Source organism: Chrysoperla carnea, chromosome 5, assembly GCF_905475395.1.
Source record: "Chrysoperla carnea chromosome 5, inChrCarn1.1, whole genome shotgun sequence".
Classification (NCBI taxonomy): Eukaryota; Metazoa; Arthropoda; class Insecta; order Neuroptera; family Chrysopidae; genus Chrysoperla; species Chrysoperla carnea.
Window position 1 is genome coordinate 41,783,160 of NC_058341.1, and position 143,783 is coordinate 41,926,942.

Genomic DNA, 143,783 nt, shown 5'->3' on the forward strand with positions numbered 1-143,783 from the left:
ATACCGTGCTCGTACATCCTTTATTTGTCGGACACAACGGGGTTTTTTTTTGTCAATAATGTATTAAGGTTTTAAATTTAATTTAAATAGTTTTTTTTTTTTAATTTTCACCGACTAGTTTTGGAGAAATTTATGAAAACATATCATCCACCTACCGTTTTCCCATAAGACCAATGTTAAATATCCTATACTTTTGAAGTCGTTTATTTATTTTAATAATCGGGCAACCAAACCCTAAAATTTTCAAAATTGATTTAGACTTAGTCCAACCGACTAGGCTATGCATTAAATTCTGGTGGTGAGCGATCCTGGTAAAGTCTCTCTCTCCTGATACTCTTTTCTTCAGGTAAACTCATAGTTGCAAGTTATTATAGATCCAATTTATTTATAACTTAATGAATTTACTTTATTTAGTTAAAAATACCATTTACTATTTATTTAAAAATTTAAGTTTATGTTTTAGAGTATTTTACAAAAACGCATACTTCTCTGTCCCACCCTGTACTTAAATATAAATTATTAGCCGAGGTACCGCACTCTCCCATATACTATCTACTAGGTCAATCTATCTATTTGATATTTTATTATGTAAAATTTTCTTAAACTTATTTGCATATGTAAAACAATAATCATAATAATTTTGTTATTATATTTATACAAAATAATTATAATATTTATGCGAATTTATTAATTATTATAATTTTAATTATATTTTAAATATCACCGTTTATATAATCAATTAACCCTCATTATATTATAATTAATATTAATAATATCTCGTAAATATATTAACGGCATTAGAAACAGATTGAAAAAATTCATATCCATAATTTAAATCGACTTTTTTTTAAGAACATGTCGAATGCAATAAATGCATTACCTATCATCGAAAATATTTCATTAAAGTGGTCTAACGGGGGTTATATAAAATCTAAAAAGAAAGAAACAAATCCAGTTGTTCACATAACGACTATGACAGTCAGAGCCCATTATTGGAAAGACTTGAGTAAGTATAAATTTTAATGGGCCCCAACTATTTCAGTCGCTATGTAAACAACTGGGTTTGTTTTTTTCTTTTCAGATTTTATGGGTTTTTTATTTTTTTTAATTATTTATTTTATTTTAGGCTTTTAAGGGTCCCAGCACTAAAAAAATCCTCTTGTTATACTATATTTAAACTTTATAAATCAATTTATTATTCTTAATTAAATTTAAACATATAACTTATTTGTAATCCCCTTTCCTTTATTCTGATACCCTAATCGATAGGTTTGGTTAATTTTGTTTATTAACGTAGGTATTTGGATTTTTAAGACGAATATTGCGATATCTTAACTGCCGAAATACATCGAGCCATTTGAAAGATGAGGTAATAAAGCTTACAAACAAATATACATATGTACATATACTTACATTCATACAAGATACTTGCGAAAATATATAACCACTCCTTGACAGTCGGGTAAAAAACATGACCGAATTATAAATTATAGAAAGTAAAACCTGAGTTCTATAGACTTTCTTAAGTTTTAAATTAAGTTAATTTAGTATCTATAGACTTGCCTAAGTATTTTAAGCCTAAATATTTGGATTTTATTAATATCTATACCTCTAATTCTCAAGTAAGGGAAAGTGGTCTATAATGATCCCTCAGGGTAAAATGATCCCTCGTTGTTTTAAGTAAACCATTAAAACTTTCTTGTATATTTATCGATAGATGATTTTCGCACGATCAAATTAATCGTTCTATAAAGACTTATGGTGATAAATAAGCTAATTTGTGTTTCGTACCAAAAATATTAATTTTACTGCTTATGATTTATGATAAGACAAATTTCAACGTAAAATTTCTTTTTTTGTATTAGTTTTTGCCGGCTACATTTTTTCTTAGGGGAATCATTTTAGACTACCTTCCCCTACCTATCTATGTATATAACTAATTTTTTCAAAGAGAAGTACTTCTCTAATTGGAAAATTTAATGGAAAACATTTTTCATTAATAATAGCTTTATCTCACTTTAAATTTTCTGTTCTATTAATAATAATTTTGGCCATTTGTACTGTAGTTCTAAAAATTAACATCTTTTACTTGGAAAATTTAATCACGAAGAGCAAATTATTCTATAATTTATTAACTGTATCTAAGTGTAATTATCATTTAACTACCAATTTATTAGTTTTCTTTACATACAAATTCACTGATGTATGAATGATACATGAACATAATACAATATGGTCACTTCAAATAAAATTAGCATTTAGAAAATGAAAGATACTTAATTTCTGATCATTTTTAAGTGATGTACGGAAATTTTATTTCGCATTCATAATCATTAGGTAATCAAAGCATATACTTTTATAATCCTCTTATTGTTTATAGTGAAAGTTTATCAACTGAATCATAAATTGTACATTAGAGTGAATACATGAATAAATAAATAATTGTAATTTTTATATCACCCATATGTCAGTGATTAAAAGATTTTCATTCTGGTAATACAATCGGATACTCAGATATTATAAACGAATATTTAGACCGAAAAATGAGTCGAAACTCTACTTTTGCTGTCTCTCACATATTCAATTGCCAAAATAAAACTTCGTCATAAAACATTTCTAATTTACTTTGAAAATTTTCTTTCGTAAGCACTTGGAAACGTAACAATTTGAATTTTTTAATCTGATTGAGCCATTTATATATCATACGAAACTTAAAGGAGTAAGGACTAGTGGCTTTACCTTGAATTTGCAATAAATCTAAATAGGAGGCTGATGAAACATAGGCTTTTGTCGCCTCTCCCCTATAACATGTAAGGTAGTGTTCCCAACGATGGCCCCGGGGCCTATCATAGCTAACTTTAAAAAAAAGTAAGTATTCAATCACTAATTCATTTAATGCGTAAAAACTATAAAACTCAGATAGCCCACCACCTCTTTTTTATTAATTTAGTTTTTTTTCAGTTCTAGAACCCCTTAACTATGACAAATTTATAAAATTTAAATTACCAGTGAATAAGTTATTCTCATGGCAATTTTTTGAAAACATTTAACTTAGAGAATTTATGGCGTTTTGAAGTTAAGTGCGGCTTATATGGTTCCAGTATCTTAGTTCCATTCTAAAATTCTTAAATCTTAGTTTCATTCGTTTAAGAATGAACTAATAACTCTACATCTAACAGGACGTCCCGGCGATATTTAAGTATAAGGGAGAGACGTACAGTTACAGAAACAACAAAAGCCTATGTTTCATCAGATTCCCGTTTAGATTTATATCAAATTCATGATAAAATCATTATAGAACTTACATGGTTCCAGTAAGTCACTCCTAGCAGTACCTATACCTAAAATTTTAGTCGAAATACTCCTCCAATCATCAAAAGTTTTCCACTATTTCTTTATTTTGCTATTTCTGTAAGGATGTCTGGACAAATCGAGAAAATCATAAAATTTTTGTTGATTTATTCCATTCTAGATACGAAATATCGAGCCTTACAGTGTATTTGAAGGATAGAGGTCTGGGGTTGCAATCTATTTTTTTTTTAATTATACCTACTTAAAATACATGACTTCTTTTCTTTGAAGGGGGGGGGGGGGGGGTAACTACATCAAAGGTTCTTCTTTGGATCCACGCTTGTTCATTAGGCTGAATTGATTTCAAAACACACTCTATACATAACTGTGCTCCCAAAATGTAATATTTACGGACGCATAGTATTTTCTATAGAATTCGAACAATCGTGTTAACGGTACTATTTAATTTTTTTTGCAAGAATCTATGAATCTGGTATGACTCTTTATGATTCAGAATCTTATAAATTTTATTCATTATTATTTTTTAATAAATATTAAACTTCCAAAAAAGAATACGCACTATTTTGGAAAAATATAAACAATCTATTAACATTATGTGTAATACAGAGACATCTATCAATTTTTTTTATTACTGTGTCAGCCTTGAAAATTTTAATAAAAAATATTATTAAAAATATTTGAAATAAAAACAGAAAACAAATCAAATAAATAATTTTTTGGTCTTTAAATTTAATTAATTATTTAAATACGTAAGCCAAGTATCGTGAACTGTCGCATACAAGCGTCTTTTATAGCTAGTAGCCACCTAAAAGTAAATATTATTCCCTAACACTTAACGCCGTGTTAACTAAAATACACAAATATTAAGTTGGCAAAATTTTTTGTTTCCTGAAATCTTTTTAGAATTTGCCGGCATTATCTTGCTATATCTCAGCTTGCTTTGAAAAAAAACGTGTAGTTTTATTAACTCATTCAAGATTCCGACCTTAAGGTAAAATTCATTTTAATATTAATTATAATTTTAATAAAAAACATTAAATTATTAATAATAATATCTGCACGAAATGACGCTAATACGAAAATCTCCGGCAAATTACGCCATCGACAAATTTTATATGTTTATTATATAAAAAATCGTACAATAAACGTTTGTTTACACAAAATATTGTGATAAATATCTCATTAAATGAATTTATAAACAAAGTGAAGTAGTGATAATAAATTTTTATAACAATTTTATAATGTCTAACCTCAAATTTAATATTTATAAATAGCTGTATATGTATGTGTTTATTCCTGTAGGACAATGGCTGAAAATGAAGAATTAGGGTTAAGTAATGAGGATCAGGAGTTAGATGAATCAAATGGTATGACGGATCTCGATACCCAGTTATTAAATGATACGGATGGAGATGGTGTAACCACAGATGACCCTGAATTGGAAGCAATAAAAGCTCGTGTACGAGAAATGGAAGAAGAAGCAGAAAAATTGAAACAACTTCAATCAGAAGTTGATAAACAAATGAATTTGGGTGATCCACCTGGTTTAAGTAAGTAATGATGTTTTTGTTTTCATTTTAAGTTGATTAAAAAGCAAAAATTATGATTTTGGGAAAATTCCCTACCAAAATAACTAAACATACATTTTTTTATGTAACGTCAAATATGATTGCACTTTTAATTAATAAAACATTTTTATTTACAGCTAGTCCATTAAATATGTCTTTGGAAGAGAAAATGGAGGTAGATAATCGATCAATATATGTGGGTAATGTGGATTACGGAGCAACTGCAGAAGAATTAGAACAACATTTTCATGGTTGTGGATCAATAAATCGTGTTACTATTTTATGTAATAAATATGATGGTCATCCCAAAGGTTTTGCGTACATTGAATTTGGTGAACGAGATTCGGTCCAAACTGCGATGGCTATGGATGAATCTTTGTTTAGGGGAAGACAAATTAAGGTTTGTATTTTTCTATTAATACGTATCGCCTTTCCGTAATATTCTTTAATAAACACAAATTACTGACGAAAGGTTTCTTAGTTAATTAAATGCATGTCAGGGAAAATATTCACGTTGGTCACAAATCCAAAATTTAAAAAAAATTAATAAGTAGGTTTTTATGATTTATGGATTTCATAAGTTAGACAATGATTTTTATATAAATTACAAACTTTTATCTATACTTGTTTTTTTGGTTTTTAGCGATTCGTTTAAAAACATGTCATGAAATTCAAAATTTTTATTGTCTTTGTTTTTGTATTGATAGGTACAGGAAAACCAAAGTTAGCAAAATTCCTCGTTGAGCAATTTTTCGAAAAGTTATTTCAAGCAACTGTATTTTCGTTTCTTTTAATGTATTGCAGTGTTTTAAGTTTATCGATTAGCATGATGTTTTGACAATTTAACGTCCGATTTTAAGTTAATTCTTGTGTCTACCTCTTAGCAATCATTTTAGGGAATTTATTTAACTTTAGAAGTTTCAACTTTACTGTAATTCTCATTGTTTAACTTTTATCGACTACAATTTAATTATTTTCGTTTATAAAGACGAATATAGTTGGATATATACAGTTCACAGTTTTGGATAACACTAAAAATATCAGCTGTTTACCGTCGTATGAAATGCATATTTTCGGAAAATTTTAAGTTTCGCTCGTGCAGGATACAACTTACCTTTTTATTAAATGCCATTTCTATTAGGTTATTAATTTATAACATACTTCGTATAAGAATATTTTTATCTTAATACAGAATTGACAAAGTTACTGCAAGTTAAAATTTGAATTTAATCTGGCTAATTGATCTGTCAAAATTTTGCGTTAAAATGAATATCAGCGAAAAAGTGAACCTTACCTTCATTTTCGATGAGTCACAAACAACTCGAGTTTACGCAGAACGATATCTTAATAGCCATCACCAACTTCATAAGTATGTGGTTAGACTTGTAAACAGATTTACTGAGCACAGTCAGTTTCCTGGGCATGAACAGCGACAGCATGTGCAAAATAATTTGATGAAAAATCTGAATTGTGTCTACATGCGTGGTTATCCACGTTCTTCGATAGTGTGGGTATCCCGAGAAGTTGGGAAATTTGTTGGTGTAGTGCATAAGATTTTGACTAAGTACAAAATGCACCCGTACATGGCTGATTATGCCCAGCGTATACGAATTGGAGATGCTGAACGTAGATTGTAATTTTTGACATGGTTTCTTATTCAACTTGAAATAGACCATATGTTTTTTTTAATCGAATTTTGTGGGTTGATGAATGTAAATTTACAACCAGACAGTTTGAGATAAAAATGTATGGTGCGGAATTAGTCGGTGGTAAACTTTTAGATCCTTATTTTTACGAAAGAACACTAAATATGTAGTAGAAAAAATCTAAATTATCTGGATAATGAATGGTATTATTGTTAATACGATGTTCCATTAGACACACAAGAAAATGTGCATTTTCAACAAGATAGTGTACACGCACACAATGCTATAATTGTCAAAGAACAGTTACTCGAATGCTTCCAAACCTGTGGATTGGTACGTACCAATGGATTTCTTCCGTGGCCCGCTAGATCGGTTGATTTGACTCCATTAGACTTTTTTATCAATTATATCTCGGACTTATTAAACAAAGTTCAGGTGGTATCTTACAATTTAACAGAACCCTGAATAACAACAACGTCCAAGGACGTTTGTCTTATAAATTTTTGTTAAAATCGACTTAATAAACTTTTTAAATTTAAATTATTTTACTTTATCGAATCATAGGTAATGCCCAAGAGAACAAATCGTCCAGGAATGGCAATGACAAATCGTCCACCACGAGGACGTGGATTTCGAGGCGCTGCAAGAGTGGTCCGCGGAGCTGCTTATTACGGCTATCGACCGATGAGGAGACCTAGGTATTATTTCTAATTAAAAAACCACTTTTCAAATTATGTGATTTTGTATTTTTAATTTTAGGAGTTACCGAAGAGGCTTTTATTCTCCTTACTGACACCGGTATTAATTGCTTTAAGCTATTTATGGCGTGGCTGAAGAGTCAATGTTGTGTTGAATCCACGCTGACAGGTTTTTATACCGTCACATTTTTTTTAGAAATTAAAAAAAAAAAATCAAAAAAAAAGAAAAGAAAAATACGATATTCATCAGAATCAACTAAATTCCAAAACATTCCCCATATTTAATAATAATTTAGATTTATTATTGTAAATAGAGAAATTAACATTTTTAAAACTTTCAAACAAAATAGTATTACGTTCGTGATGTTTTGGAGTTTTTGGACAAAAAAAAAAAGATAATTTCCTATTTATGTTTGAGGGGCTACAACTTTCATAGATCAAAACAATCCTTTTTTGAAAAAAGAAAAAAATGTGTAAATATCTCTTACCCAAAAAAAAAATCGAAAAAACTTGTTAGTGATCCTCAAACAGTTTTCATCATTTAGTTTTCACTACAAACATTTTGATTGCCGTGTGTAAATGAGTGTGTGAATGTGTGTTTTTTTTTATTTGTTACATTATAGTATCCAGGTCCGTTCTTCCAGTATAGACGTTTGAACGGGTGAGTAACTCTACCAAACTTATATGCATCAAAAGAATCCGATTTCAAATAAAAATTTGCAATATGTATGTTTTTCCAAAAAAAAAAAGGAAGCAAAAAAAAAAAAAAGATTGTCAAAAGAATGTGTAATTAATTAATCTTAATTTAGTTTTTTGTAATTAATTTTTTTTCTATTATTTTGTAATTCAGTTTCAATTTTTGTTCCGTTAAATTGTAGCTAGTTCGTATCTTAAATGATTGTCTTGTGTCAATTATGTTTCTTTTGGTTTAGATTTATTATTTATTAGTTTATGTTTATATTTCCAATAAATATTAATAGATGTTAGCAATCATGTCTGTTTCAAATTTAAAACTGAAAAAATTCTGAAACAATGTTGGATCGATGAGTACTTGTAACAACTAGTGACAAAACGGAAGAAGCACTACATTGAGTTCATTTATCTCTCAGTTGTAATTTGTCAAATATTTGAAAGAGAAATCTTATACTGAGCTGAAAAAAAGGAATTTTTTCTGCCTAAAATTGAACTATTGTCATATTCTGATTTTGTCCGTAGAATTCAATACTTCAGAGTTTGGATCTTCCCGTTTATTCAGTTAGATTTGCAGTGTAGACCCGAGTTTATTGCGGTAGATTTTAAGGGACGGCAAAATTGAAGAGTCATTTACTTATGGAGAATGCAAAAACTAGGCAAGTTTTTTTGTTGAAGGGGACAATAATTGAAACAAAAAAAACCACGGAGGATTGCGAAAAAAACAAAAGAAGGTGGGCGAATGCGAACAAATGTTTGCTGAGGGCCTCAAGTAGAGAGACAAATTCATCACGGTGAATCACGCAGACTAAAATACGATAACGATACTTTACATAAACATATACACAGTATGGGAGGTGGCAATTATTTTTGTACCTGCTATCGGTAAATTCCTAAATCCGGCGTTGCGTTTATTTGTATTATAAACATGTAGCTTGGTCACAGTATTGCGACTAACACATCTATCTGATTTTTACGTAATCTTTGGTTTCCAATAAAAATTAATTTTGATTTTACAGAACAGTGTTTAAAACTCGAAATCTTAACGAAGCAATAAATTCTTCTAACATTATCCAACATTTCGTAAAAACAAGAATTTTGAAAATAATTAAGGAGTTTTACACTTTTCCTGTATGAAAACCATCTTTCAACCCTACAGAAATCTATTTTTTAATCGTATCATGATATAGAAAGCCAAGACTTACTTAATCCTTGCCTATATTATGCGAATTTTTATCGTTGGTACCTAACTACAACTGTACCAATATGATCCGTCATGGAGTATATAAAAATTTTGATAAATGTAGAATGGTAATGCAAAAAATATTGAAATATCAGAATTATGAAGTTCTGATTTAGTTAAAAACTAGCTCGTTTTTCTTTTTCTAGCGCTAGAATTAGAAAGACTGAAAATAGTATGCGATGCGCACGGCTTGATACTTGGAATTTTGTGTTTCAATCGGTATCTAGTAGTATTCTTTTATACATTAAAAATAATGAAATTTCAAATAATAATCGCGTATTGTTGAGATGTTATGCGAAACATGTTATCTATTAGAATATTACCTTGCGTTTTCATCAAAATCACTGTGAATGTACATTAAATTATATTTTCGATTGCTTTAAAAAGGAAAAATTCAATAGAATGAAAGATTAATGAAACTCATAAGTTTAATTAGCGAATAATAATTACCAATTGCTAAATCTATTAATATTTATGTACGAAATTTAAACAAAACGTTATGAATTTAACTCTCAAATAATGTATTTTTTATTTAATTTATATTTACAAAAAAAAAAAAAAAAGGAAATCATTTCAGATATGGACATTAAGTAGAGTTGTAAAATTCATCAAAGACATATAAATTAATATTTTTTTTTATTTTTGTGGTGCACCGCATCGCCTGACAACAGACGTTTGGGCAGTAGGGCACATCTGCCTCTGTGAGTCAACTCTCTGATCATGCATCGATTCTACTACATTTTCTAATCTTTCATTACAGATTAAATAAAAATATTTAAAAAAAAAGCAAAAAAAGAAAAAAAAATTAAAAATCCAGGGACAAAAAAATTTTTTAAAAAATTAAAAAAATAGGGAAAAAAATAAAAAAAAGCTGTCAAAAAAAATTAAATAAAATATTAAAAAAATGTATATGTAGTGTAAGAGATAAAAATGAGATAAATAAAGGTCCCTTATTTGAAGATTTTATTATTATTACCTTAAACTTACATTAAACAGATCGAAAAATTATGTTCTTGCGTGAATTTCGTAAACAAATAGTTTATTGTTTCTACAACCTAATATACCGTATGCCAACAATAAAGTTAAAATTATTTGATTCTATCTATCGGAGGTTTGATAAAGTATGGTTAGTAGGAAAATTGAAGCTGAAAAGCTAATCGTTCTGAATGTCAAAGAATTTTACCTCGACAATTATTTTGTCTGCCGTATATGTTAAAAGAAATTCATTGACAAAAAAGTTTGAAAAATGAAGTGCACTTTTTTTATTTTTTATTGCCAAACTTGTTTATACTAATCCTTTAAAATGTCTGCATTTTAAATGTTAAATCCTCCCCACGGTTACAATCCCAAATATTGTTTATTGTAACAAACTTACCTATAACAATCCTCCAAAAGGCAAAAAATATATAATTTCTTCTTCATTCTGGGCTCACGGTCTATAACTTTGTGGAAAAATTTTAGATCGCTATAGTTTGTCTTTTTTGAGTTGGCTTGTTTGCGGACAAACGGAAATGGACCAATATATAAAGATTCTATGGACACCTTTTTCAAAAACAAGTCATTTTATAACGAATAACTTTCTAATCAAAATTTTCAGCTATCTCTTATCAGTTATGAGCATAAGTTGATTTTTATTTTACTCAGGTCAAATCATCTTAGGATGGCCCTCTCCAGCCTGAACAATATACTTCATCTGATATATTTTACGACAAATTTGGGTACGCTGATGAAAATTACTCACCATGTTTTTAAGAACGATTTTCTTAAGAAAACTTTGGCGTTATCTAGTATAAGCAATAACTAGATAAAGTAAATTTAAAAAAATGTTAATGTAGCTTTAACTATCAGTCTTTGACCGTATTAAAACTAAATTTATTTTTGCGTGTAAAAATATGCTGTATATTTATGCCATATATATCTCGAAAGGCAAGAAAGGTATCTAGCTAACGTTCTACCATGCTTTCTTGGCAAATGCCATCTTGTTAGCCAGGAAGAAAAAAATTAAATTATATAAGTGCATAATTATATGAATCTTTATTTTCATTAAGACATAAGGTACAAAGTTTAACGATTATTAATAATCATGAAATAATCCTTCATTAATAGTAACATTTTATAATGGCGTACAATCCAAATAATTCACAACAGTTCTCATATTTTCTTCAATGATTTCTTTCGCAAAATTGCCTTTAAATCCCTATTTTTTTTCTAATGATGATTTTATAGGAAGAAGAAATAATTTTTTTGGCTTGTTTTGTTTATTTTTATTTACATCATGATATCATCGTAATTATATAATGAACCAAACTGTATCTAAGAAGTAATACCATGATGATGTTGCGAATAAACAAACACAAGCATAATTTAAATAAATATAAATATATTTTTTGCGATTGCAACAAACAGTTCAATATTATTCTAAACTATTCATAATTTCTTCGGGCAATGTTAGAATAGGTTCATTATTCGGAACCTCACTATCCGAATGTCAGGCATGCTCATCTTGATTGATTGCAATCACATAACGTTGAGCAACAGGTTCTGCTGGTGAATATCCTGAAGGATAACTCATATCTTCAAATAGAACATGATAATCATCCGTGGATGTTGCAGGTAATTGATCAACTTTAGCTTTGTAAAAGCATGTTGTATGTGGAAATAATGCCAACACTAGAAATAAAATTAAAAGATACTTAATTAGCCGATAAAAACACTTGAAAGCTGATGAATAATCATCAATCAAAACAAAATTAACATAATTATAGGTTCAGTTAGTGCAAGCGCGTTGTGTTCCCAAACCTAGCCACGATAAAAAGTTAGCTGTTACCATTTTAATTACAAATACTTGTAGGCTCTTTTATCGACTAAACACAGCCTTTGTATTAAACTTTTATTAATCGTAATTATTCGGAACGATGCTTACAATTCTATTGAAATAGTTTAGTCTATGATTGCTTCGAGAAATTGAACCGCCTGACACTGAGTAAGTCAACGCATTATACTATATTTAGAGCCGGGAAATGAGTAGCCGCTATTTTCAATTAAAGTATTACAAATGGTACGAAAAATGACACTTGCTCTAACTCTTTTACTTTTAATATATTTTTATTGTTGTTTAGCAAAAAGTGGGACGAGTAGTGTTTGAAAACTGATTTAAGTTTGGTAAAAATCAATAAATATAATAGAAATAATACCTTCAGCTTCAGGTCGAAACAAAGCATTTTCATCAGTTTCTGGATTAGCACGCATTAGAGGCAAAGGCACAACACGATCCTTGCTTATAACATGACGATCTTTCTGTTCATCATCGATATCATCAATTTCATACATTTTCGTAACAGGATTCCAACTTACAACTTCTGCCAATATCCAATTAACTTCTAAACCTTTTACTAAAGCAACAACCATATCTCCTTCCTAAAAAATTATTTTCGAATTCGTAAAATAGAGTGTTAGAAAAATGTGTTATCATAAATTTGCTTACTTTGGCAACGTATGAACGGTCTGCTGGTATAGCACCACATAATGGTGGTGGTTTTTCACCAGGTTTACCAACAAATAAAGGTAATGTTTGAGCAGACGTAATTAAATTTTTCATTAATGTACCTCGGCGAACTGCTTCCTTATTACCAGCTTTACGAGCCTAAAATATTAAAAATAAATGTTAATATTTATATTCAATATCAAAGTTAGCGACTTCGTGCTATATGCGACTGCAAGACATATAAATAATATAGCTCATTTACGTAATATAAATACGAATTTGACATTGGTTGACTTGCCGATTAGTCGGTTGTAAAGAGGCCGACGCTCTTTACCGAATAGTCCCCAACGTCGATTGATCGGAACATCATTAGTAAATAACTTTTACACCTCTGGACAAAACAGCATTTATTTCATTTTTAATCCCCGAACCAAAAAAGGGATGTTATAAGTTCGACCGCTATGTGTGTGTGTCTGTCTGTGGTATCGTAGCGCCTAAACGGATGAACCTATTTGGATTTTTTTTTGTTTCGTTTGAAAGGTAATTTAATGGGGAGAATTCTTAGATACGTTTGAAGTGCAAGTTTAGGGTTCCGTACCCAAAATTTATCGGGGGTTTTTCAAATATTGTAAATTTTACTTGTAATATATATATTGCATATAGATACCATTTGTAAAAATCATCACTTAAAAATAAATTTAAACATACTTGCAAACGTCGATCATTTCGAATAGCTCGTATTTCATTGATTTTTGCTAAAGCTGCTCTTAGTAACGCTTCTTCAACATCAGATTCTTCAATTGCCTTTTTGTATAAAGCTTTCAAACGTTGCTGAAAAAAAAAAGTTTAAATATCAGTAAGAATTATTCCCTAATTTTAAATTTACATAATACTTAATATTAAATTAGAGAATCATATAAAGAAATTTTTGGGCGCTTGAGTCTAAAAATTTTCGATCCCCTCTTCAAGTACATCCTGATGAAACTAAAATGCTTTTTACTAATGGTTTATTCAAAGCAGTTAAAACCGTATTAAAATTGATGCAAGTGATTGGATAATTATCTAGTGCTAGTGAATTGGACTTTCAGATTCCGCTCTTATTGCAAGCGAACGCTATTTCTATAAATTTAGTATCCGTTATATATTTGTTCTGTGAAAAAATGTACGTTACGTTATCAATGTATCAGGGTGCTGAATTTACGGAGAAAGCATTCTTTGTGGATAAACATTTCGTTACCTTGACCATGTGATTGGTAACAATTGTATGCATTTAAACTTATTATCCATGCTTATTAGAAATAAGACAATTAGGACAGCCAACAAAATATTTCAAAAGAATCTTATTTAATATAAAATATTAATTCTCGCTTATATAAAACAAAAAGTATTCAATTGACTAGAAACTTAACATTTCAATATAATCGAAATTCGATGGACAATTGGAATTGAATGTAAATACTGTCGTGTTTTGAGAAAAAATTGAATGGATGATTTATTCTGTAAATTAATTAAATTTTGACAAGTTATTAAGACAGTAATCTTACAAATAACTCTTTAATAATAAAAATACTGATAATTAATTAAGAACAAATATTATGTATATTATTATTTTTACGAGTGAGAATAAAAAAACAGTGAACACTAATGGCATCAAAAAATTAGAATCTATATATCACTCGTTAAAAATAAATCGGCTTAACATATTTTTTAATACACAATGTTTTATTTAATGTAGCTTTTTTACTTATTACTTTTAATGCTGGTAATAAAATATAATATAGGTCGAGAAATCACGATACTTTTACTCTGGATATTCAGAATTTTTTGGAGTCAAAAATTTACTTTTTTTATTCATAAACAATAGATGAATATATGTTAGTTTTACTAAAAACTCCAATCCCTAGAATTGACAAGAAAATTTATTTCGCCAAAGCTTAAAAGAATCAATCAAGGAAAAAGACGGTCCCACAAAATCTTATTTTTTAATTTTAATAAGATTTTGTGACAAATTAACAAAAATAGTAGCCGTAGTTATCCGATAAGACTTAAAGCGTTATGGAAATGAGCGATGATCCACACTTAAAATTTAAAAAAAAAAAATTACTATCGATATTTGAGTAATACTAAATATGAAAGCGTCGTCCTCCTAAATCGCGTTTTGTATCGGCCATAGTCATTTTTTGGTGCATTAGTTTCTCTAAAACCGATTTCTATTAAGATTTTTCAATACCAAAAAAAAGACAATGATTCAAAACATTTGAAATTTCATTTATCAATTAATTATCCTTTAATACGTTTTTTGTGAAAAATTCATATCGATTCTCTAAACGAGAAATTAACTATCAAAAAAGGGCAAATTTCTCATAGACCGTACTGAGAATCGATATGAATTTTTTACAAAAGATCTATACATGGGTGATTAATTGATAAATCAAATTTTAAAATTTTGCTACGATTTTCATTCAAAAAGATACTAAAAGGATTGACGTCGCTGAATTTATAACAAATAAATTACTGATAATGATTTTCATTGGAAAATATTGTTTGTTTTATTTATTATTTATTTTAAACTTTTAAAGAATTTTAATAATTCAAATAATTATAATTGAAAAATTTTATGATTTAATTTCAAAATAATTGTTTTTATTAAAAAATTGTTTAATTTTGTTAGAAAGAATTAGCATCAGTTAATTTTTTCATAAAATTTAAAGTTATACGAAAAAGTTAAAATGTTATTGAAATCAACCTTGAATTATATTCTGCTCGAATGATATTTTTCACAGGCGTATAGTGATATTTTTCACATGTCCAAGGCAATTTTAAGAAATGTTGCCAAATTGGCTAAAATTACCATGCAAGTTCACCTTACTTTTTAGTTTGGGTAGTTGCTATCGATCCTGGACTTTTTGTTTACTTTATTACAATAGGTATTCCATTCCCGCTATTAAGCCGATGATCTTATGCGACTACATCCTGCAAGGTATTTAAATTGGTTTTTAAAGAAACCCGAAGAACTAGGTCCAATCTGATGTCAGAACATGATGCCCCCTCCTCTCATCAAACTCTGCAACTTTTGATGAAGTTTTTTTTTTTGATTGGTTAGCTACAAAACGAACTATTAACCATTATGGATTCAAATGACACAATCAGTAAATAATTTGGTATAAATTCAGTTAATGTCAATGGAGTGCCATTTGTCAAATTTCCAGCTTTCTCCCCTTTTATAACAAAAAATCATAGTTTTCCCGATTTTTAAGTCTTTGAGCTCCTTCACAGTATCTCCAAATGATGTTAATGAGGTTAAAAACTTGTTTGTGAATTGAATGCTGCGTTATTTTATATAGAAATTTAATGAACTCGAAAACATAAAAAAATAAATTCTTTTTCAACGAAAAAACATCGAACAATAAGCAACATTAAATGAGAGGGCAAATCAGAAAGTAGTAATGGAGTTCTGCAGCGCACGAACTTTTTTTAAAATTAATATTATGTTTGTGAAATTCAACAATTATGTAATAGCGTATCGATTGTTATAATAATAATACAAGATAAGACATTTGAGAAAATTTTATTTTCAATACAAAAATTTTTTTTGGTGGTGGAATAAAATTTCTACGCTTAGAATTTTATTATTCAGCATACCAGTTCATATTATAGTTTAGCCAATAAAAGTGTACAAAAAAATTTTTTTTGCTCTCATAAAATGATTTTGAAAAAATCTATTGTTCTGTTTGTGAATTTTCAAATTTTTATGGTACATTTTATTTTTTTTTATTTTTTTCTAATTAGAATATGCGTTCGGTAAATTGTTTATTAAGATATTTTTTGCGTTTTTGATTTTTAACCTGTTAACCGAAGAGTTTATATTACGAGCGGTTCAATATACATCAACGTGCCGAAAACATTGATGTTACAAACCAATGTATCGAGCGGATCCACCCGGGCGGATCGCTAGTAATAAATAAATAAGGAAGTTACTACAGTCTGACTCTCGTGACCTCTAAAAATCACATCTGTCACATCTGTATGAACTTTGGCGGGTTTAAATTCACTTTCTGAGGGTAATTGGTTGTTTGTGTAACCAAAGTAATATGTACGAGATGGTAACCATGGATCTCATTGATCTTGCATACGATCAATAAAAAATAAGAATCACCAGCCCGTTGCATACTACCCCCTCCCGCAATAGAAAAAAAAAAGGAAAAACTAACCCAGGAGGCTCGGGTTGTTTTTGATTATTAATTATTAATTTTGCTTCTAGATATTATTACACACATCAAATTCCTTACAATTTGGATTACGTCAATCTCGCACCGTATTTCCAAATCGTCGCGCTCAATATCAAACAAATCCATTAACAATACATAAAATCGATCCATTGGCACAACAGTTTAGGGCACAAAATATGGATATTCGTGATTTACCTGTTTCGCCAACAATCATACGAGGTCGATATGATCTGGATCCACCGGCGCAGAAGATGATAAACAATAATAATCGACCAAGAGATTATGTACCATCGTTTATGTTCCCCGGCTATGGTAATTCATTATTTGGTAAAATTTTTAGTGGAATAGGTGATTTTCTTGCAAAATATGTTCAATTCCTTAAGGAGTATTAATAATTATGATTGATAAAAATAAATTTGTTATCATTTGATTAAGTAAGAAAATTCTGGATAACAATTCGCTTTCATCAATTACTTGAATGTTATCCTCAGTTTACGATTCACCTAAATCGGTGCTCTTTATATTACTTTTTACGGTAATATACGATCGAAATTTAGTTTTTTAAATAAAAATCTTTTTTGTTTATGAAATTAGTTTAAGATTTTCTTGACACGAATACTTTCGTAAAACAAATTTCAAGATGCAGATGAATTAAAAATATGAAGTGGGACCCCTCCGAAGAAATTAACAAAAGACAGCTTCAAACTTTTGTTTATCATGTTAGGTCATAAAGTTAATAAAAACAAGAAACTCTGTTTTCAAGTAAGAGAACATTTTATTATGTCAAAATGTTATATTCAGTCACTATTTTTCAATAAGTAAACCGTTCAGCCAATCTTCACAAGCAGGGGAGTTGTCACAGGTAAAATTGCCAGAATGAAAAGGATTTGGTAGACATTTGAAAACGCATCTTCATTGCAAAAATCGAGTGGTTTCGTTGAATTTTTGACGTCCTGTCCATGAATGCGTTTTCGATAAAGTTTAACCTCGTCAATCTAGATATCAAGGAAATCATTGTGCAAAATTGAAGAGTATGGTTCAAAAAGTTAAGCGCAAGAGTCTTCATCAAAATGTTTCATTTTGATGAGAAACAGACAAGCAAAATTTGATTCCAAAATCGATCCTGTAAATGTGTATCAGAAAAGAAAACGATATACGGCTTGAGTAATGGCCACCGAAAGTGCCTATAAATGCAATTTTTCGAAATAATTATTTTGAAAATTGCACTAGCAAGTGTGTGTGCGTGGTTATGTGTTTTAAGAACAAATTAATCTTTTTAGCTGACTGTCAAGGAATTTCTTTATTATTTCTCGATGGATTTAGACAGATAAGGTATCATTGTAATTGTTTCAAAAACCTAAGTGTTCTTACATAGGTGTTTGAAAAACAAAATGGCGAATTTTTTGGGCAAAATAGTAGTACATTAATTTTAAAAAAAAATCAACCAACCTATCGATTGGAGTATCAAAATAAAGATAATTAAAAGAGGATTACAAAAATATGTATAAGTTATATGTTTAAATTTAATTAGAAATAATAAATTCAACTTTATACATATAATAATTACATACACAACAGTTGTTTTTACCAATATTACGTCACCAAAAAGACTAACAGCGTTTTTGAGAGAATAAAAATGATTTAAATATTTTATGGCTAGAAAAAGGCTTTTAAAGGCTTTATTAGGAAAATTAACATTTTGAAGTACTTTTTCAAAGATAAACGAATACCCTATTTATTGTTAAAATACAGGTTGAAATAAAGCATGTTTAAAGTATCTTGTATTCTGAAATACGAGATCGATTTCATGTGTATTTATTATAGCCAGCGTTCCATGTTCCGAGTAAATTTAAGAATTATTTAATTACGTTTTATTACAGATGCTCCAGTCATTACAAGGAGGACTGATTTTATCAGATTTGCACGCCATGCAGGTCTAACAGGAAGAAAGGCAAAAACAGCTGGATATGAATTTATACCAGGTGCTTTTGTGATGAAAACGAAATGAAATATTACGTTTTATTTTATTTCGTTTCTCGCTATAAACAATGAACTAAATAAAAAGAAACTTAAATAATCAATCTATATTAAACAAAAAAACATGTTTTTTTGTGTTAATAAAAAGTATTTTATACATAAACATCATAAATTTGATTATTTTATTAATAAAAATAACTTTTGTTATTATTTCCTTTGCATTTTTTACTCCAAGCAAATTAGACATTTGGATACGTAAATTCTGAAAGGTAAATTTATCAGGTAATTAACCCACCATATCTTAATCTGACGCGCTCGAGTTAATTTACCTATTGCAATTTTGTTTTTACTAATTTGACCGTCCCCCTACGTGGGTCCCCCATATTTAGGACTAATATTTGGTGGAGGTACTGAGGAAGGTCCAAGGAACCCCACATGCCTTAATCTGACGCGCTCGAGTAACTACACAAACGGTCTAATCATGAGCCAGCCAGTTCATTAAATGTTGTATTAGACGCTATGACAGAATATCATTCACAAGATAAATATGTCGTACTCGTGCTCTTGCACATACAATATATGCGAATAGTCAAATTGAAATAAAAAATTGGCAATTTGATCTATCATCACTCGACAAAAGATCTGAAATGTACAAATATCCTATTCCATAATAAAATTAATAAGAAAATTACCTCCGCAAAATTTTCGTCGTTTTGTGCAATTTGTTGTTCTTTTAAAATTTCATTCAAAGTAATTTGATTTCGTAAACGTTCTTTTTCAATATCATCCAATTGTGCTTTTAACGATTTAAAACGTTCTAAAACAGCTGGTGGATCGTTTGATGGCATTTTTTTTTATTCTTAATCACAATAAATACGTCCCGTTTTTTGAATAAAAAATTTGGATAAAATTATAACATGTAACCAAATTATCACAACACTTCCAAACAATATCTAAAAAAGAAATTTTTTTTAAAAATTTTTTTAAATAAAAAGATTGATATATTTTAAAACAACTTACAGCGTTTAGAAATGTTTTAAATTTAATATCAAAAAACATAAAAAAATTGTATTTAATCGTGAACTGCGACACAAATCGCGGATATAAACAAATCTCCAAACTGTCAAATTTATTGAAAATGTCGAATTTGTGATGATCAATAGAAATATCGCTATCCTTTTAATACGAGACGACTCGACTTTAGCAAAAGTAGTTTAATTTACTATGACTATGAGCTATTAATAGATAACTTTAGTGATATTTTGTAATTTTATACGAAAATAATAAAAAATTTCAATAAAACAAGTAAATTTTATGGAATTATAATTGAAATCAAGTGATTGTTTCATTCAATGATTAGACGAAGAACAAAGTTATAAAAAAAAACGGTTGTCTTGTTGTCTACAACTCAAGTCTAGAGAATTTTGTGATTTTTATGTGATCTATCATACGAAGACTGTGCTTTTATGTCCTAAACGTTTCAATTACAAGAAACATTTATTTATAATTAAATATTTTTAATGTTTTATTAATTCAAATAATATGGAACAGAGCAGGGAAGAAATCCTGGCTAATTTTCAGGTTGAATTTATATCATTTTTAATTATATATGTTAAAAAAATTTGTGTTCATTGTGATTAGGTTATGGAATGACAGTCAAATATTGGAATCTAAAATGTTGTAAAATTTTTTTTTAGGCATGTACAGGAATTGAAGATATTGCAGAATGTTTGCATATTTTAGATGAATCTGATTGGGATTTAATGGTAGGTCTTTTATTTTTACTCAAATTGCGTATTACCTATATTTTTTCTTACACAAAAAACAAAGTCATTGTTGTCTGTAAAATTTAGAAAGAGATTCTTGTCAAGATCTTGATTCATTTCTGTAGCAACGAAGGTGAAATGTTAATAATTAAAAATTAAATTATTTTTGTAAAGATTATTAATTCATTTCTAATTGAGGATTATTTTAATTTTTTTTATAAGTTCACTTGAAAATACTTAAATACCTTGCATTTTATTTCTTATTAAATTTTAATTCGAAGCTGTTTGATTTCGTTAATAATAGATAGTTATGTTTTTTTTTGTTTAATGTTTCCTTCATATCAAAAATTTATTATATCAAATACATTTTTTTATTTTTTTAATCAGTTATTGTCAAATGTCATTGTCCCCTTTCAAGAAATTTAAAAAAGATCATGATCATGTAAATATAATTCTATGATTTGAAATTATAATTCAGTGTTTTTAAGTTTAGAATAGCCGAAAGCTCTAAATCAATAATGGTGAGGTCATTTTTTACATACCTTTGTTTTAATTTACAAAAAACGTACAAATGTTGTAGAGCTTTGCATACTTAAATTAAGAATGTGTATGTAAATAATAAGCAAATCATTACTTCCATGTCTCGAAAACTGAGCTAAATTTCTTTAAACATTATAGTCAGATTTCATCTTCAAAAAAAATGTAATCGAGCCAAAATATCTGCTCACATTCATCATATTTGAATGCTGCTATTGCCACCAGCCACAGATATCCCTGCCCTTAATTTCAGACAGAGTGAATTCAAAAGCCAAAAAACCCGCAGACCCTTGCTAATTCGATCCCATTAAAGTAATGGGCAATCCGTGGCTCTGAGGGTGAGACCATACGAGAGAAAATTCTCAAACCGTGACTCTAACCGTATATTCACGGATGTCCGTGTGTGAAATTATAGGCACAGATATCCGTGACATACTGGTTTTTAGTTATAAATGCTAGCTCATGTAAGGAATTATAGATTTTACTCCAATTAAGAACAAAACTATTTCGATTCTTCGTTGTCTCACTCATCGTGTGAATTATCATTTACTTATTCACTCAAGTAAAATTTTGAGATTGGCTCGCGAGAGATAGCGAAGTGAGTCGAGAGGAATTTGTCTTAACCCAAAGAAAAAATTCTACACAGAAAAATATTGTAAAAATCTTTCATGCGTTGTTATCCAATTGTTTTTTGTTTTCAAGCTAAAGTAATTTTTCATCTTAGAACTTTATTGGTAAATCTATAAATATTAATCGAAAATTTAGAAAGTTCTAAAGTAAAAAATTGATGCAAAGGTACAACTGAGGTAATTCAAATTCATAGTTTAAATCATTAGCCGAGTGATCCTTTTAGGATTGAAAAATGGTTCCACTTAAAAGATTCAATGATATTTCCTGATTGAATTTCTAGTAAGCATTTATTTTCGAAATAATTGTATTGTAATTTTCCTCTTGGAACATGAAAATGTTGTTTCGAAGTCCTTCATGGCATGTTAGAATAAAGTTGCAAGTTTAGAGCTGTATTTATCGAAAATTATTTGCTATTTGTGATAACAAATTAAAGTATGTAAAAAAATACCTTAGCAATTTTAATTTAGAGTTTTAATCCTAATATCATTGTACAAAATCAAGGATAAAATTTGTTGTTTATTAAACAGAGAGCAGTAAATCATGCAATTCCATTTGAAGCTCCACCAAATGAATCAACAACAGCAACAGTGGCAACGAGTATTGATGACGATGATTTGGAAGTAATAGCCGGGGCATCATCATTTAATGTTTTACCAACACGCCGTTCAACACGATTACAAATGCCTGAAGCATCTACGTCCAAACCAAAGAGTTCAAGTCGAAATTTGAAATTCACTGTCCATTGTAAAGATCATCTTATTCTTACATATAATTTACCAGATACTTCAACAGTTTGTAAGTATAATGGGGGTTTTAATTTAATATATTGCAAATCACACAAAAGTTCAGTTCATATTGAATGAGTATAAGTATTTTCAAAAATAATAAATGAGAACTCTAGGATTTTTCGAAATAAATTTCGATTTTTGCCCATCATTGATTCTAAAAATCCATGTGATAAAAATATTTTATGCGTCGAAATCAGGTCATAAAAATTCTCTAATATCATTAGCCTAAAAGAATCTTGTGATCCTCACTCATTAATCAAAGACCAATCACCGGATCGAAGCTGATCGGCTAACGTCACAATTTTTTCAGATACTTGGAAAGAATAAATTTAAAAACCAAAATATCAGTGTGCAGATTCATATTGATAATGACTACTTTGTAATCGAAATACGTATTTATATAATACAAAAATTGATCTAGGAAATTTTGGCAAAAATCGAAATTTATTGAATTAATAGTTTCTCACATAATTGCTTTGAGATATCTCTTTTTTACATAATTTTTATTCCAATCGTCAAATGAACTCAATTTTCTTGAATTTTTTTATCGGAAATGTCTTGTAAAATTAGTTTTATCAAATTCCAAAACAAAAACTATTTTCTACTTTTTTTCCCTTTAAAAATTTTGATAAAACCTAGTAGGTTAAATTATATTTACCAAAACATTTGAAAATTCGTCTTTATTCGACCATTGGTCGAGTAATTTCTGAGATGTAGCATGAAATTGCATATGCATAAATTGCATCTTGAAGCAATTATGTGATATCATGAACAATATTCTTTCTATTGTAAATTGGACGAATGAATCTATATTTTTAGAGTCTTGACGCCCTAATTATCTTAAATAAAGAAAAAACATAGGTACAAAAATTTGATTACCGAAATGCCAGCTTATTTATTAGCAGAATTTTTAACACTAAATACTTTAAAATAAGTCTTTTATATAAATTTCATGTATTTATTTGTATTTTGTTATGAAAAAGAGTACATTATTGTTAGTAGTCTATGGACTACGGTCTTGAATGTATTAAAAATTCTAGAAAACACATAATTATAGAATTAAAAAATAGTTTTGGAATAGATTCAATGGCTGCGTTTTGCCGAACTTTACAATTCATTTTTTTCTTTAAGCTATATGGGGTGCCGGGCGTAACTATATAACTCAGTAAACAAACCCAACGCCCAGTTCTGAAAAACGCAACCAATGAATTTATAAATTAAAGATAATTATTACTCACAAGTTGTTTTATAATATTACAGTAGACTTAAAGCATTTAATAGCATCAGGCGTTTCAATACCGCCATGTCGGCAAATTCTCAGTGGTTGGGTTCGTACACCTTCAAGTGACAGTACGGTATTAGCAAATTTAAACTTGCCAATGGAGAACGTAATATTTTTGAGTGCATTACCTGCTCCACCAGTTCCAATGGATGAAGAGTAAGTATTATAAATAGTTCTATAATTTAAGTTAATTCAGTAGATTCTTAAACTCGATTATCCTAAGATATCAGGTATTTCAACATTTAATTCAGTCAATTGTTTGTTTTCACTGGTTCATTTAAAAAAATTGTGTTGGAACGTTTAAATTTATCAACATTAATATTATTCTGATAATTTTGTTACAGTGAAGAAATTGATATGAGCGAACGTTTAACGAGACATTATATATTGAATATCCGTGATGAATCATCAAATAAATCATATAATTTAAAATTTCCTGGTACCAAAACAATACTAGAAGTAAAAAACGATGTTTACACATTAACTGATATACCGGCACGACATCAAGTATGGTCTGGGTGGCCACCATCAATAGACGATAATACTTGTCTTGCTCTAACCGGTATATCATATCCATCACATGACCTCACGGTTAAACGATCAGTTATACAAAGTACAAGTAGAAATTCAGTGAAAAATACGGACAGAGAGAAACATCGAAAGATTTTGGTGGATTTAGTTGATAGCGATACAAGTTCAGTTGAAGAATTCGAAGATGCCTCTGAAAGTTTTAATATTGAAGATGATATATTTATTGATAACGTAGAAACTAAAAAAGTTGAACCACTCAGTAAGTTTTATTTAAGTTTCAATTGTTATAATGTATAATATATAATTAATATTTCAATTGTTATAATATATATAATATGTTATAAAAGTATTATTAATAAATAGTCCATAATTCAGTAACCTCATGGACTGAAAGAGGGAAGGATGTGCGTCAGATCCCGTAGCTACAATTTTTTGCGAAGTTGTTCCTAATTTTACCAATTGGATAAACAAAATTTTCGACTTTATAAAGAACAACATTATACAAAAAATTAGAGCTCAAAGAATAATTTTTTCGAGCACATTGTCTCTCGAAATGACTATGATCGCTATTCAAGTTATTCAATAAATTAAAAATAATACATCTTTTCAAATTAGTTCCAGATAATGTAGAAGATGAAGCTATTGGTTGTATACATTTCTCAGAAAGATTTACTTCACGGTATGGTGGAGTACATCCAGCATTTTTTACTGGAACTCTTGAAGATGCTATTAAAGAAGCATGCATTAAACCTGCCAAAGATGTATGTTTTCAGAATTTTTTGTTATTTAATATGTATACAGGTTGGTTCACTAAAAATGAAACGTGGAAAACTTTCGAAAAAATCAAATTATTTTAAAAATTAATTATTTGGCTATGTTGCTTTAACATATTCTATTTAAAGTCAAAATTTTCTTGAAAAATTCATAATATTATGAAACAAACTATCATCGAATAAGTTATTTAAAGAACTGACAGTTTGATTCATGGGGACTACACAAGGAGACCGAACTCCATGTAAACAAATGGCTATCCCAAATAAGATGTCAGTAGTGTTCTTTTTGCATCGGGCTAGTGAAGCGAGTGTAGTGTTCGTATGTTCGGATTCATTTCATGCAATGCACTTCGATGCAAAAGGAACACTTGCGACGCTAGTGGTACAAATAATTTCTGCCATTACATTGACAATTTTGTCAATTCCCTCGCTTAAGTACGATCTCCTTGCGTAGTCTCCATGGTTTGATTAATGAAAAAAAAAGTTGATATTCAATTGTTTTTTTTATAGCAAAAAATTCATTTTTAAAATAGCACAGCACCTACCTGGAAACAGAATTTCTATTTTTAATATTAACGAAATTATGGTGTAGATTTCTTTGATATCTGATTTTTTAGATAAACAGGAATATAATTTTTTGTGGACCACTCCTGAACAAGCAGCAAAAATATCTCAAACATGTTCTGACATGTTTGATTTTTTTTAAACCAATTCTACTTTACAATTAACTAACTATTTAATATTATTTTTAGAGACGCTTATTAGCTTTGTACTTACATCATGATGCAAGCGTATTGTCAAATGTATTTTGCACGCAATTATTAGGTTTTGAATCTGTATTGCAAACATTTGAAGCGAGTTTTGTTGTTTGGGGTTGGGATGTAACAAATGATGGAAATAAAACCAAATTATTATCATCGGTTAGTAATAATTTAGGTAGTGTAGCTGCAATGACAATAAGAAATATTCCAGTTGAAAAATATCCAGTGTTAATACTTATTATGCGTATGAGATCTGCTACAGAAATTTTCACAGTTATTCATGGTAATTTGTTTAATTTTATAACTTTTTATATTAACTGCGTTTAGCCGATAAAATATTTTGAAAGTAAAATAGCAACCGCTAAGTACCAAGAGTAATGAGATAAAACTATGGAGTTGTGCTCCGGATTTAAATTTCCCAGCTACTTACGCTTTTATCGGTTAAACGCAATATTCCTATCTAATGTGTAACTAATTCGATTAACATAAAATACATACATTTGAAATATGAAAAATTGGCGATAAATTTATATATCGGTTTGTAAATATAATGGACCTAGACCTACAGTATTTAGGAAACTCGGTTAAAAAGGACAGAAATTCGAGAGACTGTCGTCTGTGGAGCCTGGGAAATCTTTAATTGCGTGACAAATTTATATTGTGTTCATCTTAAAAATTGAAATTTTCAAATTGTTGGTCAATGGATATCCTACTTTGTTGAATATTCAATAATTTTAAACCTGCCACGCCATTTTCTGAACCCGCTTAAAGAGAAGTTTCCCAGTAAAAACATGTTCGTGAAGGAAAAGTTTGTTAGATGCAATTTTGACAACAGCCTCTCAAATTTCTGTCCTTTCTATAATGAGTTACAAAACCCAGTTCCTAAACCTACAAGAAATAAATAAAAAAAGGATTAGAAAAGGAACTTTGTAATGCTATATTACCGAGGATTACGGTACACCTCTAATTTTTTTTTTTTTAATGCGACAGGTAATGTTGGAGTTAATGAACTTGTCGGGGGATTAATGGAAGCTGTTGAAGTTTGGAGTGAACAGCAACGTATTGAAATGAGAGAAGAACAAGAAAGAGCTGATAGGGAGTTAGTTAAACGAGAACAAGATGAAGCATATCGTGAAAGTCTTGAAGCCGATAGGTGTGCAAATTTATGTTTGATTATATTTATAGGAATAATAATAATAGGGTTTAATCTCCGTTTCTCAGATATTCGTCTATAATAGAGGTCATCCACATCATTATTTTTTTATCTTTATTTATTTAAACTACAGCCGAATACATAGAATTAAATTTTTATGATGTGGATGGAATCGGTTACTTCGTTCTTATCCAAGCGACGACAGTGTGATCAATTTACCACCTCATTAATTATAATTGATCATGCTAATGCTGCCTGGATTCGAACCCCCTACAATCTCCCAGTCTAGGTAGTTAAACGGTTAAAGGCGATTGCTCCTTTACTCGCTCGGGCACTTAACCTTAATCGAAATAATGTGTTAATGTTGATGCTAAATTTTAGAGCAAAAGAAGCTGCTAGAAAAGAACAAGAAGCACAAATTGAAGAAGAACGTCGTCGGATAGAATCTGAAAGACAAGAAGCAGCTGCAATTCGCGAAGCACATAGAAAAAATCTTGAAAGTAATTTACCAGCGGAACCATCTGGTGCAAGTGGGGATGGAATTGCTCAAATTAGATTTCGATTACCGAAAGGACAAGTACTTGATAGAAAGTTTTTAAGTTCATCTACGTTACAAGTAAGGCTATATTTACTCGTGTTATCTAAATAAATGCAATTTTCTAATTTATTTATTATTTTAGGTTCTATTAAATTATTTAACAGTTAAAGGATATCCTCCTGATGAATATAAAGTAATATCTAGCTGGCCAAGAAGAGACGTAAGTTTTATTTTTATTCGACATTCATAATATTTAAATGTGGTGAACCTATCAGAGACATGAATATTGGTTAATACCCTCTGTTTCGTTAGAAATTAACAATATTTATTATATTCTTTTTTATCCTTCGAATCCCGCCAGCTAAAAAGAAATTTGCTGACATTTTGTATGATTATTTAAACTTTTTAGTCTACAAAGCCGTATAACGTAATATCATGGTGGAACTACTAATTTATGGTGATAAAAACAGATTATAAAAAATAAATATTTTTAATTGGATTTTAAAATTTATTTTTTTATTTTATGAACTAAAACATTTTCCAACTACTTTTTGCCTAAGCCATCTCAATGATATATTTTTAGATTTTTTTTTTTTTCAAACCCTATTACATTTTATTTTATTTTTGTTCTAGTTAACAACAGTTGATCCTGAGAAAACTCTACTGGAATTAAAATTATACCCACAAGAAACTGTGATGATTGAAGAACGATAATTTATTTCACTTTTACTAAAATATGTATTATTTATAATATCTTATAACAAAAAAAAATGATACTTGAAAAATCATTATTTACTGTCAAACACATAATGATGCTCGATAAAAACAAATGAAAAGTATGTAAATATTAATTGTTTCTCAATAATAACAGACCACCACAACATTTTTATTAATTAATAATTAATAGTATTATTATATTATATAAACAAAAACAAATTGTTTAAAATATTACTATATAAATATAAATTAATTTTTTACTGTACAAATATGTCAAAAACTTAAAAAAAAACAAAAACAAAGATCGAGGACGAGGCGTGGTATTTAGCAGAAATTTCAGAAACGCTAGAAATTCGAGAGATTATGAAAATTTTTATAGCGGGGGACATTTTTTTCAAGGTACATGGCAAATTTTTAATTGTGCGTCAATAATGGAATTGATAAATATTTATTGAGAACGATGTTCAAAGAAGATGGTAATTGAATAAAAACTGCATGTTTTTGTTCGACATTCGACAAAGAACAGTTTCCCTCATTTCATCTCGTTCTTTTAAGTGTCTGTTCTGTTAAGTGCAGATGATTTTTTTTCTCAATTTTTATCTTATTAATTCAATATCGTCTATAATGAAACTTACCCCGCAATTAAAAATTTTCCAGGTTGTCTTAAAGTATTTCAGCTGTTCCAAAATGACTGTCACATACCATGCCTGGCCCTGGACCTAATTGGAAAATGACAGTCGAAAAACACATAAATTTCATTTCATTTGTTCGCAATTCTCTACTAGATTTGTTAGTTGTGGACACTTTTTGTGATTGATAATTTAAATACAAGGACTTAAACGAGATTTCCTCTAAATTTTTGTTTTTATAATGTCTAAATACGTTAAAAAGTCGAGGAAACTGGGTTTGAAGGTCTGCATTTAAGATACTACTACAATAAATGACCACTTCTGAAATCTAGTAGCGAAAATGAAAACAAATATACGTGCCTATTTCGAGAATGTTACTTTCCAATTAAAAAAAAAACCATAATCGACGAAACTGTTCTGAAAATGTTTGGTGATGTAATTTTCATCACTAAATTTATTTTAATTTACAAATTATGTGAGATTAATTCCGTGTATAATTATATTTCTATATAATTTCTATATAGAGAATATCGTATCATCACTGATAATATTATAATACATAGAATGAAATGTCAAGCCGTGCTGCCCACCACATACTAGTATAAAAATGGAACGCAAACAGCCTTTTTATAAAAATAAAATTTATTTCATTAAAAAGTAAATCATTCTCTAAAAAATTATTTTTTTTAGGTTAGGTTAGGGCCTTTTACGTGTAAATTTAAAGCTTGAATATCCTTTACAGTACTACTTGTAAGCATTTCCAATATTTTGAAATATTACAGTTATCGTAGCCGAGAAGCTATATAGTAAATCGAATTTTTAGGGGGAAGCCCGACTTTTTGGTTACGGTTAGGATGGTCCAAAATAAGTTTAAATTTGAAAAGGCGGCATGCTACTCCTTGGATAAAGGCCAACATGCTACGCTATTGATTTTAGCGAAAAAGTGCCGAAAGCATTTTTGTAGAGAATACCATTCTTTACAACAAAGATCCTATGCTATAAATTTCCCGTGGATTATGTGACTTACGCAAGAAATGCAGAGGACCCTTTTTTGTTCCTCCAAGGGGTAGCATCTCGCATTTTCAAATTTAAACTTATCTTTGACCACCCGAACCGGAACCAAAAAATTGCGATTTAAAAATCTAGGATGATTGTACTAAAGTAATAAAATCAATTTTTGAAGCTAAATGGATGGCAAAGTTATAGCGTTTTCAATATAAGAATATAAAACTAGTGAGCTGATTTACATACATGTGTTTTGGTATTTTTTTAAATAGCTACCTACTAGTTCGATTTACACGCTGTACTTTGTAGAAAATGCGTATTGCAGCGAAAAATGAATACACATATTGAAACCTGATATCACTGTTTTAAGATGTTTGGACACGCTAAAACTGAAAGTCATTAATTTTAGGAAGGTTTTGGGTGAGTCTGGCGCCAGTCAATGCATTCGTTCTACTGTTCGATCCCATAAATTTTATACTAGTGTAGAATTTAAAATGAATAGATATATGCTGAGTTGATGGTTTTCTACGTACTTCTGGAATAAGGAATCATTTTACATTGAATATAAATCAAATGTTTTCAGAATAGATATAAATGGCTCCTATTGATGATATTATTATTTTTAACATGAATAATAATATTAAAGAAAATATAACATTCACAAAATTGTCGATTCAACTCTCAGGAATATCTTGGGGCGTTGTGTTATCTTTTTATGATTATGTATTATTTATTATTTTTAAGATTCGAATACATTTCATTTATGTACTAAAAATCAATTCTTATGTTTATAGCAATTTTTGTATCGTTTTTAGTTGCTACATTTTGTCTTTTGCTGAAAAAATTAACAGATATAGGGTCCATTACGAAATAAATCATGAAATTTTTATATAGATACAGCACATGGTAAAAAATAATCTTCTTCTCTCTTAAAGTTTACTCTGAAAAAAAAAATGTTTCGAAAAAGTTCCTAATTTTTATTAAGAATTTAAAATAGGTTCAAAAATTCGATTTCACATTTTGGTACAACATATTTTTCTCCATGAATGATGAATGCCTACAGGAGTTATTTCTTTCTTTTGAAGTGGACCATAGCTGTCTTTTCTCAGTTAAGGATTCGTACTAAAGAGTTTTTTTTTTTATTATAAAAAAAAAGTTTATGTTCTAATCAGGTAAGAAAATTACATGGTTAAAACAGTCTTTTTTTTAAGCAATTTTTAGAAATCAAGATCAATAATCAAGATAGTGACATTCAAGTGGCTGTTGGTCGCCATTTTGAAATTTTAAGAACAAAATAATAACCGAAACCGTAGTTCCAGAGACTACCTTGAAATATAAACCAAAGACAAACAAATTTTATCTCAGTATCTCATAGATATAAGTATAGGTTTCAATTTTTCGAAAACTTTTCAAAATTTGTATTTGAGTTTTATACGCAGAGAAAAAATAATCCGATGATTAGTGGTAGTAAATTTTATATTCTACAATTTTGGTTATTATAAAAATTTTTACTAATATAAAATCCGTATTTAACGAACCTTTATCTCGTCAAAAGTACGCCAGTTCGAATAAAGGACATCAAAAGATTTCTTTTGATATTTCATAATTTCATCTATTAATATTTTTTTGCTAGTCATGGCTTTTGAGACAATGTGTAGAATACATTCTGGGTGCCTCGGGATAAAATAAAAAATTTAATATTTTGTAACATCTTTTATTTAAAGAGTATAACTATATACAGGTAAAAAAAAGTAAGATATTTTTATCCAAGATAAGCTGGTGCTGGATATGCGGCGGCATAAGGTAAGAACGGCGATGGAGCTGCTGCTAAACGAGCAGGTGCAACGAATGGTCCTGGAGCATAGTATGGTGAATATGGAGCTGGTGCTACAACTGGCGCTGGTGCTGCGGCTACAACTGGTGCTGGGGCAGCTACTAAAGGTGCGGCCACTGGAGCAGCAATTGCATGATTAATTGCATGTGCATTATAAGATGTTGCATACGGCGCCACTGCATAAGGTAAGGCAGGTACTGCAGCTGCTAAACTTGCTTTTGCAGACACTTTAGCCATACATAAAGCTACTGCTACAATGAAGAACTGTAAAACAATAAAAAAAATATTAAGTTAATTTTCAATTTAATATTTACTTACGTTAGTACTATAATTTAAAGAAAAATAATTCGAAATTTAATTATTTCTTCACCAGTTTCTTAATAATATAAATAAATTTACAAAATATTTAAAAAAAGTAATACTAGTTTAAAAATTAGGTTTTTAAATTTGTTTTCAACAATGTCTTTAATAATTGTACTTACAATTACTTTAGTGTTCATGATGATTACTGTTTGTTGATTGTTTGATCGATGGCTATTGACAAAAATTGATTCAATTTATATATTGTTTAAAATATGAATAATTGATATTCATATCGTGTAATAAATACTTAACTTCATTGGTACATAATATCTACGTGTCCAAAATTAGAACAGTGTATATGGCATTCATTTTTACTAAAATTTTACTTTTATTTTCATTTACGAAATTTTGATTATGTAAGAAATGTTACATTTTGTGCTATCCATAAATAGGTGTACTTTCTTTTTCATTAAAAATTTTGCCGATATCTAATCAAAATATAATTTTTAGACTCAGAATCTGAAGGTGTTTCCAAAAATTTTTACAATTTATTTGAAATATAGCTGCTATCTTAGTCGACAATAAATAACTAATTATCGAATACTTTGAAAAATTTAGTTTTATTTATGATATCAATAAGAAGAATAAGAAGAATTACTAGAGCGCATTCTAATGATTTAGGTACAAAACTAGTGAAGGCTGGCGCCTGCTCTAACACAGCAGGATGTCATCAAATGATAGATAACGTTGATTTTATGCAAATTTTTAATACAAATATAACCAGGAAAGCGTCTTTTTCTAGATACAAGGTGTTGAAATTTTAGAAGAAAAAGGATATTAGCCTGCTTAGAAAAATTGGAAGACAATATGAGGTTATGAGGAAGACAATAAGGTTTATAGTGATTAATTACAAAACGAGCGGCAGAGATTTGAGTGTGTCATCACCTCGTTTCGAGAAAATAATCTCTAGCGCTACTATTTATTTAACCCCCGAACAAAAAAAGAGGTGTTCTAAGTTTGACCGCTATGTGTGTGTGAATGTCTGTCTGTCTGTGGCATTATCGCCTAAACGGATGAACCGATTTTAATTTTTCTTTTGTTTCGTTTTAAAGTTAATTTAATGGAGAGTGTTCTTAGCTATGTTTCAAGTGTGAGTTTAGGGTTCCATACTCGGAATAACTAAAAAATAGGAGATGATCTGCAAAATCGGTTCAGTTTAGTGAAAACTCTAATGAAAAAGGTAATTTAATGGAGAGTGGTCTTAGATATGTTTCAAGTGCGATTTTAGGGTTCCGTACCCGAAAAATTTGTCGGGGTTTTTTTAAATTTAGTATTTTTCACTTGTTTATTTGTAAATACAAAAAGGTTACGCAATGCCTCGTGCTTGGGACAATCTTGAAAATCCAAATATTCACACCTGTAGCTAGAAAAAGCGCGTTTAAGACTGTAGTGTATTGAGAAATTGTCATTATTTTAACGTTTCAAATGATAGATATTTGATTAAGTCCTACTGTTATATCTTGGACCACCTTGTATAGGTTGTCGAACTATATAACGAACTCCAGCTTTTGAAATATCATTCATTAGATTATGAACGACGCTAAACAATTTATCCAGGACATTTTAGAAAATAAGGAAGACGTATATCCAAATTTCATAGCAATAAGAACCATTCCGCAGTTCCAAATCATTAGAGTTTTTGCTGAGAGAAGCTTCTCAAAGTCAGAATTAATTAAGATTTAATTGAGAATGCACGATGGGCCACGAGAGACTAGTTGCGCTCAATATAAATTATTAATTCAAGCTAAAACAAGGACTGTTACAAAATTTAGTAAATTCTTCTGACCATGACTAGTAACAAAGATTCCGAATACAAAATTTTAGGTTAATCAGATGCACCCCCACCCCCTAAAATCTGGGAGCAATGTATGTACTTGTAAAAGCCAAGTGGAAGGTAATGTTTGGCTGCAGAGACGTGGATCCATCAGTTATGAAGGTGAGCTCAGTATAAGATTGCTGAAGATGTATCATTGATAACGGCTGTATAGCAAAAGCTAAAGTCAGTTTTAAATAAAATAAAAAAAATTCGGTCTTGTTAATTTATTACACAAAATAAAATACATTGCAATATTTTACTAAACAGACAGATGAAATTATTAATTGAGTATTTCAATATTAATGGAATCAATTTGCAGATTCTTGGAAAAAATAGTAATACGACCACTCAAAAATTAAATAACATCATTTAATAGCTTTTTTCTAAACAAATGCAATTTTTATTATGTTTTACAATATCAATCTTTATAAAAAAATTGTATTTGTTCACAAAATATTACCGATTTTTAATATGTAATCGTAACGTTCTTTTTTTCCCAAAAATCCACAAATTTTTTGAACAAAAATTATATTGAATGTTGATAAAAACTTAAAAAACATCCATAAATGGGAAAGCTGCTTGTTTTGGGTCAGCCAAATCTGCCAAGAAGCATATTGTTCCAGCGTATCCTTCAAACAAACTGTATGGTGAATCTGGTGTACGTGCTTGCTTATTAAATAATTCACTTTTCATAAACTCAGAAAATTGAACTGCTCGATAAAGATATTTTAAATCGTTAGTTAAACGATATAATAAAAGAAATACGTATCCATTTCCGGCAACACCATGGCAAATACCTGGACCTTTTCGCAATAAACCGGTTTCCCATACACATTCTCCACATTTTTTACATGCTTGTAAATATTTATCATCTTTCCAAACTACGTAAGCTTTTGCTAACGTATAAATGACTCCCGGTGCCCCGTGACACCAATGAACCAATTCATCATCTGCAGATCGTCCAGCCGGAATTGGTTTTTGCTCCACAACGCAAGGGAAATTTCCATTAGGTAACTGAGATTCTAGCAAGAAATCCACCGATTTTTGAATTAACTCTGTTTCTTGTGGATGTGTTTCTAAAAATCTAGGTACTGACATTAGCATGAATAAAATAGAACTTAAACCATGAGCAGCTCCTATATATTCTGTGTTATAATAAGCATACATTAATGGAACTTTACTATGATGTGCTTTTGCGTAATCTTGCCCAGATTTAACAATTACTTCGCACAATAAAGTAAGCTGTTGCAATGATAACACTTCGGATCGAATTTCTTTCGCTAACCATAAAGCAATACAAATGTATCCCGCACGTCCCACGAATAGCTCATCACTTCCACATCTTAAGAAATTTTGTGGTTTGCAATTTTCCGCAGCTTCTGCAAATTTGCTAACGTAATTTTCACAATCAGATGAAGTTTTCTTAATTGCTGCAGCCATTGCATATACACCTGCGTTTCCAAGTAAAAAAGATGATTTTTCACTAATTAAGTTTTCGCGACCTTTTGCAAATTTCAAAGCTGAATTTATATATCGCTCAGCATCTGATAATAATAGCTGTGTTTCTTTCGGCGTAAAAATAGTTGATTTACTTAAATAATATAGTGCATACGCAATCCCTGCAGTTCCCACATATAATCCCCCATTTCCATTACGGTCTACAGGAGGGAAATTTTTTTGAATATCTTCTATTGTTTTTATTATCCAACGTTTTATTTCATCTTTATTAACTTCAACATAATTTTGTGTCTGTCCTTTATAATCCTGTAAAGTATTTTTGAAAAATCTCTCAGTTGCCGGCATTCTGTGTAATTTTTAACAATTCCCTTATCATAGATTAATGTCATTCGTTTCTGTTATACTGAAAATTTGATACATTTGCCTAAAAATTTTTTAAATATCGAAATCACATCAATTTAAGTTTAATAAAACAAAATAGCACATAACAGAAAAGCACGGCACCAGTGGATTATTTTTTCAAAATTTATTTTTTAATTTTGATTGTTATGATGTTTCTCAGAGATACGTAAAAATATTTATTAAGGTAGTATTACACCATAACCGTATAACCATCGGTTGCATACTTTTTACTGAAATTTTATTTTTGTCTTTTCCGATTTCTAAAAATAGAAAATGACTTCAAAATTTTAAAAATGGCTTAAAAACATGATTCTGTGGTTCAAAAGAGCAGCTGAGAAGTTGCCATCCGCAAAAGGCACATCTTTGACGTTAACTCAACTTACACATTAATCTTCATACATTAATTTGGTAGAGTTGTTAAGTTGCACAAAGTCAAAAAACAGCGAAAAACATGATTCTGTGGTATAAAAATGGTGGAAGAGGCTGTGAAATTAACACTTTCAAAAGACCTTGACATTAACTCAACTTACACATCAATTTTCAACCCTCTAACTCAATTCGGAAGGGCTCCATAGATTGCATGGCCATAAAAATGTTGAAAAAGCAACTTCCTGTGGGAATGCCCTCCAAATAGTCGAAATGAATCATTTTTATAACATCGATTTGCCTAATCATCCATCACTTGAATGAATTAGTTTCAAGTTAGCTCAGTTGCCAACACAATTTGTTATCCACAATTACGTTCTTTTTTTAAGCTCGCTGTGTATTTTTTCTGTAAATGAATGCAGGGCCATCAGCGTAAGGCATGGGTGATGTTCGAAAGATTTTTTGCATGATGAATCTTCAGGATATAAATTAATATTAAAATTAGGTTGTGATCAATGCCTTGCATGACCTTTTTTTGTTGTGTAATCTTTCGAGAAAATAAATTATCGCAATTTGTTCTGATATAAAAATTTTAAAAATATGTTAAGTCTTGCGCGTAACTGGAGCAAAATTAATTTATTTCTATGACGTCACGAATTACAAGAAATCAATTTTTTTGATAATTAATCGATCCGATGTATGAAATTGAACAAAAATTTGAAAAATATGATCCAAACTTAGTAAAATTACATCCTTGGCTTAGTAAATAATTGGAGCTAAAATTTTTTTTATATCAAGCTGAAATTTTTATAGCGTACTCAAGATATAAAAAGTGAGGTCGAGTTAGTAAATGAGCAACATGGGCCAAGTGGGTCTTGAGTCCATAGGACCCATTTTGTAAACCGTTAAGAGGTAGAACAAAAGTTAACATGTAAAAAATGTTCCTTATAAAAAAATAAACAACTTTTGTTTGAACATTTTTTTGTAAACATCACTGTTTATCCGTGAGAGCGCAAATTATTTAGCATGTATTATATGGGCATATCAGTTAAGTGTGTGTGGCATGTATGTATGTATGTTTGTTTCTTTAGTTATATGACGTAAAAAAAAACAAACGATTGCGTAATCAACATTGTCTTTACATGGTATTTCAACAGTTAACTCAGTCAACTGTTTGTTTTCACTTGATTTTTAATAAGATTTATGAGTGAAAGTGAATATAAACCAACCTTTACCTAATTTGAACTGACCTTGACACGCTGCGTATTGAGAATGCGTGCGTTTAATTTATTTTGACATATTTTTGACAGTTTTTAAATTAACGAAAAAATACAACAAAAAAAATGTATTTTAGTAATTATTTATATAAAAAATTTAAAAAAAGGCCCAAAAAAAAAATGTTACCAATAAAATGTCAAACGATTCATTGTACGGTGGAAATAATCCTCGTTTGATTTGCTTGTTATAGGATTTTTTATAAAGTAATTAAGACCTTCAAAAATAAAGATCCAGTTCATTTAACGAATAGATGAGTACTAATGGTACTAATCAAGGAAGTAAAACCGAAAAAACGGTCTGGCACAGGAATCAACTTGGCGCCAGTAGGTTTTTATGGCAGCCAGTGGAAAATGTTTGTCTATACTCAAAAAAATTATATTCATGCGAACTAGAGTTTTTTCGATGTACGCCCATAAAGTAGGGCAGAAATATGCAAAAAAAAAATTGTTGCTTCTGTATTTGGACGAGTTTTTTCTGAGATTCCGGCCAACATTGGAATCAACCACTAATTAAATTAATTTTTGTTGTGACGGTGGCTAAAACCTAAGACACCAAAAAAGTAAATCCAGCGCTGGGACGAAGTAAATTAAGCCATAGAACTTGATAAAGTTTGTATTTTTTTAATAATAAACTCCAAAATAAACGATTAAAAAGTTTTCCATAGAACAATCCCCGACTGTATTGACAATTTTACTTGTCATAATAATTTTAGATGAGAATATTTTCTTGTTTCATTTTTCTGGAGCGAGATTTTGTAATAGTCGTGGTTCTTGAACTTAATATTATTTAAATTTTTTTTGGGTAAAGAAATTAGAAATAGAACAATATTCTAATTGTTCTCATCCATGATTAAATAATAATATGCAATACTAATCTTGGGAACTTGGATAATAAAAATTAAATTTTCTAAGTTTACTCAACGTCTTTCACCAAAGATTGGTAATTTATTTCTTTTACAATATATTAAAGGCAAAACATCTTTATAGTAAACTAAAAGAAAAAGTGAACAAAGAAGATCTGTCGAATTTGGTGTATAGGATCCAATGTTCATGTGGGAAGTGGTATGTTGGCTAATCAAGACAAAAGCTTAAGAAGCGGACGGCTCAAAATAAGTCTGACTGTAGATTTGTAAACTACAACTAAAACAAGACAACCCTTGCCAGCCCGCACATCACTTCGAAAATGAAGCGCATAGTTTTCAATTTGACAGAGCAGAAATTTTAGACCTGGAAAGTAATTTTCTAAAAAGGGACGTTAGTGAAATGATTTATATCTAGGCCTTAGATTGTGTGCGAACCTAAAAAGATTAAGTCTGAACTGAAAATATAAATAAAAATAATATAAATTCTTGTATAAAAACATGGGCGGTTTCAATGTATATAAGTGATTCTTTTATTAAAGATAAAGCTTAAAGAAAGGCAAACACTGGGTTAATCTTTTCAGATTCGGAGACGTTTAAGATATATTCCGCAGTGTAAATTTCGGTCTTCTTAATATCCTGTTTTTCTTTTCCTTCTACCCCTGGACAGTATTCTATCAAATGCCCCATACTCTCAGGCATATATTACACATACAAAATGATATCGACTTCGTTGAGGTGTGTATTAACGGCAATATGATCTAAAAAGAATTTTATAACATTTGAGCTTTTTTATTTTATATTTTTTTATAACTATTTATTATGCTGGGAAGTTATACAGGTCTCGTTCAAAAATTTTGGTTGGATATTTCTTCTTTAATTAATACATTTTCAATTTTAACACTTTCCTCTAGTTGCTCGTCTTTAATTTCTGTATCTTCCAATGAAACAGTTTCAGACTTCACATTTAAAGGTTTTTCTAGAAAATGATTTCGCTTATGTCCATTTAAATTATGTTTTTGACTAAATTTTTTATCACAAATTTCACATGAATATGGTTTTTCTCCAGTATGGGTTCTTTTATGTTTAATTAAATTATGTTTATGATTAAATGTCTTATTACAAACGTTACATGATAGATGTTGATGCACTGTTAAATCACCTCGTGAATTACATTTTTTATCACAAATATCACAAGAAACGGGTTTTACCAAAGTATGGGTTCGTTTATGTATAATTAAATCGCTTTTCTGAATGAATTTTTTATCACAAACTTCACATGTAAATGGTTTTTCTCCAGTGTGAATTCTTTTATGTCTTTTTAAACTCTGTTGGTGACTAAATCCCTTATTACAAACATCACATGATAGAGGTTTCTCTCCAGTATGTGTTCTTAGATGTATAATTAATTGTTGCTTCTGGGAAAACGTTTTATTACAAATTTTACACGAATAAGGTTTTTCCCCGGTGTGAACTAGTTTATGCCGAATTGAAGCACTTTGTGTATTGAATTTTTCATCGCAAACTTCACAAACAAAAGGTTTCTCTCCAGTATGGATTCTTTGATGTTTAATTAAATGATGTTTTTGGCTAAATTTTTTATTACAAATTTCACATGAATAAGATTTTTCACCGGTGTGAACTAGTTTATGTCGAATTGAAGCACTTTGTGTATTAAATTTTTTATCACAAACTTCACAAGAAAACGGTTTTTCTCCAGTATGAATAAGTTTATGTTGAATTAAATAAGGTTTCCGTGTAAATGTTTTATTACAAGCTTCACAAGAGAAACGTTTATCTTCATTATTAATCCGTCGATTTTCCCAAATAGTTTCATCTGTTATTCTATTTTCCTTTTTATCAATGAAGTCTTCACTTGTCGCTCCATGTTTCATTGTAACCGCTTCTTCTTGCATTTCATATGAAAAAGGTTTTTCCCTGGTGTGAATTAGTTTATGCCGAATTAAATCACTTTGCCAATTAAATTTTTTATCACAAACTTCACAAAAAAATAGTTTTAGTCTCGTTTCAAAATTTTCGTCGGATATTTCTTCTTTAATAAATACATGTTCAATTTTAACAATTTCTTCTGGTAACTCTTTTTTAATTCCTGCATGTTCTATTGTAACAGTTTCGGTCATTTCTTCTTTAATCAGTTCAAAAGTTTCGCCAAGTATTTCTTCTTTAATTCTTACAGACTCCATTGTTTCATTTTCTTCAATAATTGGTAATTCTTATTTAAGTCAACATTGGAATGCGTTCAGAAAAAGACATGATATATTTCTACTGCCATGTTTACAGGTTTATTCGTCAATCAAGCTATGATTTTATTTACCGATTTTATACTTCAAAAGAAAAACTTTTCCAAAACAAATTAATATGCACTAAAAAGTAAAAAAATAACGATAATATAATGTAGTTAAAATTATTGTTATTTTTGGATTCGGTGTCAGCCAAGGAAACCACTCTGACAGAAAAGTTTACTACATTAGCGTGACTGACATCGACTCCAAAAATAAGAATAATTTTAACTACATTATATTATCGTTATTTTTTTACTTTTTAGTGCATATCCCATTCATTCATTCATATTTATTTTAGGTGAAATATGTACAAATATATATAATAAAATATTGTTTTTATCAATTTTTTCTGGTTTAATTATTATTAGTCAATACTATACCTACCATTATCTTTTATCCATTACATCTATTTCAGGAATATCAAACAGAACCTTTACTTTTAACATAATATTACTACAATTATTCATTACAGGAAAAATTCATTATTAAAAAAAGGTCAGTAAAAGAAATATAAATACTAAGAAAACAAATTTGTAGTAAAAAGGTGAGTAAAAGGTATGTATATTAATTACATTATTGGTTAATAAAATATGTCAAACTTAGAGTAGTGGCTAGCACAGTTGCCTTACGTTACAAAGTACCTCGGTTCGTATCTAGCATTGTCTAGATTAAATCCAATTAAATTATTATGCTAAAATAAAATATTTTATTTTTAGATAATTATTATGAGAACAAAAGCGACAAATAAGTAAGGGAAAGGATGTGTATTTTATATTATTTTAAAGAGTGAGATATATTTATGATTATTTTAATTCCCACCCCCTGACAGAATAGTGATTTATGGCATATGTATAATTGACGTTATTTATAGCAAGAGGGCGGGTTATATAGATAATTTAAACTATAAAAAGAGTGGAAAATTTTTAGCATCATGAAAGGAAAAATGGGATAGAAAAAAATCAAACAAAATTTAAAATATATAAAGATTTTTATTTATTTATATTAATTTTTATTAATTTAGAAAAATTGAAAAAAGTTGTTATCCCGAAAATTGATTTTATACTGTTTAAAATAAATCACTATTATTCATTCATATTTATTTTTCAAATAATATTCAATTAATTTCGACAGTGGTGCCATCTATGGTAAACCTGTTGAACTAACTATTGATTTCGATGGTGATGCCATCTATGAAAAATCTGTTGAACTAACATCGATTTCGATAGCTGTGTCACCTATGGTAAACCTGTTGAACTAACTATTATTTTCGATGGCAAATCTGTTGAACTAGCATTAATTTCGTCAGTGGTGTTATCTATGGTAAACTCGTTGAACTAACTATTAATTTCGATGGTAATGCCATCTATGGTAACCCGGTTGAACTAACATTAATTTCTATGTGATGGCCTTGATGAAATCGATGTAAGGGATGATAGATAATTATTGAATATTAGTAGTTAAACCAGAAAAATTGACAAAAATGACATTTTATTTTATTCACGTATTTGTACATATTTCACCTAAAATAAATATGAATGAATAATAATGGTTATTTTATACAGTATAAAATCAATTTTCGGGATAAAAATTTTTTCATTTTTTCTTAATTAATAATAATTAATATAAATAAATACGAAACGTTTTATATTTTAAATTTTGTTTTATTTTTTTCTATATCATTTTTCCTTTCAGAACAAAATTATTAACTAATTAATTATTCATAAAGGTAAGTATTAAGTTAATTATAAGGATTTCCATAAGCTAGGTAGCTGTGTGGAGATAGCACTTGTCTATGAGACCATGGTATGCTGGTTCGTACCCTGGTGGTATTAACAGTAGAATGAATAATTTTAAATTTTGTTTTATTTTTTAAATTATCTATCCTTTTTCTTTCAGAACAAAATTATCAATTAATTAATTATTTACTAAACGTAAGTATTAAGATAATTATTTGTTTATTATAGACCAGGTAGCTGTGTGGTTACAGTACTTGCCTTGGAAACCAAGGTACGATGGTTCGTATCGTGGTGGAATTAATAATTTTAGTTTTAAATAAATGAATTTTCCCTGTTGTTTAAATTTTCCACTCTTTTTATAGTTAAACCCGCCCTCTTGTCATAAATCATGTCAATTATACATAAGTCATAAATCACTATTCTTTCGGGGGGTGGGTTTACTTAAATAATCATAAATATTCTTTAAAGTCATAAATCATTTTTGAATAGGAAAACATGTAATAAGGTTTATCTCACTCATATTCTCCTAGTACAATATATTAAAATTGTAGTACTAAAATCAAAAAATAGCTTGCTTACGCTAAAATTTGAAACTTTTAAATAGGAGAACATGTCCTATAGTTGATCTCACTCATATTCTCCTATTACAAAATATTAAATTTTGATGTTCTAAAATTAAAAAATAGCTTGGTTGCACTAAAATTTGAAACTTTCTAATAGGAGAACATGTCCTATGGTTTATCATACTCATATTCTCCTATTACAAAATATTAAAAAAATACGTATTTTGCTTGCTTTTTTGTTGTGCATGCTAAATGAAATTGAAAATTCTTGTTAAATGAAATTTCATAAGATTTTGTAATAGGAGAACATGTTATTTCACAAAAACAAAAAAATTAATCATGTTAGTAAAATTGATTTCTTCGGCAAAATAATTTCTTAATTAATTATAAATTAATCGGGACAATGCTGGGTGCGAACCTAGGGACTCTGTAACCCAAGGCAAGTTAGCTAACCACTACTCCAACTTTGCCATATCATACTTATTAATAATGTAATATAAATACATATTACTCACCTATTTTTAGTAAACTTATTTTCTTAAACTCAGTTTTTATTTTATTTACGAACCTTTTTTATTAAACTTATTCATTCTGTATTTCTTTTTACTTATCTTTTTCCATAAAAATTACCTATAAATGAATAATTGTAGTAATATTTTGTTAAAAATGTGGGTTCTGTTTGATATTCCTGAAATCGTTGTAAAGGACAGAGGATAAGGGTAGCTATAATATTGAATATTAATAACTAAACCAGAAAAAATTGACAATAAGGATATTTTATTTTATATATTATTTTTGTACATATTTCACCTAAAAAATAAATATGAATGAATAATAATGGTTATTTTATACAGTATAAAATCAATTTTCCGGATAACGTTTTCATTTTTTCTAAATTAATAATAATTAATATAAATAAATAAAAATCGTTATAAATTTTAACTTTTGTTTTTATTTTTTTAATTTTCTATCCTATTTTTTCTTTCAGAACAAATTTATCAATTAATTAATTATTTAGTAAAGGTAAGTATTGAGATAATTATGTGATTAATTAAGTTCCCGCCCCCTCAGAGAATAGTGATTTATGACATATGTATAATTGACATTATTTATGACAAGAGGGCGGATTTTACTGTAAAAAGAGTGGAAAATTTAAACAACAGGAAAAATTCAATTATTTAAAAGTAAAAATATTATCCACACCAAGATTCGAACCAATGTACCTTGAATTCATAAGCAAGTGCTATATCCACACAGCTATCTGGGTTATGCATATGCATATAATTATCTTTAATAATTAATTAATTAATTGATTATTTTGTTCTGAAAGAAAAAATAGGATAGAAAATAAAAAAATAAAAACAAAATTTAAAATATATAACGATTTTCATTTATATACAACATACAAACAAAAATGTATTAAATTTTGATGAAAAATCATATTGTATATTTTCATGAAACAAATTAACAGATATTATTATTTACTTATTAAAGTTTTTATACAAAATAAGTAAAATTCTATCACTTTTATATAATAATAATAATAATAATAATAATAATAATAATAATAATAATAATAATAATAATAATAATAATAATAATAATAATGGCATGTCCTTCTTATGCCACGAACACCTACATACATCGCCATAACGCTGCCCTACGCGTGCTGTACTACTTCTTGAGACACAAGTATGAAGTGGACCCTACGCCAGTCCTACCATATGCTCCAGGCGAGATCAAGTCCGTCGTCAAGAACGAGAAATGCATTATCTTCTGGAATTTCTCGTTATCTTCTGAAATTACGTTAGCTCTTTAGCTAGTGAGTCTTGTGCATGATTGTTGAAAAACAAAACCAAAAAAGACTGCATTCGTGGGACCCCCTTTAGGAACGAAGTTCCTTTACATCCAAAACTTTGTGTGTATGTGTGAATGTTTGTGTGTATGTGTGTGTCCTATCGTGGTTGCCAAGGATAGGACACACACACATACACACAAAGCATATCTCACACTGTTACATGATGAATTCTGCAAGTTTGCTCACCATGGCAAAGCCACGTTAAGGAACTTCGTCCCAAAAAAGTTTTTTAGAAAATACTTCGAAAACTAGAACGAATATATTACTTATTTAAATTTTTCTAATTTATTAAAAGTAATACAAGCACTGATAGTAACATTGTCTAAACAGGGTTTTTCAATATAATTAACTCAATTGTTTATTTTCACTTATTTTTAATGATTTCTTCCATAGCGATCTGTAGAACGCAACCATATTATTGCTTCCATGATTTGACTTGACAGTATAGTAGGACACTAGAAGACGAAAATATTTACCAACACGTGAAATTTGTAAGGTTAAAAAAACAAGTTTCCAAAAAATATGGATAATTGTACAATAAAAGATTTTAGTTTAACTTTATTAGAAAATTTCAATTCAACAACGAATCGTTTAGAAAATTTTTTAACATCTAATAATGTTCAAAGTGAAAAAATCAAAAATAATTTAAAATACATATATGATTTTCTGAAACAAGACAAAAATTTGCCACAAGGTAATGGTTTACCGGAATTAATAATAGACAATTTTGGTCATGAAGAAATTTGGTCTCAATTAGAATTAGAAAATGAATCATTATACTTTCGATTTATCACTGATGTTGCAAAAATACTGTCCAAAAATAACATCTGCGATGATAGTAATGAAAGTGAGATAGAATTTGCTGAAAATGATTTATCCGACGGAAATGTTTCTGAAAAAGAGTTGCAATTAGATAAAAGTAGCACTGACGAAGATACTGATAATGATAATTCAAATGAAGGGAATGAAAATCAAGAGAATCAGTCGGAAAACAGTGATGGTAATGAAGAAAACACAGAAAAGAATGGTCGCGATAAATTCTTTAGTATGAAAGAAATGGAAAATTTCTTGAACAGTGAAGATCAAAAAGCTATGAACAATGTTAAGAAAAAAAAACGGCGAAACAGTGATGAAAGCGATGACAGCGATTCAATTGATTTATTTGCACCATCGGATGAAGAAAGTGAAGATAATGATTATAATGATTTACATTACAATCAATTTTTTGATTCACCCGAAAAAGAAGGAAAGGTTGAAAATAATTTAGAAAATGATGATAAAAGTGAAAATGAAGAAGGAAGTGTTGCTGAAGAGGAAGAAGAAGATGAAGATAAAGCATCGGAAGAAAATGTAGAAGTACAACCTTCTACTTTTGAATTAAGACAAGAGCGCTTACAAAAAAAAATTGGACATTTAGAAAATAATAATGTCGGAGAAAAATCTTGGCAATTGAAAGGTGAAGTTACTGCCAATTCTAGACCACAAAATTCATTGCTTGAGGAAATTCTTGATTTTGACGTAACAGCAAAACCTAGTATTGTTATCACAGAACAAACCAATATGCGATTAGAAGATATTATACTTCAACGAATCAAAGATAAAGCTTGGGATAGTGTTCAGAGAAAAGCGAAACCTGTTAATGACCCGTTAGAGTTTAAAAAGAAATTGGCATTAGATTCGGAGAAAAGTAAGGAATCGTTAGCACAAATTTATGAAAAAGAATATTTAAAACAAAAGGAATCGCTTGAGCCTGAATTTAAAGTACCAGATGAAGAACCACCTGAAAAGATTAAAACGACAGCTATGATTACAAATTTAATTTCTAAATTAGATGCATTAAGTCATTTTTATTTTACACCTCGTTTAGTTAAGCCAGAAGTGAAAATTGTCAGTAATTTACCAGCAATTACCATGGAAGAAGTTGCACCTGTAACTGTAAGTGATGCAACCTTATTAGCTCCAGAAGAAATCAAACCCAAAAAGAAAGGTGTGCCAATGGCTAAAGAAGAACGTACCACAACGGATAAGAAGAGAGAAAGGCGATTTAAGAAAAATAAACAACGTAAACGGCATTTGGAACAAGAGAAAAAATCGGCTATGGCCATTGGTGAACCTCGTAACAAGAAACAAGCTAAAGAACAAAATATAAATATTTTGAAACAAGTAACGAAGGATCGAAATGTTAGTTTAATGGAAAAAAGTAACGTATATAGTGGAAAGTCATCAGAAAAATTCTTTAATCAATTGCAAGATCAAGTTAAAAATCAAATATCTACGAAAATTAAGACCACACATACGAAAAGCAAAACTGCACAGTTAACTGCAAAAAAACTTAAATTGTAAATAGTTATAAAATTATAAATAAATAAACGTATTTTTTTTTTCTATAAAATTGCAGGAATAATTTATTTTATACCTTTTTTGTTAGAGATTACTTTAAAAGTTAAAAATACTTTAAGCAGTTAAAAACTCAGGGGGAGAGTTTAAAATGTTCAGGAAATTAGAATCGTAAACATCCATTTTTCTATTTGGTAGGATCGATGAACATTTGAAAAATTTTATCTAAATTCCATCATCAGTAGAAAAGCAATAGCTCCATTTCCTTCGAAAATTCGCTAATAATTTAAAAAAAGTTTTTTATACAAAAGTTATAGCGATAAACAAGTTGTTCTAAATGATGATTTTGAATTTAGCTTGACTTTCAATGTTATTAAAAAGAAATTCTTCCACATAACTGATAGAAGTAAACTTAAAATTAAGGCTGCTTATCTTGCAGCCTTGAGCTTCGTATGCTGCTAGTTGAACAATGGTTTTGTAGTCAGAATCCTTAGTATTTCCCAAAAACTTTCACACTACATCTTTGAACGATACACAAGCTTATTTTTCCTTCTCATTCATACTTTCCACAAAGAGCGTAACAAAACTTTTTCTGGCGGCATCAAAGTAGTATTGATAACATTTTTCTCTCCAGGTTTTAAAGTTTCTCGGGGTGGCCAATCACTTTTAGTCCAAGGCTGTTCTCTGGCTCTACTATCCCATAAGTATAAGAAGCAAGGGTATTTAGTATAGCCTGCCTGCTGACCCAAAAGCCTCGTCAGCTGCCTGCTGACCCAAAAGTCCCCACAAACCATTCATTAATGGTCCTGATATTTGATTCTTTCCAGGATAATGGCCAAATTATTACAGTTAGTTTTCTTCCATATGCACAGAATACCCCATTGGAAGCAAAGCTAATTTATTTTCATCGTGCAATAATAATACTTTAAGAGTATTTTAATATGAAATTAATATATAATACTACTTTAAGACTAGTTTATGTTGTGACTAATATCTATAAAAACCTATGTGATATATAGAATGTTTTGAATATTTTTCCTGTTTTTGGGAGGTCAAAATCTATAAGAAAATGTAAAAAAATCCTATGCAGTTTTTTAGTCGCAGACCTGTGTAATTTTTGCAAGAACCGAAAAGATATGAACGAATTTAATTTTATTTCACAATTTTTAAAGAAATTGGATCGTTAATAAAACGAACTCTTTGAATATACTTTGAACGCACTCTTTTTGATTCACTCATAAAAGGTTTGCGCATTGCGCTCTATTTAAATCATTCCTTTATGATTTTCGATCATTGCTGTCAAATAATAAAACGTGAATTTTATCCATTTAATCAAATTAAAGCTCAATAGCTCATAAACGTTAAAAATAACTGGTCCTTATAAAAAGTACAATACAAACGTTTTTAACAAAGTGAATGTCAATTTGTAAATATCATGGCAGAATCCCTTGCCGATAGTGCAAAGAATCCAGAAAGTGAAGTAACCAAAAACAGACCAGTATGTTTGATTATTTTGGGAATGGCTGGTTCTGGAAAAACTTCATTCGTTCATCAATTATCAGTATTTGAAAATAAAATTCACAAACCATATTTAATTAATCTGGATCCAGCTTGTCGAAATCCGCCGTATCCTTGTAAAATTGGTACATGAACGATTAATCGATAACCAAAACTAGTTTATCCTTTTCAATTAATTGTGATTTTAATTTTCAGATATTAGAGATACAGTCAACTATAAGGAAGTAATGAAACAATACTCTCTTGGTCCAAATGGTGCCATTGTAACTTCACTAAATTTATTTGCAACAAAATTTAACGATGTGATTAATTTAATAGAGAAATCGAATCCTGAACATAAATTATGCGTTTTTGATACACCAGGACAAATTGAAGTATTTACATGGTCAGTTTCTGGAACAATTGTTACAGAAAGTTTAGCTTCATCATTTCCGACAGTCGTTGTATATGTGATGGATACTGTGCGATCCGTAAATCCCGTTACTTTTATGAGTAATATGCTTTATGCATGCTCAATTTTGTACAAAACTCGTTTACCGTTTATTATTGTTATGAATAAAGTGAGTATTATGTGTTTTAGTCTATAGTTTTTCGGGATTTGTTGGTACGATGAAAAATATACAGGGTAACCCATTTTAATCGATGAACTCAAATATCTTCTAAAATATACTTACACTATAAAAGAATGTTTGGTACAAATATTATTCAGATTAAAGTGGGATATCATATTCTAGCGTCAGATTTGACCTGCATCTTCTGGATCCTTTACTAGTTAACTCAGATCCTTAACAGAAGGAGATAGAATATCACTTTAAATTAGTTGAACCTCATAAAAAAACTAACAAATTTTGTTTAAATCATTTCTTCCAGAAACGTTAGCTTTCATAGAAATGCGATTTAAAAATATGTCATTATTACATTTAATCGAAAGAAAACAAACTAACTACGGAAAAATGCTTTGGACAAAAGTTGCCAAGGGTAATAGAGGACATTCGCCTGTAGCCATGACTTTCATATACAATTATCGATTAATTTTAAACAAATTTTCATAAGCACGAATCACAAAATCTGAGAAACTAAATGGCAAAAAACGAGTGATTTGTGTATACATGAACACATTCGGTCAGACTCAATACTTGAAGTTGTACTCATACAATACCAGTCACACACAGTAACACATAACCATAACACACAGTACACATTCACTCTTTGTTTTATACATAAGAACGTCCATAAAAACTCTTCTTACTTCATATATTTTATATCGCTAACGAGATAGCTTACAATCGTAAAATATGTATGATGTTTTCAGACCGATGTTGTTGAACATAGTTACGCTGTTGATTGGATGAATAATTTTGAATCATTTCAAGAAGCTTTAGAAGATGATGATAAATTAGAATCAAATGGTTACATGAATAAATTGACGCATAGTATGTCTATAGTATTAGATGAATTTTATCAAGGTTTAAAAGTTTGTGGTGTTTCTGCACTTACCGGTGAAGGATTTGATGAATTTTATAAATTAGTTGAAGTTGCCGCTAAAGAATATGAAACGTAAGAAATATTATTAATATTTAAAAGAAATCATTTTAATTCTGGTAGCCCTATCTGCAGTTTTGCATCAATATTCTGAATTACATTCCACAATTAGGTGGGAAATATAAACTGGCCGCTTTGAGATAAATATGGCTTGTTCGGCATGGCTATGCCGAGAAACATAGGTCTCTTGAAAGCAGGTGAAAGAAATAGGGAATATTCATGAAATTTAAATTTGGTTCAAATATTTTTCTTCCGAAACTTTAATGACTGGACATTTCAACTAAACTTTAGTAATTAATATCTTTTTAATTACTTAAAATTAATTAATAAAAGTAAAAATTCAGTTAGGGCATTTAAAAATTTCTAAAACTGAAATTCAAATTTTTATGCGGACGTGACATTATAGTACGGGTTTGTCAAATTTGTTGACATACTGTATGATATTAATTACTTACATTTTATATGGTATTTTATTAAATTTTACGGCTTTTTATTAGAAAACTAAATAATAACGAGTTTAAATTCTGTGTTGTAAATTCATTTTTTTAAAGTGTACATTATACATTGAACTGTCACCACTGAATTAAAAATATAAAAAAAATACATGAATATTCCCTAATTAAGGCAAAGTAGCATTGGATCCACCGCTTCCTATCTGTCCATGTTGAACACACCTTTACATATTTATTTCAATTTTGGAGGTTTATATCTCCCTCCTGATTGGGAATACGAGATCACACCTTAGTATAAAACTGCAGATAGAACACAGATTCATCTCGCACATCATTTGGGATATTAGTGTTAGGCCAGTATGCTTAAACTCGGAATAGGAAATAATTGCTACAAAAGATTATATTGTTCTAATGGCTTAATAAAACCTTTTGTAGCAATCATTTCCGATTCATCTAATTATTTTTTATTTATGCAAAATTCGAATTTAAAATTAAAAACAAACATAGATAGAATTTTGCATTTAATTTTTCGCTAAATCTATTCGAAAGATTAATAATTTGCTGTGATTTTGAAATTATTATTGTTTGACAGAGATTATCGCGTTGAATGGGAAAAAATACGAAATGAAATGAAAAATAAAGAAAGTCAAAAATATCAGGAAAAATTAGAGAAATTAGCAAGTGGTGATGTTAAAGGTATTTTAAACTTGTTTGATTAATTAAATCTACTATATATTGTTTTTGTTTAAACAAGATTTTTAATTTTTTAGTGCCTTCGAAAAATTTTATTTCTGAAGTTTGGTCTGGGAAGGATCTTACTGATGTGTATTTGAAACATCCGGCCAATGAAAGTAGTGAAGACGAAGAGGGTGAAGAAGAAGTAAATCCGCACGATTCAGGTGAACTAAATAATTTGTTAATAGTTTTAAGTATTCGCAACGTAAATAAACGTTAAGATCCTAAGAGTTTGCGTGTACGACACAAACTTGACCTTTTATTTAATTTTATAAATTTTTTAGATGAAGAAAAAATGGAGGCAGAATCATTTAAAACGTTTTTAGAAAATCAAGTACAACGACAGAAAAATAGAACAATATCAAATACGAATCAACCATCAACGTCAAAAAAATAAAAATTTAAGTTATATTATATTTAAAAAAATATTTTTAATAAAAATTTTTTTACAAAAACAAATAAAATTTTAACCATCTTGTGTGTAATCCTTAGCCTCCTCTTCCTCGTCGGGCATTTCAAAATCTTTTGTCTTCACATCAGCATCTTCACCATATTGAATTGCATTATCAATCGTTAATAAAATGTCTGCTATGTTACCTTCTTTTTTTATATTTAACGGATAAAAACGTACTAAACTAAAATCTAATATTAATGAACCAAGTGCTTCGGTTAAAGCTTTATATTTTTTATTCCATGCATAATTCGTTGTTTCTAAATCAGCAAGCAAACTGTGTGGATCTGGTTCCAAAAATCTATGAGAAAATTTAAAAATTACAAAAACAATTCTAAACAATATTTACAATGTTAAGTAGTGGAATGGTAGAGCTGCGCTTGTGCTTACATTTTAAAAAACGTGATTTTGAGTTGGTAAATTATTTTATCTTTCACACGTATGAGACATGAGAGGAAGATTCCTGTACATGCTTTCTTAAGATAGAGATATTTCTTAACTTTTCTGTTTGACAAATAATGGGAAATCATAAATGATGACGGTAAGAGATCCTTATGTTTTTTCCCCTCATCATTCTTACAAAAAAATTAAATATATATAAAGAAAAGAGTGTTGCACTTTTGATAGGTGATACAGTTGTTTATTTGGTTAAAACAACTTCGTGCTGAAAAATCAACTACTGAAGGGAGTGGAGAGGAGGTGCTTAAACCCATGGAATATTTTAAAAGGGAGGAGTATAACCGAGTGGGGGAGTCTCCCTCAGGGGGAAGAGGCAGGGTATCATTGTGCCTACTTTCTATTGGCTGCTAACTAGGCGCATGCTGAAAGTATGCTCAAAGCTTTCTTTAAGTGTTTTTGATTCGTTTATAAGCATGGAAACATGTTTGACATATGGTTGACGTGTGTGGACAACATAAATAAATAATCTTATATTCAAAAGAAAAGTAAAATTTGTAAAGAAAAATAAATACGTGAAGTATTTATGCTTGTTTTAAAAAAAAAATTTTCAACGATATAAGTAACCTAAACGCAACAATATTCTATTCAATTTAGTGAATATTCAATTTTCAATCCTAGTGTTACAACTATTATAAGTTAACTAATGAAATTCAAAAGAAGGCTTAAGAATGTCTCGAAAATACTTCGATTAATTTTCAATACTAAATAATTACAACGTATTATATAATTTTTAAAAAGTGAAATTAATGTAAAAATTTGTTTGGGGAAATTATTACTTATTTATGTATTGAATTATGGGTATACCCGTGAACCTAATCTTAATTTAAATAAGTGAAGTTTTATTTTTATTATTTTACGAATTATTTACGATATATTCTTTAGTTAATTAGTCGGTCATAGGAATATTAAAGATATATTCCTTCATCCAAGAGTAATTAGTTAAAAATATTATATTTGTAATTAATTTCTAAATTGTATTTTAAAAAAATACATTTTTATCTTTAGGGTAAAAGATTTTACTTTAAATAGAAAGATTTTTTGCTCGGACCAATCTACAACACACGCATAATTCGTTACCCATTTAAATTTTCCCGCAATTGAGAGTGCGAAGAGCCGTAGCCAATCAAAAGTAGGCACCCCTGAGTTCCCCCTGAGTGATACACCCCCCTCGTCTAAAGTAGGACTTCATAGTACATCCCTACTATAATTACTAGATCCGTGCTTAAACCTCTTTTAGAAGGTTAAAAAAATCAGCTTTTTACAAATTACAAAAAAAACTGCAACAGCTGAAGTAATTGTGCGCATTTTCGTTTTTTATTAGACTTTCTTGCTTCAAAATTTTTGTCTATATTAATTTGTTTACCTTTCCATTTGTGATTTTGCAGTTTTACTTAACAAATCCATTTTACTAAGTACATTTACATGTGGTAATTCTAAATTAACCATCATACTTAAAGCAGCCATTGTACCCGATAAAAATTTTGGACCATCAGTCATAAATTGTACATCGGCAATGTAAACTGAACATATTCGAAAATTCCAATTTTGTAAAGTATCTACTAATTTACGGATTGTTGTTAGATGTGTATACAATTCAATTTGTCCAGGACAATCAAATAGGATATAATCATCGTCTCCATCACCTAGTTGTTCTTGTAGCCAATCACAATTATCAACTAAATATCTAAAACGAAATATAAAAATAAATGGTCTAATTAAGAGGCATCACGGAAACCGTATAACTACCGTTTCTTGGAAAACATACTCTAAACAAAATACTAAACCTCCATTGGGACCAAATTTCAATTCTTCATCATCCATAGCATCATCTAAATGAATTAAATCTCTAATATCTGCTAATGGTTCATAATCGAAATGTTCTGCTGCTGGATCTAAGTTAACGACTTCAATTATACGATTTGTATCCGCAGCATGTTGCACCAAAGCCGAACAATACGTAGACTAACCCCAAAAAGTAAAATTTATTTTCAAATAAACATTTTATTGTATAATGTTTAAAATTTAAAAGGCTATAAATTATTTACCTTGCCACAGCCTGCAGGACCAATAACAAGTTGACCGTAACGCATTTTCAAAAAAAATTTCAAACTGTCACATTGAAATGTCAAACTAACTCGAAAGTTTTTCCAACTTTAATATTATAAGTTAAAATGATTAGAATAATTGAAAACAATTAAATTTTAATTTCAAAGGTTTAATGAGATTAAAATATATTTACTGTAAAATGAAACTTGGTAAAACTAGACAAAATCAAATATTTATTTTTAAATGTTTTCGACCACGTGAAACATGCAATAGTTATTGTTGCTAACTTCTTTGTTTACAATTTAAAATGACTGGATTATTATTTTATAGTGTATGAAAAAAAATTTTCAATTTTGACTCGAACCTTTTTATTAATATGCAAAAATATCGATTTCTAAATTTAACGTAGGTTTGTATTTGGTTCGAAAATTTTTTACGGAAAACGTAACGAAATCAACAGCAATGAATACTTTACGAGGAGTTTTTCCACCTCCTAGTAAGTATATAGTCCTCTTATAAATGTTAACGAAAATAATGTTTTGATATAAAATGTTGGATCTACCTTTTAGAACCAACATACAAAAGGAATTTTATACAAGAGAACATGAAACATATAAAACATATGCAAGGTATATACAATAAAGTGGAAAATGTAAAACAACCTGCGAAACCAACGACAGACAAGTATCAAAATGTACCTCCAAAAATAACTAAATATATGGGAATGCAGCCTAAACCTAGATTACAGAATGCAGAACATATACCTCCGACGAAAGCAAAAAGTTTACCAAATACAAACACTGTATGTAATATATAAAAATTAGTTGAAATTTATACAGGATGTAACAGGATCGGAAGGCACAATAACTTTCTAGAAAAGTCTTTTTTTTTTTTTAAATGTTTAAATAACATTATAAGGATCAAAAATTCTATTTACTGAGTATATTCATGTAATTTTGACATGCTTATGAAAGACTAATAGTACTAGTGGAGGGAAAGATCGAAGCAAGGCAAGCAAGCATTAATAGGCTCATGGCCTGGTTTAGGGGAGGGGCAACAGGGACTGAAGCCCCAGGACCTCCACATCCCCAAAATTATTCGTACTCAGCATTGAAAGGGATTTACTTCAAGAGCTGGATTTTATCGAAATCGTTAATGATTTTCCGATTAAAAAAGCTCGCAAAATTCTATTTGCCTAACATAATAATTTATTTGGGCTTATTTATTGTATTTTACGATATCCACATGTGTTTGTTGAGAGGATTGTGTTTGTCTTACAATTGACACATTTTAAAAAAGAAAATTGTTTATCTTGATTGAAAAATAATTAGAGATCTTCTACTTTTTTGCCGCTCTAGAGCCTCTACATCTTTTAATCCGGCCCTGATCAAGTTTTTTACGCACCTCTAATTAACTCCTTTACGCAACTTTTTCGACTTTCTATCATGCCTTGTTCATTGCGGTTTGTGCCAACAAGCCAAGTTGCCCTTGCGGCATTATATACTTCGTTATCATTTGTTTATTTCACGCAATCCTCAAGGGCGGAGATTGTCTGTCTTCTAGTATTTCCCAGGTATGGTTTTCGCCAATGCAATGGGAGTATGGTTCCCTCAAAGGACATTTCATTAAAATCAACTTCACGTACATACAAGGCTAAATTTGTGCTTCGTATTTACAAGGTTACAAAATCGTGCCCACCACTCTCTTCCTTACTCACTTAAGCGAAACTTCTTTAAAGTTGGGCATGATTATTTCAAATAAATAATATAAATATTTTATATTTTTAATTATTTATACTGTAAAATTTGTTAATTCTCCTCTTAGTCCAGGGACTTGGATTCTAATTTTTCTAAATAATGTTTTTCTCAAGTTATTCAACCGTTTCCAAACTTTATCGACGCGTTGTATTAACATTTCAACAATAATAATTTAATGCCTTTCTTTGAAAGTCTATTGTATGTAATTAAAGAATATTTTTTAGGCACTTAAAAAATCAAAGAATCAAATTTGTGTAACGGAAAGTGCATCAAATCCTACAGCATCTTCACCGAGTGAACTGAATAATAAATTTCGAGATATGGGCGTGCAGACTGAAAGTGTTTCTTTTTTGTTAAAAGAAAATAAAAATTCGAGGATATTAAAAAATTTACCGTCCACGAAAAAAGAAGCTCAACCCGATTTCAATAAAAACATGAGCTGTGGCGATGTAGGAAATGTGCCTGGTGAAAATACAGAAAAATTGATCAGTTTAAAAGTTGATGGGAAACCGAAAAAAGAGTCGAACGTAAAAACTGCGCCTTCAAAAACAGCGAATGATTTGGGTTCAGTAAAAGCAGGTAATAATCAAGAGTTAAAAAAGCGCGTTCGGTTTAACTGTGCACTCCGTAAATTTTCGGGCGCTCAGTTATTTTGAAGAAAGTCGTCTTTAAAATACCAACACTCACTTTATGAAATAATGTTTAGTGATTAGCCAACTTCTAAATAGTCTTGGCTTGATAGAAGCAGGGGGACTTTATTATCTAGTGACGGTGTCCGGTGGAGGGAAGAGTGATGTCGACTTATGTCGTTGGAACGTGAATTATTAATTTAAGTAGACTATGGTATAAATCAAAACAAAAGAATTATGACTGTTGCTATCCACTTTTCCAAATTTTTGATTAGTTTTTGGACACTCTTTTGGACATTCTTTGGAAATCGTATGTAAAAATTATATATAATATAAATAAAAAAATAAATAAATATAGTAATGGCAACTAAAAGTCAAAATAATTTGCTATCCATGGATAACAGTAAGTTCCCAAGCGGTTTAAACGCCACCGTTGTAACTCCGAAAAAACTCATTTGAAAGTCCAGGTCTCGATGGAGTTTAAGCGGTAAAACGCGGAGTTTTATGTGCAGCTACGACACGAGATTCATATACTTTTTTCTCCGGGGTTCCGTTGAATGTTACCGATGTTGTCACTGAGAATTGCCAGTATTGTCATGGAGTATTGTCAGTTTTTTCACATAGTATTGCCGATGTTTTCACGGATAGTGAGCAAAGTATTGCTGGTGTTCTAACGGAGTATTAGCGAAGGTTTACTTGTGGTTTCACGTGGTTTTGGTAATATATAGCTGTTGTTCTTGTGGGGATTACTAAAATATTTGGTTTATTTATCAATTTTCTGTATACAGTACATAAACTATATTTGATAAAACACCAACACAACTCCACAAAAACGCTGCAAAATTTAGCGAAATGATTTGGAATAACTTTAGAATATTTGGCGTAGGAAAAACGAAAACCCCGTGAGAACATCGGCCATACTCCTCTAGAACACTAGCTAAACTTCCGTGGAAAACTCTGTAATATTCCACGGAAACGCCGCCTAAACTTCATCTATATTACGTGAAAACTCTCTTCAAATGAAAACCGCTAGGGTTGCAACTAAGATTTTTCCAAAAAAATTGTTGAAACTTAATATAAGCAATATTTTTTAGAAAATAAAAAATATAAAAGAAATTTCATTCGAGAAAATATGCAAGAATTAAAAAAAACACAAAATGAAACAGGTTTTAAAAATTGTTTTTGGAAGTACAAGAAATAGAAATTAATAAATAAAATTATTTCATAGGTTACCAAAGAGGAATTGTTCCAAAATATTTACGTGATCGACAAAAAGAAACTGAACCTGTAATGACTATTGATCCAGATTGCCCACCCGGACACATTACAATCCCAAACGATGAACGTAAAGAGACATTAAGAGCTTTACGCCAAAGTTACGCTGATTTAGTCGGTGAATTAAATTTGTTACCTGTTAAAACAGATACATTACGAACGAGAAATCGGAAAATTGAACTAGAAAAGCAACTAAATAAAATTGAAGAAGGGATAAAAGTATTTTCACGACCAAAGGTTTATGTTAAAATTAATTCATAGTTGGAATTATGACCTCTTTATTGTAATGTAATTACGTTTTTATTAAAAAAAAAATGTAAATTGTGATTCAAACTAATTTTAAATATAATTGGTTTGATACAATTTTTTTAATATAACTAATTTTCAATTTATTATCGTTTCGAGTTTTATTTTGATACCCTGTATATATGAAATATATAACGGTATACTAATTTTAGTGTCAAGTATATGTAACGCTTAAAAATATTGACGACACAAATAAAATTTGGATATATAGGTGTTTATAAAATCATCTAATTATACCATTGCCGGTTTTGCGTCCTTACGCCATCATGATTACTCAAAAACGAAGATATATCAATCTGAAATTTGTATAGCGTACTCAGGACGTAAAAGGTAAGTTTGAGTTCGTAAATGAACAACATAGGGCAATTGAGTCTTGGATCCGTAGGACCCATCTTGTAAGCCGTTGGAGAAAGAACAAAAGTTTATGTAAAAGTGTTTCTTATAGAAAAATAAACAACTAAAACATTTTTTCGTTAACATCACTGTATACCCGTGAGGGTGCAAATAAGGACAAAACTTTGGTATCCGTTTTTCTCCAAAACTATAAAAGATAGCTAGTTGAAAATTTGCAGGTAGCTTCTACAGTGGTCTTGTGAAACATTCTCGAAAAAAAAAATCTAGAAAATAATTTCGAAAACCAAATAAATTTTAAACTCATCTAATATATAAAAAAAATAACGCAAATGGCCCTGACATTCAACACTTTCTTTACTGAGTATTTCAACAATTAACTCAGTCAATTGTTAATTTTCACTTGTTTGGAAGTTCACGATAAATTTCATAGTTTGAAAAATAAATTTCCAAAACTTTGTTATACGATTTAGCTTATTGACTTTATTATGTATTATTGTAATTTGTGATATGTTTCGATCTGATTGATCGAAATATTTTTACACTTTTATGTAAAAATCTTATTTAACCATGAATTAATTGAATTGGATTGAAATTATTGAAACGGATTAAAAATGAGAGAAAGTCAAGCGTAGGCCAAAATTATATAAGACTGTGGTCATGCATTGAAACGAATGAAGAAGAATGTTATAGAAAAGGTAGACTTTTGTCGACAAATATAATTCCATTTATCTACACGTTGGTTATTAACAAGTGTTAATTTCAACACAATACAAGAAATTTCTAAAAATAGAGTGTATTTTAAAATGATTTTATAAACATTTAACAAAAATTGGCTTTAAAATTTTTTAATTTTCAATTCTAATCATTTTCACAACATATATTTGCTTCTTTAACAATATCTGATAGTAGATATTCTGGAAATAATTCAATAATTTCTTTCGATGCTGATTCTGGAGAATCTAAAAGAAATAAAATAAATTGTGAATCAAAAGCAACACAACCAACACTTGCAAGTGCTACGCTAAAAACACTTTAAATCAAGTATAATTTCTTGAATCATTAACATAAAATAGGCTTACACGGTCAAAATTATCAAAATAAAACAACAAAATATTTCAGAGTTCGAAAAGAAGCTGATAAATTCCGAAAAGCTGTATTTCGGAAAATATTGGATTACAAGATACGCTTTTGGGCTCAAATTTAGATTTTCAGTGAATTGGAAACTAATCTTTCAGGCTTAAAATAGCTAAAAAAGGGAAAATTTCGTGTTTTTTTAAATTGTTTAAGAATTTGGACAATGTTGTCATGTTGCGTTCGGCACTCAGTTGAAAACTTGGTTATTCGCATTGAGGCAACATGTTAAAAAAAATTAGAACAACCGAATTCAACGCAACCCAAGGTTCATCATCTTTAAGACGAGAATTTTATCGGGCTAGAAGCATAATTTAAACGCCTTCCTTGCAACCCAGTTAGGAGAATACAAAATTTTATTACCTGAACCATGTGTAGCATTTCTCGTATCTGAAATACCATAAATACCCCGTATTGAATTCGGATGTGTAAATTGTGTTTTGTAAACTTTAGTCGGTCCCATTAGTTCCCTCCATTTGCTGATAGCATCTTCGCCAGTAATAACAAATGCGTAAGATGGACCACTAATAAAAATTCAAATCGCATCTCTTATAAAAGTATTTATGTGATTTTAAATATTTTTGTTTACCTAGTCATAAAAGTAATTAATCGATTGAAAAAGAATCGATGTTTGTGTTCACTATAAAATTTTTCCGCTGTTTCTTGCGTAAAATTTATAGGTTTACTTTTTAATATTTTCAATCCACAATCTATTATTCTATTTTCGATATCAGCTTTCGCAAAAGGATGTTTCATGACATGTGGTTTTAATAAAGCTAATGTCAAATTATATGGTTTCATAATTATTTCTAAAATATCAACTTCTTCTTAAAGCAACAATTGTATATTAAATTCCCCAACACATTAATATATTCATTTATATTTTAAAATCGTTATTCATTTTTATAATATTTATATTTTGGGGATAGATTTGAAGTAAATTTTAATTTTATGATAACTAGAGCCCCCTATAAGTGACACTTATAAACTATTTTGTGCGCTATATTTAAAAAAATCATACAAGTTTAATAAAAAAATATATATTTGTTAAGTCTTTTTTTAATATTTCTTAACGTGGGATCATTTGAAAAACTAGCTTTTTTTCCAATTTGAATAAAATTGTATGAATGATGTGGGTATATGAGTTTAGTCTAAAATATATTTTTTATACAGATATAGGTTTTCATAAAATCACCTGATTTATCCATTTTCATCTGTCTGTCCATTATTACGAAAAGTCAAACTCGAAAAGAAATATCGAGTTGTAAATTTTTCTAGTTCAACACCTAAAGAGAGTTTTTGTGTTCGTGAATTTTGATTTTAAATCTCACTTGTCTATAGAATAATTCTTGTCATGGGTGCAAATATTACGCAATACGCTTACGATAAAATGTTTACGTCTTAATTTTTAGAAAGTCCAGTCTTCGAATTTTACTGTCGTCATTCGACTTTGTTTTCATATAAACAATTACTAATTACAGGAACTTCTATATATCGATTTTTATTCTCACCAAAATTATTATAATATTTATGAGAATTGGGAATACCCTATTTACAGTGGTGGATTTAAGGTGTGCAAATAAGAGGTTTCCCATTAGGCCCCCGAAATAGGGCACCACAAAGGGACCCCAAGTGCATTACGAAGAATAAAAAAAAGGAGGAAAAGACGAATTTGTATAAAAGGGCATAACAAAAAGGCACCAATGTGCATTGACGAAGACTAAAAAGGGGGAAAAAGACAAATTTGTATAAAAGGGTATAACAAGAAGGCACCAAGTACATTAACGAAGACTAAAAAAACCCATTTATAGATTTTGACTACTGGGACTTTTTCCTTAAATCCGCCACTGTTTATTTAAAAAAAAAAAAAAAAAACATTATATAGGCTCATTATAGCTGTATTAAATTTCAAATTCTAATTGTTAAAACCATCAATTAACAAATATATCATTTGTTGAATGATATATTTGTTAATTATTAATAACTTTTAACTGTTACTATATTAATCATGTCTACGATTAACCTTGACAGAATGCAATAAATTTTTATGTTTTAAACAATGTAGATAATAAATAGAAATTGCACTGTACAAATATTTATGTAATTAGTGTATTACATAAACATATTTTTATCTATGTCACCTCAAATAGCTTCGGATATTAGTAATTCGATACGCTCAAAAAAATGGAGGTTATTTTTACAATATTACATCTAAAAATTTCTATTTATTTTATATTTTAATATCGACCACAAGTAATAAGAATGTGGTTGATTCTTTATACAATTACGAACTTTGTCAAAAATTTAATTTTATAAAGCAGATATAAGCTGTTTAAATAATATTAACCCTCCTAATAAATAAAACGTGCCTAATCTATATCATACTTGAAGTTTATATGTATGATAATAATTAAACAATTAAAATTAAAACTAATTCATATGATTTAAAAATAAATAAAATTATTGTCTGATATTCCTAAAATAAATTTAAGTAATAAAACACATCGTTATAAACAATGGAGAATATAGGGGAAATAATCGATTACAACCAATTAGGTAATTACGAATACAATTTGTTTTTTTTTATTAAAATCATATTTCATAAACAATTAAAAATTTTGTTTCAGGATATGAACAACAACAATTAATTAAAACAGCTGTACAAAGTGCACAATTTTCCTACTCACCATACAGCAAATTTAAAGTGGGTGCTGCAATTAAATGTGAAGATGGTACTGTATTTAGTGGATGTAATATTGAAAATATAAGTTTTACACCAGGAATTTGTGCTGAACGTACAGCTATTGCAAAAGCTGTTAGTGAAGGTTATAAAAATTTTAAGGAAATTGCAATTGTTGCTAATGACCCTGATCAATTTACATCACCGTGTGGTGTATGTCGACAAACTATTGTTGAATTTTGTACTGATATTAAAATTTATTTAAGTAAGTTTAATATGGATCAAGTATTTGTAACATCTATTAAAGAATTATTACCATTATCATTTTCACCATATACAGCTAAAATGTAAATTTTTCTAGCTAATTTTTGCATATAAAAATAATATTTTATATATTCAACAATGATCAATTGTTAAAATCTTTCTTCGATAAATATAAATTCATATAAATAAAATATTTTGAAAACGTTTACATTATTTTGATCTATATATATATTTACAAAATATAATCCATCTTTTATATTATGTGAAATATTTTTAAAAATTTCACATTTTTTTTATACAATACAATTAAAAATCGTACGACACAATATTAAAATTAAGTTACATTATTTTATAGAGGAAAACAAAGTCGATTTCTTAGCGTATTTAATCTAACTTTCCATGATTTAGATTTAACTAGAAATGAATGTAACTTATTGACTGCTCGGAATTACATTGGCTTTATAACTTAGCTATTTTCGATTACACAATTATGAGTTAATTATAAAATCGGAAATAGTTTCGTGAGTCAAGTTCTTTTTTCATTGTAAGCTACTATAGCCCGCGTGACAGTACCCTTTTTGTTAAATGATTAATACATACTTCAAATACTTGAAACTTCGTGAGAGGCTTCTATTTGGAGAGTAAGATTTTTTTTTTTTGAAAGTGCTGCACCGTTTACAAATAAAGCAAAAAAGCAGCAGGAAATTCAGCGGGCATTTTGGCCACTTGATAGCAATAATAATAATTAAACAATGAAATATTTTGTCCGAAAAAATGAAATATTTTGTACTGCACCGATGAGCTTAAAACACAATTTTTGTTTGCCTAATTTCACTTTTTTAATTATTTGTTTATTGAAAATAATTGTTAACGATCGGAATTAAGTAAATGAAAATTGTGTTTTTATTATTAATCATTATGGAATTACACAAGTTAAGGCTCAATACAATTAATTACTTTTGCTATAGAGACAGTTTTTTGCGAAAACAAAACAAATTCGGTATAAATCTTAAAAAGCCCCCAAATTCTGAGAACGTTCCCGGGCGCATTATAACCAAAATGCTATTAGTATACCCTATTAGTCCCTCGAATATTGACAATTTATTCAGATTCATCTGATATATTTTATTATTTTATGTATAATGTGTATGTTGTTTATGTAATTAAGGTTGTTGTCTCCCGTGGTTGTCTCCCTGCGCTCACTCAGAACAAATACATCAATGTTCAGTTAGTTTTTTGAAAATATCTGACGGCTAGTTTTTTTCTAAATTAAAAAAACTTGTTACAAACACAACCACTGTTGTTTGAAATTAAATACCCTCCAATCGACTTCAAATTTTAAAAAAAATTTCTATGCCCATAGCCAGACAACAGCCTTAAGCAGTTAATGTAGGCACGTTATATAAGTATTTATGAAGAATCTCATTATGAAACTCCTAAAAAAATTGAAAGATACCTATAGAAATAATTTTTACACCATTTTTTTTTAATTATAATTTCTTTTCTACTATAAAATAACGATACGTGTCTCAAAAGCGGTATCCACGGCTAACCAAAGAACGCTAAAAATGATTAAGTATTATTTCTTTTAAAATAAAAAATCAATTAAAATTCTGTTATGTATTTTTTTTTATTTTACTTGAAAATTAATAAACATTTTTTTGGTAAAAATATGATTTATGATTCATTTTACAACTAATTTTAAATACAAATAATTAAAAAATAAACAATTTGAACTTGATAACAAACAAACAAATAATATAAATGAAAATGTTTTTATTTTCAATTATTTTAAACAAACATAAAATGTTTTTGAAATGTGAATATTTCATTTACTTTTTGAAAAAAAATCATATTCTTTTAATTTCAAGCATAAAAAAAAAGTATTTATTTTATGTATAAATGTAATCAATATGCATTATTTGTATTTACAAAGTGACAACAAGAATAAACTTTCAAAATTCCTTGATGATTCCCGATTTTTCAGTATAATTTACCATACTCTCCCCTGGATTTAAAAAAAATTCATACAATTCACACTGAAATTTGATGTAATTTTTGATCAAATGAACACGATTTTTTTATATTGTTTCTCTAAAAATTTCAGGCAATATCTCGAATATTGTACATTAAATGGAAGCTAATTACCCTTAGTATTGTTTTATTAACATTTTAAACAAAATTGCATTCACTTTTTTGTGATTTAATCGGTAAACTTAAAAAATTACAAAAAAATTGGATAAAAGTAAATAACCTTGTGTGATATTGAAATTTGAAACAAAAGATTTTGCTCGATTTTTTTAAATTTCTTAAAGGGTATTGTCTCTAATATCTCAAAAACTACTCATATAACAAAAAATTTGTTTGTGATTTCGATAAATATCATTGTTTAATTATAAGATAATTAAAATGAAAAAACATCCATTTTATATGTTTCCTAGATATACCTGATTTTCATAATAATTCCTGGACATTTTACTTGATAATTTTCCTAGTTTGTCATCACTATTATTCGATCAAGTAATGTAACTGATTTAATAATGTACTTACAAAAAGGATAATAAAGTACTTACAAAAAGGATAATAAAGACTCGCCTTCGATAAAGCGAATGATGGATGTAGTAAACCAGAGAATGTAAAATTTCTAATGCAATAATTTAGCCGGCGGAGAAAGTTTTTTTTAATTAAACATAATAAGTAATAATAATAATTTGGGTTCAGCAAATCACAATTAATTTTTGTTTCGTTTGACTATTTCGATAAGTATCAACTTTCTAGTCTAAATTCCATCACCGTTTTCAAAATTAAGTAATCACGATTTATATGTAATTCCGCCATTCGTATTTTGATTTATAATTATTTGGATATTGTCTTCATGGAAACTCTTAACAACTACTCTCATTTCTTTAAAGTGACGATATAAATTAACTAGCTGTGAACCACCCGCTTTGCTGAGCTACTTTAAATACAAATATTGTGTTATAATAACGTTCACTTCATTTGCCGTCACTTATCCCTCTTTTGTTCACAATTTCTTCGATTTTATTTTTTTGGTGCAGAACCCTATTTTTTTTAAAGCAGCCCATGTTACTCGCTGATAATGAAGCTTTCTGTACGTGAAATAATTTTTCAATTCGGTTAAGTAACTAGTTTTTCAGTTGATCTATTATAATGTTACCCATAAACTTTCATTATCTTTTTCACCATCTTAAGAGTTTAATTTCCAAAAATCTGTTCTTAGTGAGCGTCTACATCGCAAAAGGAGTAACTATGCTCCATTTCAAGTCAATCGGGTGCATAGTTTTAGAGATCTCGTGATGAATCAGTTAGTTACTGGTATTTCGTTTATATACTATTAAAAAATGCTTATAATTTCTATAACGTTTAACTCTCTAATTGGAGGTGTTGGAACTAGACATAACTATTACAATTTTCACACTATGATGAAATATTCACATTAAAAGCACAGAGCACATCAAATAAAAAACAGGATACAAAGCTTTTACTAACAAAATGTTCTCATTCATTTCATTTTTTCTTTCTAATTTCTTAAGGCCAATTTGGTGGTTTTTACATCTTCTTGCTAGGATAAAGACAACTTTGCCTCAAATTTACCAAAATGGACACCAACCAATATAACATTGACATAAATTTTCATTGCTAGTAGCTTGTTGGATCAATAAATCAACTTGTCGCTTTATAGTCAATGCTTCATCATGTTGAAAATCATGTCCAGTTAATTTATCTTTGACTCGATTAACAATTGTTACTGCTTTTTTACTTAAAGCTTCTGGTTGAATTGATTCAGCTTCTGTAGCTGGTGTTGCTGAACTAGGTGGTACTGGAGGTGATCCCGTTAATATATTCGTTTCCTGTGAATTTGCAACAGCCACTCCTGACAAATCTCCTGCCTCTCGAGATCGTTTTTCCCTACCAGCAGCATCCATCAGTCGCCAATTTAATAATGGATCATATACAAAAGCTTCTAGAACAGCCATTAAACTGTCTTTGTTTCTTCGTAGGACAGCCATAACTGATTCACATGTGTGACGATAGGTACCTTCAATTCCAGTAACTTCCATTGCATTTACAAGCATCCGTGTTAAGCGGAAAGGAATTTTTTCAGGGAACTTTTCACGGGTCATTGCTACTTCAAAACAATCACCAAAATCAATATGAAGAATTTTTCCACTAAGTCGATCTAACATTAAATTTGAAGGATGTCGATCTCCTAATCCTAATATATAACCTACCATAGACATAACTGCTAATGATCTAGTATAATTACAACGCCGATCGAACCATGCTTCACTTGATGGACTCTTCAACCATAATAATCGAGCGAGATCATCACCATGCGTATGTTCTAATGCATGTTCAAATACTTCTACTTTGTGCATTAACGATAAATGATCGTAATCCGGTGCCATTCTTAACATAATTCTATGCTCAATGTTTAATAATATCTTCTTTTTATCACGATAATCTCGGATTAAAGTATGTAATGTATCACAATGTGGAACCCAACCAATTAATCCAGAATTCGTTGATAAGGGTATAACTGCATAACGTTGAATTGCTAAATTACGACGTTGGCTATCTGGATCTTGAGAAAGTAATGTATTGACCAAACCAAATAATTGCATTACTCTTTCATCTTGTCGTAAATCTTCATGGCCTTTTAACAAAAACATATACTCCTTTCCATTATCACCGCGAATACATAGTTTTCTAGGCCGCTGTTTGGATGCAATAACTTGAAGGGAACTTATAATTTGTGCTATACGAACAATAGGTTGTCCAGGTGAATAACTTCCAGGAACAGCTAATTCCATATCCCGACATAAAAGAAGTTTTGGAGATACGAATTGTAATTCTAGTGTGGTTAATTGAGGAATATGTCGAGAAATTCTTCGGAATACATGATAATATAAATCCCATGCTTGATTAATATCTCTTACGTTTCTAGAAGCTTTATATCGTTGACACCATTCGTGAGCTTCCTGTAAATCCCGACCATATGCTTGATGGAAGCTTGTTTCTTTAAGCGTTTCTGGTCCTTTTTCTAGTTGAGCGTGTAGAGGTTCTAAAATTGCTAACATGCCACGTACATCTCGTTCACCAAAATATAATCTCGAGGCTTCTTCCAATCCTTCATGCCATAACTCATGCCAAAGGATAGCAACACGAATTAGTTCATTAGATACTAGCCCTGCTTGATCAACTAATACAGGAGAATGTTCACGCATACTTTGTAAAATTTTGTTAGCTGCATCACGTCTAGCCACTGGCGTTGATTTGCTAGCAGCAACAGTTAAAGGATATACTAAAGCTTGTGGATGAGATTTTCCAATATCAATTAATAAATGATGGATTAATCGTCCAACCGGTAATCTAGGCGTATCAATTCGAGCAATTAACTGAGGAATTACTTGTAGCCACGTATTAATTTCAATTATTTTAATACCTTCTTCGATAGCTTCACATACCTCAGGCATGTGTCCATAATCAAACCAAAGTGTTAATAACCGTAATGTATCTTGTAATGAACTACCTCTAGAAAGTTTAATCGAATGGAAAAATCCACCAACTGCTGAAACAGTGAATTGATGAACGGAAGGTTCATCTTGTTGTTGATAGAATAAAACTGTTTCGAAGTTCATGTAAGCCCAAGCGTGCCATGCTTTATACCATGAGGGATCGTGTTGGGTAGCAGCTGCATAACATTGAAGAACATATAAAATTGATTGTTCATTGAACCCTTGTAGTGATTCTTGCCATTCTCCGAGCTTTAAATAACAACGTGCCAGCAATCGTGTATCGACATTACTTTGCGCAGCATATGTATGGACAAATTGTCGAAGTTGATTAAATGCAAGATCTTTTTTATTTGACATCCATAAATGTTTTGAGTAAGCTAATGTCACTCGCGGTTGGGTATTCGGTAACGGTTCGTCTGGATTTAATGAAGGATCGATTCCCATTAACATTACCAATGTTTTATGTGAAAGATTCTAAAAATAAAGAAACATATTTTAGATATAAACAAAATTTATCGTGTTTCGCTTCCGGAAGCACTTAATTGAAACAAAGCTTTTATGGCAAATTCATTAAATGTTTTTAAAATATACCATTTCTTTTAAAGGATTTATCATACTTTCGCTATAGAAGTTTTACATTTATGAAAAAAATATAACGTATGGTAAAATACTTACCAAAGATCCACTCTTTCGACATAGAGAGGCATATTTTAACCATGTATGCATATCTTCTTGTGGTGATAAAACCAATGAATGCACTTGTAGAATTCGTTGCCAATCTTCAGCCACATGTTGACCAACTTGTAAACGTTGCCACCACATAGCGCGAATATATGGTCTTCTTTCTGGCACTAATTTATATTGAATAACTTCTTCCAATTCAGCCAACATTTGTACGTATACCATAGCACCATACGCTCTTTGATACGATTCACTAGCCATTGCAGTTAATTCTGTATCCAATAAATCACGAGCTGTGTTTATTAATTTTTGTGCATTCTTATACTCATCCTTGTGTACTTCTAAAACCGCCCTATAAAATGCTCCATCTTGTGTTTCAGTAGGTATAGCACGAACATAACGTTCCATACAATCCCATCGACCGAGAGCCCAAGCAGAAGCTGCTGCAAGTCTTCCAGCTTTTTGTTGCCCACTCTCTCCTAAATCAGGCCATAACTGTTCAGCTGATTCATTTAACGATTCCCATTCGCCTAATGCTTCTAAACATCGCATACGTCCAAGCTGTGCATCTTCATCGGATCGGGGACGAGCCGAATATAAATTTAATGCGGTTTCCCAACTATGAAGTTTTTCATACCATCGAATTTGTACTTGTAATTGATCATCACGTCTTTCCATAACATGTTCTAAAAGTCCTTGTGCAGCTTCTTTTTGTTGTAGTTTATTATTTATGGAAATCAAAGCTTCTACTACTTGAGAACTTGCGCCTGCATGAAATTCAGCTTCTTTGTAATGCAAAGCTTTTGCATATGCTCGACACTGCATAGCTCGTTCTCCTAATAGGCGAGGTTCTAATGGTAACGGACCATGATCACAATGTTCCATAAATTCAGCTAGATTTAACACAGCTTGTGTTACTTCTGGCACATCTGGTACCATTAAAGCTTGTTCTAATATAGAAACTAATTCCGATTGCAATGGTTCAGTAAGTTCTACCCAACAACTTACGAAAGCAACATTAAATAAATCTCTTGATAGTTGAGAGTAATGTTGTGCAACAGCTAAACACGAACGTAAAGCAGGGCTAGGTGATTCTTTTATTAAACCAATACTTAATCGACGAAGCCATTCTAGCCAATCTTCTTTGCTGACACGTCTGGTAGCAGCCCAAGCAATTTGTAAATTTGCTGTTCGCACATTTAGTCGTTTTATCGTGGTAGTATCGTTTGGTTTTAAAGGTACATCTTGAACTGGTATTGATCGAGGTGTGGGTCGAACTGTTCCAATTTCAGCTAAAGTACTTCCAGCCATTGCTCTTGTCACTAAAGCTTCGTGTCGAGAACACACAATACGGTGTTTAGCCAAAGTTTTAGCTGCTAGCGGTGCAAAAGGAGCATATCTACGACCTAATTGGGCAGCCACTGCACATAATGTATCGACAGCAGTCGGGCGAAGTTCCGCATTGTTATCTAGAGTACGTATCAATGGATGTACGATTCTTGAAGCAAAATCAGTGTAGTCTAATGTGTCTGCTAACTGATCAACTGTATGTAATGCAGCCTTACTGACAGCAAGTGGACAATCGGGAGCGTCAAATAACCGTACCACAGCTGGTAACACTAAATGGAGATAATCGTCAAGAGTGCTTCCAAATTTTTGCAATGCGGTTAACATTTTTAACACTACTGTTTCATCTTTACTTGGATCAGGTGTTAGTACACGAAGAATATGTGGTATTAGCTGAGGTAGATAAATTTTAAATTCTGCTCCTAAAGCTACAGCAATAAACTCAGCAAGATATATTAGAGTACCTTGCAAGGGACTATTTGGCGTCCAAAATTCTTTCATTAAAGCAAAAATATCATCTAAATAGTTACGTATATGTTGCTTTACAATTGCGACGAGAAAAGCCAATTGCTGTAATAAAAAGTCTCTGGAACTAAAATCACGCGAACTAAAATCTGCAGTACGGATCATATGAAGAAAGTTTGGAAATACTTGAGGAATGTATGGAACACATTTTATTCCTAAATTACTAAAGATAAATGTAACTGCTTGAATAACCATTGTATGGTGTTGAGCTAAATTTGGATCTCGAACAATTCGCATCAATGTGGATACAGCAACAGCCGGATAATATTCCTCTAATGTTCCTGATGCATTGGTACTAATTAACATTTCACTACTAGTTAAATCTGTTGACGCTGTGGGCTCTTCAGGTTCCCGTCGTTTGTATGGATCTAAAGCTCCTAACAATCCTAATACTCTCAATGTCTCCCTTCGAACTCTAGGTCGTTGTTCTGTTTTTAAGAACGTTAAAAGAACATCCAATAATGCTGGTTGTCGTGAGTACGGTTGAAGTGCATGGCCAGTAGCTGATACAAGTTGACCCAAAGCCCATAATGCAACCGCTCTTTTTTCAACAGAAGCAGTATCGCCAAATATTTCTAATAAGACAGTCAATAATTCATCTCCCCAAGGTAAGAGATCAGTTCCACCAGCCGCTTCAGCCAAATCACCAATTGCTTTTAAAACAGATAAAACTACAGGTTCCGAATCACGTAGTTTTGGTACTAAAGTTGATAAAATTGGTTCTGTGTATGGGCGAACTAATCTTGGTGCACTTATAATCAGTCTACCCAATAATTTTGCTGCTTGCTCCTTATTTCTTGCCAAACCTGAATGTTCTAATTCAGTGAGTAACTGTACTAGAGTTTTCCTAATTGCTGGCATTACATATCCTGGATTTAAAGAACTTAACCTGCCAAGAGTACTAAGTGCAAACTCTCGAATTTCAAATACTTCATCATGAAGACAAACAAATAACATTGTTAAAGCTTTGGCTTGGGCCAGGTGTGGATCAAAATTTTCATGTAGCGATGCAAGAACCCAAAATCTTACATCCGGATCTGTATCTGTTACAGCTACTGTAAGTAATCGCGAAAGTACATCTTTGGCTGTAAGTGTAACAGTTTTACTAGGAGGTCCTTCTAATGCAATTCGTAATAGGCGACCACTTGTTCGTACAGCTTCTAATCGTACTTCTCCTTGTTCAAAATTTAAAAAGTGTTCAGCACAACGTCTTACAAATTGCAATAAACTTTGTCCATCGAAATCAAAAGTTCCAAGGGTTCGTAATCCCAAAACAATAGATGGTATGTCTGGTTGTTCAGGTAAACTAATCGATGGTCTTGAATGCCTGGGCATTCCTGGATGACGGATAGGTCGTTGGAGAAGAATTTGTGCCAGTATTTTTAATAGACCATCTCCAATTTCTCTTCGAACTGAAGGTACTGCTATAGATAATTCTCGTAAAGCAGTTGTTAAAGGTGTACTTAATCCTGCACTTAAAATTGGTTCTAATAACTTCACAATTTCAGCTGGTTCTAAAACACCAGCATGTCCGAGCAAAGTGATACATGCAAAAACTGCAGGTTCAGGAGTTAATGGGGTACGTTTTTTACTGGGTGTTTCACGACTGGGAAAGGCACTACGAATTGCTTCCAATATTTTTGGTATAAATGGTTTCATTTCCATTTCCACGGCTACAGCTAGGAGCCCCGTAGAAATAAAGCCAGCTGATCGTTCTTTATCCCTGCCTCTAATAATCGAAATTAAATGTGCTATAGTAATGTTTAAATAATTTTTAGTGAATTTTTCACTGTTAAATCCAGCCAATCGTGGAAGAATATCTAACAAAGCATTCTGAACATGCCCAGGTCGTGATATTCTATCTAATACATCTGTACAAATATTAGTATAACGTTCTTCTACAAGCTGCCGGCAAGCAGCGGATTCTGGTGTTTGTAATATTGGATCAGTATCGGCATCTGCACGAGATGAAGAAGGATTTTCTTTAGCTGTAGATGACAGACCAGCAACATCTTCTGATAAACGATTTATAACAGAAATACCAGCACCTTCTAGTAATTTATTGCAACGCCGTTCCCATTTTGAGTTTCCACAACGCAATAATTCGTTTAAAACTAATAATGCACCATGTGATCGATCATCTCGAGTTACACCTCGTTCTACTCTAGCATTCACATCGTCGAGAAGATTTATGGCTTCATCATAGCACTGTCGATACCATTGTGGTTTATTAGCTTGTTTTGATGACTCTCGTTGTGCAATTACTACTAACGCAGCTCGTAAAGCACTAGCAGCTCCTTCACGAACCAATGCTCGTGAATCACGGACAGCAATGAATATTTTATCAAAAAATGCCGAAACTTGTTGATAAAAATATGTGGGCATAGCTAACGCTAATTCTCGTAAAATTAATACGGCTGCATGCCTTTTGGCTTCATTACGATCACGATCCAACCATTCAAATGCCCTTTTCACTTCAAATTCAGCATATGTTGCTGCATTAGTACCAGAAACTAAAGCAATTTTACCCATCGTAAAAGCTGCCATTTCCATTGCAACCGGATCACCCATTGGCAAATGATTTCGTAAAATATTTGCAAACCTGGATATTCCTGTTTTCGTATTGAAAACATCCGCTGTACCAATAACGCATTGGATTGCAAGTATTCCACCTTTTTTCTCGTTAACATCATTACTCGACATCATTTCTAAAATATGATCATTTAATTTATTCATAAATGCATTCATATCTTCTGGTGGTATTTCACGCAATTCAGTTTTTATATAAAGCCAAAGATCACGCGTTGCTTTCATTCGTGTTTCTGAATGACGGGATTTAATCCCGTTTACTAATTGCTGTAACACTCCGGTAGACATTGTTGTTGGATAATTATTCAATGATTCATTCCTACAAAAACATATATAAATTGATTTTATTAAATGTACTTAATTTATCTAACAAAACTTCGATTGAAATTTACCCAAAAAAGGTGTTTGTAATTAATATTTTGTATATTTATTTACATGTCAACTTTAAATGTCCATTATTAAATCAGTTTATTTTTGAATATATTAAACTATATTTACTATTTGATTTAAATATTAAACAATTCACTTATTTTAAGTGTAATATAATAATTATTTTATTTAATTATTGACATAATTACGCTTATTTTAAAATATGACAAATATTTTAACTCATGTGTTTAGTGTTTAGAATACTATTTCTAATCTCTACTCTTTTTTGAGTGTTGTATACCTAATTCACTGTATAGCAAAATATCGTCTAAAATTTGGGTTTTAAGATAAAATATGGTGGTTGGTGGTTGATTATAGCTCGCGAATGGCGACACGGTCAAATATTGACACATTGCCCATTAGGCTTGAGCTCTAGTCTCTAAGTAATTATGATTTAACCATAGATTTTTCATTCGTTAATCATAATTTCTACAGATCATTTTTTGGCCATCCTATGTGGTGTAAATTAAATATTAGAACTAGAAGAGCTTTTAAATGGGAATTTGTTTCTTATAAAAATTTAAGATTCGTTTTTGCCTTCAATTTCTGATAGTGACTAACGATTGAAGCGCCAAAAACTAGTTGCAAAGTCGATGTTGAGAATCAACAATAATAATTAATAAATTCTGAAAAAGCTTATTATTTAGACTAATTTACTTGGGTCAAGTTAATTAACAAACTCGTTAGCTCAAAACATTTTTGCAGTGCAACATTCTTTATATAATTTCATTAAGAGCACAGAATTATAAATGTAATAAATATATAAGCTCCCTTAAGAGTATAGATATATTTATGTTTATAATAGGGAATAATCATGAAATTTAAATTTGCTTCAAATATTTTTCTTCCGTAACTTTAATGACTGGGCATTTCAACTAAACCATTATTTTAGTAATTAATATCTTTTTAATTACTTAAAATTAATTAATAAAAGTATAAAATCAGTGAGGGCATTTAAAAATTTCTAAAACGGAAATTCAAATTTTTATACGGACGTGACATCATAGTATGGGTTTGTCAAATTTGTTGACATACTGTATGATATTAATTACTTACATTTTATATGGTATTTCATTATACTATTCTACGGCTTTTTATTAGAAAACTTAATAATAACGAGTGTAAATTCTGTGTTGTAAATTCATTTTTTTAAAGTGTAAATTATACATTGAACTGTCACCAATTGACAGATCACGTACTTATACGTCATCAACAGAGAGCGCCAAAAAAACTGCGTTTAAATATCTCAAAATTATGATGTATTTTAAATATTTTTTTTACACTTAAATACAGTATTTTTAAGCAGTATTTATTGTTATAACGGTGTAAACAATGAATTAAAAACATTAAAAAAAAAAAAAACCTGAATATTGCCTATTAATTAATGTAAAGATTCTAATTTTCTGGTATAGATGAAAGTCTAGAATTTGACACCCAGTAAGTTAAATTATTTTAGTGTTTTCAATAGCTATCTATTAAATTTATGTCTGCGTTGTGACTGTGACAGAAGTTTAAGGTCTTCAATAATTTGCTATTTTAAATAAGGAATAAATCCGATTTTAATCTAAATCGCATTTCTTCTCAGTTGGAAGATTGATTTAAGTAACAAATTTGACAGCTGAATATATTTTGTGATACTTAATTATTTTCAAATAAATGATTAAAAAATGTCTGAATTAATGGATACAGTCGATGATGTCGCCATGCCCGCAGTTGACTCAGGTAATATTTAATTTAGGCACATATTTATCGACACTCGATATTATCATAAATATATATTTACATTTTAGATGCCGACGGCGATAAAGAATCTGGGAATACCGGACAGGATGTAACAATTAACGATATTGTTGTTATAGATCCAGAAACAAGTGTTTTAGATTTAAATCATGGGCGTATTGGTCAAATAGCAAATTTAGAGCCTTTAGTTAATATTGAGCAGTTGTTTTTACGTTGGAATTTGATTAAAAAAATTGAGAATTTAGATACGTTAACAACATTGAAAGAATTAGAATTATATGACAACCAAATAACAAAAATTGAAAATTTGAGCCCGTTGGTTAATTTAGAGTAAGTAATCTTTACGAATTATCCAGTCAAATTACACTTTGAAGGTTACAAAAATTCCCATGGAGCTAAAAATTGGTATGAATGTTCAGAATACTATTATAAATGAATTGTGAAAAGTCCCCATCAATCCCCCTTGTGCAAAAAATTTTATTGAAGGGGGAAGTTTTCAAAAATAGGCTTTTCGCGTTTTTCACCAAAACGGTGAGTTTAACAGCAAAAATAATCCAGACAAAAATTGTAGATAAGTCATTTTGCTACAAAATGTGTCTTTACACCTTTTTTCATAAGTATTGCCATTTTCGTGATATAGCGGTTCAAAGAATTGAAAAAATTATTTTATTCGTAATATGCACGTTTATATACATTTTTGAAGCGTTATACGAGTAAAAATATGAGACCCTATATCTTATACATACAAATTTTAAAATTTTTAGAATATAAATTAACGTCAAGAACTCCGTCCCTATTTTTATTTAGTAGCATGGCCTGAGTAACATCTGTCTTCCATTCAATTGTCAGCGTGGTGATGCTCGTATACCCGCCTCGTTTCAAAGGTCTCATACTCCACAAAATACTGTTAGTCGTAAGTATTGAAAAAGGTGGTGAATTTTCGGAGTACCTGAAAGACCAGACATCTGTAAAAATTCATGTGCAGTGTCGAAAAAATTATACTCGAAAGAGTAGCATTGATGCTGTGAAAAGACAGCGCCAAGAAAAAGAAGCTGGTTCATCAAAAATAAGTCCTCGTATTACGGTTCAAAAATGTATTACGAAAAAAATAATTGGTTCAATTCTTTGAACCGTTATGTCACGAAAATGGCAATACTTATGAAAAAAGGTGTAGAGACACTTTTGGTAGCGAATCTGAATATTTATAATTTTTGTCCGAACTATTTTTGCTGTAAAACTCATCGTTTTGCTGAAAAACATGAAAAGCCAAGTTTTGCAAACTTCTCCCCTCAATAAAATTTTTTGCACAAGGGGGATTGATGGGGACTTTTCACAATTCATTGATAATAGTTTTCTGAACATTCATACCAATTTTTAGCTCAATGGGAATTTTTGTAACCTTACTTATATTTTATGGACTAATTTGACTGGATAAAAAATTCAAAAATCTTCATAAATAACATATTTTATTTTTTTTTTTGTAGAATATTAGATATTTCGTTCAATCGTGTACGGGAAATTGAAGGCTTAGAAAATTTGCATAATTTAAAAAAGTTATTTTTATCCTCAAATCGTATAACAACAATCAAGAATTTGGATCATTTAACTAATTTGACATTATTGGAATTGGGGGACAATAAAATCAAGGCATGGACCATTTATCTCTTTTTCTATATAGGCGGCTTATTTTGTATTAATTTGTGTTTGTTTTTTTAGGAAATTCAAAACATTGAAAATTTATCAAATTTGGAATATTTATATTTAGGAAATAATAAAATAAGTCAAGTCAGTGGTTTGAGTACTTTAAGAAATTTACTATGCCTAAGCTTGCAAAGTAATCGATTAAAAGAAATCGAAGGTTTAGATGAGCTTGTTAATTTAGAAGAATTATATTTGTCCGAGAACATGATTACAAAAATTGAAAATTTGAATAATAATATTAAATTACAAACATTGGATATCGCACAAAATAAAATTCAATTAATTGAAAATGTTGCTCATTTAGAAGATTTGCAAGAATTATGGGTAAGAATTATAAAATTTATTTAGAGAATATTACGTCATGTTCAATATATTTTAAGAATGCGTCTAATCATTTTATTTTAGTTTTGTTCTGATAATACTCAAATCATTTTATTGCTACTTCATTGTTCTAGACGAGTTTTAATAGGGAATATTCATGTATTTTTTTATATTTTTAATTCATTGTTTACACCGTTATAACAAAGTAAAAAATATAAATACCGCTTAAAAATGCTGTATTTAAGTGTAAAAAAAATATTAAAAATACATTATAATTTTGAGATATTTAAACGCAGTTTTTTGGCGCTCTCTGTTGATGACGTATAAGTACGTGATCTGTCAATTGGTGACAGTTCAATGTATAATTTACACTTTATGGAAATCTAATGAATTCGGAAAGATAATTGGCACGGTTTGCATAATATTTGACACCTGTAGCTTCCATGGGAAGCATTTCCGCGCACATATTCTTTATTCCAAAGTACTTATTTCTATGTAATCACCCGACATCAGCACTTTTTCCTTTTTGATCCATGCGTTCCCAAATTCTGCAAAACTGATTTGGTTCACTGTTTTGCCCAAAGTCTACACAACTTTAAGCACTTGATTGACAAAGAATGTGTGTTATAGACATTCCATAATTGAACGCTACGATCTTAGTTTCTACAGTCTTCTAAATTTCTAAAATTAATATATTTTTTAGTTGAACGATAACCAAATATCCGATTGGAATTGTATTGATAAATTAACTGTGAACAAAAAATTGGCAACAATATATTTGGAACGAAATCCATTGGCAAATGATCCTGCATACAGGCGAAAAATAATGTTAGCATTACCATGGTTAACACAAATTGATGCTACACTTTGCCACCGAACATAATTTTTTGGGAGATTTTTTTAAATTTGTGTACAAGGCATACAAAAAACAAAACGTAAATATTATAATAATAATTTGTAAGATTAAAATGTAGTGCAATTATTATTAATAATACAATTTATTATTATTTAATATCAATAAATGAGAAAAAAGGTCAATAAGTGGGAAAGAAATAATTAAGTAATCCTAAAACTCTTATGGCAAATAATTAAAATTGAATTATATCACTTTTATTTTCGCCCTAAAGCGACTCATATATATTAGATCGGGCAATTTTGATTCTAAAAATGAAATGGTAGTAATAAGGTAGAATGATAGAATGTAAGGTATGTAAATGTGTAAGGTATAAAAGAAAATTTACGTTCGATTATTCTTTGTAAAGTAACAAAAGTTTTTTTTTTTTATAAAGAATAGCTGGATTATGCCATGTCATTTTTCTATTAAAATTATCCAATCTATTGCTATTTAGATCACTTCACGCTTAAATATACAATTTTAAAAAAATAATATTTACTTGAATATAATGTAAATTTTTGAATAAAACGTACTGTTAATTGGGAAATGATCCCGTAATAGCCAGAGACGGACTTACCTGAAAATTTAAGTTACTCTATTCCTTATTATACGCATAACTTTTGTAACAAAAAATATATTGAATTTTCTTTACAATCGTAAGTAAAAAGAAATTTCAATTTGTAAATTTTGACGCAAAAAATGTTTTGCGTCCCTACGTCATGGCGTTGTTGACGCAAATCATAGCCCGCCTCTGGTAAAAGCTAATTACGACGCGACGTTGCTTTAAAGTTGATTACCATAAAAAATTATAATTTGATATTTATCTTGACCATTGGATTATTTAAAAGGAAATATTTGTCATTTGGTATTTAGGTGTTTTGGCATCCACAACTCTGACACTTAGTTCTGGATTGATTATCTTTTTTCAGTTTTCTAGGAAATTGAAAATCTGTGAATTTTTTTGTTATACGTACCAATCTTAACTTGCAAAATATGCCTTATTTAGTTAAATTAATTGGGAAAGTAATTATTTTTCGGATTGTGGTCACCAAATGATCATAAATCAATTTTATTGAAGGTTAGTGTTAGTTATTGTATCTTTTTTAATTTATAAGAGCAGTATAAATCAAAATTTTTTTAGTTGAGAAATATTACAAAATAAAATAATTTACGTTCCTAATTTTGGAACGAAGTTTAGTACAAAAAATAATTAAAAGAAAAAACGCCGAAAATAATGTAAAAACAGTCAATTACTGAGTTGAGCTAAATTTGGTTCGTTTTAGCCATAAAAACGCTTGCGAGCACTTAAATTCACAATTGCACCACTAAAAGGTCATGTATAACATAACTGATCAATTTTAGTGTGAAACTACGAAAAATAGTGAAACAAATAGTTGGCTTCCCAAAAAAATTTAGTGATGTCTTGGTCGTTAACTTCCCAGCAAATTCAATGATTGGAATTTTACTTGCAATTGCTTTTATTGGTTAAACGTATCTATTGATGAAGTTTCTTTAGCAGAAATTTATCAATCAGAAACACGATGAAAGCCAATGCGGTTTTTATCTGCTAAATAAGTCCATTGTAAAATGATTCATTTGTTAATAATTTGTTAATTTTGTCCAAACTAAGAAGAAATTATGTTAGGTTATATGCATTTGAATTTGTTTTAAGCTTTTGCAAAATTATTAAACAATAATTGTATAAAATTAAACGTACTAGCATATTTTTATGTATAGCATCAATTTTAGGCTTCAAATACATGCGATATCATTGTATTTGCGCCAGTGAGATTAAAACTACTTTTCTCACTCAGTAAGCGTGGGAAAAATAGTTCATTACCGCACTTGTATCGCAATGAATTCATTACCACACTCCAAATTACTGTCAAATTGTAAACTAACAACAAGTTACAATAGTAACTTTTTAAAATTTTTTCAATAAGTCAAGAAAAATTTTAAATAATAGTTATAATTTCACATTATTACACATATCGTTTATTTTCACATTTTAGAGACGTAGATAGAGTTTTGTACGATATACGTGTGATAACGCATTATTAACGTACTTTTGCGAATGCTTAACTTGTGCTACGCCCTCGTAGTACAAATTTCTCACGTATACGTTAGTAATGCTGTTATTTCACTAATATCGTAAATAACTATTATAATTATGCATATTAATCATCAACTGCATATTTTTGGAAGCCCCTTTGAAATATTTAAATTATTATCAGTGTGCACGTAATATAATAACAAAACTTTTCCCAGAAGCGAAAAGCGATTAAGTCGAAAATGCGCAATTATAATGCCAATTTATTTATAACTCTGAATTAATTAGTTTCGGAATGTTGATACCCAGAGATGTATTCTTTGAGTTTAAGTGATTTAAATGTACATAAATATCATTTGTTCAGCCGGAAACTAATCACTAAATTTTGAAATTGAGATGAATTTTTATGTCGTTTAATATAAATCGGACATGTTTAAGTATTTTGGTATAAATTTTGTTATTTTTGTTCCAACTCATCAACAGTTATGTTATATTTAGCCATAAATATAGTGCCTACAAATTAGAAGGGAGTAAATAAAGTGAAAATGATGAATTTATCAAAATATCATTGTCACATTTAATAAGTAAAATAAAAGCATTTCTTCCATAATAAAAAAAATCTATATTTGTACACTTAATTGTTGCTAGAAAATTCACCATCCAATTCGTACAATAATTGTATACATTTCTATAAAGGCAAGACCTAGAAATTAAATCAGCCTGTAGAGTTATTTTTTCTTCCTAATTATAGATAATATTAAAATCAAATTAGTTATAGCTCCTAGATTGTGAAATGATAGAGTATATGTTTTATTATTTTTTTAAATATCTTATTTTTTAGTTGCGAATACTGATCTTTATACAGGATGTCGCATAAGTAATGGGATGATTAATTCATGTGACCTTAAAAAGACCATTAGAGGACCTGCAAAGGTTTAAATTTAAAATGGAAAATCTCCATTTTTAACAGAGCTTCGCGTAAAAGAAAATAAAGCTTTTTATTAATATGGATATTTTTACTTGAAACATTTCACAAAAAAAAAAGGCTTAACTTGAAAATTGTTGTTGAATTGTTTATTACTTATGTAACATAACATAACTGGGTTGATGATCCTTATGGGATAATTTAATAACAAGTTTTCAATATTGAAATAAAGTTTTTCAAGGGAGAATTAGGACAATAACGCCATTTTGAGCCGAACAGGTTTGGTATCTAATGAAGCATATTTCAGAGTATACGTTTGGGTAGATTGGAACTAAATACAGTAAGTGTGATCTTTCACCGTTTCGTATCAAAACTAATAAATCTACTAGTCACTCATTTGATGATGAATTTGAATATTGATTCAAATTCAATCCAGTTATAGAGATCAGTGATTATGATTAATATATTATTAATGGACTAACAGTGAGCGGTGACAACATAAATGGTAGATAACCCACTGTGTATTGTAAATTGGTCATTATTTCTTTATTAGTCTAATAGAATCCTTCCATTTAAAAGGAAAGAGATAAAGAATAAACTTAAGGTACCTAGTTTTTTCTTCTTAAGCATTTCAAGTCAAGATATTTTGTATTCTGCAAAAGAAGTAATGTTTAAACCTTTTAACAAGTATTTTATGCTTAAAATAAAAATCCAATATTACCAAATATTATTTGTAGATTTGGGATTAATTTTTGTTTAATTAGAGTAGATTAATATTTTTCAGTTAAATAACTCATTGTTACGACTTTTTTGAGAGATGTAATGAAAGTGCACGAATCCCGAAAATTGACAATATTTATTGATTTCTGTAAAGAATTGAATAACCTTGTTAAAAAGATAAACACAGGTTTGACTGGAAATAAATCCGTTGTGGGGATATTTGTAACATGTTTATTGTAGCTAAATTTGCTCTTTGTACATAGGCCTCGCCAGAATGAAATTATTGAAATGACATCGAAACACCGGGAACAAGGATTATTGAGGGAAGCTACTAGCACTGGAAATTTCACATAAAAAGGACTATTTTTAAGGACAGTATTATTTTATCATAAGAAATTTATGAAAAATATTAAATTTTCATACACATTTATCCTGATTATTTTACACGTATTTTTATGCAAAAATTTTTCAAATTACAATGGCCAAGTACAATGTGTAAGTTTAATAAAAAAATACTCTTAATATAATGTTCAAGTTTTAACATTTCATGGTCATTTACATTAATTGTTTTAAAAATGTATGTAACAAAATTGTTTCTATTTATGTAAAAAAATAAATGAATAAAAATTTTTTTTTTTTAATTTGTATTTTTTAAATGGTATGAGAAACAATCTTTGTAAATAAATTACGAAAATCTGATTTGGTATTAATACAATAACAATAAATTTTATATTATATTATTCATTAAATAATAATTTAATAAAGTCTTATTATGGATTATTTAATGAATAATAGAATATAAAATTTATATGTGAACCTAAAGGATAATACTCAAAATCTAATCCAATCGTTTCTATAAAATATAATTAAAAAATAACATACTTTAACAAATTTTGATATCAAGTTCATTTAAGATAAAAATCAATTTTATTATTCCAAATATTTACAAAATTTAAGAAAATAAATATATCGTTAAACATTACTGTTACAGTACATTTTTAACAAGATATGTTTTAATCAACAACACAATATTATTATTTCATTATAAAAGGTTCCAAAACATGCAAAAATTCAAAGAAAAAAATTGTCAAAAATATGTCAAATCTAAAGGTGTTCCAATATTAACATAAAAAATTTCACGCTATTTGTCCGATAAAGTTTTGACAATGAATAAACAAAGAAAGCGTGATAGCTAACAGTTTACGATGACCTTTTTAAATGGATCATTATGATTCAAAGGACGGGTCATTTTTTTTTATTAATAATTTGCATGCAGTTTTAACACATTTTTAATTGACCCTGAATATATAAAATTATTAAGTATAAACCATTAAATGCTTTTTTTTCAATTTTCTCCATCAATAATCATAAACAAAATGAATTACTATTTTAAGGCCCATTTAACAAAGGTAATTTGAAAATGTATATTTCCATTTGAAATATTAGAAAATTTCTACATATAATTTGTTTTATAGTATAGTCACCTCCAAGTTACGAATTCTAAAATTAATGATAATTCTCTCCCACTCATTAAATTATTTATTAAATTTATTGAGGTAATTATCACCTATAGAATTATAATTTGGACTATTAATTATGTAATCCATATTTATATACAAAATTACGTTATAAATGAAAAACATTTTAACAACCAAGATTTGAAGGAACGACTAACAACCCTTGATCCATGGGCCAATTGCGATTTACGATTTATTTACATTTATAACGCGAGAGTTTTAGAAGATATAACCAAATAATCGTTGATATCAGATCACATTCAATTTAAAAATAAAAGAAAGCCTTGAAGAAAATTGTCGAAGTAGCCTGAAAACCAGAAGTAGCCAGATCAGAGTTTCAATTATTTTTGAGCTAAATATCAAGTTCGCATTTATCATTTTAACTTTAGAAATTTACAAGTACACTTTTCATTGTACAAAGTTCTCGTCCAGAAAAAAACTACAATTCACTAAAGTCAACGCACATTTTCAGTTGATGCTTGCTGAGCTTGATTAATGTTATTGCTTTAAATAATACTAGTAATTCATAAAATGGAAACTACCTGAAATTTTTCATTAGAAGGTGCTCTGAAATGGTAAATAACAGATCTACTAAAATAAATTTTGATGATTAATGATATGCCGCCATCTACACAAGTTGTCATGGACATTATAAACTGTTGGTTCCCACTTACTATTAACGTCTACTTAGTAAACAATTTTTGCGAATTTCAGGAAAGATTCCCGGTCAAAATTTTAGGAAAAGGCAATTTGGTCAAAGAGTTAAAATTCTGAAAATAAGATCAGAACTTCTTACGGGCATGAGATCCGAAACAATACAAATTTCTAATCGATTTATTTGTTGTATGTTAAGGTTGATCGAACATTAAGGCAATATATTGAAAAATCAGACGAATTTTTGTGTGATTAATTATCAAAAAACGATCTTTTAACATGTAATCTATAGTAAATGTTATCTGAAAAGATATATTTCAAATTATCTTGCTAAAGCTTCTTTAGATAAGAAAAAAATTTACTTTTATAAATCACTTTTCGTAAAAAAAAAATTTCAAGAAGTTGATAATTAACCACCAGTAAAAATGAGTTAGTGATATCCCGTAAGAGAGCACTAGCGAGTGAGAAAGTAAGCAAGTTAGAAAGAACGTAAGTAAAGAAAGTAGCAAGAAAGAGTGTGCATGCTAGACTTATCCCTATTACAACTAGTCATAAAATATTAAATGCATATTATAAAATAGCGTCTGCTCTTTCAGACAATTTTGCACCCTCGTTCATTATCTATCTCTTTCAAACTACAGTAAAAATATATAAGGAATGTTAAATTAACAGAATATGCGTGCTTTCTTTTATAATGCGCATTTTGTTTTTTTGTTATTTTTTTTTTTGTACAAGCATTTACCAAAGCAAGGAGTGGCTACGACAAGCCAATCTTAGTTACTGGGACTTAACGCAAAACATACAAGCCATTCGACTGTGCTAGACTAAAAGTCACAATAAGCTAGTTGATAAGGGTGGTGAGACACTTGACAGGACACTTGAACTACCACCTTCATAACATGGGGATCTGTTTTGATCCCAATTTTAGGGCCTATGTGGAGGACGATGAAACCTTCATGCATGTTATTTGCATATACAGAAACTTACAGAATTCAGGTATAGAGTTTGGGAAACTTTGGATTCAATAAACCTTGGAGTAATCCCGGCGGAGAAGCTGTAGGCGATCTGTGTATAATTCTATAACTTCATTTGCTTAAAATCTCACCTCTTATCTGGAGTCGTCTCGTCTTTGGGTGGTAGGCTGTTCTAAAGCAGGGCACAGAGGACGCCTTGGTCTTTGTGTAAGGAACCCATTTGCGTTACCCTTGTATTATTATCATTATTATTGTATAAACCCAGTTTTTAAAAAATAAGAAATAATACTTTATTACATTTAATTTATTGTCGATTTTATAACTTGAACCATTGCTAACTCGAAAACCAAGCATTATTGGACCTCATAAAACTCCTCTGACCTGACGCGTTTTTCCTATAATTTTGAGGGGGACTTTTAATAAGAAATTATTTAACTTAAAATTTATTTTGGCCCATGGTAAACAAAATGTTGCCCGTTCCCATTTTAAAGAATAAAGTTTTTCGTTAAGTTTTTGTCCGTTACATAAATTATAAGTCCTTCATTTACAAATTAAACGCTGTAACTTCACTGAAGTTAAAATTAAATACAATGACACACGTCATCATTACTCAACTTTTCTTAAAACTTTTTAAAATTGGATAAATATTTTGAAAAGCCTCATAAATTTCTTCTCGTATTTTAGCACCTGTCAAAACCACTTTACCAGATACAAAAATTAATAATACAATACGTGGTTTCACCATACGATAAATTAAACCGGGAAATAATTCTGGTTCGTATGAACTGAAAGAATTATGTGTTAATACTAAACCTTCTAAACGTATTGGAAATTTAACGTCACAGCTGCCCACCATGTTTTGTATTTTAAAGTCTAAAAATTTTGCTGGAAAACCTAATTTTTGTATAATACGCGCATATTTCCGTGCAGCTAATCGTGAATCATCTTCACTTTTTGCTCCAGTGCATACCATTTTACCGGATGAAAATATTAATGCTGTTGTACGCGGTTCACGAATACGCATTATCACAGCTGCAAAACGTTTTGGATTGTATTCGGCGTTACGTGCATGTAATGCTATTTTTTTTAGATCTAATTTACAATTTAAGTTTACAGTTGATACGATATTCCTAAAAAAAAAAAAATCGATATCACAAAAAATTTGTTGTTTCGAAATATTATGAAACTTGGTATATAGGGCAACTTTGACCCAAAAACTACAACTAAAAATCGGATTCATTTAACGATTGGGTCAGTAGTTTTTGGGGTATCGTCTAATATTTTATATGAAAAGCTTTTTATTTCGGGACAATTTTGTATACTTTTCACACGCATTTAATCGTCAAATAAGCTCGATTTTTATGTGATTCTTGGGTATTGACTGAAAAAAATTGGTCGGAAATACCATATCTCGTATCGGATTTTAGTTGATATTTCAGAAGGTATTCATTCAATTGTTTAAGGAACCCAAGTTTTGCATTTTTTGGGTCAAAATTACTTTAGTAAATGATTTTTATCGAAATCGAAGGGAGAAAAGATTCCTGATTTATTTTCTTACGCTATTCTCTTTGAAAAAATCAAGAAAATCACACAAAAATTCTATTGCGGGTGCGTGCTTTTCAACTATATTATGTTTTATAGCTCTGTTTTTCTAAAAATTAAATTTTTAACTTTTTGTAGAGGAACAGTTGGCTTGATTGCCCCTCTCCGGATCTACGCTTGAGTTCTTGATGAATAAGTTTAAAGCTTACGATCAGTAAGAAATCTAGAAGGAGGGCTTAGAAAAATACATCAACTTTACTCTAAGATCAAAGTCATTTAATCAAAGTGATTTAATTTTGGTATTACATAACTCGTGTTCCTGTTTGCTATTTAACAGTAAAAATCCAATTTTTTCCAGTAAGCATGTTGTAAGAGCTGTTTTTAGCTTCCCAATGCTTATTTTTTACAAATTATTTTTTTATTTTAGTCTGCATTATCTATTTGTGGAATTTCTAAAGAAAATTTATCAAAATAATGTAGCAATTATCATATCTAACAAAAATTTAATTTCTAATTTATAACACTCTAATTTTCAATAGTTTTATAAAACTAGCTTTAATTATTAATTGCCACTTCAATGAAAATTAAGTCTAAAATTTTTAATACTTTAACGTAAACGTATTTTTTTCATGAAATTACACCATGAAAAGGTTTTAGTTCGAACCCCATTAGCACCAAATATTTTTTTATACTATACTTCGGATTTCAACAGTAAAAAAAGAAAAAAAATTACTGTAATTGTGGTACAATGCCCGGATCTGCTGAATGTGGTGTCATTGGTGTCATCGGCCCAGGTGTTGCCGGTCCTATACTCGGAGGATTACCTAAATTTCCGCTATTTGATGTAGGACCAATATTTCCAGATGTCACCATTGGTGACATCATATTTTGCTAAAACAATAAAAAAACATAATAAAACCACGTAAGTGTTTATATATTCAGTTATAAAATTATCGATTTATAACTACTAAACATTACAATCGTAATAGTACACGTAATTGTTGAGAATTTTAAATGAAAATTATTTAATTTGTTTATTTATTATTAAAATGTTTCTCAGAAATTCCATACAATAATTATTTTTGAAAATTTTAAAATTTTCCAAATAAATTTTTACTATTTTGTTATGATAATTTTTGTAAATAAAATATTTTTATTACTAATTAAAAGAAATGAAATTGATTTTAAAAAAATTTATTGTATTTTGTAATATTTATTATTTGAATAATTTTTAAAGAAAAGAAAAATTCTTTTGAAAAACTATTAAATTTGAAAGTTTCAACATTTACCGTCACTATAATACTACCACGATTACGATTATGTATTGTGAGGTCCATGTTTAAATACTAACTGATTTTTCAAATTAAAAACTATCTTTTTTCTAGTATGTGCTTTAATATTTATTTACTAATTTTATTGATTAATTTTTAATTCATTACTTTTATTAATTTTATAATCATGTTTCAGTTTAATGAAAACTTTTAGTGTCAACAATGTATTATCGTTTTAAATTATTTATTTTAAAAAAATTTTATTTTTTGGTATTTAAAATTTTTGAACAATTTATAAAATTGTGGTAAATTAATCATAATTACAGCAAAAAAATTGACGATTTCTATTTAATTTAAGAAAATGGTCATCAAATTTTTAAAAATTTGTTACATTTTGATATTAGTTAAAACTTTCTGTGAAAGCTAATCATCGATTCGGATGGCGCGAATTTATATGATCTAAGATAGCAAAATACAATTTTCATCAAATATCTGGAAAAAATTGACTTTTCGATAGCAGATATTACATAGATGAAACAATTTATTACAAATAAAGTTCAGAAAAAGTGATTGTGATTTATTTTTTGGATGGCACATTTTGATTATTAATTTTTGGAAGAGTATTCTGTTAGTTTTCGAGATATCGAAGCGTAAAAATGAAAATATAGTATTTTCTAATTATTTCTAACATTTTTGGCATTACTGTTACAATGAAGAACCCTTGAGGAGAAAATTACATCACTGATGGCTTGGATCAGCGCTGTAAAAAACTGAGCTATTTATCGTTACTAAATGGTTCCTACAAGCTTATACCTTTGCCAACACAGGTGACTTGCGTTTAATTATTTAAAATTAATTTTTTCGGTGCTTCATCGAAATTTATTCGGGAGAGTGGAGTTGGGGATTGTTAACAGATAATACAATAACAGAAAAACATTGAACGAAAAAAAGTAGGAAATATTTTAGGGATCATTCATTAATTACGTAAGGATCCCGAAGGAGAGGGTTTTAAAAAATTACATGCCCTTATCTTGAGATGGGAGGGCTAAGTCTATTACATAATATTTTGTAAGTCGAAATTTACGAAATTTTTATACTACGAGCACCAAGGCGATTTTAGATTTAGGGTTGAAATTATTTGTACCTTATTTTCAACTTTGATGATGAATTTTGTTATAACTGCATGAATGTAGACGAAAAAAAAGAACATAAATTTTTTGTTATCTGCCTTGGTTTTCGAAATTTGAAAGCTAAATAATTAAACAAAATTTTCAAAAATCGATTTGATGTTGTTTTTTATGCCAACTTTACGCAAATTCAACAAAAAACAGTTAATATTTCGATTTAAAATTTTCATTTTTAGCTTCAATTACTCGAAAAAAAAAAGCGAAAACTCGAAAACGGTATTCATCATTTTCGATATTTTTTGTTTTGTACTTATTTAACAAATATCGTAACGGATATTGTGATCAGGACTCAACTAAGTGAGTCCTGAGACATATAAGAACAACGATTAAGTAAGCAAATCTTGGTCGAATTTTTTAAAATATTATGTTTAATCTATAATTTCCCACATTTTTATAATTTTTTTTAATCTTACCGGTGTTTGTGGATGCATCATACTTTGTGGCGTTGAAAATGATGGAACTGGTGCGTAAGTATGTTTTGGAGTGCCCAAATGTGGCATACCTAATCCAAAACTATTGCTCATACTGTTAACTGGTGTTAAAGGTGGTACTTGTTGTTGTTGCTGCTGCATAGCATTCGGGAGAATTTGTTGGTCCTCCTCAGGCTGATGCAGCGGCGTTCCAATACTTGGAATACTAAATCCTGGACTTGGTAACATCTGATCCATGATTGGGTTTTTAGTTTAACACTAAATGAAAATTGCTCTAGAAGATTGTAATTGTTTTAAGTACAACAGAAAACATATATCGTTTTATTTAAACGTTAACTGCATTTGTAACAAAATCAGATATTAAAATTAAATATTGTCTAACATCCACTGTCATTAATTAGCTATTCCAGTGTTTCTCAATTGTTTTTTTTTTTAAACATAAAACACAATATACTTTGAAACTTGTAAAATTAGTTTATTTAAAATCAATTAAACTTAAAAAAGTTTTGAAAAAGATGTTTAAATAAACTGTAAATTAATTATTTACTTAAAATCACTGACATTTCTCATTAAATAAATTTTCGCTCTTAATATATTTGATCGTTGATAATGTAGATTGTAGCTCTATCTTGTGGTTTTGGTTTAAACGAATCAAATTTAAATTTCAGCGCATTCAGAAAATATTATTTTGATAAACTTAAGAAAAAAGTATATTTTCATTTGTTTAGAATTGTTAATCATATATTCGTTTGAAATTTTATAATTTTAAAAGATCATTAATCTTACAAGCTTTTTAGTTCAGTAGCAATTAGTACACCTTATATAATTAATCGGGACAATTAGCCGCTTCTGTAACAAAGAAGCAAATACGGATACATGATAGTAATCCCTGTATAATAGAAACTCGTGTCGAAAAAAACAAAACTGCAACTTTTTGAACACTGGCAATGTAATGACCATTACAGTTTCATTTGTTTTTTGTTTTTCAACAAAAACTCAAGTATCCGTTAAATGGAAAATCGGCATAGCAGAGATTTGGAAATACCAAAAACTTTCCGAGATGATTTATTGCGAAAGTATGTCTCAACAAAAAGAGTTTGGAACGGGGGACATCTTACGGTAACAATGATTTGGACCTTTACTATCAGAATATTTGCTCAGAGCCATAACTACAGAAAGATGCTCATGGACCTACTAAGCTTTTGATCCAATGCAGGTAAATGGATAATTTTTGTCTTAGGAGAGTCCTGTCAGCTCCCCGCAGTACATGAATATTATAAATGTATAGAAATAAAATGATAAGAAATCATAACCCAAATTTGTTGATTTAAAAAAGATATATATTTATATTATTCCATGGTTGTCTCGATAAATTGTGTCGTATGTAGTCGGCAATTGCTGCAATATTATTCTATGGGTTGCTGCATGCTCCGGGTATATTTTCATACCTGCTAGCTAAACGCTGAGAAGAGGAAAATTCTTCTAAATTAATTCTCAGATCCTCCCAAATGAATCCCAAATGGATGGAAATAGTTTGAATGAAAAATAACAATTTTGTCTGCTGAGTATATGAATCTTATTTTCAAAGCTGCTGCTGCTGGTCTTCCAAGGGGTACCGGCTATCTAGTTTTTTAAACTCAGCTCCAGATGGCAGCAGGCAACTAAGAAGGCGGTTATTTTAAATCTCTGCACTTAACAAAAATCTTGTAAACGTCTCCTAAAAATTGATATTACAGTTTTTTTTTTGTATATCCGGAAATAAAACTTTAAAATAGTTATTATATAAAATGTTAACATATATAAAAGCTTTGTTTTCTGATAAATATTCAGATTATGATTAAACTATTAATTACGCTTTTGGATCAAAGCTTAACTTGACTCAATTTACAGATCGAAAGCGATAAATTAAGTGATGTGACGCTTAACTATTAAAAACAACTAAAAATATTTGTTATAAATTATAACAATATTTAAAAAAAATAAATACACGAACGAAAAAAAAAACAAACAAATGACTGAGTTAATTGTTGAAATACCATGTATAGACAGTTTTGATGAGGCAACCGTTTTTTTTTTAACGTCACGTAAATAAAGAAAGATTTCCACTCTTAAATAGCTACACAGTACACACACACAACTGATATTCCCATATTAATACATACTACAAAATTTTCACCTAATTAGCGCCCTCGTGGGTAAACAGCGATGTTTACAAGAAAATGTTTCGAACAAAAGTTGTTTATTTTTTCATTAGGAACATTTTTCACATTTAAACATTTGTTCTATCTCTAACGGTTTACAAGATGGGTCCTACGGGCCCAAGACCCAATTGACCTATGTTGCTCATTTACAAACTCGACCTCACTTTTTACGTCCTAAGCACTTTTTCCGTTTTTGAGTAATCGTGATGACAGACTGACAGACAGACGACAGACAGACTATACCAAAATTTTGTTCATAGTATCAATATTTTAAGCGTTACAAACTTGGGATAAAACTTAATATACTATGTATATTTTATATATACATGGTATAATAATAGATTTATATAAACGAGCGTATACATTTGCCTATACTCAAAATTTGTTTTCTTTTTAAAACGTCTTTCAAAATTGTAAGTCAATCCACTTGTGCCTGTAAATAAAAGTTATAAACATGGGTTCGTGGGTGGTCTTCACATATTTTTTTACCCCCTCGCTAAGGACATTACATTCCATTTCAATATATATGTCTTGCATAAATCTTTCTCCTTCTATGTCAGGTCTTTTATAAGATGAATAATACTTAAATTTTAAAAGTTTTTCGTCTTCTTTTGAATTAACTCTCTCAAAACACAATGAATCTTACTTATTCTTAGTATTTAAAGAATTTTTCGATAAAAAAATGACTAAAACATTGGTAAAATTTATAAAAATTATATAGTTTATGATATTTTTATTTTGAAATTTCTTTCTTATAAGGTATATTTTTATTTTCTATTATTAATTTAATAATATGATAATTTGTATTCACTTGGGGTATAAATTTAATTTTAAGTCGTCAATCGTCATACAATTATAATTAATTTTATATTTTAGTTACAAATTGATAACAAAGTTGTTTATTTTTAGTATGAATTCGTTAATTCCTCACTGGGTTTATTTATTAATATTAATCCGTGGATCGATAAGTGAAGATCCATTGGAGTTAAGTTTGGTACATCCAAAGCCATTTTTAACACACGATCATTTTCCACAAGATGAATTACCTGATACAGACGATGGTAAAAAATTACCAAAATTAATTCATGATGAATCATTTGGTAAAATAAATAATCGTGAGGAATTCGAAGAACGGAATTTATGGTCAGAGGATCATGATAGACCAATTCGATTACATGCAACTTTATTGGATGATAAATTACAATATTGTACTCGACCTGCGAAATGTGTGGATTTAACATATTCAACATGTTTAGGAACAAAATTACCTTATGAATCAACATCGTTAAATTTAACAGATTTGTCGACTCAAGAGCAAATTCAAGAGAAATTATATGTGTATCAATATTTACGGCATGTACCAAAATGTTGGGCAGTAATTCAACCGTTATTATGTTCGTTGTATATGCCAAAGTGTGAAAATAATTTAGTTTATCTACCATCGATGGATATGTGCAACATAACGCGTGGGCCTTGTAAAGTTTTATATGGTACTCAATTTTTTCCACCTTTGTTACGATGTGAAAACGATAAACATACTCCATTACCTAGAGCATGTAAAAATGATTTACGAAAAATAAAATTCAATACTACAGGTCAATGCTTAGAACCATTAATTCATACCGATAATCCAACATCTTTTTACAAGCAAGTTGATGGTTGTGGACTCCAATGTACGAATCCTTTGTACACGCATGAAGAGCACGAAGATACTCATCAATTAGTCGCTTGGGGTGCATCGATTTGTTTAATTTTCAATTTGTTTACAATTTTTACATTTATGATTGATTGGAAAACTGCAAATCGTTATCCTGGAGTAGAAATTTTTTATATAAATGTGTGTTTCTTTTTTTCTTGTGTTGGATGGTTAGCTCAATTTAATGGAAATTTTCGTGATGATATTATTTGCCGAAAAGATAATACAATACGAATGTCGGAACCGAGTGCTGGAGAAAATCTATGGTGTGTTATTGTATTTATATTAGTTTATTACTTTTCAATTGCAGCACTAGCTTGGTTCGTTATATTTACATATGCATGGCATTTAAGTGTAACTGTACAAGCGTTAGGAAAAATTTCAGAACGAATTGATAAGAAAGGAGCATATTTTCATTTAGCATCATGGTCGCTACCTTTAGTTTTAACTATTACAACTATGGCGTTAGGAGAAATTGATGCGGATTCAGTTAGTGGAATATGTTTTGTTGGATATATTAGCACCACATCTAGAGCCATTTTACTGTTGATGCCTGTTTGTATTGCTCTTGTAATTGGCTATCATTTCTTATTCAGGGGTAAGTTATAATTTTTTAGAATTCAAAAATAACCAACTACTTAAAACATCTGATTTGTTTCGGTTGAAATTCGATAGAAAAAATTTCTTTCCTCACCTTTCTCATCCAAATTTCATTTCGTTTAAATTAATATTCCCAACAGTTTTCAAAAAACTTATTCACATACAATACTGGTGTTTTATATTTTTAGGCCTTCTAACGTTAATACGCTTGGAAATGGCTAGCCGAAATGTAATATCACCAAGAGCAAGCTCCGAAATACGTTCAACAGTGGTACGTGTTGGAATAATATGTTTGGCTACAATATTCTTAGGCATTTCTACAATTGCATATCATGCATATTATTTTAAAAATTTACAAAAATGGCGTTCAAGTATCCATGATTTAGTTATTTGTCGTATAACACATGCAAGTAGAATGGATTTATGTGAATTGGAATCACGTCCGAATATTCGATGGTTAAAATTACAATTATCAGCGGTTTTTATAGCTGGTATTGGAATGTCGTCATTAGTATGGACTAGACCAACATTAAAAACATGGGCACGATTTGTTCGAAAAAAATTTGATTGTGAAAAAGAAGAACCTGTTAAATTACAGAAACATAAAGTGATAGCGAAAGCTTTTGCTAAACGAAAAATGTTTTATAATGCAGGTAGATTATCATTAAGCTTCCATAATACGCATACAGATCCTGTAGGATTAGAATTTGATTTGAATTCGGTTGCAAGTCACGATTTAAGTTCTACGTGGGCCGCTGCACTACCAAAGTTAATGAATCGTCGAGGAGCGCTAACTGGAGCACCAGCAGGATCAGTTTCTAGTCAACGACGTAATTCAATGGATTCAGAAGTCAGTTTTAGTGTTCGAAGAGTATCTGTTGAATCTAGAAGAAATTCAATTGATAGTCAATTATCAGTTCAAGTAGCAGAATTGAAAGCTACACGAAAAGTTGTTGGATCAACTGGGAGAAGACATCGAGGGAGGAGACGACATAGACGTCCAAGTCGTACAGCTCCCACAGGACCATTATTTTCTCGACGAGAAAGTTCTACATCTTTGGAAAGTCAATTAGGTGCACATTTATTGAATGCTTTAGTTCATCCCGACGTCCAATCGTTTTGTCCAAATTTAAAACGTAGAAGTGCTAATGCAGGTGGGTAGAGTAGCGTTAATTAAATAGATGAATTTTAGAATATCAAGTTTAAAAAAATTATGGAAATTATTCACCAAAAATAGAGATTTTTATGTTATTTAAGTTTTAATTATCATAGACAATGATTTTTATTCAAATTATAAACAATTTTTTTTATCGATAACCTCAAAAAGTTTCCAAGTTATTTAAAAATTTTATTATCTCTATTATTTTTGTTTTTTAGGCCTGGACACTCAACAAATATCAAATCTCTTATCCAGTGGTAAACTCTTACTACCATTAGTAACTGCACCATCCGGTAGTGAAGGTGAAGAAGAAAACAAGTCAGAACATCACCATGACGATGCTCGAAATGATATCTTATCGGATTCATCACAAACAAGTGAATGTGCTGAGCTAACCCGACTTGCTGTGCAATCATCATTGAATTCTGGTGTCTCAGTTGGAACACAACATAATGGAGGTTGTCGTAGTGTTGACGTTGCTGTTCAGGCAGACGCGAGAGATATTGCGATACAAACTTTATCCTCTTACGAATTAGAAATCGATGAATTGAATAAAAGCATCGATGAATTACAAAGCGCTAGAGCCGTTAAATCACAATGTGTTAGCCAAGGCACACAAATGTCACCGATGGTCAATCGACGGATTGATAACGAAAAATCGTATAAAACTAAACGTAGTTCACCTTCGGATAATAATGAAAATTATAATTTAGATAGACAAACTAGTTTATGTAATGATAAACGATATGATAAAAATTTATTACATAATGATGAAGATGAAAAAGAATCGTTAATTTGTAATAATGATTTGAATCGTATTCAAATGATTAATTGTAAAAAATAGTCGAATATTTATAATTGTTAAAAAATTTGTGACCTTATCTTATCACACCAGGATGAAAGGCTGGTTTTTATAGCAATCGAATGAGTAATTTTTAAATTAAACATATTCAGTCTCAAACAAATCATTATTAGGTTGAGAATAGATATACTCAAAAAGATTCTGAACAGTAGAACGGCTTTTTTACCACTTATAGAAAACAAATATTTATATGTATGTATTCAAATTCGATCGATATAGGTCAACCAGGCAACCGTCTAAGGGGCACACAGTCAGATAGAACCCGAATCTAGGTAGACAAGAATCGTTTGTGTTTCATCAAATAAAATTTTGTTCATACTTTTTGTCATACAACTATGCGGATAGAATACGTTTTCGGAGAAACATAATCTTTGGAAGTACGAATTCAAACGAAATATAATTTTTTTAACTTGACATATTTTTACTGCGGAAAAATACCATTAAGTTAAACAAGTGAAAGGACCCCACATGATTAGATAGGAAAATGGCTTTCTGTGAAACTTTTTCTGATTATTCTGAGCTACGAGCCATAAAAGCTACATATAAATTATAGTTGTAGTATATGATTACCGGGTAGTGGTATGAGTATCTGTGTGTTTGTGCAACACACACACACTAAGATGGTAGTCATATACTATAACCATAATAGATATGTAGCTTTAATCGCCCGTAACTCGAAAATTACTCGTTAAAAAATTTTGTGGCGGTTTGAAAAAGTTTCACAGAAAGCCACTTTCCTATCTAATTGTGCCGAGTCCTTTACAAAATTAAAAAAAAAAAACCCGACAAATGCGGCTTTTTTCCTTGTAGCTCTATTCAAATTGAACCGATTTTCTTAAAACATATCTGAGAACACTCTCCATTAAATTACCTTTCAAAAAAAATCAAAATCGGTTCATCCGTTTAGGAGCTACGATGCCATAGGCAGATGCACACTCACACACACAGACATAGAGATAAAACTTATAAAACCTCTCTTTTTCCGCAGGGGCTTGTTAAAAACAAATTGTATAGAGAATATAATTCAAATGTCAATATCGGATTTAATATTTTCGTTACTATTTTTCATAGTATAATTTTTTTGTATATATAATCATCCCAAGGGCGGAAATAGATTTTGTAACAATAGGAAAAAGTCTTTTACTTAGGCAAACCGCAACCAATTATAAATTTTAAGATATTAGTATCTATGCTCTCTTTTCATCCGCTATTGTAATATATACCTCATATTGTAGGTTTATATATAATATAAGTTTCGTAATCGTTAGCTTTAAGTGATTTGCAGTTAATAGATTTTTAAATTCGAATTTTACTGAAACGAAACAAATTTATGTTCGAAGTTTCTTCCGAAACATTAGATTATTTAATTTTCAATTTTTTTATTATATTTTATTATAATAGTTTTTATAAAATAATTTGTTCGTATTTTCTTGATGATCGTTACGAAATCTTTGATTTTTGACTCATATATTCAGTATTTTGTTTAATTAACCATTTTTGAATTATATCGGAGAAACTCTAGGACTGATATGATTTGTATAAACTTTTTTTTAAATTTGTATTAACATTTTATTTATGTTTTTCGAAATTATAGCCGAAATAAATTTGTATTATATATTTTGTATATTTTATTTCTTTTCTTCGTAGTATTTCTGGATTCAGTGTTGGATTTAAACTTAGACCTATGGGACATGGGATTAGTATGGAAATATTTACAGGGGACTAAATTTGATTTCAAAATGGTTTAAAAATTTATAAGCAGAGGAGGGACAAAGCAGGAATTTTTGGTCTAGGAGGGCAATTCAGAACTTTTTAGACTAAAAATAGAAGAACGATTAAAAACAACATTTTTCTCTGTATCAGAAAGTCTGCCTGAAAACTTACCGTAGGCTCGAATAACGAATTCTGCAATGTAATATAATTAGAGAAATTCAAATTTGCATTTTTTATTATGGAAAAACAAATAAAAATAAAGTTCCTTACAAAAAAGAACAATGAATAAAGGTTTTAATAACTTTGAAATTTATTTTTTTATTTATTTAACTAATAAATTGCACTGTCAATGCAATTGAGATTAGAAATGAGCTGCAGGAAGTTCGGGATAGGTTGAATGTTAGTTCGAAAACAGTAAATAGAAGGATCAAGAAAGTCAGATGAACATCTCACATATCTGTGGAAGGTTCAGTTTTAACTCGGAAGTCATCCAGTTGGTCGACTTTCTGTTATAGAGTTAAATGTATTTTTTAAGCGTTTCTCTAAATATGTCCAGCAGCGTACTTAGCAAATCAATGGTAAATCTAAATCCAGGCACCTTCGATACTTTTTTAAGTATAAGATTAAAAACTTTCTATATCCCGCTATGGTAAATTCTCAGCTTTTAAATGAAGGCATAATAAATGCCTATTCAAATTACATTTATAACGTAATAAAATAATTATTTTACCATCATAAAATTTAAAATGCTGCAATATTTTTTTTATAAGCATGTGTATTTGATTATTGAAGTTGAACAAATGGTGTAATAACACAGAATATTTATTCATTTAAAATATAAACAAACTTTTATATTTATAACTATTATTTTAGAATAGTTAGTTATTACATTGGTACAAAATAATTTTATTTTTCGAAATATTCTGTGTATCTTGAAGATGTAAAATGTTGGTTAATTTTGGGAAATGTTGAAAAAATTATCGATTAGAAGCGTATTTATGGTAAGTTTATTTAATTAATTCGATTTATAAATGTTAAACCATCAAATAATATAACTTACACCAGTTATATTACAAAGAAGACAAGGTCTGCTATACTAAATAGATCTTTATGGCTTTATATTAAAAAATATTTTTGGCGAAACCAAACACATTGTTTTAAAGTTCTGGGATCAAGGACAAATTTTTCTATATCTCAAATTGATTGGATAAACAACAAAACAAGAAATAGGCATTTAAAAAAATGCAGTCAAGATTAAGCCACGTGAAAATGAATTGAATGAAATAAAATCTTTCTTCAAAGTTCATGGTATGTTTTATGACCGTATCTCTGTGTCACAAAAATGCACGGATTACATATAGTAGTATTTGTAATCCGTGCATTTTTGTGGCACAGAGGTCATGGCTCTCATGCCCCTCTATGGCTCAAATGGCATTTACCAATTTCTTTACTTAAAGTTATTTTCGTTTTGTATCATCGAAAACTAATAGTAAACTAACAATAATAAAACAAGTTGTGGAATTGAATTGTACTGTCTTGCCATATTCTCAAACACGAATCTTGTATTGTACATTCACTATACTTACCACGGTGATCTCATGTTTCTGTTTCACTAATATATACGAATTGAAAACCGTAAAAAACTTGTTTCTAAATTTGTATACCACTTGAAAATTAAATGTATCGCTGATAAGACGATTTGGTGCTTTTATGTGGTGTTTAATTAATTCTCGAATCAATTGTTAGTTTTTATTTGCTAGTTCGATGTAATTTTCTCAGTTACTTTTCCAGTTTGTAATTAATATAATTCCAAGATAATAAACAGAAGTTAGTGTATGCACAAAGTATTTAGCATTTAATTTTTAAACTTTTAGCATTGCCAATTATTAGTAGTGTTTGGGAAGTTAAGTTTCGAAACTGTACAGTATCTGGAAATTAATTTTGATAGTAAAAAAAATCAAATTAAAAAAAATAACATTTATTAAAACAAAAATTTAGGCTTTAAAATCACTTTTGATAATATATTATCATTTTCATTTTATTACATTAAAATCGCTACTTTAAAATTATGGAGCGAAAATCTGGAACACATTCTAAGTTTCACATTATAAAGCACTTATTGCATAAGTTTTCTTGTTCATATAATAGTAATAAATTTTAACAATGTACTTCTTTCTGTTATTTTGTTCTACGTTTGATAGTTTTATTAATTAATGTAATGAAGTCTTTATTATTCATTAACAATTTGTAATTAATCTATTTAGTTCTATCACAAAGATACGATTACACAAAATTTTTTATTATTACTTTATTAGTAATATTGGTTATTTTATGAGTTATAAATAATTTGTATGTTGTGTTATCTAAAAAGAACGCATTTTCACGGAAAATGACTCAAACAAAAGTTTAAAAGGTTATTTCAGGACTAGATTTCAATTTTTACAATAAGAATTGAGTAAGTTTTAATTTAATTACTTTGTAGCCCAAATCGAACCTAAACTCCCATCCCCCTCTTCCATTACCCTTTAATAGAATTTTGCTCAGTGGATTCATAGCACATAGACATTAAAAGAATAATCCAAGGAGATTACTTTTTTATATCGAAAATTGATACAAAACATTAAAAAACAAGATTAGTATTATAATTTAGTTAATATTTCCGAGTTGATTGGGAGTTTTTGATGCTGATAGCATAAAAAATGATACATCGTTACATTTAATTTCGCTAAATTGCTGAAATGAACGACTTTAATCTGATATATATTATAATCGTTAAAGTTTGAATGGATGGATGAATGTTTATTACTCTTTCACGCAAAAACTACCGCACGGATTTGGATGAAATTTGGCACAGAAATAGAATATAATTTGGAATTTACTCTGGTATGGTTACCGTGGGCTAGATTTGTTTTAAATTTTCATAGGGCAAAGGATCGACATGATTATTTGCACAGGTAGTGGTAGTTTCGGAATTTTTATCCAGGAAAAATGCACGATTTCGATGAGGTAGCATACAGGAACCGTATTTTTTAAAAGGTTTTGTAAAATTTCTTGAAATAGATTTTTAGCACATTTATCTCAAGAAGGTTTGATTAATTTACACAGTAACGATAAAAACTCTCAAAATATCTTTTCATCGAGGGTAACACCGCTGAGTGAGCTAGTGTTATCATCAAGTAAGAACAACAAAAACGCAACTGCAATCTCCTAGATCGTAAATTCTGTAAGCCCTTTTCCGTGAGTAGACTTTATTTTTACACTCGACGCATGTATTTTAGTAATTATAGCCTGGTTAAACCGTTTCAAATTTGTATAATCGTACCTTTTTCAGAGTTGCCAATTTTATGAATTTTCCTCTAAATTTAGGGATATTTGATAGCAGCGTTTTTTTAAAGGTTTTGGTCATCAAAACCAATTGGATACATAGCAATACGAAGTATACGTAGAGATCTCTACCAAGACCGTTTGAATATAAAATATTATACGACTGGTGTAGTAATGGAATTTTATATTTTATTTTCGGAAAATTTTTTTTAAAAGTGGCAACTTTTTATACATTATAATAATATCTCCGTTTTAAAATACCTATAGAAAAATCACTGGGATAAGTTTCAACAACAATTTTTTTTAAAATCTATATAAAAAAAGGAAATATTTGTTAAAAAATGTATTATCTAAAAAATGTTCTAAGGCATTATAGTCGCTATTATGTGAGAGCTTTTTGTTTTTACATTAATCTATAAGGCATTTATTATAAAAATTTAAGACCGCTTATTTTTATTAGATCGTTGTTCACTAGATATATCTTTTAACCATACATACGAATTAAAATGTTCACCTACAATATACAAACTAACACCAAATCCTAGTACAAGTAAATAAAATAATATTTGTAAGGGAATACTTAATACTTCCATAATTGGATATACCCAATATCCAGTCACTTGATAAATAATATTCATCCATATACAATATGTCAGTAAAAATGCCATTAATGTTTTGATTCCGGTCGAACGTTTTGGATAATTACGTTCAGATGTTATCATCTCAATGACGGTGAATACCATGATGTTTGTATGCATTAAATGATTCAACCATCCGGGAAAATATTCATCTAATACTTTTGGGAAGATTAATTCACGATCGATGGCATATATTGCCCAAAATGTTATACCAACTATAAACGCTAATGGAAATGCAATCGTTGTGTGAAGGAAATTTTTGAATTTTTTTAATGTTTTTGAGCCAGTGATATCGCACAGCACGCACAATCCAAAGAAAAACGTTTGAATTAACTGAAAAAAAAGAAAAGAAAATTATAATATGAAATTGGAACTTTAGGTATACATGAAAATTGTTGAATCGTAATTTTGATGATTTGTGCCGATCCGTTGGGTTTTTGAAAACAGTCTCTAACAATTTATTAAAAATAGAAACATAAATTTAAATTACAGAAATGTTTCTAATAGACCTTTTCATTTTAAAAAGTGATTAACTTTTATTTCGGACAGTTTGTTAAAAAACTAATGTGATAAAATGAGTAAGAAATATCTTGTATCTTTGTCCAACTTATTATTGTCTGCCCGAAACAATAATAAATCGTAATTGGAATGTAAAGGTCTATTAAAATTGTTCGAGACTTTTATTTTAATCCAAAGCACTTGCTCAAACATAGGAATCGTTTCCTTTCACATGTTAATATGTCCGGAAATACTGGACAATCTTAATTTAAATACACTGTGTATACTGGGTTTTTAAATTCATTAAAAAATCGTCTTCATTTCATTATTAAAACTAACCAAATTCCAAACATTTAAATGTTGGAGTTTGCCAAAATGCCCAAATATATCTAAATGATTCCATGGTGTTTCAATATTATTCCAAAGATAATAACAGCCAAATGAATGATATATAATTCCAATTAAATGGAATAATAAATTATCCCAAAATGACATTATTAAAACTAAAATAATCTATTCTAAAATATTCATTCATTTCTATACTACAGAAATGATGAAATATTTATCGGATTAAAATAATTTACATGGTTAATTTAATTAGGTATTCCACCAATAACAATCATGAAAATATTTTTTAAGAAAGCATGAATTGCCGTTTACACTAATAGGCGTTGAAAATTTAACAAGTAAATCATAAACATAATTTGTTTGTGTAAATAAAGTCCAAATATCAAATAAGTCCTTTTTATATCATGCATATATGTAATATGCAAGGTATACTAAGTTTAGTCCCAAGTTTGTAACGTTTTAAATATTGATGCTAAGCAAAAAATTTTGGTATAGGTGTTCATAAAATCACCTAATTAGTCCATTTCCGGTTGTCTGTCTGTAGTCTGTCTGTCCGTCTGTCATAACGATTACTTAAAAACAAAAAGAGATATCAAGCTGAAATTTTTATAGCGTACTGAGGACGTAAAAAGTGAGGTCGAGTTCGTAAATGAGCAACATAGGTCAATTGAGTCTTGGGTCCGTAGGACCCATACTTGCAAACCGTTAGAGATAGAACAAAAGTTTAAATGTAAAAAATATTCCTTATAAAAAAATAACCAACTTTTGTTTGAAACATTTTTTCGTAAATATCACTGTTTACCCGTGAGGACGCAAATTAGGGGTAAATTGTATGTGTGACATGCATGTATGTGTAATGTGATAGAGTCATCGACACTGGCTATGAATGGTATTTCGACAATTAACTCATTCAATTGTTTGTTTTCACTTTTTACCAGTAAGATAATATGGTTGATGAATTGAACATTGCATAGACAATATTTTAGAGAAATGATTATTGAATTAGTATCTACAACAGATCTATTCTGCTTGCTGTCAAGTGACCAGACTCTGATCTGGAATCTGGAAAAAAACTTAACAGCATCACATCGTAAACAGCTAAACATAGTTTAGCTTTAGTTTTTTCTCAGGAATGATTTTGACAGTACTGGCTAAATAAATTTACATTAAACTATTTATCATTACCAAGTGTTTTATTAAAAATGAAGTTAGGGAATTACTTTTAGTATGAATATCTCGAGATATCGACTTTCGAAATTGATTAACTATTTTTTCGATTATTTTTACAATGTTACGCTGACGCTTGACATAATTCTATTTTTTTCAGATAGGTGGAACCCTAATTTGACGCTCAAGGCAAGCGTCAAGGATCGTCATGAGGTTAAATCTTTTGCTTATTCGATTATTTAGTAATAAATCACTGAATTATTTCGAATGCAGCCACGGCCTCTAACTAAATGTTGTTAAATTTCGATACCATTTCGGTCTTGGTTTTTTTTGTCAGTTAAAATCTCAATAGATTTTTGTTTTGTTATTAAAATTAAAAATTTTGACAAAATTACACCAACTTCATACATACAGTCTGTGAACAGAGGACGTGTGATCGATCATTCATGAGAAATTTTATATTGTTTCTGTTTTATAATTAGTATTTAACAGGAATTTAACTTTTTTGAGCATAAAAGTTTTTGAATCTTCAAAAATTAGCTTATAGGTAGTCTTGAGTTTAAAAGGTTAGAATTTCTTTTATTTCAATAATTTTCTTCTGTTATGTAATTGTAATGCATATTAGAGATTGATTTTTTTACTTTTCTTTTTTAAATTGATTCATATTCTATGTCGCTCAGTTCAAATGCTGTTTCTTGTTTACTTCACAAACTAAGTAAATGAAATTATAAAAAAATAACTTCAAAGTTTGAAATAAGATTAATGTTAATCTAATTTTCATACATTTATTAAAAAAAATAGTAAATATATGTAAATATACTAACCGCATCCCAATAAGTTAAAAATTTAAGTTTCCCGCAAAAATTAATACCCATACGATGTACACTCGGTGGAATTACAACAAAATACCAATCATAATAACTTCCAAATGCAAATGTAATTGCGCCCGTTAGATGAAACAATGTTTTTAATAATGTCATATTGTTTTATACCTTAACTAAAATATTTAATAACACAAATGTACTAAAACAAAACGTTCTTTTTACTAAATGATTCGATTTTATAAATTTATTTAAAGATGACGAAGTGACTTTTGAACTAGTGTATGGTTGACAGCATATTATTTTATACTATGATTTAAAATAGATAAATGTATGTTTATTATCATTGGTGTAGGATTATTTTATCTTTCTATTTTAATATGTTTATTTGTTTCAATTAATTATTATTTTTATTGTTTTTTATTAGCAGTATATTAAATCGAAAATACTTTTAATTCTACAAATCAATTTTAATAATACTTATAATAGAATTAATTTATAATAACTTCTTAAAAAGTTATTAAAATTAAGTGATTAAAAAAATTTTTATTTGCCTCTCATACGTGAATAATTACTAAATGATTCCATGAGTGTGAAAATGTACTGAATTATTCATCATAGCTTTTCATAGATGCCTGTTTGGAATATGCTGTGTCATACCATGGATAATTTTAATGCGATAAAATAAATTTAATTCATTTTTAATACCATGTAGTTTATATAAGACACTGTAGATATTCTAACAACTATATTTCATTTTAAGTTGCCTTAACTCTCGCAACGACAAGTAGATTGTCAAGACCTTAGCTCAAAAGGTATAATGTAGAAGAGATATGCCAATAAATACATCGGTAAGTTCTGAACTGATCAAGTTAGTTAGTTAAGGCAGCCACTACCCCTGAACCGTTTGGAACTGTTTAAGAATAATAGGAGTGTTTTGGCGTTATTGGACTTCAAATCGTACAGGTTGGCTGGCTAACTCGAGAGAGTCAACCTTCTTTTGACGTTATGACAAGGACAAAAGCTGAACAATGTCATAGAAGAATGAGTAATGCTCTCCTCTTCTATCGTAATATCACTATCACCAGATCAAATAGTGCTGTTGGACAAAGATAAAAGATTTTCTAGGAAGAAGTCCTAGTTGATAAATTACATGAATTAATAGTATATTACACATCTAGGGAGCAAAAGTAAAGAATATCTCAGATTTCATGTTCATTGTCGCCCGAGGGTGACAAATATGTGATCTGAGACATTTAGTTGACACTTTTCGTCTGAAGTGGCAAAAAAGAAATAAATCAACAAGCGTTTTTAAAATTTTGTTGAAAAATCGAATGAATAACAAATGATTAATATGAATGCAAAATATATGCGAGTATTTAAGAGCTTAGTAAATAATCATTATCGTTAATTTTAATTATTTTATTAATGTGTTTATCTGTAATACCAGCATAAAAGATTTTACATTCATTAGATACGGTGCGATTAAAGTACTAATTGTGTCGTGAATAATTAATTGTTTTAAAAAGTAATACTAATTACTTTTCACATATTATTAAGTACTTATATTATCTAATAGATCGTACCGTATTCAGTAGGAAATTATAGAAGGAGCACGACATGAGATATTTTTTCTCTATGTATCCCCGAAGCGGAGCCTATGCATCATAGTGAAAAATAAATAAATTTTTCTTTATATTCTTTTCTTTAATTTCATGGCCTTTAGGTGTAAATAAATTTTTGTTTACATTCTTTTCTTCAATTTCATGGTTTTTAGGTGGAAATTAACTTTTTGCTAAATAACAACGTAAAATTATCCACACAACACACAAGTAGCTATAGTTTTTCACAAAGAGTCACGCTAAAATTGATTATATTTAAGACTAAAATTTATAATAACTTTCCGACTTCTAATGTTCTTAATAATTATGCAGGTCTTGAGTGATTCCACTTTAACATCAAATCGCCATATTAGCGAAAATATAAACCAACAATATTAGATGTCTATTGTACATTCAATACTTCCAACAGACGCCACGCCACAGAGTAGCAAAATTTCTCTTTTAATACCTCCGCATTTTCGAAAAGTAGCCAGAAAGCGGACGAGGAATGAGATAATGTAAGGATTGCTCTGGGTTTGCAGTTTTTTGAAACTCCTCGTCTCATCTTGCCCGACTTTAATAAAAACCCAAGTTGTTCAAGGTCAACTTCTACTTTTTTATTTTATTTAAGGTCGTTTTTTAACAACTAGGTTATTAGCGATCGCCGAGATCTACTTTATATATATATGTGTGTAGTTATATATATGTATGTAAATAGCTGCAATGGCATATATCGCCAAATTAAAAAAAACTTCTACTTTGTCGTGATTTCTGGGGTACTATAGAACAAACTTATAAAATTTAAAAAACTCTCGAGAAATTTTTCTGGTACGGGACCCTAAACTCGCACTTGAAACGCATCTAAGAATACTTTCCATTAAATTATCTTTTCCCTTAGAGCCTTCTGCAAACTGAACCAATTTTGAGGATCATAGCCTATTTTTTAGTTGTTCCGGGTACGGAACCCTAAGTTTGTTTTTGAAACATAGCCAAGTACACTCCCCATTCAATTTCCTTTCAAACGAAACAAAAAAAATTCATATCGGTTCATCCCTTTAGGTGCTACGATGCCACAAGCAGACACACATAGCGGTCAAACTTATAACACCCCATTTTTGGTTCGTCGGTTAAAAATATCGTACACTGAGGTATCTGTGATGTCATGACAATGGTGTGTGAATTTTGACGACATATTTGATATAACTAAATAAGATTTAAAAATAGATAACGGGGAAAGCTTTCAATAAAAACCTTTAAAGATTATTTTAAATGTTATATGCTTTGATTACAGCTGTTGATACACCACTGATTTTTGTGGTAATAGCTGTTTGTGTTCACAGACTTAAATAACTGGAATGTGCATCTATCTATATTCTAGTAGTGTGAAATTAATGGTGCAATAAAATGAGAATATATGAAAATAATCGTGGGTAATCTTTCATTATCATTATTTTAATCATTGCAAAGTGAGAAGCAGATATTTACCGTAAATTACAAGTTTAGTATATAGTTTTCTACGGCTTTTCATGTGATTTTCATTCCGAGTATAGAGTCCAATAGTTTAGGTCTATGATGGTAACAATAAAAAAAAAATAGTTAACCTTACAGAAGCAACAAATAAAAATGTAGAATTTAAATATTATTGACCATGGATTCCAAAAGTAAGATAATAATTTAGTTATTAAGTAATAATATAAATAATAACATAAAAATAATATTTTTAGTTATGTCTACACATGAACATTTTATTATTCTTTTAATGAATTGATTTTTTTTTAAATTAATTATTTATCTGTGTTCGATATGTTAATTTGCGAATGAAAATTATTTTTTATGAGTTTAATGATATACAAGAATTTTAATGATAAAAATCTAATTGCGTAAAGATTGAATGAACTTAGCCTTCGTATCATTTTTGTATTCATTGCTGGAATACAATTTTTCATCTCCTTTGTACAGCAAGTTTTCTGAATTTACCTAAAAGCGCTGAAGCTACTAATTATTTTGGAACGATTTCGCAATCAATTTGTCTAATCACATTTGGTTTCTTTAGATGTCGAAGCGAAATTTCAAATTAATGAAGGGAAGTGGGTGATGAGGTTCATAGGTTGAGAAGAATATAGACTTGTATTAAATATAGACCGATAAAACTGTATCATTAATAAGGCTGAACACCAGATTGAGCTGCACATTGTTTTTCAAAATGAGGTTTTATGTTTTTGATTGATTCAAATAAAATATGAATTTATTGGATATAAATAGATAGTAAATGAGATGTTTCTGATTTGCTATCTGTATACATTATATTGAAAAATAGTTAGAAATTAATGTTTTATTTTAAGTTAACTGATTCATTAGAATGAAACATTTTCGAAGGGGATAATATTTTTATAAGAAATCCAATGAAAGTTATCGTTTTATAATATTTCCCATTCTCATTGTACAAGTATGTAATAGTATCTTCTCCCCTGTGTAAAACAATCCCTACCATTATTTCGAGTGTTATGGAAGGGGAATAAGTGAGAGCAAGGGAGATGAAGGCTATAACGCGGTGTTCTTTACCAATCTTTACTTTTAGCCCAGAAAAGCGGGCGAGTATCAAGCTAGTCTGATATATATTATCGTGAAAGTTTGGATGGATGGATGTTACTCTTTCACGCAAAAACAACCGAATGGATTTGGATGAGATTTGACACAGAGATAGATTAATGAAATAGCACATAGGGTACTTTTTATCCCAGTAAATTGAATCATTCCCGTGGGATAGATCTGTTTTAATTTTTCATAGAGCAAAGGATTGGCATGATTTTTTACATAGGTAGTGGTAGTTTAGGGATCAGAAAATGACACAGGCTAATTTTTATCCCGGAAAAATGCACAGTTTCTATTGGATAGCATACAGGAACCATGTTTTTTAACGGGTTTTGTAAAAGTTCGTGAAATAGATTTTTAGCGCATTTTTTCAAGAAGGCTTGATTAATTTACACAGTAACACACCGTGGTGCGGCTAGTATTTTTATATAAAAAGTATAATTATTGATTTTAAGATCCAAGTTTAATAGTTTCAAGATCATGGTTTGTATAGGAATGGGTTAATAATATGGAAGTATCATCCCTGCCGGCACTGGTTTTGTGAAGATTGGCAAACAATTTTATAACGTATTTTCACGTTTTCTTAAGAGAGGCAACTTTTTTTTCCAATTTTACTCGAATGTATGATTTGTTTATTTAAAGATATGTAAAACAAGTCATTTTAGAGTTTGCATGAACAAATTTACACTTTAAATGCTTCAATCTAAAAATTTACCGACGTATGAAGTGTTTAAAAATTTTACTATAACTTTCTAAAGGCTATTTTAATCAGTCTATAACAGAACGTACTTTAGCGGGAATGTTCACATTGCTTTTTTCAAAGGCTAAAGTGTATGAATTTATCGGAAAATTAAAAAAGTAGTAATTTCAATTAAAGATAACTGTACCACAATCTCCATTGCCTGGTTGATGCTTGAGTGAAGGAATTTAGGAATTTTCTAGTAAAATTATTTCCGAAACTTAATAAATATTATTATTTTTATAAATGATTTAAAAATAAACGTTGATTCACGCGCGAATAATGCTCACAAAATTAACAAAAAAAAAATTTTATATAAAATAAATTTTGAACATCAAAAAAAGTATTCCTTACCACATTCCAATGTGTCAGAAACATTGATCGACCATTTAAGGGCATATTTAATTTATGTATTGGTATAATATCCCCGGAATGTTTAACGTAATTTTGATCATAGTAAACACCATAAAGAAAATGTATAAAACTAAATACATGGAACAATTTGTCCATTGTTGGAATATATTCAAACAATAGACTGAAGTTCTCAATTTCGTCTCAATCGAATGAATATAACAATTTTCATTTTTAGTACAATTATCCGCAACAAATAATCAATATTGGTACTGCGGTATATTGATTAGATAATAAATAGTGTGACGTTATTTAGATAATTTATTAATTAAAAAAAAAAATAAGTTGACATTCCATTTTTACTTCAAAATTATTTATTTAGGTATGTATTAAGTGGTAAAATATTACTTGTTTGCCGTTTGGCCTAATAAGTTGTTATATCATGCATATATGTAATATGCAAGGTATACTAAATTTAGTACCAAGTTTGTAACGCTTATTATTATATAAAATATTGATGCTACGCACAAAATATAGGTATAGGTGTTCATAAAATCACCTAATTAGTCCATTTCCAAGGTAAAATTTTTACAGCGCACTCAGGACGTAAAAAGTGAGGTCAAGTTCGTAAAAGAGCAACATAGGTCAATTGGGTCTTGTAAACCGTTAGAGATAGACAAAAGTTTAAATGTAAAAAATATTCCTTATAAAAAAATAAACAACTTTTGTATGAAGCATTTTTTCGTAAACATCACTATTTACCCGTGAGGGTGCAAATTAGGCGTAAGTTGTATAGTATGTATTATATGGGAATAGCAGTATGTGTGACATGTATGTATGTGTAACGTGTTACAGTCATCAACACTGTCTATGCATGGTATTTCAAAAATTAACTCAGTCAATTGTTTGTTTTCACTTGTTTTATTAGTCATTTCTAAATTAAACGGAGTATTTTCTTTCTTCAAAACTAAATTAATAAGTTGCCTCGATCTAAGCCAGTACGCTGGAATCATCCAAAAGGGGAGTGTGGGGGGGTATTCAAACTTTTGTTCATCATATTTATAAGTCTTAAAGTCAATAAAAGCAAGAAACCTTTTTTCGAGTAAGAGATAATTTTATTAGAGCCAAAATGTGATATTCAGTTACTATTTGTTAACCCCCGAACTAAGAAAAGGGGTGTTATAAGAATGACTGCTTTGTGTGTGTGTGTCTATCTGTGTGTCTGTCTGTCTGTGACATCGTAGTGCCTAAACGGATGAACTGGATGAACACGGAAAAACTAAAAAATTGGCGATGATCATCAAAATCGGCTCAGTTTGGAAATGGCTTTAAGGAAAACGTAACTTAATGGAAAGTGTTCTTAAATATGTTTCAAGTGCGAGTTTAAGGTTCCTTACCCGAAAAATTTGTCGGGGGTTTTTTAAATTTTGTAAATTTCACTTGTCAATTAGTTAATTCTGCGAGGACAGAAAAAAAATTCTACCAAAATTCTCTGCGCATCTGCCATTGTCAAGTATATTGAGCGAGGCTAAACCGTTTAGCCGATCTTCAAGCATTGTCGATCTACGGTATGTTTTGAGACAATGTAACGTTGAAATAGAGCGTTCGTTCGTCGATGTTGTCACAGGAAAAACTGTTTGAACGCGAAGCATTTGGTAGAAATGCATCTTCAAATTATAGAATTATAGTAGTAAATGGATTGATGGAGGATCGATTTCACTAAGAAGAAACACTACTACTATTACAAAGTTAAGGTAGATCAAGTTAATTGTAATATAATGTAAATGAACTATTTTTTATTTGACCGATTTGCAATAATAAGTCACGATTGATATGATTTATCAAAATATTATTTGTCTGATGTGTCTGTATGTTTTCATTGTGGCATAGTTCAAATGATAATTTTTTTTTTAAATACTCTTTTATTATAAAAAAACATCAGTAATTTGTCTAATTCTAGACATGCAGGCAGTATGTAGCTAAGGCAGTTTAAAAAAAAAAATTAGTTAAAAATACTTTTTTATGGTTTAAGATTTTATTGCACTGAAAAATAGAAAATAATTGTATTCGGTAAGTCATTCATATTGACAATAAGTAAAGCTTAAAACTGAAACTTAAATGCAAGTAATGCAAAAATGGTAATTTTTATTTCGTGGGTCCATTTATGTAAGTTAAAAGAGGAGGGAGGGGTAACAAATTAAACATTTTGAGTGAAAATTCAAGATCAGCGACCCCAAAAACCCATTTATACGTCATTAAAGTTCTTAATTTGCAAAAAAAAGGTTATTTTTATTTTGGGGGTCCACTTATGTAAGCTAAAAGAGGGGGGATAAACATTTTGACTGAAAATTCGAGATCAGCAATCCCAAAAACCCCCTTAAACGGCATTAGAAATCACATCATTTACGAACTCGACTTCACTTTTTACGTCCTGAGCACGGTATAAAAATTTCATCTTGATATTTTTTTTCGTTTTTGAGTAATCGTGTTGACAGACAGACGGACAGACGGACAGACAACCGAAAATAGACTAATAAGGCGATTTTATAAACACCTATACCAAAATTTTGTTCATAGCATCAATATTTTTAAGCGTTACAAACTTGGGACTAAAATTAGTATACCTTGTATATTACATATATGCATGGTATAAAAACCGCAAGTCGTTACAACCAGCAAACAAATTTTTCGAAGGAAAAAGCTTCGTTTATTATACTAGTTTGAACTTAAAAATATGATAACTGATATGGATAACACATTTAGTATTGTTCAAGGTTATCCGATAATAAAATGTTTGTTAATTTTAATAACTATTGTATTACTTGCAGGTTTGTTAATTACTATTTGTCTACTGTTAATAATAGTATTTACAGAATATGAATGACTACCGACAGACTACAATAATATTTTCATGGTAATTAGTGACATACCCGCACGATTCAATATACGTATCGTAACTTTGTCTTCATTTTAGAGCTAGTAGTGGTAATGTAATTATTGTTATTATTTTTTACCTCTTAATTAGAGATGTTCCGGATATTCGTTCAATTTAAAATGTTCTAATTATTATTTACTAAAATTATTTGCTATTAACCATAAAACCCACAAAAAGTTGTACAAAAGATCCATAAAAAAGAAGATATTTGACGGTGGATATTTGGTTAATTTGGAAAAAAAACACACGAAAATCTGGTTCCTTTTATTACTAAGATATCTAAAAGATATTTATTCAATCGTCCAAGGGATTTGTGTTTTAAGGGTCAAAAATCCTCTAAAAAAAGATTTACTATCGTTTTAGAATTTCATGAAACTTAGTATACAGGGTGATTTTTTAAGTTAACATCGAATTCGATCAAAGCCTTATTTTTCGGGTTTCAAGCATATGTCAACTTAAAAAACCTATAAAGAACAAAAATTGCGTAGGTACATTTAACGATAGGGTCAGCAGTTTTATAGAATATATCGTCGAAGCTTTTGTATTAGAAACTTTTATTTCGGATCGATTCTGGAAATATCTCGAAAAATACTAATTTTATCGTTAAATGAACTTGATTTTTATTGGCCTTAATAATCGTAAATAATCCAAAGGCACAAAAATCTGTTTGATTTGGCGATTAAATAAAGTTTCTGAGATATCAACTGATAGACATATTTCTGAGGTATCAACTGGAAATATGACTTTCGTTTACGTTTTTAGGTGATATTTCGAAAAATACATCTCATTTCACGTCACGTCGCGATACTAAGTTTCATCTTAATTTGTAATAGACTTTAAGATCTACCTATTATGTAATACAAAGTAAATCAATTTTTGTAAAATTGATTTTCATCGAATTTCCAGAAAATTATTAATAAATATTATATAATTTAAATTATCTAATAAAATTATCTCAATAATTAATAAATATTATATTTATTGATAAATAAAACTTATTAAAATTATGTTTATGAAAAACGATAATAATTTTTATGAGTTTTATTTCAGATTTATTTACCTACTATTTATAGATCCGGCTTTGGTACAAAAATAACGGACCGGATTTACATATATTAGGATCAGACGATTCAAACAAAGTTTTTATTTTATCAGTGTATTGATATGGTTTATAAATTAATTTTTTTAATCTTGGTCTGTAGTTTTGAAAATATTTATCTCCACTATTCAAATATTAAACAAAGATAAATATGAAATTTAAAATTACTTAAATTCAGTGATTCTCAAGAAAAAAAATTATTTATTTATTTGAATAATTTTGAAAGTTGTTAATGAAAGATTGTTTAAAATTATTAAACACATTTAGACCTAATACCCGAAAATATAGACTTAAGCACTGTATCGAATGTCATCGGGGAGAGGGTCGGGGTATATAATAAATCTGTTCCATGATTTTATGTGGTTCTAGAGATGTCTGAACAATTGTCATTAAAATTCTAATAAAGTGAGATAATTTGATAATAAAATGCGACGATAAACGACGATAAACTTTTTATACTTTCAGTTTTTATTTCCCAATTAAATTATTTTACAGTTAAGGATGGAATTTTTGAAGACATCGAGTTGGACATACTTATTGAAATAAATACCACGATACTTGAAATAAAATTGTATATTAAGAAATTCTATTTAAAAAATACAATTAAAAAAAACATACAACAGACTTACATGTATTAATTTTTTAATTTTGTGAAATATATTTGTAATGTATTATATGAATAAATTTAGCTACTGACGATGATTGCGTTGCAATCGAAATATCGATATTTAGTGGCATGAAAATCTGGTATATGTTTTTTAATTGTATTTTTTTAAATAGAATTTCTTAATATACAATTTTATTTCGAGTATCGCGGTATTTATTTCAATAACTATATTTTAAATTTTTTTGGTAGTCCCTTTCATATAAACAAGTGCAAGCCTAACAAGCCTACTTACTTTCACTGGTCTGTGAATGGATGGATATTTTAATTTTTCCAATAACAATACTTGGGAAATTTGGTAAAGATCTTTTTCGTTCGTATTAATAAGCTTATACAGAAATTGCAGAGTTCTATAGTCAATTGTAGACACAAGTTCGCAGTTTTTAAGTTATTGGCAGTTTAATGATTGGAAAACTCCAAAAAGGTTATTTTCAAAGCTGAAAAACAATGCTTCAAAATTAATTTTTGTACTTTTCAAAATCTTAAAACGATCTTTGAACGTTATGACTCTTTAGAAGTTGATAAAAGAATAGAACAATTATATAACAGCCTGTTTGCAAATATATATATAATTTATGTCTTGCTATCTCTGGTCTTTAGTTCAAATAAGACGAATTTTTAGGGTTGTTTTTTGAGCAGATTAGAATTTGGAAAAAAATACAAAAAAAAACAGCTTTTTAAACATTTTTCTGGTTTATATTTCAATGCACTTTCCCCAAATTAAGTTATAGGGTTGAAAATCGTTATGTATTTAGCAATTTTAAGCCAATAAAAAGCGTATAACAGTAAGAAACATTAAATATGGGGGAAATACGACTTTAATGACGGAACACTAATCCTCACGACTTTTTTTTATAATGTAGAATGTGCTACTAATTTTCTAATATTTGTTTATTTTCTGCCATTGTTTTATAATTATGTATAGTTCTTATATTAACTTAGACTTAGAGAGAAGATTTTAACCGGAATTGAGTATGCAAAAACCTCTGAGCTCATTTTTTCATTTAGGTCGCATAGTGATATCTTTTGATCGAATAAACGAATATGGAATATGAATATATCTTTGTAAATATAAACCTTACAAAAAAAGGGAGTGTATTCAACATTCTAAAATTTTATTTTCCGCAACTTGGCCTAAAAATTTGAATTTTCCTAATATTAATCGAGAAATTTTGCAAAGATGCAAAGGAGTTTTCTTCGTAGGATTTTATCTGGTACGGTAATGTATTCTCCAAATATGATAATTAACGCACCGTGTATTGAGGTAAAAATTTAAGTTAGAGGAATATGAGGAGGTTGTAGATTATGATTGACGTAAAATATGTGTCGAAATTATTGCTGTAATATATAATATCATATATTAATTGACAGTTTTGTTAATAATACTCGATATATTTTTGATTGATTGACAATTTCCACTCCTCCACAAAAGATAACGAATCGATCTACAAATAGTTTATAAAAAAATAGTATATAAAAAAAATTTTCTAATTATCATATAGCATGTGGGGAATTTTGCTTTTACTTTTACGGTTCCGTAACTAGAACATGTTCAAGCACAGCTCTGCGATCTCCCTTATTGCAAAGGATGATCCAAATAGAGTTTTCCAACAAATTAAAAAGAAGAGCAATGTCGTGGGACACCCGGTAGAAACTATGCCATTTTCGTACCTTCGTACATTATAAATGTAGCGCTTACTTTCTTATTTACAAGATATTTTTCTGAAAATTTAAGATATTAATTTTAGAAGTCAAATACTTGTTTGATTATAGCTACTTTTAGTTTTTACTGTATGCATTAATTGTAATATTAGCGTAAAAAAGACATACTTCTGATTTAGTAGTCAACTCAATATGTGCGTACATTACGTTTGTTTTGATCAGGATATTTATTATGACAAAATATAAAAATTTCATTGTACTTATTTTAAATTATCTCTGTTATCTTTAACTTCTGATAACTTTACAACTCAATTTTTTTAAATGATAAAACATAAAATTTTAATAGCAAATACAAATTGTCAAGGGTATAATATTTTTGCATTTCTTAAAATTCATGGCAAGTTGAATCGATTGAAAAAGTTTTAGTTTTCTAGGTATTAACCTAGATGAAAATAGTCGGTTTTTGGTGAGGTTTGTTTTGTTGCACTTTTTTTGGTTTTACCTCCCAACCAGCAAACATATCAGAACGAAAACGTGCGATAAGGGACATAGTTTAATAGTTTTCCAATAGTTGCAAAAATACACAAAATGTAGATAATATTATCTTAGGTATACTTTTATTAATCGAATATTAAGTATACTTCATTTAATATGAAAAATAATGTCAGCCAAATGGCTTCCAAATGGCTGCCACTGGATATTCTGCAGAAGTTTATTCGTTCAAGGTAATTTTCTACGACTTTTTGCATGTTTCGAGGGGGGAGGGGGGCTCAGCTGTAAATTGGTGTTAGCTTTTAAGTGCTCGATTCAGTTGTCTTATTGACATACTTTACAAACAACGAATTTTAAATTTTACAAATAATTATTAAAGTATTTGATACTTTTCAATAAAGCAAGTTTTCTTAGTTTTAATAATTATATATATTTTTTTAAATGGTATTTTTCCGGAATAACCTGTAGTCGAACACATTCTTTTTTACTATTTACATGAAAAATTAAAATTAATTCAAGGTTATAGGAAAAATTGTCTGCGAAAATCAATTCTCACTCACAGATATTTTATATCATGTATATATAGCAGAATAAATAAACAAATTCTTCTTGATTTTTTACTAAAAACATCTATAACAAGTGAAAACAAACAATTGACTGAGTTAATTGTTGAAATACCATGTATAGATGTATTTTATAAGGAACATTTTGTACATTTAAGCTTTTGTTCTATCTCTAACGGCTTACAAGATGGGTCTTACAGACCCAAGACACAATTGACCTATGTTGCTCATTTACGAACTCGACCTCACTTTTTACGCCCTCAGCACGCTATAAAAATTTCAGCTTAATATATCTTTTCGTTTTTGAGTAATCGTGATGACAGACAGACAGACAGACAACCGGAAATGAACTAATTAGGTGGGCACAATATTTTTAAGCATTAAAAACTTGGGACTAAACTTAGTATACTTTGGTATATTTCATATACATGGTATAATAAGTAACAATTTACAGAAAATCTGCCGTACATTTTTTGTTTATAACAATTTAAAAAAAATCGTCAAATTTCAAGGTGAATTACAAAAAAAAAAAAAATGAAACAATTCTCAGGTATCTGGGAGTTAAATCATTAATTCAAAATTTTTGAGTTTTATAATCTTGCTTTTAATAAAAAGTATTTCATATTACCTGACCTTGTCATGCAAAAATTTGATTATAATATTAGGTGCAAACAACATAGCTTCTTTTTAATTATACATAGGTATTAAATTATTAATAATGGGAGGGCAAAGTTCGTAATATAGTAGGTATATAGAAGAAAGTTATGTTCATTGTGAAGGACGTATGAATTAACATAATATATTGTTGAGCCATAAATATACTTAATAGTAGCGGAAACGAAACTCTAAAAACAGTCAAAGTTCGAAAAATTAGATTATTTAATTAATTAGTGATGAAAATGATTCCAAACTTGATACAGGCGGGTTTTAGGGGTCGCCAAACATGAATATCATGTCACAATTGGTTTACGAGGTACCTGGCTAACAGGGTAAACTGTATCTCTGTCGTCTCCTGAAGTTTTCGAGAAATTCGTTATATAATTGGGCTAAAATCGTTACTCGGGGATTTTTAGGGTCGCTGTTATTTCGGGGGCTATTATTATAATTAAAACAATGATGGGAGGCTAGGAAGATACACTGTTTTGGTCAATAGATTTACAGTAGAGTCTCAGTAATTGGAACATCTTGTAGTCCGGCCTTTCCACTCTGCGAGGAAGAATAAAATTACTTAAAAATAATGTATGTACTACATACATTAATTTTTTTTTACAATTCCAGTAATTCGACACCCCTTTGTTTTTAATGAGTTCGAATTAGTGAGACTCTACTGTACATATATTTTAGAAAATTTCCTATCAAATAGTTACTTGAAATTTAAAGACATTTTAAAAGTATTATGGAACCCTATTAGTCTTAAATTTTAAAAAGGTAGTATTAAAAAGACTTTTTAACATTTTAAGACACAGTAAGCTTTTCAACTTGTATGGCCTATTATAAAAGGTAAATAATTTAGTTTCCAATTTTATCTAATGTAAGTATTAAGGTGTTTCGATACCAAAACTAATATGAAATTTTGTGTGTCAATTAATAAGTATTTAATAATACGCCTTCTGTATTTTCAAGATGATTCTCTGTACGGTTTATGAGAAATTAATTTTTAAAATAGCCCTTTTTACATGGCGGTATATCAAGAAGTCGTAATAAATGTTGATTTTTTAGTCAGTAAGTGCTTTAAAAATGCTTTACCATTTACAAAAAAAACTTTTATCAATATTCCTCAAGTTTTTCCTCATTTAAGCTTTAAAATCATACCAAAATTAAAAACTGTGCATAAAAATGAAAAACTTTTTTTGGTAAAAACACTGACTATGGTAGTTAATTTCTCCTAAACCGTACAAAGAATCGATTTGGATTTTTCACAAAAGGATGATTAATGATAAATGAAATTTCAAGTCTTTGATATCATTTTCAATTTGCTTTTGTGAAAAATTCATATCGATTCTCTGAACGGTTTATGAGAAATGTGCCCTTTTTTTGGTAAAAAAAACTTACTTTTGATAGTTAATTTCTCGTAAACCGTTTAGAGAATCGATATGAATTTTTCACAGAAGACGTATGAAAGGATGATTAATTGATAAATACAATTTCAATTTTTTTTATCACTTTTTTGGTATCGAAATACTTTAACTTATTCTCTATACGCATTGGAGATTACAGCACTAAACATTCGTATGGCAGCATTAAAAAGAAGCATTTTTTGAAATATTACAAGTGTACATCCTCTCGGGAATGGAAAACCATAGACGTTACAAGAAATAAAATGATAAAAGCTTCATGTAAATCAGTCTAGCCGGTTACGCGTGATTTAATAATAATTATTTGATATCTTAAATCTTTATAACATAAATAAGATGGAAAAAATTTATAAAACAATTACTATCTGGTGTCAATTGAAATTGTATTATCATTAATGAAGCCATAATAAAATAAAATATTTTTTATTTATATTACTTTTAAAAGATAAGATTAATTAATTGCAATGTCATAACTCATAATACTTATATCCGTGTATATATACAAAGTACACGCGTGTTTTTCAGCGGAGTACCTCCAAACCGATTTTTGCCTACCAAATGCTTAAAAGTATTTCATTTTTGGCTAATATGAAAGAAATTTTGGCAAAGGAAAAATACTTTTCGATTTATTTTCCTGTTTTTTACATTTATCAGGCCCTTATTATAGAGACCTGGCTACTAATAGAACTTAGGCCAATATTGTTTGAGGGCGTTGCTTCTCCTAAAGAATCGAAAAAATTTAGTAAATGACGGTGTAATTTATTGTCCAGTGTATAATTTTCGCCGAAATATCCAATTTTGTAGGTCTGCTGGATGTAGCATCATATTTCGCCTTCGCTAATACTTCAAATTTTAAATTTTACAACTATAAATTGGAGGATCCCTTGCCGATTACAGTATCCACTTTCATAGTTTGATTAGCAGAAATTTTCAACCATTTTGTTCGTAGCTGTTTTGAAAAACCGGAAAAAATGTTTAGCTCTACGTTTATATACTACGCTAATTTTCCGTGGTTTCCCTTCGTTGCAGAAGTGAGGAAAAGAAACACCGTGATCTGTCAGCAGCAAGTGAAAAAAACTTAGTGAGGTGAACTTATTGAGGTAGAATCGTTTTCAGGGTCGCAATGAAAAGAGTGGCGTCGATTATGATAGCCTCCTATTCCAGATTCTCACGAGAGAAATCTTCCAGAGTGACCAACATCCCTCACTACCCTATTCTACGAAATAACGGCTTTTAGAAATCTTGGCTTCAGATCCTTCAATAAGGTTTAGTTTGAGTAGAATTTTGGATTTATTTAAGGTAGTAGATAAGGTAGGTAATGGTAGTACGAGCACCAAGACAATTTTAGATTTAGGGTTGAAACTATTTGTACCTTATTTTCAACTTTGATGATGAATTTTGTTGAACTTCATGAATGTAGACGAAAAATAAGAATCAAATTTTTCGATACCTGTCTTGGTTTTCGAAATATCGAAAACTAAATAACTAAACAAAATTTTCGATGTTTTGAAAATTACTCCAGGTATTGACTCAACTTTTTTCACAACCTTTGATCGTAAGGCTCTTTTAATAGAAACTTTTTTCTTACTACTATATTATTTTCTAGTTTTAATAGACAAAGATAACGGATATCTAAAATTCAAATATTTATTCGTTTGAATATGTGATTAAATTAGGCGGGAATTTAAACAATTACACAAAACAATTGAAACTTTAATTAGTTCCAAGCGACTTAACTAATTGTTATCAGAGATAATTAGTATTCACAGTTTCTATGTTGCTATATAAAGTTGGCCTTACAATGCGAAGAGGTACTTGTATTCTGGTATTATTTACACAAACAAAATGCTTAGCATAAATAATGTAAAAAAACTACGATGAAAAATTTATCTCCATAGCTTTAGAAAAGCTTTATTACATTTTGTATAATAAATAAGAATAAGATGATAGATGCGCTTACCAGACACCAATGTGTTAAGAATATTATACGTCCTTTGAAAGGTAAGTTCCAACTTTGTGTTTTCAGAATTGTGTGCGGTATAAACACATGATTTAAGTCATAATAAACACCATACCCATAATGGGCAAAAGCAACTAAATGATACAATATATGTAACATTTTTAAAACCACTGTTTATTATAAAATATGATAATGAAAACTTTAAGACGTTTTTATGGTTACGAAAACACTAAATAAATTTATTTCATTGATCTAAATAAGAAGAATTCACAATCACTTTTTGACAACTAATATGTAAGGTGTATGAATGAAGAGAACTCGCTGGAGAATATAATAAAAGAATACCTTCACTTCAAACATTTATAAATATGATAGTTTTATTAAATAATTCATAGTACTTGTTGATTTTGGGTGGGGGAATTAATTTTATTTTAATTAATACATATTATAATATAAAAATTATATTTAGAGTTTAATATTTGTTTATTTGTGGTTTGATTAGATTACGACAAAAAAAAAAGACCACTATTTTTTTATTGATTATCCTAATTATCCTTCACTTGTAAAGATAACAGAAAAATTATTTTTGTTAACTCCAAATATTATGTGCGGTATATACAGCGTGTTAATTTAATCAAATTATACCGCGCGCAGTGACCTTCCAATTAATACCATGCTATAATATAATCCACAAATGTCGTTTAATACTTATGTATTACCTACGTATTTATGAACATAATTTAGACATGATCGTAATAAAGTCTCCCTTCTAGTTTTAATATATAAAACTCATTTTTTAAATCCGTAAACTTTTGGCACCTTTAAACAGATATATTAGCATTAAAAATTTTGAAACACGAGAAGTTTTCGCGAAGCTGCGATTAGTTGAAATTGAATGAAATTTTGATACAAATTTTTATTGCGTTAATTTTGACGTCAAGTCAATAAAATAACGTGTATATTTTACGATTGGATGAGTAGTTTTCGAAACACTACCTAAAATTCTGTTTCGAAGTGATTCTAAAGGTAAATCGAAAAATACTAATTTAATAGAAAAATTAGTTGAATTTTTATGTTTTTTGGAGTCCTAACTATCCCAAATATTCCATATACCTTTGAAATACGTTGTTTTTTTATTGAACGGCAACCACCCTTCGTTGGATTTTATCCGATATCTCAAAAACTGCCAGTTCAAAACGCAAATGGATTCGATTGTTGTACTTTTTGTGTCAATATTACATACTGTTTATTAACCAAATCGACGACAACAAAATTGTTCTTTTTTTTTATACAATTTTCATGGGGGCTACTTATAACTTCGTAGAAAATATCGAATAAATTATGAAAAAAGTTTTATTTCGGAATTTGATAAAACTTGGTATACAGGGTATTCCATAATTGATTGTAAAGCTCTGCACTTTCTGAATAAGCTAATCAAGACGAACAAATCACATTTCCGAGATATTTTTATTAAACGTACACTTTTTTGTAAAAAGAGGACAACTAAAAAAATGTAAAATAATTTAATTAGGCAGTATACTTTATATAGTTTTTATAAAAACTGAAAGCTAATACAGTTGCTGTCTTTATCGTCGCATTTTATTATCTAATTATCTCATTTTCTTCGATTATTAGTGACAATTGTTACTAATTTTGAGAGTACGAATACTATAAACAAGACACCTTTAATACACCAGGAACCAGAGATGTTTGAGAACAGCTTATGGATTTATATTACGGATATTTCCAGAAACCCTAGAAACAATCGAATGTCAAGTTTTTGAACCAAGCTGCCTTAGCATTTTTGGGTCATTTCACGTAAAAAAGTCCCTAAAATTTTTTCGTAAAGTTCGCCGTTTCAAATTATTTAGGAGAGATTTCGAAAAATACTCATCCAATCGTGAAATAAGCTGGATTATTATATTCATTGCGTCCTTGTTATCCTAAATAATACATGGCTGAATTTGCGCTTGAAAGAAACAATTGAGAAAATTTTAAAAAAATAACTGAAATATTTTATTCTAGTTGCCAGCCATCTGAGTATCTGACTGTATTTTAATTGATTCTCAGCATCCAACGCATATACCAATATAAATAAATACATGTGTAATTAATTATTGAAAGAATTGAAAAAATTGAAATCACGGAAAATTTTAGCCACAATTTTAATATTTGCCGATTGTATGGCGTGTGGTCTAGACAAGTGTGAAACAAAGAGTTTCAGTAATGCTTATTCGTTTTATTTACAGGTGATTAGATAAAACTATTTAATAAAACATAATCCTTTGAAATTTTATTACTTTGTACAATATACCTACTTACTGTGTTGCTGTGATCAAAGGATACTTATATTTTATATTTTAAACATGTGGCAGACTTTGTCCAGTCAGACCAATTATTAAGACAATGCTTTATACAAAATAAACCAAAAAATTTTTAACAAATTGTATAAAGGTTTTATAATAAAAATTTGCAATTTGTATCACTTATATAGTGAAATGCTTATGTGTGTTTTTTTGTACACAAACATACAAATAGAATCAGACCCGAATACGTAGACTTTTACAGAGCGTCTTGGGGCATTACCTACAATCATATTTAAGACTCAGCAGACCGTAGGTAACAATGACCATCAGTAAATCATATGACCAGCTTTCTAACTATTAAATATAATTTGAATCAATTACATAGAAGTGACGGAGATGGTTACGTCATAACCCGGATATCTAGAGGACCGGGCCTCGAATCCCGAATTCTGTATACTTTTTTCGTTTCTTTTTAATTGTTAAAATGTAAATGCGTAATGTGCGTTAACCCATTGAAGTGTATAGTCTCACCCTCATATGCTAAGTGGTTTAATGTATTGAGATAGAAAAAGCTATTAGAAGTATCATCATGTATGAAGGACTTTGACTTATATAAAAGTTCCACAAATATAATAATTTGGTTTCATAATAAAAATAAGTAATACTCTGACTATAAGTTTAACGATCTAGGGAAGAACAATAAAGACACCCTTCTCTAAGTTTTTTTTTTTTTTTCTGCAAATAGTTCGGAGAAAAAAAAGTATCATCACTACTAATCATTAATTATTAACTAGACCTATGACAAATCTGAATAGCTATTTTTTTGGTATGTTATTTTGACCTCTTAGGAGAGTGTGAAACAACGTTTTGCAAGTAAAAAAAAAAAATTGTGTATAATACGTGAAAAACTGAAAAAAGATCGAAAATTTGAAGCACAACTTTTTTTTGCTTGCGAAACGTAATTTCACACTCCCCTAAGGGTCCCAAATAACATCCAAAAAAGCAGCTTTAGATCGTGTTTTGCGATTTTAATGTAGAATTTGACTGGCGTAATATTTTGGTAAGCAATGATTTGCTATTGTTATTTTCATTTTGTTTCAGCTAAGTCATGGTGTACAAAGTATGTGTGTTCAAAGTTCAAACTTCCACATATGTTACGATATCAAGAAAAATATTTTAAAAATATAAAACAAATTTTCAGTACATCTAAGATTAAAGACTCTATGTGCAATAATTATGTGTATGGTAGTCTCAAGACTCGTGTCCTTAACTTTACGATTAGTCCACTTGATTTTTAGATTTATCAGTGAATTAGTAATTTCACACCTTTTATTCAATTTGCAATTCAGAAAAATGATTTGGATTTAGTAATTTGGTTGGGAATTCTTCTCTATCCGTGGTCACTGCTTATTCTCAAGAATATGAGAAGCCAAGCTTTGGAAAATGGAAAATTTTATAAGGATTCATTTTATGCCATAATATACTTCTCAAGTCGGGTAATTTCGAAAAAAATGAAAGACTGAGAACAGTCGTATTTATTCACGATGTCTCGCTTCAGTTTTGTGTATTTAATTAACTGCCATGCATCCATGTTGTAAGAGAATATTCCTATCCATGGATTAAGAAACTGGCTGCCTAATTTTTGGTCTTTTAAGAGATGCTCGACAATTATCAACGAACTTTGGGCTTTAAAAATAAAAAAGATTTGTTGAGTTTTATTATTTTAAACGATTCTTAAAATACTTTAATAGAAGATTTGGTGATCAGACTAATAGTTTAATATTTACAAGAAATTATCCTCCAGGCTTAGCAGAAATAATGAAAGTTGGTGTTGTTTTCTAAGGCAGTGAAAAAAATTTTTGGAATGGATTATAAAATATGTTTAAAGTTGATGCAGGTGATATTATAGAGTTTAATGAAAATATGGGTGTATGCAGATAGTTGGTGTATAATTAGGAGTCGTACTCAAACTCTTTTTTTGTGGAAGTGCAATAACTCTCTTCGTTCCATTGGCTAACAATTTCATACACAATAAATAAAAACAATATTGAAAATTTTAAAAATTATTTTTGGCTCAACACGCAATCGAGTTTTTTTCGAAAATAACTTTTTACTGAAGCATTGTTGCACGTTTTTAAAAAAAGATACGAGTAAACCCTCTCTATACAGGGTGTCCTTTTTCAAGTTGGCATATGCTTGAGTCTCGGTAAATAAATTTAATCGAGCAAAATGATTCAAACGAAAAATGTTAGTTTAAAAGGCACACATCTAATACCGGCATCGAATTCGATCTTAGTTTTCGGGTTTAATTAAATCCTCACCCTCATTCATAACTGACAAACATTAAATGAGCGCTTTAAATTGGAAAGTTGTTTTTTATAAATACGCAAACATTTTTGGTTTGAAACATTTTTTGTGAGTCCAATAGCTTAGACAGTAATTGATTGATGAAAATGTAACTTTTTGTGCGTTTCTTTATACAATTTGTACTAAAATGGTCTTTAGAGAAAAACAAACCACTTTTATTGGATTTATTGAAAATTGATACGAAAAAACAATTTTGGGTAAAACTTTTCAGCCAGTGTTTCGAACAAAAAATGTTACTTTTTAAACCAATAACAACTTTCTAATTTAAAGTGTTTATCTATCGATTATCAGTCATGGAGTAGAGTGAGCTTTTCAATGAGCTTGAAAACCTAGGTCAAATTTAATGTCTGTGTAAGATGTGCGCCTACACACCAAACATTTTTCGCTTGAAGCATTTGTATCGATAAAACATATTTTTACGGTTTCAAGCACATGTCAACTTAAAAAAGCCGTCTGTATGTTATGAAATGTTTTCATAACGAATGCTCCCTGAATAAGCTATGTACTATTTTACCAATTTTATCCAATTAAAATTTTAAAATCATTTTGCATTTTAAAGTTTAGGTACATCATTATTTAAAATATTTTTCACTAATTTTTATGTAAATTTAGGCTTTTTAATTTTTTCCACAAAATTAATTCTATAGACTAAGAAATAAGTTATAAAAATATTTCATAATAAAAATTAATTCGCATTACTATAATTATTATTATTGCTCTGTTAATTCCCCGTGTTTTATCACAACATAACGCATATGAATTTTAATTACTTTAAAGCTAAACGTTTGCGCAATGAATCACACTCGTTTTAAACAAATAATACTTTTTTTTTTTTAAACAAAATTATTTTCATTTCTTTTTTGTTTATAAACACAATAATCATTAAACACACAGTTTTTTTTTAACAAATAAAATTAAGCTTTGTTCATAATCATATTTAATATTATTTGGGTTAGGTCTTTTTTTTGTTGTAATACTAAAAATACGGTTGTGGTGTAAAATTCGATCAATAAAATATGTAATAATGAACAGAGACACGAACAACAAAGGTATAAAAGAATAATACGAATATAGATAGGGCTATGTGTATCGAATTGTGTGCGTATAATTGTTATTAAAATTATGTATAGTTATAACTTTATTACAACATACTGTGAAGTTAAGTCGGTTAATTAGCAATTGGAAAATTTGGAGAATATAGAATGAAATGGTATGTAATCAAATAGTTAGATAAAAGGCGAGTGAAAAAATATTATTAAGTAGAGATACTTCGACTAGTTGGCAAAGCCGACTATCCGATTACTTTCGTAATCGGCGACTATTCGGAAAGAAGCGCTGACTATCCGCTTCTTATCATTGTGAACTGTTTAAAATTTACTTTACGGAGATTATATTTAGTAGTAATGCTTCGACTAGTTGGCAAAGCCGACTATACGGCTACTTTCGTATTAGTCGGCGACTATTCAGCAAAAAGCGCTGACTATCCGGCTTCTTATCATTTTTACTGCTTAAACTTGACTTTACGGGGATTATTGTACAATTGGTAAAACAAATCCATAGGCAAGACTTTCTTTATTACATGAGTAAATTGTAATTGACCTCTTTCACTTTAATGAACAATATAACAGTATTGTCTTTACTCTTTTACGCAAAAACACCGCTTTTACTTGTGCAAAAGCAAAACAAACTTAAGAAACTATACAAAGTAAACAAAACATGTTCCGACACGCTCGCAAGTGGTGGTTGTGACTTGCGGGCGACTAAACTGTAAACGAAGCGTCATAGAAATTACCGAATAACTTCGAAGCTATGATCGGATGGCCGACTAGTCGGCTTCTTACAAACCTATTAATCGATTAGTCGGGTAGTCGGCCTAAGCCAAAGTTGGCATATCTCTAACAATTAGTTCTTAAGTTACTACAGACTGTGGTTGAGATCATAAAGCGATTGTCTATGATTGAGACTATACGGTCTCGAAAGTAACTATCTAAATATTGCGCGTCCAATTATATTATCTTGAAAGGGAAGCGTTGGAATTTGTTAATACAAACATTGAAAACGTGCTCAAAATTTTAATTGGATTATACATGCATTTAGTAAAATAAACAAGCAGCAAAATCTTGGACCAGCTGGCCTTAGAACTGCAAATCTAAGGATATTCTCACCATTCAAAACAGTTAGCTTTTTTCCCTTTTTATAAATATATCACTAAAATGGCATTAAAAAATGGTATTTTCTCCCCATGCTTCCAAAAGTGATATAAAAAAGTTTTCCGATTCTTATGCTACGAGTTTGTTCGTTAGACAAGTAGTAGACAATTTATACCCTAGTCATTTTCAGCAGGATTGTTCAATATGGGACACCTGGTATATGAGCAACTCTATTTATTTTCAAAATGATTTAATTTCTATAAGAGAAAATCATAGAGATAATACCATAGAGCTGCAAAGTCGCCGCCAAACGGTTGATCGCAGTAAAGGGAGGCAGATAAAGTAGGCGCGTCTAGCTGTAGAAAGACAGTTAAGACTAATAAAGTAGTCGCGTATAGCCATCTCCATCTCTCTTATACGCCTGCAATTTTTGCCTCTTTCTATTCACTTATTACGTTTCCTATGTCAGTACAGCTCCATGGCATTATCTCTATGGCGTTATCTCTATGGAAAAAAACCGAATAATGTTGATTTTTCGTCATTATAAGTGTGCAGTTTGCAGTTTCTTTTATTTCAAGCCTAGTACAAGTTGGCTAGTCTTCTAAATTGTGCTCTTTCCATAACAACATTAATACAAATGTACCAATCTAAAAAGGTCAAATTTTAATTCCTGGTGGGTCATTTCACTCGAAAATTTTTAACATGGCCTTGTAGTCTATTACTTTTGGTGGAACTTGCTTAAAGAAAGCAACTGCTATCTCTTACTCTTGACTGGGTACCCTTGGTCATAACTATAAATTTTAGGCTCTCGCTTCCAAATTTGTGCTCATACAAAAATTATTCTTAAAATTGTATAACAAGTGGCGGGATCTTTTGAATTTAATAATTTACTTTATTTACTCATAAGAATTTTTCTCTACATCAGTAGGCATGTATTATAAATACCTAACATAAGCAATTAGTATTATCATAATCATTAACGATATGTTAGCCTTGGAATTCACTTCTTAGACTATACCTTGGAAATTAATTATAAAAAAAAGAAACTAATAATAATTATTTTTATATTAATATTACAATTTATTTAAAATGTTAATAATTTATTCATATTATTAAATGCATTTATTTACTTCTTGACACATAAATGCTAAATATTATGTTTCTATCTTTATCAGTAGTGCTTATCAAAAGCGTAAACATTAATTTAAATATCAGAAAAAAAAAAAAAATTGGTGATCATTAACAGAGTTATAACCACATGTGATTATGTAAATGATCAAAATATATAGAACGTAGGTTTGATAGTAGTGTTTGTGCGTGGCCGAGGGATGAAAGTTGGAAATCTCTTTTTCCTAATTGGGGAAGCGAAGGTCTGTCTACGAAGTATAGAACGTATTTACTAATTTAATTTATCCTCATACAGTAATTCTTCACGGTTGACTTCTCAACGGATCCGAGTTTAGAACTTAAAAAGCATACTTAGTTTGCCGTTTTTGTGCCAAAAAAATGATTGCCAAAAATGGCACGATTTTCCGAGCTCGATGGCCGTACCTGAAGGCGTGATTTAATCTGACGTCGGATTTGTATTCAGAGACCAAAAATATCTACTAAAGAACAATTTTAAGCTAAAATAAGCATTTCAAAAAAATTTGGGTTACATATACCCCACGCTGGGAACTTATGCCCCCACTAGGATCCTATGACTAAGTTTAATTTTCTTGGGGTCCTATAAACATGTTACAAAAGGTTTCATCAAAATCGGTGCCTTACTTTTCCTAAGCATCCTGATTTATTAGTTGTATCTCTTTTTCCCAATTGGGGAAGCGATGGGCTGTCTACGAAGTATAGAACGTATTTACTAGAGATCTGCTTAGATATTAGATATCACTTCTTTATGTTCTCAATCTACAATACTGAGAAATTAAATGTGTGTAATGCATACCTTTATATCTTTATATCGTGGTTATTGTTAATTATTATGAAAAGTGTGTAGTTAAGAAAAAAAATTCGTAGCGCAGGAGCTGCGTTAGCTAAGCGAATCCCTTCAGAGATTAAAAAATAACACATTTTTCTTAAAATTAAATATTGTATTTTTAATTTTTCAAGAAGTTTTATTTCAAAAACCAAACGTCTAGAACAAAAGTCATCTTTTGCTTAAAACTGATTAAACTGAGTACTTTTTTGCTTAAAACTTAATACAAAATAATATATTTATTTTGAAAAGTCCCGTCGTTTATCGGTCGATTTTTCTCATTAACGAACTTGACCTTTCAAATACCAAAACCCTTCTTGATACCAAATTTTATTCAAATCGGACTTAAATTGCGACTGCTAGAGAGTTTACAGACACATAAACGTATAGATACATATGTATAAATATATAAATTTAAACGATGGTCATTTTATTCATGTGGCAGGTAGGATCGATGAACATTTGACGAAATTTTCCCAAAACTCCACCATCAGTACAAAAGCAATAGCTTCATTTCCTTCGGCAATTCGCTAATAATGATTATAAAGGAGGATATAAGTGATTTTATTTGAAATTTGATCGGTTAGAAAAAGGATAGAAAGCACACACAAAATTAATTTATGAATATTTGAATAAAAAAGTACATTTTAAAATTATTGTCAATTTAAATTTGAATACGTATAATTGTAATTGATCATAATTTTCACATTAATGTACCTATTATTTGAGATTCTCATGAAAATTATCCCAATCATAGTTTTTCATATTCTAAATAAAGCAAAACTGTTTTCAAAGTGTTTTCCTTAGTTCATATTACCTTTTCTTTAAATATTTTTGTGTTAGTAATAGTCAACAAGTATTTGTTCAGGAATCGTTCAACAAATATGTAAGTGTAATTAACCAATCTATCTATAAAATAATCTATGCTTTAATCTGTATGATATTACACCTTTGATGACTCAATAAACTAGGCACAAACAAAGATATAAAAAAATTATTTAAATTCTATAAATCGGAAGACAGGCGCCAAACATCATGTTATAGGCATGTTGCCTTGTTGAGCTTCATAAGAATCCTAAAATACGTTTGTTTAAGGTAGTACGAGCGCCAAGGATAGTTTAGGATTGTGGTTGAAATTATTTGTATATAATTTTCAACTTTGATGATGAATTTTCGAAATATCGAAAGCTAAATAATTAAACAAAATTTACAATTCAATATTTTGAAAATACTTCAGATTTCAATAATTTATTAAGGTTTTAACTTTTATTTAATAGTTTTTTTTTTAATTCCCATCGACTAGTTTTGGAGAAATCTATGAAAACACCGTTTTTTATAGATTTTCCGTTTTCCCATAAGACCAATGTTAAATATGCCTACTTTTGAAGTCATTTATTTATTTAAATATTAATCAGGCAACCCCCTAAAATATTCAGAATTGATTTAGACTTAAGCCACCTTTATAGAAAAAAAATCAACCCTTTTATCCAAAATTGCCCTGGCGCTCGGCGGCATTTTTTCGTGGAAACTTAAAAAGTTGTTTCATTCGATGGGAATTGAATTTCTGATCTATTTCTTTGGCCAGATTTATATATGGCCTATTTATATACTTCATGAAGCAATTTTTAGTGAGAGGGGCGGCGATTTTCGTAACTGTCTAGAGGTGGCAAATTTCTAAATTCGGGTCTATCGGCATTAAAATTAGACAAAGGTACTATTCGGCAAAGAAATATGGAATAATTCAAATACAGAGTTTAAAAATTAATTTTTTTTAAAAATATGTAATTGTTGGATTTGCCGCAATTATGCAGGGTTGGATTTGTAGGCTTAGAATCACTATACACTAACGAAACCACATTTTAAGCGTCTATAAACTCTAGATTCATGCGGGGGCTTTTGTCCTAAATACATGAGAGTATTAGATTAAGCCTCCAGGATCCAAATTTGTCTTTAGATACTTATAGCCAACTCCGATGTGTCTTCCGCCTTAATATTTTTACCCACAGATTACGAGTTTCGAAGGGCCCTTTCTCAAAAACGATTCCATTAATTTTTTTAATCAAAGTATAAATAATATTTTATCCATGTTTACTGGCTCTCATATAAAAGTTTAGTTTTAAATTTGAGTAAATATTCTTGTAAATTTAAAAAAATTCTTAATTTGACCCAAAGTTTTGCAAACCAATTAACAAGTCAGATGTCCAGTCTTTCTGGGATTTTGTTTATAAACTGTAAATTTACTAATAATAATTTTTGTAAGCAGAATTTTATGGTTGAAATAAAATTTTTTTTTTTTGCCTAAGCGCAGCTGTTCATTCACTGCCACTATTCTTACTTGGGCCCATTCGCAGAGCTTAGACCAATGTTTTTTGTTGGGTCACAGAATGTCAAACTTTTGAATGGCAGAAACTTCTATCACGCATTCATTATACCATGTATATATGAAATATACATAGTATATTAAGTTTAGTCCCAAGTTTGTAACGCTTAAAAATAATGATGCTAGGAAAAAAAATTTGTCATAGGTGTTCATAAAATCACCTAATTAGTCCATTTCCGGTTGTCCGTCCGTCCGTCCGTCTGTGGACACGATAACTCAAAAACGAAAAAAGATATCGAGCTGAAAGCGTACTCAGGACGTAAAAGGTGAGGTCAAGTTCGTAAATGAGCATCATAGGCCGATTGGGTCTTGTAAACCGTTAGAGATAGAATAAAAGTTTAAATGTAAAAAATGTTCCTTATCAAAAATTAAACAACTTTTGTTTGAAACATTTTTTCGTAAACAACACTGTTTACCCGTGAGGACGCCAATTAGGCGGAAATTTTATAATATCTACTATACTTGATTATCAGTTATGTATGTGTCACATGTTTGTATGTGTATGTAATGTGACAAAGAAATCAACACTGACTATGCATGGTATTTCAACAATTAACTCAGTCAATTGTTTGTTTTCACTTGTTTTCTTATGCTTTAACCTCTTTGTAACTTTCAACCAATATGTCAATCGTTTTAGAGGCTACGTAGAGATAGGGACGCATCCACGTGTTTGAAATGCAAATCCTACAATTTAATCATATATAATATTTTTCAGCCTCTTTCTAGGCAGAAGCGAGAAAATCAGGCACTCAAATGTATCACTGCCTTCCGGTCTAAATCTGTTAACAACTCAATTTGTAGTTAAAATTGTTGTCTTTGAATAGCTTTATTAACTGAATACAAATTGTAATAATTAAATAGATAGACTAAATAATTAGTAAAACATACAATAATTGTAATGGTTATTGCATACACATATCGTATTTGCACAAATTGTATTAAATCGCAAAGATCATTAATCATAAAATACAGTAATTTAACTGTTCAGTAAACTGTATAACTGGTTTTATTCGCGTTATTACAGCAAAATAACTTTTTTAAAACTATATCATCAGTTAAAATTATTATTAACCTGCAGTTGAAAAGTTTGACTATCTTATATTTTATTCCATCAAATAAATCACACATGGTGTAAATTACTTAGAAAAATTACCATACCATTTATGGAAAACAATCATTTTATCCAAATTTAGTAATAACATGGTGTAATTTCCTATATACTCTCATCAACTCAGGTGAAAAGAGAGGAAAAAAAAAAACAGTAATGCCACCTATGTTATGCAGGTAATCTTATTGGTCAACCATTGATTACATTATTTTTATGGTTAGGATTAGTAGATGTTCAATTTTTTTTTATTTTTAGTCATTTGTTTTACAAAGATCTTCATTTGTTTTATGTTTTTTGTTTTGTGGAAAAAATTTTAGTTTTTCGTTAAATTTTTGTTGATTATTTATTTATTTTTTTTATTTTTGTGTTCATTGACTTCAATATGGAATATTTATTTTTTGTAATTTTACCTTGATAATTTTTTGGTAAATATTTAAATTATTTTTGTTGAATTAATATTAAGATTTTATTTTATTATCCTTTTATATAAAAAAAATTTATTTTCTTATCAATGCTCTTATTTTATTCAAGATTGGAGTATATTTGATAACATACTGAAGATTAATACAAGATATATGATGACTCATTTTATCGATTAATTGTTATATTACTTAACAAATTAATTAAATAATTTTCTTAGCTTGTATTGCAGATTTTTTATCTTTATTAATAAATTTCAATAAAGTTTTACAATTACAATAAAAACAATTGCGGATTTTATTATTTTACTAAAAAAAACATGATATATTTTCGAAAATCTTCGTGCAAAAGCCAACAATTACATATTTAAAAAAAAAAATTAATTTAATGTCTATATTTAGAATTATTTCATATTTCTCTACCGAATAGTATCTAAGTCTAATTTTAATGTAGAGTTTGTTAAACAAACGTATTTTAGAGTTATGAAGCTCATAACTTATGAGCTTACTCTTCATAAGTTATGAGTTATGAAGTTATGAAGCTCAAAAATTCAACATGCCTATAACGTGTGATTTGGCGTAGTCTCCCAATTTATAGATTTTAAATAATTTATAAATGCGTTTAGTTGAGTCATCAAACGTGTTATATTCGATTCCGGCTTATTGTTTTAAAATGAAACTTATTTCCTGTTGCCACCCTATGTATATTTTATTTGCTCGATTTTGAATTGACTTGACAAGCTGTTTGTTCTTCTAATTCATCGAAATTAAATTTGAATAATTCCAACTTTTTATCTATTAAATTTTTGCTGATTGACAAGTCAATTTCTCTCATTTCTGGTTTGTGTTTTTACATTGGGACAGTTAAATGCAAAAAAAGTTTTTCTGCTTATGAAATTACTTTTAAAAAACTTGAAATTTATACGAAAATTATTAGAGTTGCACTTATGTGGCTTTCATTACGTTGTATATCCAATACCTACTTGAAAAACAATAGGGGACTAAGGGAGTCGAGTAACGACTTCCTCTTGAATGCCTTATATTGTTTATTACTCATCATATCGATATTATATAACCAGATTAGTGGTGTTTAACCGTAAGGTTATATATTCTATGGTGGTGTTCTATAAATAAATAATAAATAATACACCTAGGGTGTGTTCTCGGCAAAATGTTCGTTGACACCGAACGGCCACCATTAGACATGGTCCAAAAAGTGTGTGTTAACTTTGTTAAGATGCTTGTATGTCTTATCCTTAGAGATGATTATAGAGAACTATATTTATATTAAAACTCTTTGGTCCTATCTAATGATGTTGTATTGAGATTTTAGGAGAGAGGGATACAGGACCATATGTACAAGACTATGGCCATAGTACAATCAAACTTATTTTTTTATGGGTCAACTAGTCTCCACCAAGTTTAGTAAAGAATAAACAGGGTTCTCACCATGTTGAATTTCTGATGACGTCATTTATCCTATTCTGTGATTTATTTTACGTGATTTTGATCACATCTCAGAAACTATACGTCATATCGTTAAATGAATCCGATTTTTGCATCTTCAGGGTCAAAATTACCCTAGAAATAATGTTTATTCAAATCGGAGACAAAAACTTTTCTCCGATTTTTTATAATTTCCTTAATTTTGAAATACTCCTATAATCCTGTTCAAACAGTTACAAAAAAAAAATTTTTTAAATAATACTTTTTCAGGGCAAGCTTTAATTGTACTAAAAAGTAGAAAATAATTTTGTAGGATTACCTACTCATACATAAGTAAAAGCTTGAGGCGCTTAGTATAAAAATTGAGTTGCAAGATTCCACCCGAACATAGTTACATACATATAATCGGTTGAAAATATCTGCTTCAAAATTGGGTTGCATGATTCCACCTATATAAATATGAAATATGGTGGATAATCTCAAAAAAATCCTATTATTCGATTCCAGCCACGAGCTATTCGACTGTATTACGTATAACGGCTAGGGGCTGGAAATTATTTACTAATTACTAAAAATACTTCTTTACAAACGAAACTTATCTTCATTATATCGAAACTTATTTTGATCAATCCTTCAAAAGGCAGATATCTTGATATCAAACGAATCATTTATTTTCAGTTAAATATGGGCTCACGGTCTACATAATACTCTCATTTAAACTGTAAATCGTGTTATAAGAAAATTTAACCCACGCCAAAATAAATCCACGTGAAACACATTTTGTTTCATATTTCATTTTATGGTCTAGTGAAAAAAATAAATACATGTATAAAAATTGTTTAATCACCGAAGATACATTAAAATTTTCTTTTATTTTCAGATTGTTGTTTTAATTTCACAATTGAAAATTTATTATACAACATTTTAAAATATGGCCGAATATAATTGGTACGATTTCAATAACACAAAAAGAAGCTTAAAAGAATTGGCCATACAGAAAAATTCCGACGAATATGACAAAGACTCACCGAAACAGAGAGCGTGTGCTATTGAAGTATTACGTCATAAAATTCAAGAATCTCAGGTTCTGCGTGGTGAAATCAAAACCGATGATAAAAATTTAATACGATTTTTGTATGCTAGAAAATTTAATATGCCAGAAACATTAAATTTAATAGAAAATTATTACGATTACAAGCAAAAACATCCAGAAATATTTCAAGTAACAAATGGTACAAAATTAGCGATTAAAGACGGTTTTCCAAGTATTTTAAAAGATCGTGATCGGCGTGGCCGATGTGTATTGGTATTAAATTCATCCAATTGGGATACCAATATTTACTCACTGATTGATATTTTCCGAGCTTTGATAATATCTTTGGAAAAATTAACATTAGATAGCCATAATCAAATTTGTGGATTTGTTATAATCATTGATTGGAGCGAATTTACGTTAAAACAATCAGCAAATTTAAATCCACGCTTGTTAAAAATTATTGTTGAAGGTTTACAAGATTGTTATCCGGCGAAATTTAAAGGTATACATTTTATTGGTCAACCATGGTATGTAGCAACAGCCTTAACCGTTATGAAACCATTTTTAAAAGAAAAAGCTAGAAATCGAATACATTTACATGGGAATAATTTAGCTACATTACATGAACATGTCACGATAGATATTTTACCTACAGAATTAGGAGGGGAAGGTCCACCATTAGACACAGCACGTTGGGCAGATCAAATATTCCATTCGTTATAATTTGAACCAATTAATTAAGCAAATTTTCTTTTTGAAAATTAATCAAAGTACTTAAACTAACTTTTATAAAAAGTATCTTTCACATTGAAAAATAATTTTTCTGAGACACAATGAGTTTTAAATATGGTGATCACGTTTCATATTCATTATTTAGCGAATATAAAATGTCTCCAAAAAGCGATAGAATGAGCATTCATCGAACCTGGGAATAGAAGGTTTGTGCAGTGACTATGTACTAAAGAATAGGAAGTGTGCTCGCAGGAAAATATTTTTCATTATAGGCGATCATTATTCACTTATCTTGCTCTGGGTTAAAAAATCGTCATTCATGTACTAAAGAAACAGAGCCAACAATAGCGAGGTAATAGGGAACCAATCTTCTACATTGGACAATTACAAACGAACTCGACGAGCATTTTGTTTCCGTAAAAAATAAAATTCATATCGCACCATAATTGAAACAGAATGAATCTGTTTGACTATGATTTATCAAATAGTAACTAGAGCAAACGCATTGGTTTAACATAATGAGATTCATTTCCGCATTAGCTAACCAAACTTGACCAATCTTTCCTATAAAAAAGAATGTAGCGCTCTAAGTCTGTGCTGAAAAACTTGGTATGTGGATTAAATTTGTCCTAAATTTGTTAATTTTAAATGAAATTCTTGGATTAGAAATTCAAGTAAAATTTGTTCATGTTTTTCCATCTAAGATTTAAGTATTTTGATATATTTTTACATGAAAATGACAAAAACAAATAATTGAATTTATAATATTTATAAAACAAAATACATATTTGTTAATATGATGGTTCAACGGATTTTTCCCTCCTTGTAAAATTCGGACTAAATTATTCCAATTTTTAAAATAATTTATATACACAATTTTGAATTTATATTTGCTTACAATTTGCACATAAAAATAATATATAATAATAATATAGCTTTCTCCAATTTGACAATAAATTATTGTGCCAATATTTTTGGATATAAACATCATGCTAAATTTATAGATAAAAAAATGATTTAAGAAAAAAAAAAATTATATATATTTATACCAAAATTGTAAACCGTTCCTTGGAACAAGGACGAATTTTTGCTGTGGGAATTACCTTTTAGTATTAAAATTTATCATCCGTATTACTGGAAAATTGACAATGCATTTATCGTTTTTTAAGCGAACTTAATTTCTACGTAAGAAAATAATATCTTTGTTATATTTTTATATTGCTAAAAACACAGTGCGTTTGAAAAATCCAATATTTTCAAAATATTAAGACTGAAAAAACTCGAATATTAGATTTAATTATAATTCGAAAAATATAATAATTTTTTTTGAATCCTATTAACATACATTCCAGTGTTTGATGAGAAATTTTAATTGAACGCCTTTGTAGAAATAAATCTGTCCTCGAACTCAGAATACTTAGTTTAAAATTTAGAAAAAAATTTGTGAAATAAAACTATATCTGAAAAAGTCAGAAAAGAAATTAATAACTCAGAATATTTCTTCCGAAAGAGTCTCAATCTATTACCATTTTCCATCATTAAATGATTGATTAATAATTTATTTAATGTTTTCAGAATTTTTCTGAGATATTTTTACTTCACAATAGTTCCAGAAAAGATTTATTTCCACAAGGGCGGATTCAGTAAATAAAAGAATAACATGCCAAAGTTGTCCAAACGAAAGGTTTGATCAAGTACCCCTCAAAAATAATGACAAACCATGCCATCGATGATAACGAATCTACTCTATGTGATCGAGAAATCGAAAAATTGTACTTTTCACAAACACGTCTTCCGGTGAATTAAATTATGATATTTTCATACAAAGGTTATTTAATTCAAGTTTAAAGTATTATCGTTCTTAATTGAAAACCTCTTATTTGATTTTTTTTGCTGAACAGCCGTCATTCCTACTTTATCTAAAAGATTACTATTGATCTGAACTTGTGGCACTGTGTAGTTACCAAAATTAAAAGGATAGGATAAACGGAATATATTACGATCATTTTTTTAAAAATTTACCTCATAATAATGATCTTATTGCATTGTTTTTCCAGTTGATACAATGATAATGGCTAATTTTAGTCTACTGTGATAAATTATAACGTCCATTTTCCATTTTTTATATAATTTATTGAATAAATATAATCTATAAAAATAATGTATACAATCTGAATTTCTGTATCTATTTCTATATTGTATTTGTAATAAAAAAAAAATGCTTCTCTAAATAAAAGTAATATATTGAAATTTTTTTGTTGAATTAACTTTATCTAATTTAAGAAATATTTTTACATAATCAAATAAAAGATTAGTTAATTTTATACTTTAATACAAGTAATTTTAATGTAAATCATTTCACATACTTGTACTTAAGTATTTTGGTATTGAGAGTCTTTAGTTTTCTTGTACAATCCAAAACGTTAATTCTTTTTGAAGTGATACTTTTTATCTCACCATAATAAGAGAGGTAAATATTTAGAAAAAATACAATGATTCAAAAACTATTTCGACAGTCTAAATTCAAGTCTTCAGTTTGATATACGCTATTTCCATCTATTATGATTTCTTCAATTTAATTCTCCCATTTCTCCATTGGCTGTGTTCAGTCTAGTTAAGCTGCGATAACCCATTGTCTTTCAAGCGAGTCGACTTCCTGTGTCTCTGTCGAAACCAACCAAAATCCCACCCCCTACTAATTAAAATATTTTAAGACAAGAGATTCACTCTATAAATTTCTTAACAATGGGTGTATCTACCTATAGACATTAATTTACAAAATTAAAAAAAATATGTTAAACAGTTGAAAAGAAAGTAACAAAAGATACGGTGGTGGATTGTATATTTAACTCGATGGATCAATTTGTAGAGAGCAGATATGTCAGAGGTTGTGGGTTCGACTCCCCACTCGATTCTAACTTTCATCATATCTAACATTAATGCCAAAAAAAGTAATCAAGAAAATTTAAGACGTATGAATTTTAATATTTTGAGTTTTTAAATACAATTGAAAAATCACTCCAAACAAAACACGAAAATTTCGCATGATTAATTTAGTTGACAAAGTCTAATGCAAAAATTGTCATGCGATGTTTTTATCATTATAATCACTGTTATCTTTACAAAAAAAAAAATTCAAAATATCAGGATTCAAATAAGAAAAGACAGTATAATATTGGTAAAACTTTTTTATTTAAAAATTTTGAAAATATTTAAAATATTTAATCATAAACTTTTCATCAATTAAGAAACTTTCCTGTTGCTAATTGTAAATATTTCAGTACTTATAGATTGTTAGAGTTCGGAGGCCACGATTTTTAATAAAATATTCCAAATAAATTGTTGATAGATTGTACATTATTATTTGACTTATATCCTTTACCATTCTAGCAAAATTAAATTTCTTAATTTTTCGAAAAGTGGCCATTTTGTAAACTTTTAAGCTAAATAAGTTTATTTTGCATTATTTAACATTAATGCTAATGAACTATTTACAACAAATTAAATTAATTATATTTGCTGCCAAGATCACATTTTGTTAATTATCAAGAAATATATACAAAAAGACTCCCGTCTAATAATAACAAATTCAATAACAGTTTAACACCTATTTTTATTTATTTTTCAATTGACTAATTTCGATTCTATGTGTTACATTATGTTTTATTGATCTGAAGTTCACTTTTAGTCATTCTATAGTGTCCTTTATTGTCTGAACTGAATTATTTTTGTACGCTCCCACTGAGGCAACGAGGAACATCATTAGGGTGGCGATCAAATTAGTCATTTGGAATTCGCTGACTTTTCCATGATTATAGGAAAAGTTTCTTGACCGTTTTTGACGTTTTCAGAATTTCAAATTTTAATATGAAGAAAAAAACTATCTTTACGTGAAATTCTGATAAAAAAACGACGAATAAAATCAGATCTTCAGAATTTAATTCTACATAGTCTATGTGTATTTTTATTGACTTATTCTCCGAAATTTTTTCCAGGTAGATTGCCACCCTTAATATGTGCTATGTGTTATTCTGTTGCTAGATGTTGCCGTGCGTTTTCATAATTTACCGCAAGTAGTGAAAGTCAACACACTTTTTTGACGATATTCAACTTGCGGTAAAGTATGAAGCCGTACGACTACATTCTTTAGCCAACATTCGTTAATCGATATTCGCTGAATGTACTTTTTACATTATGATCTCAAAAAGAACATTCCAAAAATCGGTTCCATCTTATACGTAAGATTTGTAAAGAGAACGCATCTATTATAAATTCAAAAATTTATTCTTTCTAAAGATACTTAATTTGAATCTATTTAGATACTTATAAATTACTATTGCATTATAAACATTGCTTTCTTCGAGAATATTTAAAAATAAACAAACAAAAAATTAAGTTAAAAAAAACTATAATAAAATTAAGAAAATATATCACAATATGATGTAAAATTTGTCGAAACGTTTAAATACGATGATTTTTATTGCGTTTAGTTATTGCCATATCAATCACGAAATTCTGGTAATGGTTCATTTCTGCATATGATTGATACTCTTCTGTCACGTGGCACTTCCTTTTTATTGAATACAGATTCTTTTTCATTTAAAATTTCATGTGTGTAATCGAAACGAGCTGAATTTCTGAAAAAATAATTTTATAATACATTATTTTTTAAGGCAAATTATTCAATTGCGCTTGCGTTGAATGGATTTATTTAGTTAAAGTGAATGAAACTTATTAACTTTGTGTGAGATCCTTAAAATTATTATTTAGACTGTCAAGAATTTAAAAAAAAATTTTTTATTAATACCATTCTTTTAATAAACTTTATGAAAAATTTAGTTTCACACAATATTTCTTATTGGCCTTATGTCAAATATCCAATTTATAATTTAGTCAAATCAGTTTTGTATTTTAAGCTAATGAAAGACATTTAATTCTAATACTAGCTTAACATCATTTGCAAAGGAAATCAACTCGGCGCGAAACAATGTAAGGCAAATAAGACTTTGATAGAATAATATTACGATCCAGACTGCTCATTTAAAATACTTTAATTAAATATCTTACCTCATAATGTATAAAGATCTTCGTTTAAGTAACACATCTGCTGTATATAATTTCTTTTTATCGTGGACCAATCGCATTACACTATCTGATAAAAGACTAAGTCCGGCAATGGTCGTTCCACAAAACTAAAATTAAAAAGATAATTATTTATCTCAAAAAATCTTGTTTTTTATATTATAAATGAAAAATACATACTCGAACAGCATCAATGTGAGGTTTAATAAATCCTTTAGGTGCTAAATCTAAGACATGTACGTGTGCTAACTGTGCTATGTCAGGTGGAAAAGCGATATCACGAACTTTCTTTAATGTTTTAGAATTGTCCTCATTCCAATGTAATCTTTCAGTTTCTCTATATCCATGTATTGCCTGTAAATTTGAAAAATTTTAAATATAGATTTCAATCAATTTCCAATATTGATTATCATTAATTTATTTCTAATTCTTATTTAGGTGGATAAATGTAGCTAGTTAAACGGGGCACTCATTATTAACAGGTCAGTTTCTTGTTTATAAGTTTAAAAGAAAGATCATGTGTATAGTTTAACAAATAAATAAATAGATTAACAAGATAAATTCTAAAAATAATTTATTTACATTGTTATTCAAGGTCAAAGCAAATTTAATTTTTTGCGATTAAAATTGTAAAATATTATAGTAAAAATTTGTGTTGATGGCATGGATATAGGAATATTTTAAAAGGGGTGGAGTATAACCGAGTGGGGTGAGTCTCACTCAGGGGGAAGAGGCAGGGTATCATTTTGCCTACATGCTGAAAGTATGCTCAAGGCCTTCTTTAAGTGTTTTTGACTCGTTTGTAAGCATGGAAACATGTTTGACATATTGTTGACGTGTGTGGACAACATAAATAAATTATCTTATATTCAAAAGAAAAGTAAAATTTTTAAAGAAAAATAAATACGTAAAGTATTTATTCTTGTTTAAAACAATTTTTTCAATGATATAAGAAACCTAAATGCAACAATATTCTATTCAATTTAGTGAATATCCAATCTTCAATCGTAGTGTTACGACTATTATAAGTTAACTAACGAAATTCAAAAGAAGGCTTAAGAATGTCTCGAAAATACGTCGATTAATTTTCAATACTAAATTTCAACGTATTATAGAATTTTTAAAATATGGAATTAATGTAAAAATTTGTTTGGGGAAATTATTACTTATTTATGTATTGAATTATGTACCCGTGAACCTAATCTTAATTTAAATAAGTGTTGTTTTATTTTTATTATTTACAATATATTCTTTAGG

The 143,783-nt window shown here is 29.3% G+C and overlaps 19 protein-coding genes across 22 annotated transcripts in view; 10 read left to right on the forward strand and 9 right to left on the reverse strand.

The window, feature by feature from the left end:
- The first annotated feature begins 4,161 nt into the window (after positions 1–4,161).
- LOC123300029 (polyadenylate-binding protein 2) lies at positions 4,162–7,773 on the forward strand. The gene is made up of 5 exons (XM_044882486.1): positions 4,162–4,303; positions 4,615–4,862; positions 5,018–5,280; positions 7,091–7,224; positions 7,286–7,773. The coding sequence occupies exons 2-5, from the start codon at positions 4,619–4,621 to the stop codon at positions 7,317–7,319; spliced, it is 675 nt and encodes a 224-aa protein (XP_044738421.1). The 5' UTR covers positions 4,162–4,303; positions 4,615–4,618; the 3' UTR covers positions 7,320–7,773.
- A 3,488-nt stretch (positions 7,774–11,261) lies between these two features.
- Positions 11,262–19,969, reverse strand: LOC123300205 (SAGA-associated factor 29). Its single transcript, XM_044882731.1, has 6 exons — positions 19,868–19,969; positions 19,540–19,800; positions 13,350–13,472; positions 12,642–12,800; positions 12,352–12,574; positions 11,262–11,827 (listed from the first exon to the last, which is right to left on the reverse strand). The coding sequence occupies exons 2-6, from the start codon at positions 19,693–19,695 to the stop codon at positions 11,646–11,648; spliced, it is 843 nt and encodes a 280-aa protein (XP_044738666.1). The 5' UTR covers positions 19,696–19,800; positions 19,868–19,969; the 3' UTR covers positions 11,262–11,645.
- Positions 16,288–18,880, forward strand: LOC123300206. The gene is made up of 3 exons (XM_044882733.1): positions 16,288–16,395; positions 16,903–17,182; positions 18,751–18,880. The coding sequence occupies exons 1-3, from the start codon at positions 16,345–16,347 to the stop codon at positions 18,876–18,878; spliced, it is 459 nt and encodes a 152-aa protein (XP_044738668.1). The 5' UTR covers positions 16,288–16,344; the 3' UTR covers positions 18,879–18,880.
- A 268-nt stretch (positions 19,970–20,237) lies between the features above and the next one.
- On the forward strand, positions 20,238–28,660 carry LOC123300221 (FAS-associated factor 1). The gene is made up of 11 exons (XM_044882749.1): positions 20,238–20,428; positions 20,545–20,613; positions 22,308–22,575; positions 23,829–24,006; positions 24,195–24,640; positions 24,997–25,142; positions 25,907–26,198; positions 26,906–27,068; positions 27,450–27,684; positions 27,749–27,826; positions 28,240–28,660. Exons 1-11 carry the CDS (start codon positions 20,390–20,392, stop codon positions 28,318–28,320), a joined length of 1,995 nt encoding a protein of 664 aa, XP_044738684.1. The 5' UTR covers positions 20,238–20,389; the 3' UTR covers positions 28,321–28,660.
- Positions 28,661–31,655: 2,995 nt separating this feature from the next.
- On the reverse strand, positions 31,656–32,318 carry LOC123300789 (NADH-quinone oxidoreductase subunit I 2-like). Its single transcript, XM_044883436.1, has 2 exons — positions 32,274–32,318; positions 31,656–32,055 (listed from the first exon to the last, which is right to left on the reverse strand). Exons 1-2 carry the CDS (start codon positions 32,289–32,291, stop codon positions 31,720–31,722), a joined length of 354 nt encoding a protein of 117 aa, XP_044739371.1. The 5' UTR covers positions 32,292–32,318; the 3' UTR covers positions 31,656–31,719.
- Positions 32,319–34,483: 2,165 nt separating this feature from the next.
- Positions 34,484–35,957, reverse strand: LOC123300219 (lanC-like protein 3). Its single transcript, XM_044882747.1, has one exon. The coding sequence runs from the start codon at positions 35,771–35,773 to the stop codon at positions 34,520–34,522; it is 1,254 nt and encodes a 417-aa protein (XP_044738682.1). The 5' UTR covers positions 35,774–35,957; the 3' UTR covers positions 34,484–34,519.
- A 9,343-nt stretch (positions 35,958–45,300) lies between these two features.
- LOC123299952 (U3 small nucleolar ribonucleoprotein protein MPP10) lies at positions 45,301–47,147 on the forward strand. The gene has a single exon (XM_044882378.1). The coding sequence runs from the start codon at positions 45,316–45,318 to the stop codon at positions 47,134–47,136; it is 1,821 nt and encodes a 606-aa protein (XP_044738313.1). The 5' UTR covers positions 45,301–45,315; the 3' UTR covers positions 47,137–47,147.
- A 1,272-nt stretch (positions 47,148–48,419) lies between these two features.
- LOC123300331 (GPN-loop GTPase 1) lies at positions 48,420–51,811 on the forward strand. 2 transcript variants are annotated; one of them, XM_044882890.1, is made up of 6 exons: positions 48,420–48,773; positions 48,844–49,208; positions 49,961–50,205; positions 51,235–51,338; positions 51,413–51,546; positions 51,664–51,811. In XM_044882890.1, the coding sequence occupies exons 1-6, from the start codon at positions 48,566–48,568 to the stop codon at positions 51,772–51,774; spliced, it is 1,167 nt and encodes a 388-aa protein (XP_044738825.1). In that variant the 5' UTR covers positions 48,420–48,565; the 3' UTR covers positions 51,775–51,811. The 2 variants fall into 2 exon arrangements, with proteins under 2 accessions (XP_044738825.1, XP_044738826.1); XM_044882891.1 differs by having other exon boundaries at positions 51,413–51,541; positions 51,662–51,811.
- Positions 51,812–51,813: 2 nt separating this feature from the next.
- Positions 51,814–54,598, reverse strand: LOC123300333 (GPN-loop GTPase 3). Its single transcript, XM_044882893.1, has 4 exons — positions 54,333–54,598; positions 54,053–54,249; positions 53,651–53,971; positions 51,814–52,129 (listed from the first exon to the last, which is right to left on the reverse strand). The coding sequence occupies exons 1-4, from the start codon at positions 54,375–54,377 to the stop codon at positions 51,844–51,846; spliced, it is 849 nt and encodes a 282-aa protein (XP_044738828.1). The 5' UTR covers positions 54,378–54,598; the 3' UTR covers positions 51,814–51,843.
- A 38-nt stretch (positions 54,599–54,636) lies between these two features.
- LOC123300332 lies at positions 54,637–58,263 on the forward strand. The gene is made up of 4 exons (XM_044882892.1): positions 54,637–54,829; positions 54,903–55,135; positions 56,315–56,669; positions 57,948–58,263. Exons 1-4 carry the CDS (start codon positions 54,796–54,798, stop codon positions 58,253–58,255), a joined length of 930 nt encoding a protein of 309 aa, XP_044738827.1. The 5' UTR covers positions 54,637–54,795; the 3' UTR covers positions 58,256–58,263.
- A 1,224-nt stretch (positions 58,264–59,487) lies between these two features.
- Positions 59,488–60,669, reverse strand: LOC123300761 (nucleoside diphosphate kinase 6). The gene is made up of 3 exons (XM_044883407.1): positions 60,375–60,669; positions 60,149–60,309; positions 59,488–59,613 (listed from the first exon to the last, which is right to left on the reverse strand). Exons 1-3 carry the CDS (start codon positions 60,584–60,586, stop codon positions 59,513–59,515), a joined length of 474 nt encoding a protein of 157 aa, XP_044739342.1. The 5' UTR covers positions 60,587–60,669; the 3' UTR covers positions 59,488–59,512.
- Positions 60,670–62,144: 1,475 nt separating this feature from the next.
- Positions 62,145–62,884, forward strand: LOC123300744 (cytidine deaminase-like). Its single transcript, XM_044883388.1, has 2 exons — positions 62,145–62,341; positions 62,413–62,884. The coding sequence occupies exons 1-2, from the start codon at positions 62,302–62,304 to the stop codon at positions 62,814–62,816; spliced, it is 444 nt and encodes a 147-aa protein (XP_044739323.1). The 5' UTR covers positions 62,145–62,301; the 3' UTR covers positions 62,817–62,884.
- A 2,942-nt stretch (positions 62,885–65,826) lies between these two features.
- Positions 65,827–73,882, reverse strand: LOC123301518 (serine/threonine-protein kinase Tor). The gene is made up of 3 exons (XM_044884285.1): positions 73,804–73,882; positions 68,945–73,730; positions 65,827–68,743 (listed from the first exon to the last, which is right to left on the reverse strand). The coding sequence occupies exons 2-3, from the start codon at positions 73,697–73,699 to the stop codon at positions 66,341–66,343; spliced, it is 7,158 nt and encodes a 2,385-aa protein (XP_044740220.1). The 5' UTR covers positions 73,700–73,730; positions 73,804–73,882; the 3' UTR covers positions 65,827–66,340.
- Positions 73,883–75,427: 1,545 nt separating this feature from the next.
- Positions 75,428–78,536, forward strand: LOC123300420 (protein phosphatase 1 regulatory subunit 7-like). The gene is made up of 5 exons (XM_044882992.1): positions 75,428–75,562; positions 75,631–75,910; positions 77,065–77,227; positions 77,297–77,605; positions 78,306–78,536. Exons 1-5 carry the CDS (start codon positions 75,508–75,510, stop codon positions 78,483–78,485), a joined length of 987 nt encoding a protein of 328 aa, XP_044738927.1. The 5' UTR covers positions 75,428–75,507; the 3' UTR covers positions 78,486–78,536.
- Positions 78,537–84,770: 6,234 nt separating this feature from the next.
- On the reverse strand, positions 84,771–90,189 carry LOC123299569 (TATA-box-binding protein). The gene is made up of 3 exons (XM_044881808.1): positions 89,751–90,189; positions 87,613–87,770; positions 84,771–86,467 (listed from the first exon to the last, which is right to left on the reverse strand). Exons 1-3 carry the CDS (start codon positions 90,003–90,005, stop codon positions 85,948–85,950), a joined length of 933 nt encoding a protein of 310 aa, XP_044737743.1. The 5' UTR covers positions 90,006–90,189; the 3' UTR covers positions 84,771–85,947.
- Positions 90,190–92,598: 2,409 nt separating this feature from the next.
- On the forward strand, positions 92,599–97,580 carry LOC123300537 (protein smoothened). The gene is made up of 4 exons (XM_044883121.1): positions 92,599–92,728; positions 92,879–94,263; positions 94,454–95,419; positions 95,643–97,580. Exons 2-4 carry the CDS (start codon positions 92,880–92,882, stop codon positions 96,266–96,268), a joined length of 2,976 nt encoding a protein of 991 aa, XP_044739056.1. The 5' UTR covers positions 92,599–92,728; position 92,879; the 3' UTR covers positions 96,269–97,580.
- A 2,412-nt stretch (positions 97,581–99,992) lies between these two features.
- Positions 99,993–121,863, reverse strand: LOC123300161 (androgen-induced gene 1 protein-like). Of its 3 annotated transcripts, none has more exons than XM_044882662.1 (2): positions 121,529–121,863; positions 99,993–102,294 (listed from the first exon to the last, which is right to left on the reverse strand). In XM_044882662.1, exons 1-2 carry the CDS (start codon positions 121,685–121,687, stop codon positions 101,761–101,763), a joined length of 693 nt encoding a protein of 230 aa, XP_044738597.1. In that variant the 5' UTR covers positions 121,688–121,863; the 3' UTR covers positions 99,993–101,760. The 3 variants fall into 3 exon arrangements, with proteins under 3 accessions (XP_044738597.1, XP_044738599.1, XP_044738598.1); XM_044882664.1 differs by lacking the exon at positions 121,529–121,863 and adding an exon at positions 110,082–110,275; XM_044882663.1 differs by lacking the exon at positions 121,529–121,863 and adding an exon at positions 104,799–105,085.
- Positions 121,864–134,197: 12,334 nt separating this feature from the next.
- On the forward strand, positions 134,198–138,264 carry LOC123299673 (clavesin-2-like). The gene is made up of 2 exons (XM_044881966.1): positions 134,198–134,236; positions 136,557–138,264. The coding sequence occupies exon 2, from the start codon at positions 136,608–136,610 to the stop codon at positions 137,433–137,435; it is 828 nt and encodes a 275-aa protein (XP_044737901.1). The 5' UTR covers positions 134,198–134,236; positions 136,557–136,607; the 3' UTR covers positions 137,436–138,264.
- Positions 138,265–141,835: 3,571 nt separating this feature from the next.
- Positions 141,836–143,783, reverse strand: part of LOC123299674 (alpha-ketoglutarate-dependent dioxygenase alkB homolog 7, mitochondrial) — a 3,374-nt gene continuing 1,426 nt past the window's right edge. The window contains exons 3-5 of the mRNA XM_044881967.1: positions 142,707–142,880; positions 142,512–142,636; positions 141,836–142,081 (exon numbers count right to left, since the gene is read on the reverse strand). Coding sequence (XP_044737902.1) covers positions 141,946–142,081; positions 142,512–142,636; positions 142,707–142,880 — 435 coding nt within the window. The 3' untranslated portion in view covers positions 141,836–141,945. The remainder of the gene's footprint in view (positions 142,082–142,511; positions 142,637–142,706; positions 142,881–143,783) is intronic.

Coding starts and splice junctions, on each gene's coding strand:
- LOC123300332 (XM_044882892.1), top strand. CDS start 54,796: ATGAATACTTTACGAGGAGTTTTTCCACCTCCTA. Junction 54,830..54,902: donor AGGAGTTTTTCCACCTCCTA/GTAAGTATATAG, acceptor TCTACCTTTTAG/AACCAACATACAAAAGGAAT. Junction 56,670..57,947: donor TTTGGGTTCAGTAAAAGCAG/GTAATAATCAAG, acceptor ATTATTTCATAG/GTTACCAAAGAGGAATTGTT.
- LOC123300744 (XM_044883388.1), top strand. CDS start 62,302: ATGGAGAATATAGGGGAAATAATCGATTACAACCAATTAG. Junction 62,342..62,412: donor AATCGATTACAACCAATTAG/GTAATTACGAAT, acceptor ATTTTGTTTCAG/GATATGAACAACAACAATTA.
- LOC123300761 (XM_044883407.1), bottom strand. CDS start 60,586: ATGAAACCATATAATTTGACATTAGCTTTATTAAAACCACATGTCATG. Junction 60,310..60,374: donor TTAATTACTTTTATGACTAG/GTAAACAAAAAT, acceptor AATTTTTATTAG/TGGTCCATCTTACGCATTTG. Junction 59,614..60,148: donor AAATGCTACACATGGTTCAG/GTAATAAAATTT, acceptor TATTTCTTTTAG/ATTCTCCAGAATCAGCATCG.
- LOC123300221 (XM_044882749.1), top strand. CDS start 20,390: ATGGAACAGAGCAGGGAAGAAATCCTGGCTAATTTTCAG. Junction 25,143..25,906: donor GCATTAAACCTGCCAAAGAT/GTATGTTTTCAG, acceptor TATTATTTTTAG/AGACGCTTATTAGCTTTGTA. Junction 27,069..27,449: donor GAAAGTCTTGAAGCCGATAG/GTGTGCAAATTT, acceptor GCTAAATTTTAG/AGCAAAAGAAGCTGCTAGAA.
- LOC123300206 (XM_044882733.1), top strand. CDS start 16,345: ATGATTTTGAAAAAATCTATTGTTCTGTTTGTGAATTTTCAAATTTTT. Junction 16,396..16,902: donor TGAATTTTCAAATTTTTATG/GTACATTTTATT, acceptor TTTTGCTTCTAG/ATATTATTACACACATCAAA. Junction 17,183..18,750: donor GTTTATGTTCCCCGGCTATG/GTAATTCATTAT, acceptor GTTTTATTACAG/ATGCTCCAGTCATTACAAGG.
- LOC123299569 (XM_044881808.1), bottom strand. CDS start 90,005: ATGGATCAGATGTTACCAAGTCCAGGATTTAGTATTCCAAGTATTGGA. Junction 87,771..89,750: donor TGATGCATCCACAAACACCG/GTAAGATTAAAA, acceptor TTATTGTTTTAG/CAAAATATGATGTCACCAAT. Junction 86,468..87,612: donor GGCATTGTACCACAATTACA/GTAATTTTTTTT, acceptor TTTTTTTTTTAG/GAATATCGTATCAACTGTAA.
- LOC123300161 (XM_044882662.1), bottom strand. CDS start 121,687: ATGTTACATATATTGTATCATTTAGTTGCTTTTGCCCATTATGGGTAT. Junction 102,295..121,528: donor TCTTAACACATTGGTGTCTG/GTAAGCGCATCT, acceptor CTTTTTTTTCAG/TTAATTCAAACGTTTTTCTT.
- LOC123300331 (XM_044882890.1), top strand. CDS start 48,566: ATGGCAGAATCCCTTGCCGATAGTGCAAAGAATCCAGAAAGTGAAGTA. Junction 50,206..51,234: donor GCCGCTAAAGAATATGAAAC/GTAAGAAATATT, acceptor ATTGTTTGACAG/AGATTATCGCGTTGAATGGG. Junction 51,547..51,663: donor ATCCGCACGATTCAGGTGAA/CTAAATAATTTG, acceptor AATTTTTTAGAT/GAAGAAAAAATGGAGGCAGA.
- LOC123301518 (XM_044884285.1), bottom strand. CDS start 73,699: ATGTCTACCGGAGTGTTACAGCAATTAGTAAACGGGATTAAATCCCGT. Junction 68,744..68,944: donor GTCGAAAGAGTGGATCTTTG/GTAAGTATTTTA, acceptor CTTTATTTTTAG/AATCTTTCACATAAAACATT.
- LOC123300333 (XM_044882893.1), bottom strand. CDS start 54,377: ATGCGTTACGGTCAACTTGTTATTGGTCCTGCAGGCTGTGGCAAG. Junction 54,250..54,332: donor GTCCTGCAGGCTGTGGCAAG/GTAAATAATTTA, acceptor TTTTGGGGTTAG/TCTACGTATTGTTCGGCTTT. Junction 53,972..54,052: donor GGTTTAGTATTTTGTTTAGA/GTATGTTTTCCA, acceptor ATTTCGTTTTAG/ATATTTAGTTGATAATTGTG.
- LOC123300029 (XM_044882486.1), top strand. CDS start 4,619: ATGGCTGAAAATGAAGAATTAGGGTTAAGTAATGAGGATCAGGAGTTA. Junction 4,863..5,017: donor GGGTGATCCACCTGGTTTAA/GTAAGTAATGAT, acceptor TTTTATTTACAG/CTAGTCCATTAAATATGTCT. Junction 7,225..7,285: donor CGACCGATGAGGAGACCTAG/GTATTATTTCTA, acceptor TTTTAATTTTAG/GAGTTACCGAAGAGGCTTTT.
- LOC123300420 (XM_044882992.1), top strand. CDS start 75,508: ATGTCTGAATTAATGGATACAGTCGATGATGTCGCCATGCCCGCAGTT. Junction 75,563..75,630: donor CATGCCCGCAGTTGACTCAG/GTAATATTTAAT, acceptor TTTACATTTTAG/ATGCCGACGGCGATAAAGAA. Junction 75,911..77,064: donor AGCCCGTTGGTTAATTTAGA/GTAAGTAATCTT, acceptor TTTTTTTTGTAG/AATATTAGATATTTCGTTCA.
- LOC123299673 (XM_044881966.1), top strand. CDS start 136,608: ATGGCCGAATATAATTGGTACGATTTCAATAACACAAAAAGAAGCTTA.
- LOC123299952 (XM_044882378.1), top strand. CDS start 45,316: ATGGATAATTGTACAATAAAAGATTTTAGTTTAACTTTATTAGAAAAT.
- LOC123300219 (XM_044882747.1), bottom strand. CDS start 35,773: ATGCCGGCAACTGAGAGATTTTTCAAAAATACTTTACAGGATTATAAA.
- LOC123300537 (XM_044883121.1), top strand. CDS start 92,880: ATGAATTCGTTAATTCCTCACTGGGTTTATTTATTAATATTAATCCGT. Junction 94,264..94,453: donor CTATCATTTCTTATTCAGGG/GTAAGTTATAAT, acceptor TTATATTTTTAG/GCCTTCTAACGTTAATACGC. Junction 95,420..95,642: donor ACGTAGAAGTGCTAATGCAG/GTGGGTAGAGTA, acceptor TTTGTTTTTTAG/GCCTGGACACTCAACAAATA.
- LOC123300205 (XM_044882731.1), bottom strand. CDS start 19,695: ATGCCATCAAACGATCCACCAGCTGTTTTAGAACGTTTTAAATCGTTA. Junction 13,473..19,539: donor ACGACGAAAATTTTGCGGAG/GTAATTTTCTTA, acceptor TTTTTTTTTCAG/CAACGTTTGAAAGCTTTATA. Junction 12,801..13,349: donor GAAATGATCGACGTTTGCAA/GTATGTTTAAAT, acceptor TTAATATTTTAG/GCTCGTAAAGCTGGTAATAA.